Genomic DNA, 144,179 nt, shown 5'->3' with positions numbered 1-144,179 from the left:
AGTGTGTGGGTGTATAATTGTATATATATATGTGTGTGCATATATATATATATATATATATATATATACACACACACATACATACATGTATGTGTGTGTACATATATTTACAGAAAAAAACAAAGGTTTCAGGGACGTTATAGTTAGGAGGTAGAACAAAAAAATTGAAATTCACAAAAAAAAAAAAAGGTTACAGGGACGATATAATTAGGATCACATAGAGTTATTTGTAACCTTTGGTTTTTAAAGCCAACTCCCCTATATCCACCCTCCCCTGCGCCATGCACTGCCTTAGGCCATGTGCGGTGGGGGTTAGTCACAGGACCTGTCTCTATGGGTGTGAGAGGGTTTGTCTGGGTGTGAGAATAGGTGTGAGTGTGTGTGTCTGGGTATGAAAGTGGGTGTAAGAGTGTCTATGTGGGTATGAGAGTGTGTGTCTGGGTGTGAGAGTTCATGTGAGAATGTCTGTCTAGGTGTGAGAGGGGGTATAACAGTGTGTCTCTGTGTGAGAGTGGGTGCCAGAGTGTCTGTGTGTGTCTGGGTGTCAGACTGGGTGTGAGTGTGTGTCTGGGTGTGAGATTGTGTGTGGAAATTTGTGTCTGGGTGTGAGAGTGTATGTGAGAGTTTCCCTCTATAAGTTTGTAGGCATTTACTGCTCGTTACTTAGTCTTTGGTCACATATTATTTAGTACTAGTGTACTAGTAGTAGTTTAGGGGGTCAGTGAACCTCTACCCTAACCCCATAATCACCACTGCTCCCACATTTGAGCCCCATGGACAATTTTCCCGATCAAACAAAATGGCGGCTGCAACTTCCCTGTCAGGTTGCGGCCAGCCCATGAGATTCTTCCTGTGGCCCGTGGATCCATGGATTGACCCAATATTTGTTAGCCCTTTAATATCTCCAAAACTACTGAACAGATTTACACCAAATACACCATCTGCTGAACAAGATCTAGCTTCGTGCCAAATTTGGTGTAATTCCGTTCAGCGGTTTGGGCTGCAGGCATGTCTAAAGACCCAAAGGAAAAATAAATGGAGAAAATGCATTTTGGGACCCCCCCACTTTTTTCTCAACCTCCCACATGATGGATCAACTCAAAACTTTAAAGACTGAAGCTAGACCAACTGTTTTATTCGTTTTGACAATTTAGTGAAGACTCATCAAGCAGCACCAACGTTATTGACAAAAAACAAAATGCTTTTCCTATGGATCTAGGTCCTCACTATAACTATTTACTGGCGACCACCAGTAGGTAATATATATATACATGTATGTGTGTATAAATATATATATATATATATATATATATATATATATACACACACGCAAACAAGCTGGTCTTGGAAACGGAGCACTCTGCCTGCTGGTGTCAGCCCAGGGTTAAGACCAAAACACCCCCATACTTATTCACCACAAATCACAATGCACTCCTCAAAGTCATGTTGGTGCAGTTCCCATTTATTTCAAGATGACATCTTCTTGCAGATTTCTTTCAAAGCATTCCCTCACACACATGACACTGCGTTTCAATTTTCATCTTCTTCAGGTGGTTGTGGTCTGCATACACACGTTGTTCCAATTACTCTCCCTTTTATAATTGCAGAGGCTCTGGTACTTGTGGTATTAGTGTCTGTTGTGAAGGACATTCCCCTGCCCTCTCTTGTCTGCCTCAAGCCCTTACCCACCCCTTCTGACCTCCAGGGACTTCTGTGCATGCCAGTGTCCCCTCCCTCTTGACCACCATGGCTGTAGTGCTGCCACCAACCCGCCCGCTTCCTATGCATGGCCTTCCATGCTGCCACAGCCCCTTCCACCTGCCATGTTGGGTTAGCTTGCTGCCCCTGACACCCTTGTACCTTCTCTCTATTGTCTGTGTGTATGTCATTATAGTCTTGTTGCTGCTCTCCATGGTGTGTTGTGCTTCCATTGCCCATCCCGCCGGCCCTCCATGGTCAGTTTGCTGCCCTTGCCTCTTTCTCCTCTGTTCTCTGTTGTACATGTGCATGGCCCTGTCCCCTTCCTATTGCTTTCCATGATCAGTTGTGCTGCACTGCCGTCCTGCATGCCCTGTGTGGTGTATTGTGCTGCTGCAACCGCTGACGCCTTCCCTTTAAGGTCATTTTGGTGACCCAGCCCATATCCCTCCTACCTTCTGGTATCTGAGTCCATGTCCCTACCCCACTCCCCCTGCCCGCAGGGATCAAATGTACCATACTTGCCAACATTTTGAATGTGGTAAGAAGGAAAATTCGAAACAAACCCGGGGAATTGATTTTCCCTATTAACTTACATTGAAGAAGAGGAGTTTTCAGGCAGGTTATAGATAAAGTAAAGCCTTTTTAGGCTTAAAAACATCAGAAGTCTCCTCCCTGAATCGGACTCGGTTGGCATGTAGGGTTGTACTGCCACTGCCTCTTCCTTCTGCCCTCAATATCTGTTATATTGCCACAGCCTCTCTCGCCTGTCCTGCATGGTTGGTTTGTTGCCATCCTTCCACCTACCCTCGATTAACCTTGTACTGCCACTGTCCCTCCTGCCTTCCCAGCACGGTCAACTTGTTGGCTCTGCACCATTCTCCCTGCCCTCAATCATCCATGTCCGTGCCCCTGACATCTGCCTCCCTACACTGTTCTAATGGACAACTAGATTGCGATCATTCTATATTTATTACAAAAATGTGGCACACTTGTGATCATCTTGATGTAATCAAAACTGTCAAACCTAAAGCATTTGCTTCAGAAATTACAAAAATAAGAAGGTCTTATTTCCATAGAAATTATGGCTAGTGCTCTAAAAAACTACAATGAGGGCATATTTTCTGAGTTCTCAAATAGCGACATAACACTTTTATATTATTTGTTATCTTGTTTTTTTTATCCAGTGGATCACTTGATTATATGTAACACTTAGGGGAGAGAATGTGGTGTTACAGTTAGAGCTCCAGACTTTGCAAGTGGGGACCCAGGTTTGATTCCAGCATCATCTTGAAATCCTGTGATTCTGGGCGAATCACCTAATCTCCACATATTCAAAGCGTAAAGAGAACGTGTCCTTGTTTAATGTAACTGATGCTCATGTAAAGCACTCCAATGCTTTCGGGTCAAGTCTGCGCTATATAACACTGCAAATAAAAAAAATACGTATGTTTTTTGCACACTTCTGCCATTGGCCTATATTTGTGATACTTTTAGGTGACATTTGTTCTACATATGGGCTCTTTATTTTCTGGTGGCCATCTTGGGATACTTATTTGTTATGATGCCCCCTAATCTCCTCATTTACTGCTGGTCAGATGAGCCACACTTTTGGCATAAATTGAGAATGTCAGCGTTCTAGCTGCTTATTATAACACTGTATTTAACTGCTGATCACCAGGGAGTTAACTGTCAGTCTGCTGCTGATATTGAAAGTGCATGTTTCAGTCTGCATGTCAGAATGTTTTAATGAAATATAAAGAGGAAGATATTTGAGAACCCACTTAAAACATGTCCTCATTTTTATTTGTACAGCACTAACCGTAATTTCTATGACAAAATAAAACCCCTCATTTTGTTCCTTTCTAAATTAAATGTTTCAGGTTTTTTCAGTTTGATTGAGTCGAGATGGCTTCGGGTGTGCCACACTTTGAGGTGCTTTGGTTGTTGTTTAGAACAGTCTGGGAGGCTGCAGTAGAACACCATTGAATCAAATGAAAGGCTGTTACTGTTGGAAGTACATGTTTACTGAGAATGTCAGACTTAATTCTCATATGGCTGAGAAAGATAATGTGACTGTACAGAAAATATGCTCTCATTTTAGCTTCTGGAGCACCTTTCATAACCTCTAAGGAAAATCATGAGAAAACAGTTTTCTCCCAAACATGATTCATGAAATCCCTGCAAGAGTCTTTTTCACAGGGTAAAATTACATTAGCAACAAATGATTTATATTGAAACTAAAATCACCCTTTATATGTTCTCCTTTTTTGTGACCCTCAAAACCTGCCCTTCACTACAATGCATTTCAATGGTGTGCTATCATGTATATTGGTCCCAAGATGGCTGCCAGCACTTTCTGATTGAAGAGTTGAAAGCCAATCAGATCTTAACATAAGATCTGTGCTTAGGCTCCGCCCAGGTATACAAATTTATTTTTCCTTTAATAGCTCAAAAACTACTGAATGGATTTACACCCAATCACAAAAAGGACCCTTTGCCTAAATAAAAGCTACCTTTCTGCAATATTTAGTGTAATTGTGTCCATCGGTTCAGGCTGCAGTTGTGTCATTTTTTTACCTCCCTTTTTCTCAGCCCCTGCTTAACCTATCACCCCAAAACTTTCCCACCACAACAGGAACGTAGAGGACCCTTTTTTGGAAGATTTCACTAAGGTTTGTCAAACTGCGTCAAAGATATAGCCAAGTCAATAAACGCTTTTCCTACAAAAACTAGGTCCTAACTATAACTACCTACTGGCAACCGCCAGTAGGTAATATAAATATGTAAATATATATTTATTTTTTTCACTGAAAAAACAAATGTTGAAGGGATTTAATTGGTAGGAAACAGACTTAATAAAACATAGAAATACACTTAAAACACCAAAGGTTACAAGGATGTTATAGTTAGGCTCACATTTTAAACGTACAAAACCATAGAAATTCACCTGTTACCAGTTAGATTTACTTCAAGTAAATCTAACTTGTGACATAGGGTAACTGTAAAGGGTAACTATAAATTGCACCCCCGCCATACACAGTTTTCTCAAGAATAATTTTATAGAAAATGTTGCAGGGAAATGATCAAAGAAGTTATAAAAGATTAAAAGATGTGGAGAGTGCTGTAATCGTGCAAGGTGAGGGTGCGAGTTATAGTTACCGTAATGCTATATATATATATATATATATATATATATATATATATATATATATATATATATAAAATCCAAAAGGTCCAGAAAAGGCGCGCTCACTTGTGTTGGTGCCTACGCCAGGGAAGGACCTATTCCCTTCAATAATCTTCACACCAGTTTGAGAATTATGTCAAGGACGCGGCACTCACAGGATTGCATCAATCTTCTTTTAATACATGAAATGACCCCAAACAATCTAACACCAACGCGCTTCGACCTTCACGGTCTTGATCACGGTAAAAACAGTACCTCACTCCATCTCAGGCTTTTGTCAAGGATTGTCAATGCTTAGGAGTGTTGCAAAAATCAATTTGCTATTAAAGTGCTCTTGTACTACCCATATATATATATATATATATATATATATATATATATATATATATATATATAGAGAGAGATATAGAGAGACAGAGAGAGAGATAGAGATAGAGATATCTCTAACATATAAAAGGTGGAAATAGAAAAAGACTTACATGCCATGATCAGGACTCTTATAGTCGAAAAGTGTTGGCGTGGAATCTTTCTGTGTGGTAACAATAAATAAGCTGGAGACAAATCATTTCCTTGAGTGCGATTTCGTAATTTATGATTATATATATATATATATATATATATATATATATATATATATATATATATATATACTTGCCTATATCTGTGGACCCTTTGACGAATCTTCATGAATTTTTCCAAAAATGTTTGCTGGTGATTCTTGTTGTGCACAGAAAGTTTCGGGGTGGTCCATCAAACGGGGCTGAGAAAAAGGGGGATCAAAAAAGTTGTGTTTCCCATGTTGATTCCAATAGGACATTTAGACACAACTACAGCCCAAACCACTGGACGGAATCACACCAAATTTGGCAGAAAGCTATCTTTCGGTACGCAGATTACGCTTTCACCAATTTGGCATAAATCTATTCAGTAGTTTTGGAAATATTAAAGTGAAAATAAATTTGTATTACTCTGGCCACGACAACTTCGCGAAAAAAGATGAACTCGTGCAGGGGAAATGCACAGCTTCGGTTGGCTGTCAAACCAGGAAGTGTTGGCAGCCATCTTGGGACTCAGCTTCAGCCAAGTACCACCAAAAAAAAAAGCAAGTGGCCAGGGTAGTGTCACCCTGACCTCTTAGTTGTGGTCCCAGGGGGACCATCCCAGAGCTAAAAAGCATTTCTTAAAATTTTCACTGCGATTCACGGAGGGTCCGCAGATCCGGCAAATATTTTTGAAAAAATTAAGTCCCGGCTCCTGCACTTCATTATTCTGAAGCCCCTGGGTGGGACTAGTCCCTGGAAATTTAACACAGGGACACCCACCCTCCCCACAGCCCTGGGGACTGCCACCTACCTGGGGCTTTTATCATATTGAGTGTTGGGGGGCCTCACGCCCCCTTCAGCTCCAAGGACCGCCACCTCCCCTGGGCTTTACAGAAATATTATGCAAGGGGGATGCGTGTTCCCCTCTGCATCCCCAGGAACCACCACCTCCCTGAGGCTTTACTGAACTATGTTGCGGGGGCGCCTCGAATATAATAAAACAATGAAGGGGGTCAGTTTCGAACCCTCATGCCCTTGGAACCACCACTTCCTGTGACTGTGTAGCATTGGAGGGGGGCCATACAGCCCCCCTCGAGGAGCCAATGATGGCCCTGGGGACCGCCACCACACAGGGCTGGCTCCTACTATGTCCGATGGTGCCCACCCCCGGGACAAAGCTGTTTGCTTTTGCTTGGTGGGAGCTGACAACCCCCCAAGCAAAAGCAAACAAAGCCCGCTTTCTGACAGCAGGAGCTGTCAAACAGCTCCCGCTGTCAGAAAACAGAGTTTTCATATGTCTTCCCCGCACACAAATATGCATGCATGGAAGACAGATGAAAACATATCTCCCACAAACAGGGAGCTGCTATTTAATTCAGCTCGCTGCTTCTGGGAGAGATGCCGGCTCCTATAGGATGTGTGGAGTCGGCTAGGACCGCAGGGCCTTGAGGCTCCAGCACGGTCCTGTCACTCTCTCTCTTTCATCCCATTATAGAATGGGATAGAGAGAGAGAGAGAGAGAGAGAGAAAGATTGTCATTCCATGGTCTCTCCATGCAATGACGTCAAAGAGCTAGCAAGATATTTGGTACGAAAGTCATAGTTACATTTGGATGGAGAACAGAACAGAGTCACTGCTGGCCTAATGGTCAAGTTCTTGTACTGTCACTCATTAGGCTAAAGGTTCAAATCAGAGTATCGATTGGAAGTGTGTTTGTTTAATTACTAGTGTTTTGACTGTTAAACCTTCCTAGTAATGAAACATTCACGTTTCCTTCATCTCAGATATATGGGTTGCATGTCATAGGTATGTTCGGAAACAATCCATCAAGGAGTCACCTGTGGACTAATGGTTAAGGTCACAGACCCTCACACTGACAGTTGACAGTTCTACTCCAGCTATGTCCATGATCATTTCCCTCCTTTAGTTTCCTTTAAATTCAAAAGTTTGAGGTTCATACTGAAAGGTGATCTCACTCTTTTTAATTGACAAATACACTTTCTTTTCAATATGTCCAGAAATATCTTATTCTAAGTATATCATCCATCAAAGCCTAAAAACTCTATATCTCTATCTCTATCGCTTTCCCTCTTTTTCTCTCTCTCTTTCAGTCTCTTTCTCCACTCACACACCCACTCAGACCCTTATGCACCCACTCACAGATCCACTCAGATACCTTTGCACCTACTCACAGACCCCCTCAGACTCTCACAAACCTACTCATAGACCCACTGAAAGTGTCATGCACCCACTCACAGACCTGTGCAGACACTGACGCACCCACAAAGAAACTAAGGCATGCACTCTCACACCCAGACAGAGACTCTCACAGCCACTCTCATTCCCATATACACCCTCTCACACCTATTCTTACACCCAGAGAGACAGGCTGCAGCCAACTCCGGTCACACATGGCGAAAGGTCTCTGTGCAGTGTAGGATTGGGTGGTTAGGGTGAGTTGGCCGCAGGGTCCTGCTGCAGTCCAGGCCTTGCTGGCAACCCCTGCCACGCCCGGGCAAAGGCCGTACACGGTGCGAGGTTGGGTACTTGTAGGGGGTTTTTCTGGCCAGGTAACGTGGCCAACTGCCGCCATGCACAGCCAAAGGCCGTGCACTGCGGTGGTTGGATTATCTTATAATAATGAAAATTACTATGCATTAAAAAAATCTAGAAAGTCACTGAAAAAAAACCCAAAGGTTACATGGACGTTATAGTTAGGAAATAGAATTTTTTTTAAAACATAGAAATTCATTGAGAAAAGCAAAGGTTACAGGAACGTCATAGTTAGGCCCATATTTTAAATATACAAAACCATAGAAATTCACCTGTAATAGTTATAGTTATCTCAAATAACTGTAACTCGTGCCCTAAGGTAACTATAACGTGCGCCCTTGACAAGCACTGCTAATTACCCCACAAATTACGGCACTCATGACATCAATGTAATATTTGCCATAACATTTTTGATGAAAAATCTGTGCATGGTGGGGGCACGAGTTATAGTTAGCCTTAGGGCACGAGGTATAGTTACTTGAGATAACTTTAACAGGTGAATGTTTATGATTTTGTATGTTTCAAATGTGAGCCTAACTATCAAATCCCAGTAAACTTTATTTTTCCAGTGATATAGTTATAGTTAGTTTAGCTTTTCCATTGGCAACTTATTTTTGCTTTTCCTAATACCTGTTACATCATTTGATGAATTTCACAAAACTTCCAAAAATGCTAATTCACCTCAGCTCATTTCTAGAACATTTTGGATGATCCATCGCGCACGGGTCAAAAAAAAAAAGGGGGGGGCAGAAAAGCAAATTTCCCATATATTTTCCACAGGCTTCTTTGGGCAGCACTACCTTAAAAACTGCTGAACAGAATTATATCATATTTGGCAGGAGGCTAGATCTTGGTCCATGAATTGTGCTGTTTGTGTATTGGTGTAAATCTGTTCAGCAGTTTTTGAGACATTTAGGTTCACAAATATTTATGTACCTGGGAAGTTGGGTCTGCGAGTATCTTGTGAGAGTCTAGGGGGTGTCTTAATTTAAAAATAGAGTGTTCTGATTGGCCTAGGGAGCTTTTTATCCCTTAGGATATCTCACCTGAGATAGGAGTCTGACTCCTATAGAAGCGAGCACTCTGACTGGCTGCCAGCAACATGAGAGAAATGTTTCTAGCAGCCATTACAGGACTCTGAATCTTAGTCCCCTGTCCTAAAATTAAAAATGAAAATGATATAAGGGGCGTGATAGGGATACTATGTCACCCTTGGCCCCATAGGGGGAACCAAAGCCTTACACATTCTCCCACTGGCTGGGGGCAGACTCGTGATCAGTTTCCCTGCCTGCACTGTTGTGGGCAGAGAAACAGAAAAACATTTTGCTCCCACCCACATGGAGCACCTTAAATAGCTGCTCCCTATGGGCAGGAGCAATATCCACTCCTGCAGTATGAGGGGGATCAGCTGGGGACAACGTGGTGACAATGTGTTGGTTAGTGGGTTTCCCAGGTGGACACCCAACTATAATTGATGGGGGCCCCGGGGCAATAATAGACTTGAGGAGTCGGGCCATGTGGCTCCCTCTCTTTATATTTATGCCCTGGAGGATGAGGCCTAATGAGGCTAAGGAGCGGGGCTGCATGCCTCCTCCCTTTATTAATTACTGTGCCCGGGGTTGGAGTACCCGGGGCCTAATAAGGCTTGGGGAGGGGGGCGCAAGGCCCTCTCCCCTTTTCTATTGGCTTGGCCCTGGGGGATGGGATTCCAGAGACTAATAAGGCTAGGGGAGGGGGGGATGCATGCCCCCCTTATATTTTGGCCCTCAGAAATGGGGTTACCAGAGCCCAAAGATAATTGAGACGGGCCATTGTGAGAAAACAGGGCTGATACCAGAGGCCCCCTAACTTTCTGCCCCCATTTGTCACTTTTTGCTGGTGTTTTCCTGACTCTAATGGTGCCCTGGGTATTGCTAACCAGTCCTAGGGCCTGTGCTCTGTATAAAATAAGTATGCAAATTAGGCTGATTATAATTGGCTATGTCAACCTATCTATAAGTCCAAAGCATATGGTAGGACATGTAGATTTAAGGACCCCAGAATAAGTAGTGTACCTATAGGTGCGCTGCTGAGGTGCCCAGTGTCATTTTAAATACCAACAGAGAGAGGGGAGGTCCCTGTTACCCCACTGGATTAGGGACAATAACAATGTGAAAATCAAAGTATCCAACAGGGATAAATCTATACAAAATATCTAAGCAAAAAACTCAATTTTTTACTGAATAGTAGTTTCTTTATTACAAATAAATTGATTCAATCATAATGTCAACGAATCGCCTGTACACCTAAACAACTCATACACAAAATCAAATTATATACAAATCAAAAACAACCCTAACGTTCCAAACGAGCACCGTGAAACATAAAACGTAGGCTGCTTAACCATCAAGTGGCAAGAAGTCACTCTTCCAGGTAGTGACAGTTGTGGAAGGAAAGTATCCAGCTACAGTGAGAAAAGTCTATCACTGAATAAAAGTCAGATACAATCCACCAATTATTCAATCCAAATGTTTCAGGAATTCCAACTGTCACTCCATAGTACGTTATAGTCAACGCGTTTCGGCCTTATCAACTACGGCCTCCTCAGGACAATGAAGACAGTGCCTTAACTTGATGAAATCATATGGAGCACACGCGGTAATTCAATAGGGAGTGCAACCGGACTGAAGCTATTTATCACGAAGTTGCCAGCCGTTGTTTAGAAGAATTGAAAGCTTCGCCATTTATTCAGTGATAGACTCCATAAAGGGACTGACCCACCGTGGCAACCCTAGCTGGCTTGCCTCAACCACGATCCGGCCTGACTTGCAGGTTCGTCCTGGGGAAGAAAATCTCTGAAAAAGTGACTAAGTCCAAACGTAGAAAGTTGACCAGGACCTCCCAGGCAGTGTATCCGAGGAGGGCTCCAAGGACGTCGGATCAAGATTCAAGTTTGCTCTGGTCGAGGGATTTTCATCTCGAAAAATCATCTAAGTCTGAAAGTAGAAATCTCCACCGAAGGCTCCCGCAACGTGTATCTGAGGAAGAGTTCCAGGAGGTCGGACTGGACTGGCGACTTGGTCCTGCTGAAGAAAATCTGCAAGAAAATGACTAAGTCCAACAGTATACTTTTTGACCGAGACCTCCCATGGGCTGAAGCCGAGCAGGGCTCCATCACCTTCAGCCTTAAACTTTGACTTTGCTTTGGTCGAGGTGTGACCAGATGACCAGAATTCGTTTCTAAGTGCTAAAAAGCATTAATTCTTTAAAAACTCATATCTCCGGTTCCCCTTATCTGATTTTAGTAGTTTTGCTGTCATTTCAAAGATAAAATTATCATCTATTTTTATAAATTGGTGTGTGATTTTTTTGTGTTTAACTTCTTTGTGATTTTTAAATGCTTTACACACTAGTCTCCTAAGTTAAGACTTGTAACTCATTGCCAAGCCACCAAGGGTTGAGCTGGGTTTAATTTATTGATACCTAACTGGACCTAGGTGGAGGTTAGTGGCCTATTGCTAAGTGTAGGTACTTACCTGCCTTTACCAATACTCAATTTTCCAACAGCCATGTTGCCCCTCCCACTTTTTAGTGTGTTTTGCCATAGGGGATGTGGTCCCTGGGGCCTATTGAGAATCGGGAGGGGTTCTGTGTTCTCTCCTATTCTGTTTAATTGTATTTGACCCTGATGCATGAGTCCCCAGGGCATTGTAAGGCTTGGCGATGGAGGCCACATGGACCACCTCCTCTTTTTATTGTAATTGTCTCTGGGGATGGAGCCTCCGGGGCCAATAAAGGGTTTTGGATGAGGCTTCATGCCCTCTCCTCTTAAAATATATATTTTGGCCCCAGGGCCCAAAGGCCAACTCTATGCTGCGTACACCAAAGGCTGTGCACTGTGTGGGGTTTGCAGGCTGCTGGGGGTTTGGCCACAGGGCTGGTGGCAAGCCAAGCCCTGTGGCTACCCCCCCCCGCTGAGCATGATCAAAGGCTGTTTGCATTGTGGTGTTGGCACTCTGACGGGATATGGAAGAAGGGCAGCAGCCATGGTCAAGACTGTGTAGGTTGAAACGTGTCCACATTTCTTTAATAGCCCTGAGTGTTGGATTAATGACTTCAGATAATTTTGGCTTTTTGAGTGCAGCCTGCCTTTCTCAGATACATGATTTATATTGAAATTGATCCTCCAAATTACGCGGATACCAACAGAAGAGTGTGTCACAGCATTAACTGGACTGAGTTTGCCAGAGGTTCAAATGAAGGTTGAGTGAGATTCTGATATTCAGTATTTGAGTTAAAATAACAAGGTTGCTTTCTCTGATTTGTTTCATTATGATTAACTGAGAAAGAAACTGTGGTGTGAAATTTGTTATGAGATAACAATTAGGCGAATCTCTAGTTAAATATGGAGTTAGTCTGTGAATTATATATGGTTTTTATGTTTCATGTTTTACTTAGCAATAATATTTATTAGAATAATTAAAAAATGTGCACCACTCAAGGCCTACATAAAAAGAAAATGAGATGGATAGTATAAATATATATGTGTATTTAAAAAAGAAGAGATAACTCCGGATAGTTCCCAAGTTTAGGTGGAGAGCAGCTCCAATAAGGAGCACCCTGAAATACCAGCAACACTCTAGATTTGCTCACCTCAAATGTCCGTTTATCTAGCAACGTGTTTAAGCATAGGAACAGCACAGTGCTATTCACGCTGAGCTAGAATGGGACAAAGTCTTTCACCATTTGTACAGCAAAGTCTTTAAGCATAGGATTGATAAAATGTCATCCTTGCCCAGCTGTAAAGTGACAAAAGCCATTAACCACTCCAGGCACAGAAATACAGTTTTGGACTGTAAAATACCATCCAAGCCAACATAGAATGAGTAAATGCAACCCCTGACATGTGTTTCACTCTCATTAGAGCTCTTGAAAGGGGTTTAGCTTTGTCCTGAAACAAGGGAGCACCCAGTATAAGTCAAAACAAAACCCTTTCAGGGTTAGAGTGATGCATAAATTATGCAACAAAGAAGAAAGAACTCTGGGAAGTATCCAACTTTAGGTAGAGAGCAGCTGCAGTAAGGAGCATCCTGTAACACCAGCAACACTCTAGATTTTTTTCACTTCAAATGTCTGTTTATCTAGCAAAGTTTTTAAGCATAGGATCAGCACAGTGCTATCCACGCCGAGCTAGATAGGGACAAGTTATTTTGCCATTTGTAAAGCAAAGTCTTTAAGCATAGAATTGACATAGTGTCATCCTTGCCAAGCTGTAAAATGACAAAAGCCATTTACCACTCCAGGCACAGTATTACAGCTTTGAACTGGTAAAATACCACCCAAGCCAACCTAGAATTAGTAAAAGCAACCCCTGACATGTGTTTCGCTCTCATTAGAGCTCTTCAGAGGGGTTTAGTTTTGTCCAAACACAAGGGAGCACCCAGTATAAGTCAAAACAAAACCCTTTCAGGGTTAGAGTAGGGCATAAATTATGCAAAAAAGAGAGAACTCTAGGTAGTTGCCAAGTTTAGGTGGACATCAGCTGCAGTAAGGAGCACCCTGCAACACCAGCGACACTCTAGATTTGCTCACCTCAAATGTCTGTTTATCTAGCAAAGTTTTTAAGCATATGATCAGCACAGTGCTATCCACAGCGAGTTAGATAGGGACAAAGTATTTTGCCATTTGTACAGCAAAGTCTTTAAGCATAGGATTGACACAGTGTCATCCCTGCCGAGCTATAAAATTATAAAAGCCATTTACCACTCCAGGCACAGTATTACAGCTTTGGACTAGTAAAATACCATCCATGCCAACCTAAAATGAGTCAAAGCAACCCCTGACACATGTTTCGCTCTCATTAGAGCTCTTCAGAGTGGTTTAGCTTTGTCCAGACACAAGGGAGCACTCAATATATATATATATCTATTGTGAACAAGGCTACGGCTGAAACGCGTTGGGAGGAATTTTGTTGTAAAGAGTAAAAAGCTTTAATTATACTGGAAGTGCCCTGACCTTTCTTGTTATTACAAGATTTTCTTTGCATTTTTATGGCATTTCTCGAAACCATGGTCGGACCGCCACTTTTTGAGCCTCGGTAATTCGAGTCCTTTTGGTGAATTAAATATCTATATATATTATATATATCTTTAGTCGATTCTTTTAGATAAAAATAAAAAAAGCACGATCATTAAAAGAATTACATAAAACTGGTTACATAATGCCTAATAAAATAATTCCTAAAAATACAGTACAGACACATATTATTTGCAAATCATTATTCATTCTTCATCTTACATTAATTATCTGTTCCAATCATGTCCACCTTCTATTAATTTAGTCTCCTTCTAGCATTGAATACAGTATATAGAAAATTTGAGAGACCTCAACATACTTTGAAGGTCGAGAGAGTTTGGAAGTATAAATAAGCTGGTTGGCATTGGCGTAAGAGCGAGGATCTTAATAATGGATTTACAAAACGCTTTCTCTGACTGACATACAATTTACAAAATAAGACAACATGTATTGCAGTTTGAGGTGAAACAGAGTCACTCATTCATTAATGTCACACTCCAGTCATTCATAACTGGAAAGCTAATCAGGCGATGGAACTTGTCCAATCTTAAGCGAGTCAGAACGAACCAATGCCTGGTATTACATGCTGTAAGAAGAGCTGCATGCCATCAATAGTCAAGAAAAGTTGATTTCTTAATACACTGGGTTTCTACACCTCTACAGATCACCTAAGATCTGCTAAATGAATGAGACACTCAGTTCTCAGATCTTTTCTACTTATTGCGGCCAGTGATTCTGGCATTTCATAGTAATCTGGGTGACCCAACTCATTAAAGAAATTCTTAATGTACGTCAGCCAGGGGATTCTCAGAAAAAGTTTTGAATCTAAACAATTCCTCAAAATGGCACAATTTAGGCCTGCATACTCCGATGTCCAAATTTTCTGCCATAAAAGAACTGGCTGTACCATTATTAAGTCAGTTAAAATGGTAACCCCCATCTCTGTGTGGCAAACAAATGATAAGGTGCCTTTTGGAACAGATAAAAGGAATTTCAGGAAGTCTTTTTCCACTATTTGTAGTACATTGCACTTGGTATATCCCCAGACAGCCCCCCATATGTGGCGATGGACACACATTTTGCTCTATAGATTTTTAACATATCTTTGGGGGAGTTCGTCCCCAACCACTTGGCAAAGTTCTTTATAGCCATGTTAGCCCTTGGCAGCTGTAGTTTTCTGGCATACACACACTGTGACCAATTGCCTTCACTATCAAACAAAATTCCCAAATATGAGAAAGTTGCTGTGGTCTCATTTTTTTCATGAATTATTGTTATATCACGGCACTTAGCTATCTTACTGTCACATTTTATGATATAAGTTATGGATCAATTGACTCTAAGACCTAGATTCAGCATGTGAGTAACAAAGCCTGTAAGAAGTCGCTGGAGGGCCATTGGGGGTCCGTGCCACAAAAACGGCGTGATCTGCAGAGAGGAGAGCTGTGATCGGGCGGTGCCCAATTTGGGGGAGATTCTTGCACTTGTTTACTAACTCTCTGTAAAATGCCAGACAGCATATTCGTCACTTTTGGGATGGAGTAATCCCCTCCGCCAAGGTCGTAATCAGGCCCTTAGTCTCTAGACCATTTATTTAGTGAGAATAAGAAGGGTGCTAATATGCAGCCTTGTCATACCCCTCTCTCTACACTAAATGATCTGGTACACTCCCCACTTGCCCTGTATCTAACATCAGCTCTACATCCATACTACAACTCCCTTATGAGATGAATTAATGTCAGGTCTACCCCCAGATCTGCCAAGATACTCCATAGTTTGCCATGAACAACACAGTCAAATGCTGCTGACATCACAACAAAGGCCAGATATAAATTTCCTTTCTTGATCTTAGTATACTTTCCAATAAAGATGCTCAGGTTTAGACCCTGTTCCACTGTCCCTACCCCAGGGCGAAAGCTATATTGCAGATCCAACAGAATGTTGTTCGTTTCCTCCCAGTCCTGTAATCTATTCAGGATAATCTATCTGGCTATTTTAGCTAATGAATCAAGGAGCAAGATTGGTCTGTAGCAGGCGGGGTTGAGGCGGTCACCCTTTTTAACTATAGGAACAATGATCGATTCTGCCCAAGTTGATGTAAACCCTGAAGTGCAACATGCCCTCAAGACCAAGGTCAACAAGGTGAGATGGATATAAAAGTTTGGGTTATTTTTGTCAGCAGATTGGAATCAGACAGTAATGTGTTCCTGGGAGCCCATGCTTTCTGCCCAATCTTTTGGGTATTATTATCTGAATTCCAGATTAACCTCAGTCTTCCTTCTACTGATTTGTTTAACTATTTTGCTATAGTTCTATGTGTTCTTTCTGATTTACTTGGCTTAATGATGAACTGACCCACTGGAAATGTTCAAGAATCCCAATTAGAGTCATGTGTCTCAAGCTACATACATCATTTACAAGCGGACTGCTTACTGCTTCATAGATATATCATCTTGTTTATATGTACATATTTTTGTGGTTGCATTGTCCTGAGGGTCTATAGTTGTATTTAGATCTTTCTTTGCTACCCTGTCTTGTATGATGTTGTAGATGTCTGACTGAGATTTGACTAATGGTAGAGCAAGTTTAATCTTTTTTGTGAGGGATGTAGAAAGGACAGAACTGTCCATGTTCACTCTGGTTGCTCGTGGTACACTTTTGAACATTGTTGGAATTTGGGGCCAAGAAAAGTAAGTCGATGATCCCGCCAGTTTTCGGACAATTTTCTATGAGTGGCATTTTGAGGCCATTGTATAAATTTACATATATTCACATTTGCTGTGGTGCTTGGGAGACTGTATGAAATTGGGTCATTAGATAAGGGGTGTGGAAGCCCCACTTAGACATCAACCACAATGCTTGTCAAGGTAAACAACAAAAGTTAAATTAACCTGTGCTCAAACCTCTGGTAACTTGATACAAAGCAGTGAAGCTTAACTTCTAGGCAATGTGTAAAGTATCTATGCAGCACATAAGTAGTAAAAAAGCCAAAACACAGCAGAAGGAAAATCCCAGACCAAACTAGAAAAATATAGCACATTTTAATAAATAATATGATTCCAGAACAACAATAATCATATCATTAGAACCAAGGCAATTCTAAGGTTTCTATGGTTTCAGGTAAATATACCACATAAAAACACAGAGCGCCGCTCATGGTCATCTGGTTGTGCTAGATCATTGGAAAGACCCAGTTTCAGGCCAACCACAGTGCATCACGGGCTAGATACAAGGACCAGGTTTCCCACAGAAAAAGTTAGCTTCTCAAAGTCTGTCGTGAAGACTTCCATTTAAGATGAAGGAGGCCAGACGAGTAGGGAAAGCGTCAAAGATGGTCATCGCTATAGCATGAAGAGCCAGCCTGGCATCGCTGATGGTCATCATTGTACCATGAAGATCCGCTCGGGCATCACAGATGGTCATTGCTGGACTTCTTATTGGCAGTCACAGCAGGCTGCCATTGCTCTGGCGCAAACTGAAGATCTTGGATTGCCAGTCGTCGCTAGCAGTTGTAGCACAAAGAGTCTTGTTCGCCGGAGCTTTGCATTGGCAGTCATCACGGGTGGCAGAGTCTTGGCATGAACTCACCGGTTCCCAGTTGCAAAGAGCCCAAAATTTCAGGAGTTCACCTTTTGTCACTGGAGGAGCTCAGCTGATGCCTGTCAAATGTCCGGGACCTGGGGATGCACCTCTTGGGGATCAAGAACTCACTCCATCAGAGGCCAGCAGGGCTCTGGCAGATCAAGTTGTAGGTCAGGCAGGCTCTGTGCAGCAGGTCAGCTGGGCAGTTGCAGGGAGGCCTCTGGAGCTTGTTGTGCCCTTGTAGCTGAGGCAGGAGGTCAGTCAGCTGACTGTGGAGTCACTCAGTTAGCCTGGGATGAAGGTAAGTAGGTCCAGTCTTCTTTCTCAGAGATCAAGGCAGTCTTCAAGCGGCAGGGCAGTTCTCTAGTAGCAGACGGGCAATCCTCTGGTGGCAGGGCAGTCCTTCTTCAATAACGTTCAGAGGTCCAGGATGGTACTGATGAGTTATTCAGAGGCCCAGTATTTATAATTGATGCCAGCCTTTGCCGTGTGAGGATTCCCTATACTGCCCACACATCTGGTTCTGGAAAGTTCTCCCCTTTCCCTGTCAAGGGTCCAAAAAGTCTGTGGTGACAAAAGACAGTGCAGGCCTGGTGTCAGATCCCTTTGTGTGTCCAGGAGGCAAAGCCCTTTGAAATGTAAATGAGGATGGGTGCAACTCCTCCTAGTTTTCTTACCAGGATGGCCCATCCTGTATGCAGCTAAGCCCCCTTTGTCACTGTCTAGTGGGAATGCACAAACCCCCAACAGCATAGCCATTCATAGTCATGTGGCCCAGTACACGAGCTGAATGCACAAATGGTTAGTATGAAAAAATACAAAGTTTCTAAAAAGTGGCAGTTTTAGAATTTTAACTTAGGAATTAAAAGGGTTTTTAGATTACAATTCATTTGAGCATTAACATGAGATCTCTGTCTTCTTCAAATCCAAAGTTAGAACTTATTAAATGTAATGAGGTAACCTGGCATTAGTCAATGAAAGATCTAGGTCTTACAGTTGTAAAACCAGCTCTAGGAGTTTTATACCACCAGGAAATGTAATACTTAAACCAACATTTCCTCATTTTTAAACACCATGCACAAAGCCCTATCGTCCTTTTGGTCCTATTTTATAAGTTACTCTTATAAGTTTTAAAAAGAAGGATTGGATCTGGCAATAAGTTTATTTTACCAGATCACAATGTCATTAAAAAATTGCACTATAGGATGCAGGCCTGAGACATGTTTTAAAAGGCTACTTTAGTGAGCACGTAGCCTAATGCTAACAAAAACGGGTTCAGCAACAGAAAGCAACAAGCATTTGGAACACCAATATGTCTGCCTTTAAAGGAATGTTTTATGGTAATGTGAAGCATTACAAGTAACTAACATGAAGATGGATATGTATTTATGCAAAGAACTGTAGAATAATATTGGTTACAGTTAAAAGGTTATGGACACTTGAACTTTCAAGTCAGACCTAAGCATCCATGTAGGTCAATTACTGTCTAATTCCCATCTGTGCTGCTGCCAGAGAAAAACACTATACATTTTCTAATTAGCAAAGACCCTTTAATAGATTTACAATGTTATCTGTGTTCCCCAAAAAAGTTTAAGCTCAGGCAGCTGAATAAATAAACAAAATTATCACAGCTACGTGGAGGGCAAGCACTTTTTTGTGGAAGCCCACACCTTCTGCCCAATCAAAACATGTACTTCTGGCCCTCAAAATCTGGGTGTGGTCAAAGTCCTTCTTTAGTGTTATCTGGCACCAGCTGCACAGTCGAGCCAGACCATACAAATCTGGGGCAGACCCGTCAAAAAGAGCCATGTCCAACAGAGACCTACAGATTTATCAACTCAGCTATGCCACCGGTGTCTAATAACACAATTGCAAAAAATCTGTTGCTCTTGGATATTCTCAAGTTTATAAAATCAGATCCTTAAGCCAAGTCTTTCCTATAATCTCTCTTGATCTGTGAAACTCATTGATTATCGTTGAGATTTAGGGTCAATCCATCCTTCATTTTTGGAAGATATAAGACCTTATTTGGTTAAAGAAACAAAAATTGGCCCTATTCGTTCTGTGGGATCAGGGGTTCCCTAAATTAGGGCTGGATCTGATTCCTTTTTGAACATCTCAAGCAACAATTACGTGTTTGCAAGTTTCCTTGAGTTCTTTCTTCAATGGATGAAAATGCTAACTTAATTATAATTAGGGGTGAGCAGTGAACTTCGCTGCTGTCACGGAGTTTGCAGAGTTTTTTCCACTCTGCACTTCGCTTAGAGTGTGGAGTTCTGAAAACTCTGCGTAGCGGAAATGTGCCCTTGTTCGTACTCACCAATGTTAAGTTGGTGGGTGAGAGCAAGGAAAATCTTACTCCAGACCACCTTCCAGTGAGATTTCTCAACACAGGCAGTTGCCAATGGTCGGTACTGCTCACATTGAGAAACTTTCCATTCGTGTTGAGGAAGCTGCGGCTCAAGTAGAAAATCTACTCGAGCGGCAGAAAAACAGCAGCGCCCTCTTGCACTGCACGTTGTGACATTAGCGCTTATTTTTCAGTGCAGGACTAAAACTGGGCGCTAAAAATCTGCATGAACGGCGTGATCTAACACACTCTGCTGGTTCCAGAACTCCGGGTAGCGTGGCAGAGTGACTTTGTGGAGTTCCATATAGCGGAACTCCACCCAGGCCTGATTATAATCTATTGAACAGTGCTTTACAGTGTCTCTAAGTGAGCTTGTGCTACATGAATAGTTCTAATAAAATAACAAATAGTGAAGATAGCTATTGGGTTTATTGACATGATCTTTGTTCGTCCCAAGTGAACTAGAGCTGCCTGATACATTTGTATTTAAATGAGTGAGAGGAATCAATTGCGCCATGTACGGTTGTGTTATCTTTCTTAACTAAAGCAAATGTACATGCCATTTACCTATATTTAAAATACTAGTGGGTTACTTACTAAGGATCTGGGTAAGGTGCAAAGTACTGCACTGATTTACTAATAGTTATAGAAAACAGCAGGTGCAGCAAAAAAAAATGAATACCTCAGAAGTGCCCATGCAATCCTTATGAAATAGACTGCCTTGTTATCTAACATATTTGTTCATAATTTTTTCTACATATACTACATATAATGGTCATCAGAACTAAATTTAAAAATCAAAGTACACAAATTGATAGATTTATAGTTGAAAGTTGAATTTTACATTGGTAGTAATGGGTTACTTTCAACTACTTGATACACCAAAGTGAACTTCCCTGAGGTAGAATCAGTACTGATTTGGATCACAGTTTTTCTTTTGTTGCAAAACAGGTCTGAGGTTAATTTTATAGGTAGAAAACACCCAACCTGATGTCTGTGCTCTCCTTTTAGTCTCTGGTTAGGAATGGCAGATTGATAACTAAGGGTCACCTGTACAAAGCATTTTTCTAGTTGCAAACGGGCTGATTCACAGAATCTGCCCATTTGTGACTAGAAGAATGCTTTTTGGTATGTACAAAGCCCAATTTGCGATGCAGTAACTTGCTACTGAAACACAATTTGGGTTTTGTGATTTAGCATTAGGAGGAAGTGTGTTTAGGGCGTCCATTCCTAATACCAAATCTGCTGATGCTAGCAGGCCACCAATCTATGAGGGCCGGCCATTCCCAAATGGGTCACAAATTGCGACCTGTCTCATGGATATTACTGAGGCAGGTCCCTTGCAACCCATTTGGGAATTGCTAACAGTGTCTGGGACATTGGTATATATCAGGTTTTGTGAGTCGCAATTTGTGAGTTGCAAAAGTTGCAAAACCTGACATTTGTACATGTGGCCCCAGATTTTAAACACCAATACCGCAACATTTGACAAACATTGTAAAAAAACTGTAATTTTGCATTGACAGTAGTGCATGGAAAGAATTAACTGACAGCACTCACTGTCATAAAAATCAAACACAGACAACAAACAACATAGGGAAATTAAATATAAGCTTTGCACAAAGCATTATCTGATAAGGGCTGCTAACTGATCCTGCAGTGGAATATATCAACTTTGCTTCCCTTTGTATTCAGTTGACCTGAAAACTAGGACTTGTGCTAAATATGCTGAAACTTGAAAGGACACAAAGGTAGAAAACTGGGACTGTCCCAGAAAATGTAGGACTCCTAGTTGCAAAATCTGGGACTGCCCCAGCAAATTTGGGACGCCTAGTCGCAGAACAAACTGGCCTGACCAGAGTTGGTTCAATACAGACACAAGAGTACATGTCTACCCTGCCAAGAGGCTGGGCCCCACAGAAATATGCTAAACTTGTCCCACTGTAATTTTCAGACAATGGGACACATTCAGCAGTGCCTACATGTTGTCTTCTTTTGTTCTGAGCAGCAACGTGCAGGCAGGGAGGGAGCTTATCTGATTCCAGCTGGACCCCTTACAAAGGCCAAAATTAAGGAGCCATCTGGACTTCTTGTGCTGGAGTATTCTAGATGAGAGCTGTTGTGAACCTCATATTTAAGTGCAATGGAGGGGAAACAAAGGCTCACAGCTTGCCACGTCACAAATACTTAAGAGAGGCAATCTTTTGACTTTGTTCGGTACCTGTATAAAAGACATGCATGCAGTGTAAGAAAGTGAGATGTGCTGGTCTGTCCCAGTATTTACATAAATAACACTTTAAATACCCCTTTGATTTATTTATCTTATAGCGCTATTGCTACTTTTCCCAATGCATGGTGTCAGAGCACTTAACATCACATGTACATATTACAAATTGACAATAAATCATATGTGTTTAAATCAATGTACAGGATGTGTTGCATAAGACAGTGAGGATTACAGAGTGTACGAGCCACTTGTCCTTCAACCTCACTGTGCTATATTAGAAGAATTACAATTTATGAACTGCAAGTAACAAAATGATCTTTCTGTTAGAAACAGTAGCCCACTTCGCTATCTATATACAATAAAAATTTGCCATCTGCATGTTACATGATGTGCTTTGCAAGAGACACCTTAAGCCTCTATGCTACTTTGATTAAAAACTGGAACCTGACAAAACACAGATCTCACCTCTTACAACTATTGTTTTGGCGTGAGATTTACTGGGCACACAAAGATCTCTGCAACAGGTGCGTTAACCCCATAAGATATTTTAAAATGCAAACTTTTTACCCAATTAAGCAGAACAGATTTCCTGGCTGATTTCTCCATTTTGCCAATTTCTCTGTGGCAGGGTTTTAAAAAATACATGTATAAACGGAAGCCCAATTTTTCATCTGGGATGCAACACTTTTTTGGTACAATTACGACACAAAATGTAATTTGCTAAATATTGTAATGGGCTCAAATGTACTCATTATTGACCTGCTAAACGTGTGTGTGGTCTTATGATCTAATGACACTTCTGATGTCGCTTCCTGCGAGTTAATGGGTTGTGATGCCACGTGATGTGATGCCACACACTGAGATGTTACAAACTGTGACGTCACTTGCATACTGCCTAACTTGGTTAGTCCCCCCCAATTATTTTATTAGGAATTGTACCCTGGCTCAGTGGTTTGGCTCTTAAATCACACTAATGCTTTCATCAGAGGCGGCCACATTTTATATTATTAAAGATAATAGCATTATGCTGCGAATCAATTGGCATCTTCTTTTAAAAGGTGTGCTAATTTCTATAGTCAGAATCAGAAACGCTGTAGGTCATCCAGGGGTGTGAAGTGTGACCAGGTTAGAGTAAATAGAGCAACCAGATTTGAACACCAAAAACAGTGACATTACAGAAACATAGAAGTAGCACAACAAATTTGCATCAAAAATGGGCCACAGAATGACTTGATAGACTCACAAACACAGAAAACGTAGAACTTAAGGAAATTTAAAGGAACGTTTACATACAGCGTCGTCTAATAAGGCCTGCTAACTAATCACGAGCTTGAACGCTTGAAAACGTGCCTCTCTCTGTCGGTCCGCTATGAAAAAATAGGGACATGTGCTAAATCTGTTGAACTTTGCTGGAACAAATGGCGAAAAATCATAACTGACCCGTCACATCCGGGCCCACAAGTCACTCTATATACATATGGGTTCAACTTGCCTAAGGAAAGATCAATCATGTGTTTAGGGTGGTGGTACTACTGTACCCCAGCTATTATGTACAACCAAGTGCATAATTTTTGTTCTTCATTTAGAACTGACTTTGCTACTTTCTATATTAAACGTAATACCCAAACTGCCAAGGGTAAGACCCTCCAATTAATTAACCCTCTTGGTGCAGCAGCATGTGATTAAATGTTACTGAGCTGCTCCTTGGGGTTTCTGCTACTGGAAAATACTAACAATAATCATTTGTTTTGGTATTATATTTGAACACATTATTGCATAGCTTAGTGGAGAGATAATTACCAACTTTATCTCCTGTGTTTTTCTAATGTTCATTAATAACAATAAAGGGTTGCAGGTTAAAAACTCATTTAATTGCCTTTATGTTAATGACATTATGAATAGCCTTATCTCTGAGAATCTAATTCTGTCCAGCATCCTGTTTCTCGCTCAGCCCCAGGAGAATTGCTCATTTTATTAGCATTACTGATGCATAGTTTTTCCTTGCAGGTGGTTTTTTGTACATAATCAGAATTAATGCACAACACATTTTCCACGGAAGCTAGTAGAGGGGCTCTGAATAAGTAATTAACTGGAGTGCCCAAGGAAAGATGGCCTTAGCAGAATTTTCAGCATATTCATAAAACATTAAGAACAGCCACAAACACAGAGGAAACAATTTATGGATAATATACTCTAATATCATTTTATGGTTCTCTCATCTGCAAAATGTTAAACAGACAGAACATATGCTAATGATTTGCAAGCATGTTTCTCTTCTAGCTGTCATCCTGTTCCACCTTGTGTATCTCTAATTACAGCTCCATTTGGGCAAAACATATTTGAAGGAATTGCCCCAGGCTGCTTTTTAGGAAGTTAATCTGTCGCTGCCTACACGTGTCTGATTTATATCGGGGAGCCTTTGAAATGGGTTGATAACATCCAACAGTGAAGGAAACAAAGGGAGTTGTCTGACCTCAATCTGGTTATAGGAATGCAGAGAACTTTCTTTTCACTGATATGTTCAGACTACGGGGTGTTACCGTTCACATAGTTTGCAGTGGACGTACTCTTTTACTGTTTCATCCAGGTGGAGTGTCCCTTGCTAAATTGGTCGCCGAAGCAGAGAATGTGATGATTATGACTTTATTCTGCAAGAACCCCTTTACATTTAGTAGACCCTCCATTTAATTACCTCTTTTGTGTGTGAGTGAATTTATGATAAACTTCTCAGTATAGCTCAGTGTTGTATTTGGCGCATGCTATGCAGCTTTCTGGCTCGTGCATGTTAACTGTTGGGAATGGAATTTAGAAGGGTGGTTATAGAATGCTGATGTGGTGGCCGGCAGTTACTGTCCTGGTGGCTGCCCTGCTGGATGTGTGGAATTGTACTTAGCAATAAAGAAACTTCTATCAATTTACCAGAAGTAGAGCATCTTCTGATCAGGTGACAATGAGCTTCGGACCACGCCGCTTCCAGCAGGGTGGCTTTTGATGGACATTTTGACGCATTTATGCATGGAGCGTCATATCGGGTTGCAGCAGTTATTCAGTTGAGGAGCAATGCTGCGGGAAGCGTGTCGACGGTGAAGAGTGTGTCGACGGTAAAGACTCCAGAACAGGGGAACCCTTTCGGAGCTGGAAGACAGTAGCTTTCGACCATTTGGATTTCGTGCGAGGGAGCACAAGGAGGAGATCAGCGCATGGGGAGGAGTCGCATGTTGACCTGCACGCGTTGCACTGTGGAAGCACCTGACTCAGCGTGTCAATGCGTTGTTGCAGTGACAACATGTGACGCCTGTAGCACGCACCAATGACGTGTGCGTGCGTGCATCATTGGTAGTCAAGGCAACACACAATGCGCACGATGCCAGCTGCGCGCACTGTTTTCTGACAATCAATTTCCAAGGGTGACGCGTAACTAAGTGTCTTTCATCCGATTTAACCAACTTTCTCATTAAATGCGACTGTTCTGCAAACGCAGACTGGTGCTAGGAGACCAAGTAAGCCGGTTTTCAAGTCAAGTTGGATACTGTCACACCAATGTATTTGCAGGCTATTAATTAGAGGAAATGTAACCCTGTATTCTGAACTAATTTGACATTGTCACATATTCTAGTTTATTTACAATGTTTGTTTAGTACACGGTTTACTGGTTTCAAGTGCAAGTTCTCAGTGATTTGCACACTTCAGTGGAATTTTATGTAATCTGTGTCACATTCATGGTTTAACATCTTTTGAATGTCGGATGTGTTTGTGTGTTGAATGTAATTGCAGAGGTACACTGCAAGTTCGCATTTGAGTAGAATTTTGTTATTCTTTTAATATATATATATTTAAAAAATGCAGCAAGCAGTCCTGCCTCCAATTCCATTCTTGTCCTCTCCAGGGTTACCTCCTGTGGAGTGGGAACATTGGAAAGAAGTTTGAGGCATATTTGAATGCTATTGAAGGGGATATTTTCACACAAAAAAAAGAAACTCGCTTTGTTGAAGCATTCTTTGGTCATGGAGGGCAGGAAGATATTGAAACATTTGCCAACTGTACCAGTTGTAGGTGAAGGGGATGAGATCGACGAATATGAGGTGGCCATAAAAGCTCTGGATGTTCATTTTAAAAGAAAGAGGAATGTTATAATGGACTGACACAAATTTTATAGGAGACTGCAAATGCCTAATGAATCCATTGAGAGTTTTGTAGGGGAGCTGAGAATTTTAGCTTCAACGTGTGATTTTAAGACTTTTGAGGATGAGGTAATTTGTGACCAGCTAGTAAAAAAATCGAATAGTACAAAAGTTTGAGAAAAGCTGTTAACAATTGAAAATCTCACGTTGGACAAAGCTTTAGAGATTGCTAATAGCATTGAGTCTACAACAAAGTATATGGAGCAAATTAATTTGAAAGGTGAGGTGCAAAGTGTGCAATCCCAATGTTGCATCAAACAAAAAGAAAAGCATTGTGTGAGATTTGATGATAAAAGGAAGCCTTATGAATGTTATCGTTGCAGGAGTAGAAAGCATTTGGGAAATTCACAATCTTGTCCCGCAGTTGTCAAATTTTGCAACAAATGCAAGAAGAAAGGACATTTCATGGAAGTGTGTAAAGGGGAGAGGGTGAAGGATTCTAGGTGTGCCAAGTCAGTAAATGCCGGGGAATCCTGTTCATTGGAAAGCACTCATAATGATTCAAGTGATGAGAATGTAGTACTCTTAGTGGAGGAGAACTCAGTGGTTGGTGAGGACACAGTAGTGGTGTCACAGATTAAATCGGGAAAGCATTGTGTTTGGTGAAAATCAATGGAATCAATTACAGGATGATGGCAGATTCTGGTTCATTCTTCACTTGGATAAATTTAGAGAAATATAATAAGTTACAAAATGTTCAATTGAAGCAATCTAAAGTCACATATGGGGGGAACCTATCGATGTGATAGGAGAGTTTGGTGCATCATTGTATTTTAAAGGTAACCAAACTCAAACAACAGTTTTTATGGCACATACAGGAGACAAGTTGTTGGGATGGATGTACCAGAAAACATTGGAGAGTGTATTGGACCCTAACAGTGATGAACAAGTGGTGTTACACCAAGAGGTGATCAGTTAAATTGCAGAGGAAAAGGGTAAATGGGCTGAGGATTTTCCAGAAGTTTTTAGTAATAGATTAGGAAGGATAAAAGGGTTTGTTCATCAAATACAATTGAAGTCGGGAGTCGAGTCTGTGGTTCACAAACCTAGTCATGTTCCTATAGCCATGAGGGAAGAATTAACCAAGGAATTGGAAAGGCTTTGTAAAAATGATTTGACAGAGCCTACTGAGAGTTCTGAATGGCTTTCTCCCATTGTTTTAGTGCAAAAATCCAATGGAGCTTTAAGAATGTGCATTTATTTGAGGGATTTGAATGAAAGGATATGGATCGATCGGCATCCTTTGCCCAACGTCACAGAAATGCTAAACATGATTAAGGGTGCAAAGGTGTTTGCGACTCTTGATTTGTCTTCGGCATATCATCAAGTTGTTTTGCACAAGGATTCACGTCATTTGACATCATTTGTCACACCTACTGGTGTGTATTGTTTTAAACAAATGCCATTTGATTTGGCATCTGCATCATCAGTCTTCCAGAGAATTATGGAGACAATATTCAAGGGTTTGGAGAAGATCAGGTGTTTTCAAGATGATATCTTGATTTATGGGGTGGACAGGAAAGAACCCAATGAAAAGTTGAGGATGGTGTTAGGAATTTTGAGAGATAAAGGGGTTATTTTGGAAATAAGCAAGTGCAAGTTTAGTGTGAACAGTGTGGATTATTTGGGGCACACATTGTCTGAAAGGGGTGTTGAACCAAAGGAGAGTTTGGTGAAAGCCATTAAAGAATTTCCTGCACCTGTAGACAAGGATCAATTAAGATAATTTTTAGGAATGGTGGAATTTTATTCACAATTCATTCCAAGGTGTGCTGAACGAACAAAGGGAATGCAGGAGTTATTACAGAATAAATCCAAGTTTGAGTGGACAGAGAATAAGGATCAGGAATTCAATAATATCAAAGTGGAATTGGTTTCTGCTATGCCATTGAAACCATTTGATACAAGTGATTCTAGCATAGTTGTGACGGATGCCAGCCAGTATGCTTTGGGGGTTGTGCTAATGCAATCCAGTAATGGAAGAGATGAGGTTGTGGCATATGGTTCTAGACCTTTGCGAGGGGCTGAGTGTACTTATTCAGTCATTGAGAAAGAAGCCTTGGCGTGTTGGTGGGGAGTGAATCATTTCAGGAAGTACTTATGGGGGACTGAATTAATTTTGAGGACTGATCATAAGCCATTGGTCAATTTGTTTTCTACAAACAGTGAATACAAGGCAACACACAGAATTGCCAAGTGGTATTATAGATTACAAGAGTTCCAATTCAAGTTGGAATATATTTCTGGTATCAAAAACGTTTTTGCTAATTGTTTATCACGCTTTCCTGTGGATAATGGTGATGATGAGGAAGTTAGTGATGATCTTCAGGTTGTGGCATACACTATGTTGGATGAGAAGGGGTGCATTGACGAGCAGGAGTGGAAAGATGCTGTAAAACAAGATTATGGGGGTCATTCCGACCCCTGCGGGCGGCGGGCGACCGCCAAAAGACCGCACCGCGGTCAAATGACCGCGGCGGTCATTCTGTCTTTCCCGCTGGGCGGGCGGGCGACCGCCAAAAGGCCGCCCGCCCCCCCAGCGGGAAAGACCCAGCAACGATGAAGCCGGCTCCGAATGGAGCCGGCGGAGTTGCTGGGGTGCGACGGGTTCAGTGGCACCCGTCGCGATTTTCAGTGTCTGCAAAGCAGACACTGAAAATCATTATGGGGCCCTGTTAGGGGGCCCCTGCACTGCCCATGCCAGTGGCCCCACGACACCCGTTCCCGCCATCCTGTTCCTGGCGGTAAAAACCACCAGGAACGGGATGGCGGGAAGGGGGTCGGAATCCCCATGGAGGATTCCCTGGGCCAGGGGAAAACCGGCGGGAAACCGCTGGTTCCCCTTTTCTGACTGCGGCTTTACCGCCGCGGTCAGAATGGCCCAGGAAGCACCGCCAGCCTGTTGGCGGTGCTTCCGCGGTCGTTGGCCCTGCCAGTCGGTGACCGCCAGGGTCAGAATGACCCCCTATGTGTTGCAGGAATTGATTCAAAATTTAGGTAATGGACTGGTCAGGAATGAAATGACTGACGAGGTGAAAATGTAGAAGGAGATATTTCAGGAGTTGAGTTGTTCTGATGGCATCATAAGAAGGGGAAATTTGTTGGTTGTGCCACAAGGAATGCGAGGGAATGTATTGAATTTGGCGCATGAGGGCCATGTAGGGATGAGTTCAATGAAAAGGAGGATAAGGGAAACGTTTTGGTGGCCAGGAGTAGATAGACAAGTTGAACATTGGGTGAGAGAGTGTGTATCAAGTGCTTTGAGTGACAAGTCGCAGGTAACTACGCCAAGTCCAATAGAAGCTGTGTCATATCCAGAAAAACCTTGGAATAAATTAGGAATGGATATAATTGATCCCATGAATATGTTGGGGGAAAAGTACAGCTTTGGAATAGTGCTGGTAGATTATTATTCATGGTGGCCTGAAGTCAAGTGGGTCAGAGTGCCCAACACTACAGAAGTGATGACGTTTTTAAAGGATTTGTTCATGAGGGAAGGTGTTCCAGCTGAAATTGTTACTGATAACGGTGTACAATTTGTATCCAAGGAATATGAAGTATTTATGAGGAACTGGGTAGTGAAGCATGTGATGACATCCATGTATCGTCCAAGAAGTAATGGTTTGGTAGAGAGATGTAATCGAGTTGTAAAGGATAACATACAGTTGTCTTTGGTGAATGGGTTGGAATGGAAGAAAGAATTGGAGGAATTAATATGGGTGTTACGGACGACGCCTAATGCTGTCACTGGGTTGTCACCTTTCGCTTTACTCAAAGGAAGGGAGGCGGCAAACTAGTTGGTGCGACCATGGATGATTAATATGGAGTTGTTGGAAGAGACAAAAAAGTATGTAGCAAAGAGACGTGAGCATGCCCAAAGTAAATATGTGTAGGTGGGAAAGAGCAAGGAGAGAGATGTTAAAGTAGGAGATTGGGTTCGCATCAGATTATCGGGGATCACTGTCAAAGGGAGTTCTACATTTTCAGTTCCAAAAAGAGTGGTAGAGGTGAAAAGGTGCATAGTCGAATTGAAGGATGGCAAATGGTGGAATAAAGAGAGAGTAGCTGTTCAAAAGAATGAGAGTGGTATTTCAAGAATGGTGGATGGTGGAAAGGGCAAGAAGGAAGTGGATAGTTCAAGGGGTGAGTGCAGGAAATCAGGAAGGAAAAAGAGAAGACCTACGTGGTTGCAAGAGTATATCGAATAGTTGGGATGCAATTTAGTCATGTAAATTAATTTGTGTCACGCTATATTGTAGGTATCAGATTTTGTTTGAATTTGATTTCACGTGTAATCTATTTCTTATTGTGATTCCTCATTTTCCCTTTGTTTAGTTTTTTTTTTCTCTGTGGGTGTTTATCAATTTTTTCTGAAGGGGGAAGATGTGTTGTATTTGGTGCATGCTATGCAGCTTTATGGCTCGTGCATGTTAACTGTTAGGAATGGAATTTAGAAGGGTGGTTATAGAATGCTGATGTGGTGGCCGGCAGTTGCTGTCCTGATGACTGCCCTGCTGGATGTGTGGGATTGTACTTGGTAATAAAGAAACTTCTATCAACTTACCAGAAGTGCAGCATCTTCTTATCACTCAGTGTAAATACAGGCTCAATCAGGCTGCATACCAGTCTTAGGCCGCCACGTCCATATCCCACCTCACTTCTTGGGCCAGCTTCTTAGGTGTCAAAGTGAACAGAGGGAGGAGCATTCTAAGGCCGGTGCTACTCTAGATGTTACAACCATGGCCTTAATAATGATACCACTCTTTGCGGTACTTACTAGGTGCAGTATTACAGTGGCATTTAAATGTCCTCATCTTGGAATGGGTATAGCGCTGTAATCCTGCATTTCCCCTGCTCCGAGGTGAGCAAACTTTGATCATTGCAGTGGTGTGTGTGCATGCATGGTGCATCTCACTATGCTCTGCCTGGCAAAATTTGTGAGGCCAAAAAACCTGTTGGTGCGGTGATTACTGTAACCTGCAGTTAGCGACCATATTGGGATTAGTGCAGTGGTTGCAAAGAACCCTGGATTGTCTCAAATGATTATAGTAGAAATGCTTTGCACAATCCTGAGATACAAAATTCCATAGTTGGATGCAAAATACATTTCACAAAGTTTTTTTTGATAGAGTCTCTGAAAGCACAAAAGGAAGCCTTATTCTGTTGATGTGCTAAAGGCAGTCATCAAATCTGTCTGACCCCTTCCTTCCCAGAGCCCGGGGATGATCCAAGATCTGTCTTTCATTTGAACTCTTGGGAATTAGAAGTGCAGGAACAATGCAATGTCTTGGGTTTACTGTGCAAAATTACTTGAGTCCAGTTTCCTGCTGCAGAGGGATACAAAACACTTCACATATAGCAGAGACCAGGATAAAATGACAATAATGATGAAACATGCAAGAAATGCATAATGTGGTTTAGGCAAATGTTGGACAAAAAGGTAGAAGTGGGTGATAAATTCAGCTCCATTGGCGGAATTTTGGCCACTCTGCCTTACACTTGTAACAAGGAGTCCCAGCCAAATTCTGCTCTCTGCCACCTGGCAGACCTTTTTCTCATGTACGGCTCGCCAATGGTAAATTGGCGAGTGTCAGTAAGAATTGGTACAATTTGTGGGTGTTAGGAAGGCACCTGCAACATTTTTTTCAAAGCAGGTGGACGTAACCGTTTTCGGTGAGAAAGCTTCCGCTTCAGTAGAAAATCTACTTAGGTGCACAATCAACTCAAGCAGCAGCACCCTCTGGCATGCCACGTGGTGCAGTTTGCTTTAAATTTTCAGTGTGGTGAGAGCTCCCGGCGCAAAAAATCAGCGCAAAGTGCCGATTTCCCTCCATTCATGGAATTTCACAGAATCTCACGGAGTCTTCATGTAACTCTGTGAAATTCTGAAGTGAAACTCTGCAGGTTCTGCCCCGCTTACAAAAAAGGCTTATGTTACTGTGATAGAAATGATTGTTGGTCCTTATGCCTCTGCAGCATTCCGCTGCACAAGACTTTAGTTTGCACATTCACATGCTGTGATTTGCAGTAACTTTAGCCTCAATTAGCATTCCCAAACAAAAATACTGTCTCTTTGACAAATACAGAATATCCCAATGTACGGGCAGGTGAAAGAGTGTACAAACCATGCCTGTCTTTTAGAGTATGCTGCAGGCTGCTTCGATCCTTGAGAGGACTTATTGGTCCATATAAGAGTAGAGGATGTTCTGAATGCACATACCCTTGTGGAGGCCTTTAAAGTTCATCGTATTGCTGGATACACTTTTTTTGCAGTTTTACATAGCATGAATATGGCCCAAGGGCATTGGAGTGCTTTACATAAGCAATAGATTACATTACAGAAGGTTCAATAATTTTGTTTTAGGAAATAATGGCCCTCATTATGACATTGGTGGTAAATTCCAAATACCGCTGCAGTGATTGTTGCCAACATACCGCCGCGGAGGCGAACATCCATCTGCCACATTATGACACATAGACGCGAAACCGACAAAAAACAGCCACTACCAAAAATCCGCCAGACCCAATGAACATGATAAACTGTCGAAACTACCACCCATACCGTTACGCCACCAATACTACACCCTCTAAATAATGACCCACGTATCACCACAGCGGACATTAAACGGCGATAAACCATTGGCAATGAACACCTCCACGGCGGATAAGGCCACCCAAATACAAAACAAGACAACATTGGCCAGAAAAAAAAACCCACATCTGACACAAATACACACACCCGCTAACAGCACTATAAAATACACACCCACATCACCCACAATCCTTTGCTAACACAACAAGACGGATATACTTAGCGACGCTAACACAAAAGAGAACTGCACACACATATCATAACTACCTATTCATCCCACATGCACCACACACCACACACCCCACCACATCAGACATCACCCTCTGCACAACCTACACACACAACACCCATGTCCCCACAAAGGCACCCCCTGTTTCACCTAGGAGGAGTTGCGGGTCATGGTTGAGGAAATAGTCAGGTTAGAGCCACAGCTGTTTGGAGCACAGGTACAGCAGATATCCATTGCAGGAAGATAGAGCTAAGGTGGAGAATCGTGGACAGGGTGAAGCAGTGTGACTACATCCACGCAGAAGGGACAACATAAGGAAGAGGAGGAATGACCTACGGGGAAGGTGAGTTCTAGTACAACAAGGCACCAGCTCGCCATCCAGAGGACTGGCGGTGCCCCTCCACTTCCTCCCCCCAGCTGACAGCATGGGAGGAGCAAGTCTTAGCAATCCTGCATCCTGAGGGGCTCATTGGAGTAGCCAGAGGACTGGACACTGGTGAGTGAATGTTTACTACCTATTACCCCCATACCTACATGCCACCACCACCCCTCACCCTGACACCCATCAGCCCACTCCATCCCACACAGTGCACCACCACAATTACCAAAATGAAATCTCAAGCTCTCCATGCCATACCCACTGCATGCATATCCCTTACAGCCCTGCATGTACACCCACCACCAATGCATGCACAGCATGGAGAACTAACAATCCCACAGTCCATCACCATACACAAACAAAAGTGGCAGGGCAACAGACATTATTTGGGAGAAGCCAGTGATGCAGAATATGTCACAAACATGTAACATAATTCACCACTTACATCCCCACAGCCAATCTCAGCGGCGAGGAGGTGCCACGGCTACCCAGTACCCCACCAGAAGATGCCCACACTGATGACAGCAACTCGGGAGCTCTGGATCTGGATGAACTCCCTGGCCCATCAGGGACCACTGGTCAGTCAGCTATCCCAACCCACACCCAGTCCACTAAAGAGCCTCCCTCCTCAGAATCCAACACCACAGCAGCCACACAACATACCCACACCTCTGTCCCCATGCCAAGTCAATCAGTATTGTGCCCACCTGTAAAGGGACCCCAGTCCACACCTCACAGGCAAGACAATGATGGTCTTGGGGTCAGTGGCAGTGGGCACACCGTTCAGGGGACACAAGCCCAGGGGGCCAGGGACTGTCAGAGGGCAGCTGTGCACCAGGAGGAGGACAGGCCCAGGAAACTGACTGCTCAGGAGGCACTCACTAATGTCCTGGGGCTTACAAACAATTCCACAACAAGATGGGTCAGGTGATAAACATCATGCAGGAGAACCAGCGACTGCAGGGGGAACACCACCAGGAGGTCAAGCAAAAATTGCAGGCACTGAACCCCACCATGGTTTCCATTGCAGGGGTGCTGGGCGATATGGCCAACATCATGAGGGACTATACAGCACACCAGCAGGCCCCTTCCACTAGCCAGAGTACTGACCAGCCCTCCACATCTGCTGCAGCTAGTGGACAGGAGTCCCTGCCACAGGAACCACAGGCCACCAGCACCCCTCCCCCTGCAGAAGGTGAACCACCCCTCAAACGGTTCCTGTGAACCAGACAGACACCAGATACAGTTGTGAAGACCACTGCCAGGAAATGAGCCTCTCCAGAATGTCCCACTTGTGTTCCACTGTGTCACCGTATCCTTCCTTTGACCCCTTGGACACTGGACCTGTGCCATAAACAGACTGGCCCACTACACTGTACCTTTCCAAACCATCACTCACTCTATTGCACTTTGCATTGTAAACCAATTCTTAATAAACACCCTTGGACACAACTTGAGTAATAGTGTTTTATCAGAAGGTAATGTGCACTGTATCAACTTGTTATGAAATGCATGAACCTGTGTAAATGTCCAGGTACATGTTGATCCATTCTACAAATGTCTCTCAGCAGTCTGTACCCATCACAGCATTACACTGTTTTAATCACAGCAACATCCGCAATAAGGGAAGGCATAGGTGACAAGTCAGGTGGGATGCAAAGGTAATGACTAGCATAATGTTAGAGCCACACTGTACAACACAAAAATTGAGAAATGTTTAGTTCAACAGTCTTACCTGAGTGTCATTGGAAGTACTGTAGGATCAAATGTGTCCTGTTGTCCACATCTTCCTCCTCTTTCTCCTCCTCGCTGTCCTCAGTGTCCACTGCTGACAAAGCTGCATTGTCACCCCCTCCTCCTGTAGATAGGGCACATGCTGTCTGAGGGCTAAATTTTGCAACATACAGCACACAACAACAATCCGGCAGACCTTCTTAGGGGAGTAGCATAGGGATCCACCTGTCAGATGAAGCCACCTGAACCTAGCCTTCAGGAGCCCGAAGGTCCTATCAACAATCCTCCTGGTATGCCCATGAGCATCATTGTACCTATTCTCAGCCCCTGTTCTCGGATTCCTTACAGGGGTCAGGAGCCAGGACAAGTTTGGGTAGCCCGAATCACTTGCAGGAAGTGAGAGACACACATTAGCCCTGCACAATCGCATGGGGTATGACTCATGAAGCCAAACACTGACATACATTGGGTGGGGACTCAGACTCACCTATCTGTGGCTCTGTAGATGTGCCATCAGCTGTGGGATGCTGCTATTCCTCAGGACAAAGGCATCATGCACCGACCCACAACACTTGGCAGTGACGTGGGAGATGTACTGGTCAGCAAGGCACAACATCTGGATACTAAGTAAGTGGAAATTCTTCTGATTCCTGTACACCAGTTCATTGGCACTGGAGGTATTAAGGCAATATGGGTCCCATCAATGGCCCTAATTACATGAGTTATATGTCCTATCACAAAGAATCCAGGCTTCACAATTGGTAAATCATCTACCTGGGGGAATGGGATGTAGCTGCATCTGTGTTTGAGCATAGCAGACAAAACCATTACAAGCTCAATAGAGAACATTGGCTGTGACATTCCTGCAGCCAAGCCCACTGTCACCTGGAAAGAGCCAGTTGCCAGGAAATGGAGCACTGAGAGTACCTGCGCAAGAGGGGGTATTACTGTGGTGCAACGGATAGCACATAGCAGATCAGGCTCCAGTTGTGCACACAGCTCTGATTGTGGCCCTGTCCAGACGGTAGTATGATGTGCCTGTCCTCCAGTTTAGCCAAGTCCACAAGGGGTCTGAACAGGGGTGGCTTGCCTCCTCATCCTATTCCTCCACAGTGGTTGGTACCTAAGGGACCCAAAAGTAAGAAGGGAGTGACAACAGGAACCATTAACTCACTATAGCAGTTTACACATTGCATGCTTGTGTGTTGGACACTGAATTGTCTAGGTGAGTACATTTGACTGCAATGACACACTTTTAAATCTATACATGTGCACTAGCATTAGAAAATGACAACCGCCTCTCCTGTATGCAGGGACAGGTAGAAGTGACCTCACTCCAACGGCATTTGTGTCATGGTGGGAGGCAGTCTGCACCACCGTGCAGTTCCTCATTGGCTAACATTGCCCTCTATGGAGTATGGGAACCAATGATGATCAACGCCAGCGGTGACAGAGTTCACCGCCGCAGACGTGACCGCCATTTTCTTTCTACCACTTCACTTCATTCCTGACTTTCCTCAGGACGACATCTCCACTGCGTATGCTGCTGTGACCTGTGTCTGGAACCTGCCATGGCACGTGCAACAGTGGAAAGGGCACCAGCCTTCACATTCGAAGAGTTGGAGAGGCTAGTGGATGGGGTCCTACCCCTGTATGGGCAGTTGTATGGGCCTCCAGACCAACAGGTGAGGACATAATTGGTACGTTGGATGCAACATGGCTGCATGGATATGTATGAGTGTGCTACCAGTGTCTCATGTGGGGGGTATGGCTGGTGGCAGTGTTAATGCAGGGGTACGGGTCATGTGTACACCTGATGAGGGGCTAATGCAGTTTGTAGGCGATATGTGTAACAGGCTGGATTGTCTTGTTAATGATGTCCCACTGTTTGTGTTTCTTCTGCAGGTCAGCACCCATCAGAAGAAGGGATGTGGTGTGCCATCACCAAAGAAATGCGGACTCTGGGGGTCTACAGCAGGTGAAGCACCCACTGCAGGAAACGGTGGGAGGACCTGAGATGCTGGGCCTGGAAGACCGCGCAGCCCAGCTGCGGACGGCCTCCCAACAAGGGAGGGGTGCCCTTTGGAACCTGACTCCCCTGATGGCCCGGATACTGGCGGTGGCCAATCCTGAGTTGGATGGGTGCTTGAGGGCATTACAACAGTCACAAGGGGATGAGTACAGTGTGTTTGACAACCATCTATGTTGCCTGGCATGGGATTTGGGTGCAGGGAACTAGTCAGTGGATGCCCCAATTTGCCAGTTTAGACATTGCTGAGTGGTCCAGCTTAGGTTAATAGGGTAAAATGCATGTTTTCGATAGCTAGGTAGCTGGCTTTCCATGACAGACAGGGCTTAGTTGGTCCCAGTGGGTGTGTAGCTGGCAGTGCTTGGCTCCTACCTTCCATGGTACCTAGCTAATGGAATGCCAGTGTGGTTCATACTGCCCTTTCTCAGTCTCAAAGTCCGACAGTGATGTGTATGCCATCTGTGCTGTTGGTGCTGTGATTGACCCTGTGCTCCCTTTCTTTCTTCCCTCTGTTTCTCCTTTTGTCATCCTGTCCATGTGTGCATTAGCATCATCAGGCAAAGGAGCAAGGGCACCGGCGAGTGACGGGGCTGCAGCCCACGGGACCCAGGAGGCAGAATCCACTGACGTGGAGAGAACAAGAGGGACGGAGGGCGAGGGGAGCACCACAGAGGGGACAGGAGGTGATACCACTGACTCTGATTCCTCATCCGATGGGAGCTCCTTAGTGATGGCAGACCCCTACGGGACCAACCCAGCTACAGGTTCTACTGCCACCCCCGTACAAGCACTGCCCTCCCAGTAGCCCCCCACTAAGTTGACCGTGCCCACTCACCCAGGAGGGTGGGCATCTCTTTCTCCCCAGGCACCTCAGGCCTTGCCCCAGTCAGCCCTGCTGCCCTCAGTGAGCAGGCTATTGACCTCCTGAGATCCAATTCTGTAGGGCAGTCAACCATAGAGAATGCTATCCAGGGGGTGGCATCCCAGATGCATCAATGCAGTGCATTCCTTGAGGGCATTCACGGTGGCTTGGTGGCCCTACCAAGATTGTTTCAGCTCTGGCCTCTTCACTGATGGCAGCCAGTGTCCCGATTTCTTAGTCCCCCCTCCAACTACCACTTCCCAGTCCCAGTCCCTCACCCCAACCCATCCCACACACACATTCAGACAAGCATGCACACAAAACATCACAAGCAGCACACTTCAGTCCACAAGCACTCACACAGCCAACAGACAGATGCACACACAACACATCATCCACTGTCTCCACTGTCTCCCCCTCCCTCACAGTCACATCCGCACTCACACCTGCATGCAGTGCATCAACAGTCCCTGAACCTGCCATCTACACAGTCTTGCCCACAGATATATACACAGTCACGACAACAGCAGACCCGCAGACTTGCACCCCACACACCACATGCACAGTCACCACCACCACATCTCCACATCATGCAGCACACCCACCTCACTTGCAGACACCACCACAACATCCATCCACATGTCCTGTTTGTCTTCCCCCACCCTGTCTGCCCCCTCTAAAGACACACAAACGCTCACACTCAGACCCCCAACAGCCATTCACCTGACACACACACTGTCCATGCATCTGCACCCAAGTCCAGTACACCTTCTCCTCCCACAACTACTACCTCTACCTCCACTCCCATCCCTCTTCCAACATCCCACCCCATTGGCCCTTAGAAGCTTTTCCTCGCCTGCCTTGACCTCCTCCCTCCCCCTCCCCCTCACCTGCCCCTGGTTACACTTAACCAGAAATTATATAATTTACATCCTCGGAAACCAAAGAGAGCTGGATAAAGAGGTCTACTAGGATCTAGTTGTAGGAGTTTTACTTCTTCAGTCTTTGCTGAAGATGTGAGTTAGCAGCTAGATAAAGATGAATGTCCTTATTTAGAGTTTGGAATATCAGGAGGAACAGCAAAAATGGCAAATGTTCAGTTTTCCACCATAACTTACCATCCGCCTTGTTGGGAATCTGGAGCATTAACATCAAACCTCCATAATCTGTCACATTCTAATGCTGCACTCTACATTTGTTAGGTTGAAAATTGTCAGACAGACAAGCAAAAAACCTGTACTTCAACCTCCATATTTAAGCACAGTGTCTATTGGGGGATCCATGGTGGACAATTATCCTCATCTATGATGTGGTAAACTAGAAATGTACAAACCCAGCCCACACCAACACCATAATCAACAGTTGCAAGATGTTGCTGCTGATAGAAGACTTGAGAATGCATCTTCAACTTGTTGTAGATGGGTGTATGGCAGAACAATGCGTGCCTTTACCATTCCTGCCTTTACCATACATCATTTACCATGAAATGCCTTTACAACGCAATACCTTTAGAATGCAATGCTTTTGCCACACACATACCTTTACCACGTATACCTTTACAATGCAAAGTAATGCTAAGGTAAGGTAAGTGAAGTGAAACTCATATCTATCTATCTATCTATCTATCTATCTATCTATCTATCTATCTATCTATCTATCTATACATATATATATTCACTGTAAAAACAAAGATTACAGAGACGTTACATTTAGGTTCTGAATTTACTCATACAAAACCATAGAAATTCAGCAGTTGTAGGTAGTTATTCTCAGTAACTATAACTCGCGCCCTAAGGTAACTATAACTTGTGCACTTGCCATGCAGGTTTTTTTTATCTATAACTTTTTTGCAAATGTTGCAGTGATAATATCAAAGATGCCATAGAAGAAGTCATCAATGATATAATATGTGGAGTAATTAGCCATGCATGGCAAAGGTGTCGAAGTAAGCCTCAGCAAGGCCTACTAGTGCAAGGGGTTGGCCCTTCTCTGCACAAAGTCCTCAGACCATATAGGAAGAAGTTGGCACAGAAACTGAAATAAAAGACAAAGTTTATTAAACCTCAGGTAATGTTTGAAGTGCACACTGAACTAAGAGAGCATGGTCCTTTTATACCCACGCAGGGGCTAAAAGTAGGTGGTACAATTATAGAAGCAAGACTTACATACATATAAGGTCATATGGAAATGCACAGTCGACAGGTAGGAGGGGCTAACAGTTTCAAGGACTAGTTGACACATTACTGTCTGTTACTGATTACTAACAGCTGCAGATCTTACTGGGCATGTGCGAAAGTGGGAAATGCTAAATATAACTTGTCACTAGACAGATTTTCAAGAGTAGTTAACAGAAAGGTAGGACAGAGCACATGGCAAGCACATGGCAGAGAAAATAGCTGCCATGAATACAAAATGGATTCCGCGAAATGTTCACAATAGTTGCTAAATACAAGATGTCTTCTGCTAATGCTTGATCTAATCGCTATTAAATTACAACAAAGGTGCAAGCTATAGTTACCTTAGGGCGCAAGTTATGGTTACTTGGAATAACTCTGACTATAACTGCTGAATTTCTATGGTTTTACGGGAGTAAATTCAGAACCTTAATATAACAACCCCTTATGCCACTTATCATTTGTATTTTTAGCCCGCAACTTTCTAATCAGGTTGTGACCCGCTAATTGAAACGCTTCTATTTGCTCGCATTTGTGAAAATTCATGGCCAGAAAATGTTGCAGTGATAATTTTAATGATGCCATAGAAGATGTCAGGACTGATGTAATATAGCATTGCATGACGATTAGGATTATGGTTATGTCAAGAATTTTACTGCATGTAATGACGATTAAAACCACAGATAGAACATACTCAGTAGCCTGCCAATTTGAAGAAAGACATAAAAGTGTAGTGAAAAGATTAGAATACTGCTGTGCCAAGGAACAATAGAGGAGGGAACAGGAAGTTTGAGAAAGTTAGAATCTAGATATATTACAGAACTCAACAATAAGGCCCTCATTACAAGTTTGGCGGTGTGAGGACTGCCATTGTGGCGATAGCGTTTGCACCGCCACCCGGCCGGCGGAGAAGACCGTCATTTGATGACCATGGCAGTCTTCTGAACCGAACACAGCCAATCCACTGTCAGTACCGCCAGTGTGGACAGACTGCAGTGAATGGCTGTAGGCATCTCCAGACCAGCAGGGACCATGTTCCTGCCAAGAGGTTGCACACTGCCAGGATTTCTGCTGCTTTTGCACCACCACCAAAATCCTGGTGGAAACGAACCATATAAAAGATGACACTCACCTTCAGGAACACAGAGATGTCCAGAGCCAACATGGAACCAGAACTCAAAGTCTTCCCAATGCTCCTGCTCACCCTGCATCTTCGCAACCAGCGACAGCGATGACGAAGAGGACAACAATGAAAAGTACACACACCTAGCACACTCTAGAGGGAAAGGTAGTAGAACACATGCATACACAACACACACATCCAGGACAGCTAGCGATGGACACACACACACGCAACCACACACCCATACCAACACACACTCACACACAAAACACATACATGCACTCGAACAATACACACACCAATCACAACACACACATGCCATATACACCCCACCCCACACACACATCACTGTCACAGGCCAACACACATACACGCAACACCACCAAGTCACACAACTTCACAACCGTAATTACACAAATGCTTGCCAACACATTGCACTGAACACCTACACATGACAACATATACCCACAACAACATGCAAAGGCAACACACAAGCAATCAACAACAGGACACACCCACACAACGTACCAAATGTCACACCATGCCCCACAAAACACAATGCAGATGACATAGCCATCAGCACACACACAATGGCACACAAACCACCACAACACATCACAACCTGTACAATGTCCCAGTCAGCTACACACATGCATGGAACAACACAATCACATTACACACACAAAATACATCAGTAGCATCTGGACCAATGGCAGGCCCACACACACACATGCATTCCAGGCACAACAGCCAGCACTACCAACACACACAACTCACACACCCACAAACCAAATCCCACATACATATCAGACATGTTGAATGAAAAGCAGGACAAGTAAATCTTCATCGACACCAACAGCATGTTGGCCCTTATGTATTCAAACTCAAATATAAATAAAGAACTATGTACAGGCAAAAGGCCATTGGCCAGTCCATCTGTCTCTTTGCCTTGACACAAATGGCACGTCTCAGAGCCTCGACTTGAATCCTGACTGTAAAATCACCTCCACATGGTTAGGGCATCAAGGGGGCAGGCAGGAACCTCAGGGGTGAGGGAGTGGTGGTCGAGGGGGGTTGGGATAGGGAGGGGTGTCCTTGGGTTTGGCCTTGGGTTGAGGCGGTGGGGAGCTGGGCTTGGGTTTGGGTTTTGGTGGAAGGTCCTTAGATTTGGCCTTGGGAGGGGGGACTTTGTGTTTGGATAAAGGAGGATGGCCTGGTTTGTAGTGGGTACCAAAGGTACTTACACCTTATACCAGGTATAGTTTTCCCTTATTAGTGAAATGTAGTCAGTGTCTAGAAGCCAGGCTGTCTAGAGGTAGCTGTAGCAGAGAAGCCAAGGCTAAACTAGAAGACACGCAAAGCTCTTGCAATACCACTGTAGTCACACAGTATTCACACACATGAAAGAAAATACGCAGTGTTACAAAAATAAAGGTACTTTATTTTGGGGACACAAATGCCAAAAATACCTTAGAGACGATACTCCCTTAGGAGGTAAGTAATATACACAATATGTACCCTAGAATCCAAAAACAGGTAAATACACAGACGGAAAATAGTGCAAATAGTGAAAATCACAATAGGTTGTAATTGTCCTAGGGGAAACACAAACCATATACTAAAATAGTGGAATTGAAAGTCGGTTTCCCACCTAGGCAAGTGTGGTGTGTAGAGGGGTGCTGGGAGTGTAAGAAAACACCAAAGGTAAGTAATAGAACCCACCCCAGAGCCCAGGAAAACAGGATTAAATCACAGTAAGTTTCCTGAAACACACAAGAAGTTGTAATAGAAGATTATGCAAGAACCAGAAGAGACTGCAAGACACCAATGATGGATTCCTGGACCTGAAGACCTGTGGAAGAAGGGGACAAAGTCCAAAAAGCACTGAAAATTCCAGGGAAAACAGGAGCCCCTGTTAACCCGGATGAAAGTGCAAAAAAATAACCACCAGTGAGAAGACAAAGTCAGTTATGCACCCAAGAAGACAGATGCGGGTTCCTGGTTGGTGCAGAAGATGTCCCACACTGGATGGATAATTGCAGTCTGATTTGTGAGCTAGATTCCATCAACAAGCCTTGGCACATGCAAAGCTCGTGGCTGGAGAAAAATGGCGATGCCTGGGACCAGGTGGGACCTGGTGGCCTCTACCTAGGAGGGAGAGACAGAGAGGGCTCTCAGCAACTCAGAGAGCCCTCAGAAGACCAGGAAGCATGCACAGAAGTCCCACAGGATGTGGACAAAGAAGGTGCAAATGGAGGCCTGTGCAGCATGACACAAAGGGATCCCACGCCGCCGGAGAACCACTCAGGAAGCTGTGCGTCGCAGGATGGAGTGCTGGGAGCCTAAGCTATGATGCGCATGAAGAACTTTGCGGAAGGTCACTCATAAGCCTTGGCAATTGCAAAACATGCGGTGCACAAAGGTACTGTCTTCCGTGGGGAGGCAAGCTCTTACCTCCACAAAAGTTAGACAGCTGGACCTTGGGACTGTCAGAGTCACTTTAGTCCACCACCTGTGTTGCTGGATCCACACTTGTCACCTGGAGAGGGGACTCAGGCCACCGATCGTCGCTGCAGAGTGGTGCCTGCTGAAGCAGGGAAGTGACTCTGTCACTCCACGGGAAATTCCTTCAGTTCTTCTGGTGCAGGCTGAAGACAGGCAGTCCTCGGAGGATGCACGACCCGGAAACTGCTGCAGTTGCTGATAGGAGCTGAAGATACAATGTTGCAGAAGTTGTCTTTGCTTTGTGTTGCAGTTTGTAGATTTCCCGGAGGGTTCAGCTGCAGTTCCGTTGGTAGAAAATGAAGTAAAGGATGCAGAGGATTCCTGCTGGAGTCTTGCAATCTGAATCTGAATAACCACCCAAGAGAGATCCTAAATAGCCCTGAAAGGGGGATTGGCTAGCTATGCAGGCAAGCATCTATCAGGGGGGGCTCTGACATCATCTGCTGGAACTGGACACTCAGATGCTCCTAGAGTGCCCCAATACCTTGGAATCCAAGATGGCAAAACCCAGGGATACTCTGGAGGAGCTCTGACCACCACCCCTGGGGTGGTGATGGACAGGGGAGTGGTCACTCCCCTTTCCTTTGTCCAATGTTGTGCCAGAGCAGGGTTTGGGGGTCCCTGAACTGGTGTAGGCTGAATTATGCAAGGAGGGTATCATATGTGCCCCTCAAAGGATTTCTAGAGGCTCTGAGAGGCTACCCCTCCCATTCCAGTAACACCTATTTTCAAAGGGAGAGGATGCAACAGCCCTCTCCCAAAGTATATCCTTTATTCTGCCTTCCTTGGCTTGAGCTGCTCAAGCAACAGGAGGGCAGAAGCCTGTCTGTGAGGTGGCAGCAGCTGGGGCTGCCTGGAAAATCTCAGAAGGTTGGTATGGCAGTACTGGGGATCCACTGTGGAGCCCCCAGAGTGCATGGGATTGTGCAACCAATACTGGAATCAGTATTGGGGTACAATTCCCAATTGTTAGACACCTACCATGGCCATATTTGGAGTTACCATTGTGTGCACGCGTGAAATGGTGTCCCGTCACTCATGAAGTCCGGGAAAACGGTGCTGGACCATGTGAGGACACCTATGCTAGTGCATGGGTGCCCTCACACACAGGTACTATGCCCCCAGCCTTCATGGTTGGGAGGCCTAACATATAGATCACTTATAAGTGACCTGGTGCAGTGTAAATGGCTGTGAATGGTGCATGCACCATTTCACACAGGATGCAATGGCAGTCCTGTAGAAGCGTTTGCATGGGCTCCCTATGGGTGGCAAAAGTAATGCTGCAGCCCATAGGGATCCCCTGGAACCCCAATGCACTAGGTACCTAGGTACCATATACTAGGGACCTATAAAGGGTGACCAGTATGCCAATTTGGAGTGAAATACTGGATTACCAGTATGTAGTGATCAATTTGGTAACAGAAAGAGCATAAGCACTGGGGTCCTGGTTAGCAGAACTCCAGTGACACAGTCAAGTATACTTCAAAAACAGAGAAACATACTGACAAGTAGGCCAAAAACCACAAGCGCTGGGGTCCTGACTAGCAGGATCCCAGTGACACAGTCAAAACACAATGACAGCAGGCAGATATTGGGAGTAACATGCCAAAAAGATGGTACTTTTCTACATAAGCCCCCCCAAATGAGGGACAATAAGGCTAACCTTGCCCAGATGAGACTTCATTGTCTAAGTGGAAATATCTGGAGAGTCATCTGCATTGGAGTGGCTATTCTCAGGTCTATATTCCACTGTAAAGTCCATCACCTGTAAGGAAATGGATCACCTCAACAATTTAGGGTTCTCACCTTTCATGTGTTTTAACCATAAGAGAGATTTGTGGTCTGTCTGCACTATGAAGTGAGTCCCAAACAAGTAGGGTCTTAGGGCCAGATGTAGCAAACTTTTGCGAGTCGCAAATCTCCCGATTAGCTATTTGCGACCCCGCAAAATCGGAAATGGGATGCAAAAATCCCATTTCCGACTCGCAAATTGTGATGCGAGCCGGTACCGACTCGCAAAATTTGCGACCCGCAAGTAGGAAGTCGCAATTTGCGAGTCGCAAACCATATGCAATAGCAACTCGCAAATTGCGACTAGTCGCAAAAAGCCCATTTTGCACTTCCAATTTACCACTAACTCAGAGCAGGTGGTAACCATTACCAAAGTATAAAAGGAGACCCAGAAGGCATCTGGGTTACTCAAGATGGCGGAGATATACCTGATAGCAGTGAGGAGGAGAGCCCACGCAGCCCAGCAGAGGAGGAGGAGGAGCCAGAGACAGGAGAAGATTTACAGAACAAGGCAGACACTCTTCCAGCAAACTGAGGAGGAAATTTATGACAAATACAGACTTAGCAGCGCAGCCATACTAGATTTAATAGATTTACTCAAACCACAGCTAGAACACCAGTCTGTGCGCGGCTGCGCCATCCCTACGCATGTGCAAGTGCTATGCTCACTGCACCTCTTGGCCTCGGGTAGCTATCAGGGGGTCATTGCTGTGGCAGGTGGGGTATCCCAAAGTGCACTATCAAGGTTCTTTAGGGCATTCCTAGATGCCTTACTCACACACATGTCCCGATACATATACCTACCCAGGAATGAGGCAGAAATTAACAGCACCAAGTTGGACTTATATCAGATTGCCAACTTTCCACATGTCATAGGGTGTGTAGACGGGACACATATTTAAATATGCCCTCCTGCAAACCTGGAATATCTGTTCCGCAATAGGAAGTGTACACACTCACTCAATATTCAGGTGGTTTGTGATGGCCATTATGTCATCACTGACATGGCTGCTAAGTTTCCAGGCAGTACTCATGACTCCTACATTTCTAGGCACAGTGGGATACACCAACGCCTGGAACGTGGGGAGTTTGGAGACGGATACCTCCTAGGTAGAGCTGAATACACCTTGTAGACATGCACACAGATCAATGTGCAAACCACCCATGCCTTGCTAACAGTGTACGTTTTGTGCCCAACAGGTGACAGTGTATATGCACTACGGCCATGGATACTGACTCCGTACTTAACACCCAGCAATGAATGTGAGAGGCGATACAACAGTGCACATAAGAGGACCAGGAACATAATCGAAAGAACCTTCGGACTGCTGAAAGCAAGGTTCAGATGCCTCCACCGAAGTGGAGGTGCCCTCCAGTATACCCCCATAACGGCTTTCAAAATAGTTGTCGCATGCGCTATCCTGCACAACATTGCCACCCAACGTGGGCTACCTCTCACCCCTGCAGACCCAGATTCGGAGGATGAAGAGCAAGAGCTACCACATCGCCATCATGGGGATAGGAGCATCGCAAATCAAGGCAGACTGAGACGGGAACACATTGCAAACCAATACTTTGGAAGCTGCGTGCTAACTTCTACCATACTCACCAATAGAACAAACAGTCCATGTGTTAAGTGGAACGAACAAATGATTTAATAAGTGCAAATAACCAAACTATATACAAGAAAAAACAGTTCAGGGCCTTCAATAGTCCACCTGGCATGGGACACATTGCCATCATGTGCCCCAACATCAGGGACAGTGTTTAGCTCACACCCTACGGCGGGCTCGGCCAGCCTGGCTGGTACTAGGTGGGTCAGCAGTGCTCTGCCTTGTACTCCCACTCCGTAGCACCCTGGTGTCACCGGCAGAGACACTGCTGACAGTGGAGCCCTCCTCAGTGTCTTGTGGGGTCTCACCTGTACCCCTGGACACCTGCCGTGCCTCCATGAGGTCTATTGCATGGGTGATCCGGCCCAGTCCCCGTGCCACATCACCCGCAAAATGGCCCATGTCAACCTGGAGGCTGACTGTTCTCCTAGACAGCCCAGTTGTGTTAACTGCCAGCCTGATGATGGAGGAGGCCATCCTGTCCAGGCGTTGCAGCAGCTGGCGGTCCCTGCGCACCGTCACTCTGCGTTAGCAGTCCAGCCACTAGTTCGCGCATAGACAGGGCAAGGTCACCTGTGTTGTTCCCAATGACCTCCAGTTGTGAATGCACCTGCTGCATGCTGTTGGCATGGTTCCTCTCAAAGCGCTGCAAAACCCCACTAATCCTCCTTAACTGTTGGTTTTGCAGGCGCTGACCCCGTAGCAGTTGGGCCTCCGTTGGTGTTGTGGAGGGAAGCCCTGACTCTGCCTGCTGCTCTGCTGTCATCATCCTGCGTCGCCTGCGCAGCTGTGGAGGCCCTGTAATGTCTGATGTGGCACTCTGGCTTGTACCTGGTGCAGGCTCCAACACCACTGTTGCAACAGGTGTTGCCAGAGAGGGGATGTTGTTGGTGGTGCAGGTGGGAGTGGTGGCTGGTCCTGTTGTCTCCTCTCTGTGCTGGCTGACGATTGGCACCTGGCTGCTTGGGCTGGTGGGGGTGTCTTGTGGGAGACCTGTGGGACATGGGGAAAACACTGTCAGTGTCTACTATCAGTTAAAAACTTCCTAATAAACAATAGCCTATGAAATGCCTACTTGACTACATTTCCCATAATGCATCATTCTGGTGTTTGCTACTCTGAAATGGAGCTATCTTGGTTGTGCATGCCCCTGTGTACATGGTGGGTGGGGGTATGGCATTGATGGGGGTACAAGCATATCACATGGTACTCACCAGTTGATGGTCCGGGCTCAGAGGTGTCCAGTTCTCCAAATCCAGTGACAGTCTCCGGCTCAAGGGTCTCCTCAACCCTTTCCTCCAGGGGTGTGGGTGGTGGTATGGTAGATGGTGCCCCTCCTGTGCCTCTCATCTCCCGGAGCCGCTCTGCCACCCTCTCCTTGGTCCGGGAGCGGAGGTCGTACCACCTCTTCTTTAGTTTTTCCTCACTCCGGTGGCTGACCCCCAGGGAGTTTACCTTGTCCTGGATATCCTGACAAATTCGTTTTTTTTCAGAGTCTGGTACAGTGAAGGCTGCCTTGCCAAACAGCTCATCCTGGTGCTGACAGCACTCATCCGTTAGCACCTCCAGCTCCTTCTCAGCAAACTTGAGCTTTCTCTCCCTGCGAGTGTCAGCCATGGTTGCTGCTGCGCTGTTAGCTGTGCTGCAGTTAAAAAAGGGTGTGGTCCTCCCTCCTCCTAGGTGTATTTGTAAACTTCCTAGCTGTGATGTCATCATCATGTGCCAGGAAGTGTTTTCCTGAGTGTTCTGGAGTGGTTTCTAGAATGTTCTGCAGCACCTGCTTTCAATTTTCAGCACAGTCTCAATTTGCGACACCCACTCTCAAATTGCGAGTCTGTTTTTTGCGCGGTCGCAAAAAGCGACCTCGCAAACAGCGGACTCGCTATCTGCGGTGCAACTCCGGGTGCGAGTCGCAATTTGTCCGCGCACTTTCTACTTGCATTGCAGTTAGCGACACGTAAATTGAAAGTCACAAATGCTCGCAATTTGCGAGTCGCTATTTTTTTCCTACCTACATCTGGCCCTTAGCTTCTTCAGGGCCCAGACCACAGCAAAGGCCTCCCTCTATATGGCTGACCAACACTTTTCTCTAGGGGTCAACCTTCTATTAATAAAAGCAACAGGTTGATCCGGGCCCTCTGAGTTTAGTTGTGAAAACACTGCCCCAATCCCTACCTCAGAAGCATCTGTCTAGACAATAAGCTTCTTAGAATAGTTTGGGCTTTTCAGGACAGGTGCAGTACACTTAGCCTGCTTAAGCACCTCAAAAGCTTTTTGACAGCTGGCTGGCTGCAATACCTTCTTGGGCATTTTCTTACAAGTGGGTAATTAAGATGGGCAACAATAGAGCCATAATTCTTAATGTACCTCCTGTAGTACTGAGTGAGACCAAGAAAGGCTCTGACCTGGGTCTGAGTAGTAGGGAGAGCCCAGTCCATAATAGTCTGAATCCTCCCCTGTAGTGGTTCAGTTTGTTCTCCACGTACCAGGTGGCCGAGATAAACCACTTTCCCCTGCCCTATCTGGCATTTTGAAGCCTTGATATTGAGGCCTGCCCTTTGCAGGGCCTCCAAAACTTTCCACAGGTGGACCAGGTGGTCATCCCAGGTGCAGCTGAATACAGCAACATCATCTAGATCTGCTGCACTGAAACTTCCAGACCATGGAGGACTGTATTCACCAGCTTTTGGATAGTGGAGTTCTTCAAACCAAAGGACATAACTGTAAATTGGTAATGCCCTCCAATGGCGGAGAATGCTGTTTTAAGTTTTGCATCTTCTGACAGCTTGATCTTCCAATACCCTGCAGACAAGTCAAACGTGCTCAGATACTTGGCAGATTCCATTGTATTTATCAGTTCATCTGCCATGGGTATAGGTTGAGCATCAGTCTTAGTGACTGAATTAAGCCCTCTATAAACAACACAAAACCTCATCTCCCTTTTCCCATTTTGGGACTGTGGCTTTGGTACTAGCAATACTGGTCTGGCCAAGGGGCTATCTGAGTGATCTAAAGTCCAACATCTTCTGAACTTCTGATTTAATGCAGCCCCTTACATGGTCAGGCTGTATGTAAATCTTAATTTTGACAGGTAAACTGTCTCCAATATCTATGGTGTGTTCACACCGAGTAGTCTGACCAGGTGCCAGAGAAAATACCTTAGAAAATTGACCTAGGAGGTTCCTGCAGTCCTCCTTTTGCTCTTCTGTAAGGCAGTCTGTAAGGACAACTCCTTCTACTGAGCCATCAGCTGCAGTTTTGGAGAAGAGGTCAGGGAGAGGGTCACTCTTTTTCCCCTGTCCCTCATCAGTGGCCATGAGTAGGGTTAAGTCTGCCCTGTCGTAGTAGGGTTTCAGGAGGTTCACATGAAGTACTCTTAGAGGACTTCTGGGAGTGCCTAGATCCACTAAATAAGTGACCTCACCCTTTTCTCCACTATCAGATGTAGACCACTCCATTTGTCCTGGAGTGCTCTTGGTGCCACAGGCTCCAATATCCACACCTTCTGTCTTGGGTGGTACTCCGTGAGGACAGCCTTCCGGTCATACCATTGCTTCCGTAACTCTTGGGTTGCCTGAAATTTTTTAGTGTCCTTTTTCATGTACTCCGCCATTCTTGATCTTAGGCCAAGCACATAATCCACAATGTCTTGTTTGGGGGGCTTCAAGGGTTGCTCCCACCCCTCCTTCACAAGTGCAAGTGGACCCCTAACAGGGTGGCCACAAAGGAGTTCAAATGGACTGTAGCTCACTCCTTTCTAGAGTACCTCCCTGTAGGCAAAAAAGGAGGCATGGCAATAGGACATCCCATCTCCTTCTGAGCTTTTCAGATAGTCCCATGATCATACCTTTGAGGGTTTTATTAAACTTCTCAACCAATCCATTTGTCTCAGGGTGGTAAGGGGTGGTGAATTGGTATGTTACACCACATTCCTTCCACATTGCCTTCAAGTAGGCAGACATGAAGTTACTACCCCGTTTGATACTACCTCTTTAGGGAAGCCCACCCTGGAAAATATTCCCAGTAGGGCCTTTGCCACTGCAGGAGCTGTAGTGGTCCTTAGAGGGATAGCTTCTGGATATCTAGTGACATGGTCCACTACCACCAAGATGAATCTATTCCCAGAAGCAGTAGAAAGGTCAAGGGGCCAACTATGTCAACCCCAACTCTCTCAAAGAGCACCCCCAACCACAGGCAGTGTGATCAAGGGGCCTTTGGAGTGCCAACAGTCTTGCCACTGGCTTGGCAAGTGACACAAGAGCAACAAAACTCTTTTGTGTCCTCTGACATATGAGGCCAGTGAAAGTGATGGACCAGTCTGTCACAGGTTTTGCTTTGCCCCAAATGTCCATCAAGGGGAAAGTCATATGCCAGAGTTAGGAGGAATTCCCTATACCGCAAGGGAATTGCCAGTTTCCTGGTAGCACCAGGTTTTGGGTCCCTTGCCTCTGTATAAAGGAGATTGTTCTCCCAGTAAACCCTGTGAGAGTCACTGACATCCCCTGCTTCTTCTTTGACAGCTTGCTGTCTCAAACCCTCTAGTGTGGGACAGGTCAGCTGTGCCACACTCAATTCTTCTCTGGCAGGCCCCCCTGTACCCAAAAGCTCAGCTATGTCAGCTTGGAGTTCCTCTGGTGTAGGTTGTGCACAGGGAGTAGACTCCTCCTCATCAAAAGGGGAATCTTCAGGAGAGGGAGGGATAGTGAACAAGGGTTTCCCCTTTCTACCCGTAGTTTTTGGGAGTACTTAGTCCATTGTTCCAGCATCCAAGATTCCCTGTCCTCTTTGCTTTTTGGCCTGAGCCCTGGTAAGAGCAAAGATGTGCCCTGGAATGCCCAGCATTGCTTCATGAGCCTCCAATTCCACTTGAGCCCAGGCTGAAGTCTCCAAATCATTGCCCAGTAGACATTCTACAGGTAGGCCAGTGGATACCACAACTTTCTTTGGACCACTAGCCTCCCCTCCCCCCAGTTGAGATTCACAACAGCCATGGGGTGGCTAACAGTGTTATTATGGGCGTCAGTCAATTGGTACTGATGACCAAGTAGGTGTTGCTCAGGGGGCACCAGTTTCTCCATCACCATAGTGACACTGGCACCTGTGTCCCTGTAGGCTTCAACCTGAACACCATTGATTAGGGGTTGTTGCTTGTACTTACCCATATTAAGGGGGCAAGCAACAAAGGTGGCAAGGTCAATCAGCTTCAGTGGTTTCCCTACCTAAACCAACCCCCACTACATTACCCAAAGTGAGCCCAGCTACACCCTTGGACTGGTTATTTGTAGTTTTTTTTCCCACCACCACTGCTATTACTAGGGGTACTAGTGGAAGCACTGGGGGTTGTGGTGGTGGGAGCTTTGGTGTTTTTCTTGGGACAAGAGGGATCACTTGCCAAATGGCCTTTGTTTTTACACATGTAACACCAAGGCTTTTTCTGTTGGTTGGAAGAGGATTTGTGCCCACCCGCAGAAGATTTTTTTGGGCCTGATGAAGACTCTGACTTTTTATCTTTGTCCCCACCCTTATCATGTGACTTAGCATCCTTCTTCTTGTCGTTGTCACCCACTGTATGACATTTTCTGCTCACCCTTGTTCTGACCCATTTGTGTTCCTTCTTTCCCAATTCTTGGGGAGAGGGCAAATCTGAGTCCACCAAGTACAAGTGCAACAAGTCAGACATACAAATCAGATTATATAGACCCTCATAGTCAGACACTTTGCTGCCATGTAACCAGCCTTCTAAAGCCTTCACTGACCAGTCCACAAAGTCTATCCAATCTTGTGAAGACTCTTTTCTGGGTTCTCTGACATAATTCTATATTGTTCAGTGGTTAAGGCAAATCCATGGAAGAGTGCTGTCTTCAAAACATTGCAGTTATCTGAATCTTCCTCCCTGACAGTGAGAAGTATATCTCTTCTTTTGCCAGAAAAGGACAACCACAGAATAACAGCCCACTGCATCGGAGGGACCCTCTGTACCTTACAGGCCCTCTCAAGTGCAGCAAACCACTTATAGATGTCATCCCCCTCCTTGTAAGGGGGAACTTTCTGCAGGTTCCTGGAATCAAAGGTAGTCTCCCTAACACCATAACTCCGGAAACTGCTGTTGCTGCTGCCACCACGGGGAACTAACCCCAACCCAGGCCTTTCCCTTTCCATAGATAAGGCTTCCCTATCTAGGGCCAACTGTAGTGGTTGTAGCCTCAGTCTTGCCTCGTCCATTCTCAGCTTTCTGAGTTCCCTGTCTAGGGAGTCATCCCCTGGAGTGGATGTGTGGGACCACTCAGAGACTGAGGTGACATGGGAATGTGCAGAGGCAGATCTTTCCCTAGCTTTAGTAACCCTAGTGACCTGACCTCTACGTGTGAAAGGAGCTCTACCTGTATGTGAACCCCTCCCACTGCCAGCTACACTAGATGGTTTGCCAGGGGGAATATTTTGTGAAGGACCCTCCCATTGAATCCTCGAGCTGCTCCCCTAATTCTAAAGAGTTAGAATCACTCTCCCTCTCCTCCTTCTGGTTACCAGACTGCTCCTGGTCATCCTGGAGAAGGAGACTTAAAAGGAAATTCTTGTTAGGGTTCTTCCCTACCTCTAGGCTTTTCTCTGAACAAAGCCCCCTTAAGACTTTGAAAGTCAGGTTCTCATAGGGAGTTCCCATGACTCCAAGGGTGGCCTCAGAGGAAGACATAGGTGGTTGTTTTGACATTGGCGGTAAATCCTGCTTCCTGCCGCGGTGACGGCTGCCAACATACAGTCGCGGAAGACAACATTCGCTAAACCAACAGAATACTGCCACAAACGCAAATCCTCCAGATCAAAGGTAAGTGTTAAACTGTCGGTGTGAACACCCACACTGTCACACCAATAAAACCGCATCCTCCACATTATGACCCACGAATCACCACAGTGGACATTCAACAGTGGTAAACCATAGGCGGTACACACCGGAGATGTCAGAATGGCCACCCAAATACAAAACAAAACAACATTGGCCAATACAAAAAACACACCCCTAACAGTAATACGCACACCACACACACCCACCAACAGCACAATAAAACACACACCCACATTACCCACAACCCTTTACGAACACGAAAAATAGCCACGAGACAGACACGCAAATCACAGGCACAACTACACACACCACTAACACCCAGCCATCCGTCATGCACCCCACACCCCACCACATTATTCAAGCCCGCACTGCACAATACACACCACGCCACACCCATGTCCCCATAAAGGCACTCCTGTTTCACAGATGAGGAGTTGAGGGGCATGGTGGAGGAAATAGTCAGGGTAGAGCCAGAGCTGTTTGGAGCACAGGTACAGCAAATATCCATTGCAAGGAAGATGGAGCTATGGCAGAGAATTGTGGACCGGGTGAATCCCACTGGACAGCATCCAAGAACAAGGGACGACATCAGGAAGAGGTGGAACGACCTACTGGGAAGGTACGTTCCATGGCAGGTAGGCACCAGCTCGGCATCCAGAGAACTGGTGGTGGACCTCCACCCCCTCCCCCACAGCTGACAGCATGGGAGGATCAAGTCTTGGCAATACTGCATCCTGAGGAATTCACTGGAGTAGCCGGAGGACTGGACACTTGTGAGTCAAAATTTATGACCTATCACCCCCACATATCTGTATGCCATCTCACCCCCCCCACCCTGACTCGCATCACTCCATCCCACACAGTGCCCCTACACACATGACTAACCCCAATGCCAAGCTCTGCATGCCATACTCACTGCATGTACAGACCTTCCAGCCCTGCATGTACACCCACCACCTCAATGCACAGCATGGAGAACTAACAATCCCACAATACATTACCATACACAAACAAAGGTGGCAGGGCAAAAGCAATGATATAGGTGAAGCTAGAGATATAGAATATGTCACAGACATGAAGCATAGTACATCACTTACATCCCTGCAGTCACCCCAGCCAATCCCAGCAGCGAGGAGGTGCCATGGCTATCCTGTCCCCCAACAGAAGATGCCCCCAGTGATGACAGAAACTCTTGACATCTGGATGAACCTGCTGGCCCATCAGGGACCACTGGTCAGTCATCCACCCCAGCCCACTCCCAGTCTACCACAGAGCCTCCCCCGTCAGTATCCAACACCACAGCACCCACCCAACTTCCCCACAGCTCTTTCTCTAGGACACGTCAATCAGAAGTGTGCCTACCTGTACAGGTACTTCAGTCACACTTCACAACTAAGACAACCAGTGTCCTCCGGTCAGTGGCAGTGGGCACACCGTTCAGGGGCACAGGCAGAGGGGGACAGGGACACTGGGCGGACAGCTGTTCACCAGGCTCAGGGAACTGACTGTCCTAGAGGCACTCACTAATGTCTTGGGGGCTTACCAACAATCCCAGGACAAGATGGGCCAGATTCTTGAACTCATGCAGGAGAAACAGCGGCTGCAGGAGGTACACCAACAGGAGATTAGCAAAGATTTGCAGGCCATCAACACCACCATGGTCTCCATAGCAGAGGTTCTGGCTGACAGGGCCAACATAATGAGGCAATATATAGCAAGCCAGTGGGCCCCTTCCACTAGCCAGTCAACTGAACAGCCCACCACATCTGCTGCAGCCAGTGGACAGGAGGCCCTGCCCCAGGACCCACAGGCCACCAGCACCCCTCCCCCTGCAGAATGTGAACCCCACAAACATTCCCTGTGAATCAGACAGATGCCCAAGACACTTGCCAAGACCTAGACCATCGCCAGGAAATGAGACCCTCCTGAATGTCCCCCATTGTGTCTCACTCTGTCACCTTGTCCACTTAAACCTGCCTTTGCTCCCCTTCCTATGGCCCCTTGGACACTGGCCCTATGCTAAAACAGACTGGACCAATACCCTCAACTTACCTCTACATCACCCCATTCCATTGCACTATTTAGTCTATAAATTTCACTAACTGTTACATCTTGTGCAAATGACTTGAACTCTGTGATAGCATACAAATAATGACCTGTACCTGTCTGTGGTCATCCATCATTTCACAGTAGTTATAACACCAATATCTGCAAAATGAGAAGGCAAAGGTGGCAGTCACTTGAGATGAAAATGAATTGACTGCCATCATGCTACAGCCACACTGAAAGGATAAATAATCAGAGGAATGGTCAGTTCCACTGTCTCACCTGTGTGGTATTGGAAGCACTGCTGTATAACTGATGCTCTGTTGTCCACCTCCCCATCCTCTGCATCCTCATCCTCACTGTCCTCAGGGTCCACTGCTGCCATAGGACCATTTCCAATCTCCTCCTCCTGCAGATAAGGCACATGTTGTCTGAGGGCCAGGCTGTGCAACATACAGCATGCTACAACTATCTGGCAAACCTTCTCGGGGGAGTAGCACAGGGATCTACCTGTCAGATGGAGGCATCTGATCCTGGCCTTCAGGAGGCCGAAGGAACATTCTATGATCCGCCTGGTTCACCATGTGCATCATTATACCGCTTCTCAGCCCCTGTCCTGGCAGTCCTCACAGGGGTCAGGTGCCATGATATGTTTGGGTAGCCAGAGTCACCTGCAAATATTGAGGGACAAACATTATCCTTACACAATGGTATGGGGGATGACTCCTGAAGGCATACACTGACATACAGTGGGTGGGGACTCTGGCTTACCTATTAGCCACACATTTGGGATGCTACTATTCCTCAGGAGGAAGGCATCATGCACCGACCCAGGATACTTGGCAGTGACGTGGGAGAGTTTCTGGTCAGCCAGGCACACGGTTTGCACATTGAGTGATTGGAAACTCTTCTGATTACTGAATACCAGTTCATTGTGTCGGGGGGGGGGACAAATGCAATATGTGTTCCGTTAAACAAGCCAATAATATTTGGTATATATCCCATTGCATAGAAACCAGCCTTCACAGTGGCCAAATCTTGCACCTGGGGGAAAGCGATGTAGCTACACATGTTTGACCAAGGCAGACAAAACCCTTGCCAGCACTATTGAGAACATTGGCTGTGACATTCCTGCTGCAAAACCCACTGTCACTTGGAAAGAACCAGTTGCCAGGAAATGGAGCACTGATAGAACTTGCACAAGAGGGGTGATCCCAATGGGATGATGGGTAGCTGATATCAGACCAGGCTCCAATTGAGTACACAGCTCTGTGATTGTGGCCCTGTCCAGGGTATAGGTCAGTATTATGTGCCTGTCCTCCAGTGTAGCCAGGTCCACAAGGGGTCTGTATACAGATCTTGTCTCCTCCTCCTATTCCTACGCAGTGGTAGGTATCTAGGGACACAAGAGTGAGTAGGGTGTCACAATCAGAACAATGGAACGAGCCCCCTTAGTGCACATGGAGCATGTATGTAATCGGACAATGTGAATGGCAATGTATGTGCAATTTATAGCAATGACGTAGCTTCCTATTTCTGAATGTTGTCCACCACCATAAAATGGCGACTGCCTGTCCTATAAGAATGGACAGGTCGAAGTGAGGTAACTTCACCGGCGTTGGGAGTCATGGCTGAATATCGGAAGGTGGTCATGCACCGCCATGATATTCCTCATTGGCTACAATGGGAGTCTATGGAGTACAGTGTCCAATGGGGATCACCGGCAGCGGTGACGGTGAACACTACTGTGGACGTGTGGGAGGCTGGCCTGGTTTGTAGTGGGTACCTTGGGTACTTACACCTTACACCAGGTCCAGTTATCCCTTATTAGTGAAATGTAGTAGTGTTCTAGCAGCTTAGGCTGATAGAAGTAGCTATAGCAGAGCAGCGTAGGCTGAACTAGGAGACATACAAAGCTCCTGCAATACCACTTTTAGTTACATAGTACCTATACACAAGTAAATTCAATACTCAGTGTTACCAAAAATAAAGGTAGTTTATTTGGGTGACACAAGGCCAGAAAATATCTTAGAGGCAATACTCCTTCTTATACACAATATATACACTAGACACCAAACTAAGGTAAGTAATTAGACATAGGATAGTGCAAACAATAGGAAATGCTGTGGAATGCTATAGGAGAAAGTAGGTCTAGGGGCAACACAAACCATATACTAAGAAAGTGGAATGCAAATCATGAATTCCCCCCTAGACAATTGTAGTGTGTAGAGAATTGCTGGAGAGTAAGAATACAGTGACATTAAGTAAATTACCCCACCCCAGAGCCCAGAAAAGCAGGAGTAAAGTACTGCAAGTTTCCTTAGGACACACTACAAGTTGTGATTAGAGTTATTGCACGAACCAAGCAAGACTGCAAACAACAAATGGTGGATTCCTGGATCTGAAGACCTGAAAAGGAAGGAGATCAAGTCAAGAAGTCGAAAGAAGTTCCAGGAAGGACAGGAGCCCATGCCAACCCAGAAGAGGGTGCAAAAGAAGAGTCCCTGGTTGGACGAAGACTGCAGAAATGCACGCAAGGAAGATGCCAGAGGGTTCCTGCATGATGCACTGGATGTCCCATGAAGAGAAGTTGGATGCAGGTGAGTTTTGGCGCTGGATTCCTCCAACAAGCCTTGGTTCTGGCAAAGTCGCGTTTTGCGTCAAAGTGGCGCTATCTGGACCAAGGAGGGACCTGGGGGCCTCAACTCTGTGAGGAGGAAGAGGGGGCTCTCAGCACTTTAGAGAGCCCTCACAATGCCAGATAGCACCCACGGGAGTCCCAGTACACAGGGACAAAGGAGGTGCAAAATATGGTTGGTACAGCCCTGCAAAGGAAGGTCCCATGCCGCCGGAGAACAACTCAGTGAGTTGAGCATCGCAGGATGGTGTGCTGGAGACCTGGGCCAGGCTGTGCATGAAGGAAGTTTGCAAAGAGTGCACAGAGGCCTCAGGAGGTGAACAAGACACAGTGTAGAGGGGTACTGTCATTCTCTGGGAAGGCAAGGTCTTACCCCCTCTAAATTGGGACAGCAGGACCTCAGGACAGTCTGTGTCGAAGGGGTCCACCAGCTGTGTTCCAAGATGCACGATCGTCACCAGGAAAGGAGTCCAAGAGAACTGGAGCTGGGTGAAGACAGGGAGTCCCCAGAGCATGCACACCATGGAAAGTGTTGTAGTTGCTGGCTGGAGCTGAAGCTGCAGAGGAAAAGTAGCCCTTCTGGATACTTTGTTGCTGTTACAGCGGTTCCTGGAGCAGTCTGCGGTCGATCCGAGGTCAGAGGATGAAGTAGTAGTTGCAGGGGATTCCTGATAGAAACTTGCAAGTAGAATCTGAAGAGAAACCCACAGGAGAGACCCTAAATAGCCCTGAGAGGGGGATTGGATACCTTATCAGGTATGGACTATCAGGAGGGGCCTCTGATGTCACCTGCTGGCACTGGCCACTCAGAGGCCTCCAGAGTGTCCCCACACCTTGCAAAGCAAGATGGCTGAAGCCTGGGACACACTGGAGGAGCTCTGGGCACCACCCTTGGGGTGGTGATTGACAGGTGAGTGGTCACTCCCCTTTCCTTTGTCCAGTTTCACACCAGAGCAGGGACTGGGGGTCCCTGAACCGGTGTAGACTGGCTTATGCAATGAGAGCACCATTTGTGCCCTTCAAAGCATTTCCAGAGGCTGGGGGAGGCTACCCTCCCCAGTCTGTAAAACCTATTTCCAAAGGGAGAGGGTGGGAATGCTTTGTCCTGCCTTTCTGGGATTGAGCTGCTCAGACCCCAGGAGGGCAGAGCCCTGTGTGTGAGGTGGCAGCAGCTGTAGCTGCAGCACAAGCCTCTGAGAGCTGGTGTGGCAGTACTGGAGGCCCATTGTGGAGCCCCCAGAATGCATGGAATAGGCTCCCCAATACCAGATTTGGAATGGGGGACAATTCCATAATCTTAGACACCTTACATGGCCATATTCGGAGTTACCATTGTGAAGCTACATATAAGTATTGGCCTATATGTAGTGCATGCGTGCAATGGCGTTCCCGCACTCACAAAGTTCTGGTAATTGGCCCTGAACTATGTGGGGGCACCTTTGCTAGTGCAAGGGTGCCCTCACACTTAGTAACTTTGCACCTACCTTTCATTAAATGAAGGTTAGACATATAGGTGACAAGTTAATTAAGTGCAGTGAAATTGGCTGTGAAATAGTGTGAGCACTATTTCACGCAGGCTGCAATGGCATGCCTGTGGAAAGGTTTGTCCGAGCTCCTCGTGGGTGGCAAAAGAAATGCTGCAGCCCATAAGGATCTCCTGGAAACCCAATGCCCTGGGTACATATGTACCATATACTAGGGACTTATAATGGGGTCCAGTGTGCCAATTGAAATTGGTAAATGAAGTCACTAGCCTATAGTGACAAATTTAAAAGCAGAGAGAGCATAAGCACTGAGGTTCTGGTTAGCAGAGCCTCAGTGACACAGTTAAGCACTACTGACAACACACACATTAGGCCACAAACTATGAGCACTGGGGTCCTGGCTAGCAGGATCTCAGTGAGACAGGCAAAACACACTGACATATAGGTTTTTATCTATGAGCACTGGGGTCCTGCCTAGCAGGATCTCAGTGAGACAGGCAAAACACACTGACATATAGGTTTTTATCTATGAGCACTGGGGTCCTGCCTAGCAGGATCCCAGTGACACAGTAAAAACACCTTGAGACACACTCACAAACAGGCTAAATTTGGGGGTAACCATGCTAGAAAGAGGCTACTTTCTCACAGGACGTGATGGCCATTTTCTGTCTAAAACCTCACTTGATTCCTGACTTTCCACAGGACAACACCTTCACAGCGTGTGCTGCTGTGACTTGTGTCTGGGTTCTACCATTGCCTGTGTGACGGGGAAAGGGCCCATGCCTTCACTTCGGAGGAGTTAGAGTGCCTGGTGGATTACCCCTGTATTGACAGCTGTATGGGCCTCCAGACCAACAGGTGAGTACACCATGGGTATGATGCATGTGACAAGGTTGCATGGAGATGTGTGTGCTAGCAGTGTGTATTTTGGGTGGGGGATATGTCTTGTGGTAGTGTACATGCAGTGCTTCGGGTGATGTGCTTGCCAATGGAGAGGGAAATAGTATTTGTGTGTCACATATGTGACAGGCTAGATTGTATGGTGAATGGTGTCCTCCTGTCTGTATTACCTCTGCAGGTCAGTGCCCATCAGAAGAAGGGACTGTGGTATGCCATCGCCAAGAACGTACGGACCCGGGGGTCTATAGCAGGCAGAGCACCCACTGTAGAAAAAGGTGGGCGTACCTGAGATGCTGGGACCGGAAGACTGCGGAGGCCCAGCTGGGGATGGCCTCCCAACAAGGAAGGGGTGCCCATCGGAACCTGACCCCCCGATGGCCCGCATACTGGTTGTGGCCAACCCAGAGGTGGATGGGCGCTTGAGGGCAGTACAGCGGAAACAAGGGGGGTGAGTACAGTGAGTGTGACAACAATTATTTTTGGGTGGCATGGGATTTCGGTGATGGGTTTCAGTTAATGGGTGCCAATTAATGCCAGCTCAGCAATTGCTCTGTTATCCAGCTCAAGGTAAACGAGTGTGTAGCAAAATCTGGTAACCTAGATAGGTAGCATTCCATGTCAGACAGGGCTTAGTGGGTCTCAGGAGGGGTGCAGATGGCAGTGGTTGGCTCTCATCTTGCTGTGGCACTGCAATGTCAGTGCAATGCATAGTGCTCAATCCTGATCCCTGTGTGCAATGGTAATGTGCATGCCAACTGTCATGTTGTTGCTGTAATTGACCCAGTGATCCCTTTCTCTCCCCCCTTCATTATCTTCTGTCATCCTGTGCATGTGTGCATTAGCATAATATGGCAGAGGAGCAAGGGCACTGGTGACTGAAGGAGCTGCATCCAACAGGACCCGGGAGGCAGAGTCCACCGACGCCGAGGGGACCAGTGGGATGAAGGACGAGGGGGGCACACGGTGCAGACAGGTGGTGACAACACTGACTCTGTTTCCTCCTCCAATGGAAGCTCGCTGGTGGTGGCAGACACCTCTGGAACCACCCCAGCTACAGGTACAGCTGCCACCCCCGTACCAGCACTGCCCTCCCAGTAGCTCCCTACTGAGTCGCTCTTGCCCGCTCACCCAGGAGGGTGGGCATCTCCTTCGCCCCAGGCACCTCAGGCCCTGCCCCAGTGAGCCCTGCTGCCCTAAGTGAGGAGGCTATTGACCTCCTCAGATTCATCTCTGTAGGGCAGTCAACCATTGTGAATGCCATCCAGGGGCTGGAATCCCAGATGCAGCAATGCAATGCATACCTGGAGGGCATCCATGGTGGGTTGGCGGCCCTACAGAGATCGTTTCAGGCTTTGGCCTTCTCTCTGATGGCAGCAAGTGTCCCTGTTCCTACCATCCCCCCTCCAACTACCACTTCCCATTCCCAGTCTCCTCAAACCCAACCCATCCAAGACACAGATACAGACAATCATGCACCCAAAACATCGCACAAGAGTAGGACAGTCAAACACAGGCAGCACACTTCAGCCCACATGCATTCACACAAACCACAGACACTTGTACACACAATTATATCCACTGCCTCCACTGTCTCCCTCTCCTACTCCTCCTCCTCCCTCACAGTCACATCCGCACTTACACCTGCATGCACTGCATCAACAGCCATCATCACCACATCATGTAGCACACACTCCTCACTTGCAGACACCTCATCCATCCATGCGTCCCCTTTTCCCTCTCCCACCCTGTCTGCTCCCCTCCTAAGAGACACAAACACATGCACACAGACACCCAACAGCCATCCACCTCACACATGCACACTGTCCATGCACCTGCACCTAAGTCCATCAGACGTACACCTCCGACAACCACTCCCTCAACCTCCACTCCCATACGTCCTCCCACATCCCGCCCCAACACCCCTAAGAAGCTTTTCCTTGCACATCTTGACCTCTTCCCTCCCCCTCCACCTCCCGTCCTACCCATAAGAGCAGGGTCCCAACAACCCAGCCAGGCACCTCAGCCAGTCTGCCACTGCTCCCATCAAATCATCAGCCTCTGGCACAAAGGGGCCCCAGAGTGTGACTGCTGCTACTCCTACTGAGAGCACACCTCCGGCTCAGAAAGGGAGGACTAGGGTGGTGAAAAGCAAGGGACATGAGACGGGGACAGTGATGGCACCTCCTAGTCCTGGAGGCGAGGACACAAATTACATGTCTAAGGTCAAGGGGACCTGTCACAAGAAGGGACACATAGTTCCCCCTCCACCAGCAAAGATTGCCAAGGATCCCCCTCCACCAGCAAAGAAAGGAAATGTTCCCCCTCCACCAGCAAAGAAAGGAAATGTTCCCACTCAACCACCAATGAAAGTGAAGGTTCCTACTCCCCGAACAATGAAAGAGAAGGTTCCCACTCCACCAACAATGAAAGGGAAGGTTCCCACTCAACCACCAATAAAGGTGAAGGTTCCCACTCAACCACCAATGAAAGGCAAGAGGCCCACTTCACCAGCAGAAGGCAAGGAGATTCCACCTCCAGCTGAGCCACAGCAGCCCTCACCTCCAACAGAGACACAGCAGCCCTCACCTCCAGCAGAGACATAGCAGCCCTGCCTTCCAGCAGACACAACAGCCCTAACCTCCAGCAGGGGCACAACAGCCCTCACCTCCAGCAGAGGGCAGTGAACCCTCACTTCCAGCAGAGGGCAAGGAGCCTCCACCTCCAGCACAGGCCCAGTAGCCCTCACCTCCAGCAGAGACACAGTAGCCCTCACATCCAGCAGATGGCATGTAGGCCACCCTCCAGGGACTATTGTACAAGTAGCCCCCTCCAGAACTAGTGGGCAAGTTCCCCACTTCAGTGACTGTGGCTGTGTACTCCCCAACAAAGACAAATGGGCATGGAGCCCCCTCCATAACCACTGTGCAAGTTCCCCACTTCAGTGACTGTGGCCTTGCACTCCCCAGCAAAGACAAATGGGCATGGAGCCCCATCCAGAACCAGTGGGAAAGTTCCTCACTTCAGCTGAGGTGTCCCCCCCACCCCTCCCTCCTTCCCCCTGAGGTGCCTGTCCATTTCCAACATGATGCCCCTGAACAGTGGATTCTAGATTGTGTCAGGAGTTAAGTTGGGCCTTGGACTGTGCCCTGTGACCCTTTTGTACTTTTGACTAGCCATTGGCCCATTTTGGACATTGTTGCCTGCATTTGTATTCAAATGGACAATATGGTGGTTGTTGTCATCAAATTACAGTGTTTGTTGATTATCATTGTGGTCCTTGTTTCATTTTAACATGTGTCCTGTGACATTGGTTTAATTGTGCAGCTGGTTCTGTGTCTGGTGTGTGCATGAATGGTGTGTGTTGTGCATGTGTGTGTCACTCTCCTTTTCCTTCCTCCCTTCCTCATGTGCTAGGTGGCTGTACTCACCGTCTTCGTCAGAGTTCAATGAGGACAATGAATAGCATCGGGAAGACTTGAAGTTCCGGTTCCATAGCGGCAGCGGAGTCCTCTGTGTACCTGTTGGTGAGTCTTTAGTTTTCTGTGTTCTGTTTCCACCTGTCTTTTGATGGTGTTGGTACCGCCCCAGAAATTGTGGCGGTTTGCTATATCATTATATGGTGGGCGGTACCTTGGCTTCTGCTTGGCTGTTGATGGCTACCGTTGTAGTCAGTGGTGTTAACGCCCTGGCGGTTGATGTGGTACATTGGCTGTCTATGGGAGGTGTCACCACCATGGTCATAATTAGGCAGTATTTACCACCAGCCTGTTGGCGGTATTACCACCACTTTATCACTCACCACCAGTGTCATAATGACCACCATAGTGTAGAAAGTTAGAGTAAAGTGAAAGGAAAGAAAAATACCTACTTTACCGAACTTTTAGCTTTTTGAAAGCAAGTGAAAAGGCTAGGTATACTTTTGTATAGCTGTAGGTATAGAGTACACTTTTCTGTGCAAAGCACCGGTGACAGAGTGATTAGGCAATTGCAAGTACTTATCCCACTGCTGCACCACCAATGTAGGAGGCTAGCCTGGTTTGTAGTGGGTACCAAAGGTACTTACACCTTATACCAGGTCCAGTTATCCCTTATTAGTGAAATGTAGTCTATGTCTAGAAGCCAGGCTGTCTAGAGGTAGCTGTAGCAGAGCAGCCAAGGCTGAACTAGGAGACATGCAAAGCTCTTGCAATACCACTGTATTCACAAACATGAAAGAAATACTCAGTGTTACAAAACTAAAGGTACTTTATTTTGGTGACACATATGACAAAAATACCTTAGAGACTATACTCCCTTAGGAGGTAAGTCATGTACACAATATATACCCTAGTATCATAAAACAGGTAAGTACACAGTCATAAAACAGTGCAAATAGTGAAAATTATAATAGGTTGCAATGGGCCTAGGGGGGAACACAAACCATATATTAAAATAGTGGAATGCGAAAGTTGGTTTCCCACCTAGGAAGTATGGTGTGTAGAGGGGCGCTGGGAGTATAAGAAAACACAAAAGTTAAGTAATAGAACCCACCCCAGAGCACAGGAAAACAGAAGTAAATCACAGTAAGTTTCCTGAAACACACAAGAAGTTGTGATAGAAGATTATGCGAGAACCAGAAGAGATTGCAAGACACCAACAATGGATTCCTGGACCTGAAGACCTGTGGAAGAAGGGACCAAGTCCAAGAAGCACTGAAAGTCCAGGGAAAACAGGAGCCCCTGCTATCCCGGATGAAGGTGCAAAAGAAGAACCACCGGTGAGAAGACAAAGTTAGTTATGCACCCAAGAAGACAGATGCAGATTCCTGGTTGGTGCAGAAGATGTCCCATGCTGGATGGATGATTGCAGTCTGGTTTGCTTAGCTGGATTCCTCCAATAAGCCTTGGCACACGCAAAACTCGTGGTTTGAGGAAAAGTATGCTGCCTGGGACCAGGAGGGCCCTGGTGGCATCTACTCAGGAGGGGGAGACAGAGGGGGCTCTCAGAAACTCAGAGAGCCCTCAGAAGACCAGGCAGCGCGTATAGGAGTCCCACAGGACAGGGACAAAGAAGCTGCAAATGAAGGCCCATACAGCGCAACACAAAGGGATCCCACACCGCCAGAGAACCACTCAGGAAGCTGTGCATCACAGAATGGAGTGCTGGGGGCCTAAGCTGTGCTGTGCACAAAGAACTTCATGGAAGGTCACAAACAAGCCTTGGCAACTGCAAGTCACGCTTTGCATGGGGTTCTGTCTTGCATGGGAAGGAAGTACTTACCTCCAGCAAAATTGGACAGCTGGACCTTGGGACTGTCTGGGTCACTTTAGTCTACCACCTGTGTTGCTTCATCCAAGCTAATCGCCTGGAGAGGGGACCCACACCACCAGTCGTCGCTGCAGAGAGGTGCCTGCTGAAGCAGGAAAGTGACTCTGTCACTCCACGGGAGATTCCTTCGTTTTTTCTGGTGCAGGCCAAAGTCAGGCAGTCCTGTTGAAGTTGCTGGAAGGAGCTGAAGATACAATGTTTCAGAAGTCGTCTTTGCTTCGTTGTTGCAGTTCGCAGAGTTCCTATAGGTTTCAGCTGCGGTTCCGTTGGTAGAAGATGTAGTAAAGGATAAAGGGGATTCCTGCTTGGCTAGATACACAGGTAAGAACCTATTTGGAGAGGGCTCCGATGTCACCTGCTGGTCCTAGCCACTCAGATGCTCCTAGAGTGCCCCACCACATTGGAATCCAAGATGGCAAAACCCAGGGACACTCTGGAGGAGCTCTTGGCACCACCCCTGGGGTGGTGATGGACAGGGAGTGGTCACTCCCCTTTACTTAGTCCAGTTTTGCACCAGAGCAGGGACTGGGGTCCCTGAACCGGTGTAGACTGGATTATGCAAGGAGGGCACCATCTGTGCCCTTCAGAGCATTTCCAGAAGCTCTGGGAGGATATGCCCCATGCCTCTAACACCTATTTCCAAAGGGAGAGGGAGTAACACCCCATTCCCAAAGGAAATCCTTTGTTCTGCCTTCCTGGGCTTGAACTGATCAAGCAACAAGAGGGCAGAAACCTGTCTGTGATGGTGGCAGCAGGTGGGGCTGCCTGGAAAACCTCAGAAGGTAGGTATGGCAGTACTGGGGGTCCACTGTGGAGCCCCTAGCGTGCATAGGATTGTGCAACCAATACTGGAATCAGTATTGGGGTACAATTGCCAGTTGTTAGACACCTTAAAAGGCCAAATTCAGGGTTACTATTGTGAAGCTGGACATAGGTATTGACCTATGTCCAGTGCATGCATAAAATGGCGTCCCCGCACTCACGAAAATGGCCATGGACAACATGGGGGGCACCTCTGCTAGTGCAGGAGTGCCCTCACACACAAGTACTTTGCAGCCAGCCTTCAGGCTTCAGGCTTGGAAGGCCTGGCATATAGGTGACTTATAAGTGACCTGATGCAGTGTAAATGACTGTGAAATTTTGCATGCACCATTTCACACAGGCTGCAATGGCATTCCTGTAGAAGCCTTTGCATGGGCTCCCTACGGGTGACAAAAGTAATGCTGCAGCCAATAGGTATCCCCTGTAATCCCAATGCCCTGGGTACCTAGGTACCATATACTTGGGATTTATAAGGGGTGATCAGTATGCCAATTTGGAGTGAAATACTGGGTTACCAGTAAGTAGTGATCAATTTGAAAATAGAGAGAGCATAAGCACTGGAGTCCTGGTTAGCAGGACTCCGTGACACAGTCAAGCATACTTTCAAAAGCAGTGAAACATTCTGACAAGCAGGCCAGAAACCATAAGCACTGGGGTCCTGACTAGCAGGATCCCAGTGACACAGTCAAAACACAATGACATAAGGCAGCAATTGGGGGTAACATGCCAAAAAGAGGGTACTTTCCTACATTGGAGGGTGGACCTCTTGGCAGGGTAAGGAGCATGTGCAAGATTAGGGGGGCATGGGAGGAGGTGGAGGTGGAAGGGCTGGTCTTGGGCGGTGACACAGTGTGCTTCGGGGACTGACTGGTGGGAGAGTGTCAGGGAGGTGGTTAAACTCATAAAAGAAATGTTTCTTAGGGACAGAAGGGCGGCCACGGGAAAGTGTTTGGGAGTGGGAATGGGAGTGGTTGTCAGATGTGTCTTTGTGTGTCTCATGGGTGTAGGTGCATGCGTGGAATGCTTGTGTGTGCTGGGTGTTGGGTGAGTGAGTGTGGGCGGTTAGCTGTCTTGGGTTGTTGGTGGGAGGAGGTGCTCGTAAGTGCCATGCTGTGTGGGTGATTGTATGTTTGGGTGGTGGCTGCCGGAATGGTGGATGTGCTACATGTGGGGATGTCTGATGAAGAGGTGGTAGATCCGACCTCCCCCATGGCACTCCCCTTGCCCTCCGTCCCACTGGTTCCCTCGCTCTCATTGGTGGCAGCTTCCTGGGTCCAGTGGGATGCTGCTTCCCCACTCTCCTGTGCCTCTTCTCCTTCACCAGATGATGCTGATGCACACAAAGAGAGAGAGGGAGAGAGACAGGGAGAAAAAGGGTCAACATATACCTCCCATACACACAGCTAAACATTTAGGCCCTCATTACGACCCTGGCAGATGGTGGTATTTTGGACAAAAGTACTGCCAACAGGCTGGCGGTACCTTTCCCTAAAATATGACATTGGCAGTTTGGCTCAAGCCAAACGCCAATGTACCACTCCGTCCACCAGGGTGGTAAGAGCCGCCGGGCTGGAGACTACAGTCTCCAGCCAAGCAGCCGTCACTGTCCCGCCCGCTGGATTATGACCCCGCCTACCTCCATGGTTTTCGTGGCTTCCTCACCGCCACAAAAACAATGGCAGTTGACACTATCAGTGACAGGGAATCCTTTCCCTGTCACTGATAGGTGTCTCCCTCGCCCCCTTTCCCCTCCCAAGACCCCTCCCCTACCTCCCCCTCCCAAGAGCTCTCTCCTACCCTACCCCTCCTACTCCAGACCCCCGACATACATGCACATTCACACACCATCATACACATGCATACACCCACCCATATCCACATTCACCCATGCATGCATACATCCATTCACACACACATCCACACACACTGACATACATACACGCACCCATGCATTCACACAATACACAATACACGCACGCACACACAAACATACACAAACACTCACCCACACAACACCCCCATGCCCCTCCCCTGTTGGAGCACGCAACTTACCTGATTTTAGGGGGTCCTCCGGCAGGAGACGGGACAGGGTGCTGCTGCCAGCAGCAACGTCTGCCAGCAGAACACCACCAGGCGGAATCATGGGTCAGGATACAGTCTGCGGCGATCTACTACTCAGCATATTGCTAAGTGCATCTGCAATGGGCCATGTACCACATATAACACATCCACACACATCCACTGAGTCTATTTCAAAAGGGGTGTATTTTAATAGGAGAAATGGCGCACCAATGGTATTGGATTATATTCATTAAACATCTAAATCTGCAACGGTGCTCTACAGTGAGGAATACACCCTAAATCCCCTAATTAATGATTACAAAGAATCATTTACCATTGGATATTTTTTGTAATGATATTTCATTTTCACTCTTTTTAATTGTTTAAACTCACTAGTTAATTTTCTTTCCACTGACACTTTATGGGATACTTGTGGATATAGGGACTGTTGTCACCTTGGGTGTCTTCACAGATTAATAGGGTGCTATTTTGCGCTATAATAGGATTGTAGGATACTAATCAAATTAATGGGCTTGTGGACTGATAAGCTTGAGTTAATTAATGTTGCATGTCTTAGTATTGGTGGAGATTGTTTTGTGGATAATTGTTGCAAGAGGTGAATATATTCCAGCCCTGAAGAAGTCAAATGATGACACACGTGTTGGCTGTGACGTCGTTATAAGGATTTTGGATGGTTTGTCAAATGTTTGGTTACAAAAAAGTTTTGGAGGAACACTCAGAAAATATCATAACTGACTTTTGAAGATTATACTGTAGAGGAACACTGATGGACTGTTCTGTGAATTTTGAAAAGGAAATGGACTTATAATTCCAACATTTTGGAGGAATAGGCGAATTATAATGTGATTAGGAGGGAGGGTAACTGATGAGTCTGAATGTAATTAAATATAGGATATATATAATTTGTTACTTTTGTGCATTACTGCTTTTCTTTGGGCCTATTATAGAGAAATATTTGGTGCATTTGTAATATTTGAACAATAACTCTTGTAATGGGGAAGCCTTTTTCTTTTTTCTTTTAGAATAATTATATACATGCTCAACGGGTGCCTCAGTATTTTCGCACATCCACTGAGTGCAGTGTCACAACAGATGTGCCACTGGAACACACATATCACATCATGGATCACTTTCAATGCCACCACACAGGCAAGTACACAAGGTTGACTACGCACCATGACAACTCCAGCCTCACACCCACCATTTCACAAATGGCAAAACCTGTCACAGAGCCCAAACAACATATATCTCAGAGGGGACATTTTTGCATTCCTAGGCACACATGGACTAACACCACTGGCTGTATACCAATTATACATCCCACTACCACTTAAGGCAGCCTGAAGAGACTGAATCAAATATCAAATCACATTACCACACCATGTGTCATGCAAATCCCAAACCACTCTTTATCTGCCTCTACAAACTGTAATAGTCACAGGCCATCAGATGTGCACCAAAATATCCATGATGACATGGTGTAGCCAGTTACTCAGCATTGCAGTATAGGAATTGCTAGGGCTTTGTCATTCATGCCATGTACACACCATGGTGACAAATAAGGGATCTTCTAGGCACTTACCATCTCTAGTACCATCCCATAGGTTCAAAGGCCACATCCCCCCAGGTATAGCTCTTAGGAATGCATGATCTGCACAATCAGGCCTCATTAATTCAACGTTTCAGTATTCCAGTTTGGTTAAACATACCCTACAGTCAGCAGATAACCTATATATGCCTGGTCAGCTATTTGGGCAATACTCCTGTCCCATGAGGGCCATTTTTGTGGTGGAACTGTAATGCCAGCCCCACAGTATGTCTATACCAGATACAGTACATGATGTACATAGTCCCAGTGATAAAAGGAGAGTCACAAAGTACCATATACAGATAGGCTACACAGATGGTAGTGGATTGACACCTCAGAGCCACCAATGCAAATGGATGGAGCTGGTCATACACAATGCTTAGGGTGATCTAAACACTCACATCCATTGTATGGCCAGAATAGAAACAGGAATGTGCCTAAGTCTCCAGTGCATCTCAACATTACAGACATTGAGAGGCATGGAAATGTGAGATGTACATCCACTGACAGTAAAGAATGGAAATACACCTGCTAAAGATACTCTGCCAGGGTGCCTAAAACTCATTACCAAATGTTGATAGACATGTAGTATAAACAACTTCATTTTGCCTGCAGTGAGGCACCCAATCCCATTTAAGGCCAGCAAAGTCCCAGGATATAGTCAGTATTCACCCTCTTGTGGCTGCTGTGGTGCCCTCAAAAGCCCATCCACCTTAGGATAGGCCACTGCCAAAATGAAGGCCATTAGGGGGTCAGGGTCCAATGGGCACCCCTTCCTTGTTGGGAGGACATCCCCAGCTGGGCCTCCGTGTTCTTCTGAGCTTAGTATCTCAGGTCCTCCCACTACTTGTGACAATGGGTGCTCTGCCAGCTATGGGCCCCAGGATCTGCACTTGCTTGGTGATGGCACGCCATATCTCCTTCTTCTGATGGGCGTTTACCTGCATGGATGACACAGACAGAAGGAGAAAGTCATATAGACTGGCACATACCAACAGCAATGGACTATAAACTTCAGACTCACATAATGCCCACACATACCCATCCTCACGGTTCACACGCCTTAATTTGATGTCCCCTGCATGCATGTACTCCCTGACCAGTACACTTATGCCATTCACCCTCACACCCACCCGTTTCACCATGGCATTGGGCTCACCTGCTCCTCTGGTGCCCCATACAGCTGTCCATACAGGGGTAGGACCCCTTCCAACAGCTTCTCCAACTCTTCTCAGGTGAAGGCTGGGGCCCCTTCACCTGCAGGACGTAGCATGTTGGCTCCCAGAGACAGTACACAGCAGCTCACGTCATGGAAGTCTTGCTTGCAAGAGTGTCAGGGGTGAAGTGAGCAAGGCTGCAGAAAATGGCGGTCAAGGCAGCTGCGTACAGGGCCGTCACTGCTGGCAGTGATTGCCATTGGCCCCAGTTCCCTATAGGCAGCAATGTTAACCAATGTGAAGTTGCACGGTGTTTGCGACCGCCTACCACCATGATGACATACGCCAGCAGACTTAGGGGGTCATTACAACCTCGGCGGTCTTTTTAGAAGACCGCCGAGGGACCGCCGTGCGGAAGACCGCCAGTAGTGGCGGTTTGCCACTCGGCGTATTATGATTGTTGGCTGCTCTCCGTCCTTTTTCCGACGGAGAGCCGCCAACAGCCATACTAGCGGGCGGCGGGGAAGTGGAGGTTGCTCCACCTTCACCGCCACACCAACAGAATACCGCCCACCGAATCACGTCCTGTGATTTGGTGTGGCGGTGTTCTGTTGGCGGTGTGCTGTCGGCAGAGCAGCCCCCATGGTTCCCATCCCCTCCCAGAGGATCGACGGAACAGTTAAGTCGATCGTCCGTTAGGGGAGGGGGGTCAGGGGGTGTTGTGTGTTGTGTGGGTGCATGGGGGTGTGCGTCTGTGTATGTAGAGGGGGTGTGTGAGTGCGTCTGTGCTTGCGGGGGTGTTGCGTGTATTGGGAATGAGTGCATGTATGTCTGTGGGTATGTCTGTATGGATGTGTGCGTGTATGTTTGTATGTGGGTGTGCGTGTCTGACTGTGTGTGTGGATGTGTATTGGGACACACTAAATCCAGAAATCGAGTGAGCCAGTGAGTGAACTTGGCATAGGCTATTGAAGAGTCTGTATTCATATCAAATCTAGTATTATTGAGTGGAGGTTAAATCTTCAATGTTAAGCTTAGACCATCTTTATTTAAATGAAGAGGAGGGCATTACCATGGGGGCGCACTGAGCACAGGTAATCCTAAAAAGAAGTAGCAAGTGGTCTGACCAAATAACTGGCACAGGTTTTATGCTTACTAAGTTGTCCTCATTAGAGAAAATAGGGTCAAGTAAGTTACCTTTTGAGTGTGTTGTCTCAGATACCCTCTGAACAAGCCCGATTGCCAGAAGATCTTGAATAATTGCATTGGCTTGCTTGTCTGCCAGATCCTCAAAATGAAAGTTTAGGTCACCTAAAAGTGTGAAGCTAGATTTTGAAGCTACAAAATTGGCAGTCACCTCAGGAAAGGCATTTATAAATTCCTTGTCCTTTTTTGGTGGTCAGTACATTAATATACCAGAAAATGTATAGGTGGCAGAGAAAGAAATGGAGAACACTAGATTTTCACAATCACGGAGTGGATAAGAGGTGGTCAGGCATGTGAAGGAGGATTTTAGAATGATAGCCACCCCACCTCCTCTTTTATTGGGATGATCTTTCCTCCAAATACAGTAGTTGTCGGGAAGTGCCTCAGCAAGGTCAGTTTCAGATTTGTCCTGCAACCAAATTTCAGCTAAGAACAGTCCATCCGCTTGCTCCTCCTCTAGGAGGGAGTATATATTAAAGTTATGTGCTGGAAGAGACCTACAATTGATTAAAAACAACTTAAGGCTGCCCTCAAACCCAGGTTTAGCATGCAAGTTAATATTCCTTAACAGAGCAAAGGCACGGTGTCGGCAGGTCAAATGAGCATTCCCACAATCAATGGAATTATAACAGTTGCCCTTAAGGGAACCCTGTAAGACTAGGAGCTGAATAGAAGTATAGCTTCTCAAACCTGTATCCTAACAAGCGGAGTGACTGGCCCATGGTCCAAGCTGGGCACGCCCACTGCACATGGCTGCTGCATGCCCTTTCCATCATCCTCTTAAATAGTGTAAATGAGAGCAGCCACCAGAGTGCTGCCCAAGCAAAATGGTGGCTTGCAGTGGAAACCAGGAAATAGAAATAGAATGCATCCCAAAGCCCTATCAGAAAATAGCCCAAATTGCTACTAAAAATAACTTGCCTCTTCTTTGACACTTCTGTCTCAGATAATGGGTGTGCATAGTAGGGTGTGGAATTAACATTAACTCTCTACTCACAACTCTTTCAAACCAATTGACATAAATAGGAGACTCTGATAAATACCATATGCAGAAAGACTCCTTGCTACAGTGACAAGTGTGCATACTAGAGTGTATTCAGGGATCATCTACTCCTTCCTACTTTTCACAACCCAAAGAGAGTCTCGCAAGATCGTAATATTTTTTTTTAAAAGAACTAACCTTCTAATCATTACAGTACTTACCTCTTAAACACTTCATCTCAAAAGCAGGGACCACAGTATGCATTTCCACTAGTACAGTGTATGGAAAACTCACAAACTCCTTTTTACTATTTACGATCTTGCAAGAATACCACAAGATCATAAAAATTAGTTAAAAACATTATACATTTACAATCTCAACAGTGGTTATCCCTATAAACGCCTCCTCTCTAAATCTAGGGGGATAGTACACCCTTCTGCTGCCCCCTTGTGTAGCTATTTTACTTCATTTTGACAACACCTCAAATTTTTCACAGTGAACAGTAATGACCGCCATTTCATTTCTTACATTCCAACAGTTAGCCATTCACAGTGTTCGTGGGATGAAGGCTCAAGGGAAAAATGGGCCTCAGAACTAATCACAGGGCTCCATTTTTTATTTTGCTCTCTTGTGAGAGGAGCGCAGGACTCTGCTCAACTGCCAAAACATACAATTATTTTGACCCTTAATTTCTCAAAATCTATTGAACCGATTTACAACAAATTACAAAAAGCACAATCAGTGGACCAAGATGCTTCCTGCTGAACTTGGTGCAATACCCTTCAGCAGTTTTTGCTAAACCCTTTCTCAGAGAAGTCAATGGAAAATGCATGGAGATTGTATGTTTCATAATCCCACTTTTTCCTTGACCCCACTCTTGACAGATCACCAGTAAACTCTCTAGGAGGAGCTGAGGTGGATAAGCTTTTTTTGTAAATTTTCATGAAGATTCATCAAGCAGGGCCAAAGTTATTAGCATACCAAAAACAAAACACTCTGTTTATGGAAAAGCAGATATAACTATAACTACTTTCAAGCAACCGGCATTAGTATATATGTAATATATATATATATATATATGTATATATATCGATATATATATATATATATATATATATATATATATATATATATCACACAAAGTCGCTCCGTCTGAGCCCAAACAATGCAGGCCCCATTTATCAATCACTTATCCTCTTACCAAAAGTCTATAAAGGAAGAAAAACTGCTGCGGCCACAATCTCCTTGGAATAAAGTTAATCCGTTTTATTTGCAACAAAATAACCACCAATGTGTGTCGGAAATTATTGTTTCCTTATTCACGGTTATTTTACCTTGTCCATATCGTCATTTCTTTATATTCACATGTTTTAATACAAAGCAAACAACATAAACGATGAGTTCTGAGCACTTTCTTTTTTTCGTACACAATTACAGCAGCCATCTTAAAGCATGTATTTCAACCCAGTTCGAGTATAATTGCATCTGTATACATCGCAATAAATCTTAAAAATGGATTATATGGATTAATTTGAATTATTATCATGATTAGATTGCATAATATTTCCAATTTGAATCCTATCAATATTTTCACAATCCAATTGTCATTATTCATAACTCATTCAATGTAAAACGCCAGTGGGTATAAAACAACATGCAATTGCCACAGTGGATTACAAATACTTAAAAGCATTTAAAGTAATCTACATGATCCACTAATAAAAATAATATTTGCCAAATAAAACGGATTAACTTTATTCCAAGACGATTGTGGCCATGGCAGTTTTTCTTCCTGTATAGACTTTTGGTCTTTTGGTAAGAGGAACTTTGATTGATATATGGGGTTTGCGATCCTGCCACGGTCTGCCGTATTTGGGCTCAGATGGAAGTGACTTTTTGTGGAAGAGTTTGATTCAGAAGTCTGCGCACGCCCCTCTTTGGGCATTCAGTGCTATAACATAGACTATGCGCAGTGGCAATATTTTTACCTGTGAAGATACATGTGCACTAGAGAAGTAAATCGATCACTATTAACAGGAACAGGCAGAGGACCAGTCGGAGTGAGGACAGATGTCGAACCCTGCATTGGCGGTTTTATGGTGAGTGTTTCCCCTGCACTATTAAAAATATAAATATATTTAAAAGGGGCAACAGATAGCACCTTAATGATTTGCTGAGGTGTGTAATGTCTGGAGTCGATATATTCATAATTAAAATGGCAACAGTAAGAGATTCAAGACGGCTTGTAGCAGCTGAGCCGCTGTTTGACTATTTAATCTCACATGAGACAGCAGGAAGTAATGGTAGAGACAACAGTACTGAAGGGAATGGCAAAAGTAAAAAAGAATTGTGGAACATGTTACGGAAATATTCTAAGAGGAAACAATCAAAATGGTGGGAAGCAGTTACACTGCAAAAATATATTGATTCTGGAAGAATCCCTAGAGGCCTAAGGATTTTTGTGTTACCCACCTCAGAGAATCCAGATCCGGAAATGACAGCTGAATGGATGAAAAATAATCATCAATGTAGTGCAAATATGTTACGAATATTGATAAAATATGCATAGAAGGAACAAGATAAGTTGGTCATAGAAATTGAAAAAGCCTCCAATTAATTAAAAGAAAAGTGTTAAATGGATGAATATGGAAAAGAGATGGAGAGAGTAGACCAGAAGCTGAACAAAACAGAAGAAATACTTAAATCAAAAAAGCAACAAAAACTTTTGAGAGATTTGAAGGACTACAAAAAGGGACAGGTTCTTACAGTTGGCAGGAAAGATTATCAGTTTCAGAACAAATCCCTTGGAAGAATGGAGAAGGACAGATCTATAAACAAACAAAGTGGTCAATGAGCAACGATAATGAAGCAATACATGATGATTCTGGAAAAGCTCTGAGAGTAAGTGAGGACAGTGAGAGAGATGCATCCATGCAATCTGATATAGGTGGAGCAAAAGACAATATTTTAAAGGAATTCGATCTCATAGCCCAAAGATCATTAACAGGATAAGTAGGGAGAGGAAAATTAGCTTCATAGAGGTTGAGGAAGAGGAAGAAGAACAAGAAGAGGAATGCGAGATCCAAAGGAAGGCCCAATGGGAATGCAAACAAAAGGCCAGTTGGCATAAAAATGATGGCGAAAAGAACTGTAGTCAAGCTCCTGGAACTTGTTTAATGGAACCAGAGAATGAGGTACTATCTTTGAGATTATCTTTCTGTCCTGTGCCACAATTTGATTATACTCAGAGTTGCATAGATTTGTTCCATTTTACTAGGAAATTGAAATTGAGAAAGTGGTTTTCAACTCAAACTAAAGAATAAAGTATCTGTATGGAATTAATACCTTCTAATTTACAGATTTAGAGTTACTGCACACTATGTGCGAGCCAGATGAAAAGTTTGAGGCAAATTTCTGACCTGGTTACATATTGCAATTGACATAGGGAAAAGATGTCCTAGGGGTTTTAGACCCAAATCAACTTTTCTTCCCCCTGTTAATAGTGATGCAATTAATTTTTGGAGAGGGGTGTCACCAAAGAGATAAAGAAACTAAGATATGCAAAACAATCCAATTTTGATAATTTGAGTTTAAAGCATAGGGAAACGATTAAATCACTACAAGATAATAAAACTATTGTAATAAAAAATCTGATAAGGGTGGAAATGTAGTGGTATTATCCAGAGATATGTACATTAAGGAAGGATTGAGACAATTACATGATGAGAATAATTACATGATATTAAATAGAGGAGAGCAGTTGCAGGCCAAAAGAAATTATTTTGGAAAACTAGATGAGTGGAGAGTTATGGGACTTATTAAATGTGAGGAGTATCAATTCCTAAAAATTTCCTAAAACTCCAGCTACCTACTTTTTACCTAAGTTGCATAAGGATACAAATAATTCTGCAGGAAGATCCATTGTATCATCTATGGGTAGTTTATCGGAGAATACTTCCACATATATTGATTTTATCTTACGACCTTTTGAGGAGGCATTGCCTTAATATAATAAGGATACTGGAGATTCCTTGAGGATTATTAATGGAGTAATGAGGAAAGATGATTTCCTCCTGATGAGCTTGGATGTTACTAGTTTGCATACATGCATACCCCATGGTAATGGGGTTAATGGGATAAGACATTTTTAGGGCCAGGTCATTGTCATATCTCCTTCACACTGAGATGCTGCTGGATATTTACTGTGAACTTGCCTACATAGGTTATGCACTTTGTTTTTAATTTTTTCGTGTTTGGCTCTAGCAACCCACTTGGGGAATACGATTTTGCAGGACTACTATAACCAGTGTGCACTTGCCATTACAGAGGCCCACAGGGGCAGGACTGGTATTTTAATGGATTCATCAGGTGCCTGCAATTAATCAAACTAGCTGAAGAGCCTCGCACTAGGTGCTTTTAAAGAGATTGTCTGAATTACATCCAGCACTGGCTGCACCCACGAGGGTGGAATACTTTTCATATTTTCTCTGCTGAGGATGGGATCTACCCGGAAACACGTGTCCAGAGATGACTTTACTACTAAAGGCCAGAAAAAATGAAAATGCTTTAAGGACTCACCGTGAGTTGCTGGCTTTGTTTTCAAAACCCTTATTGTAACCAGTTGGGAGCGCGCTTTCATTGAGGACATCTCGTTTTTGCTATATATATATATATATATATATATATATATATATATATATATATATATATATATATATCTACTGGTGGTAGGTAGTTATAGTTATGTCTGCTTTTCCATGAACTGAGCGTTTTTTGGTTCGGCAGTAGGTAGTAATAGTTAGGACCTAGTTTCCATAGGAAAAGTAATTTTTTTACTATATTTTTAGCACCATTTTCAGAATCTTCACAACGTTTAAAAACTAGTGTCCCCGTCACTTCAGGTACTGTCTGGAAGGTATTGGGGTGATTTGTCAAGCAGGGACTGAGAAAAAGGGAGGGTCCCAAAACACATTTTCCCCAGGCAATTTCCCATAGGAATTTTAGACATGACTACAGCCCAAACCGCTGAACAGAATTACACCTTTTTAACACCAACAGTTTAACATCCTGATTGTGTACCCTATATGTGTTGGAGTTTCATAATGTATAACCTGTATCCCATCTGCTTTTGTTATTCCCAAATGCCTAACTTTCCCTCTAATGCATGCATGGCCGTACTATATTTTTTGATCATCTCCTGTAGAAGGACACCGGTTGATTTTTAGAGTTTAATTTTTGATGGTCAATGTCTGCATTTTAACTGAATTTAGGCATTAATTGTGATAATGACATGTAACAACATGTCACACACATATCTACCCCCACATTTGAAAGTGTAGTAATAAAGGGATATTACTTTAGTTTTAAAAAATATGCATTAGAATGTATAGAAAATGGACAATAACCCAATATCGTATTTGTATACTTAAAATTACAATGAAAACAAACAACCCTATCTTCTTATCAACATTATTTTTGGGTATTTAAACATATAACAAACCAAAATTATGGGTAGTAAGAAAGGGTAAACAAGGGGAATTCAGGGATGTTTGAGCATACCAGTATGAACTGGGAAGGTGTTGCCTTGGTTTTCTAGGCCACAATAGCACCTAGAAACCTCTTGTGCTGGTCAGCCATTCGGAATGGACGTCCTCCTGGAAGTGGAATAGCCTGTCGATCTACAAGCTCAAATTGATAAGCAGCCACTACCACTCTCTGCCCAGCACACAAGTCCCTTTAAACCCGCATTGCTTCCAGGGAAAAAGGGCGTTGGTTGTGTGAGTGCAGGGGTAGAGTGCCTGAACAAAGTAGACCTCAGCTTAGTGTCTACTGGCTGAATGCTAGATACTCCTGGCGTTGCAAGGGAAATGGCAGTGGTGACAGCTCCAGAAGTAGATGTAATTCTCCCAGTCACCACCAAAAGATACGGGCCAGGGTGAGGTAATTAATCCTGTGACTCTGATGACATGCCAGCTCCATCATCCTGTATGCCTCGAGTCCCTTATTCCACTTCCACCTCCATTGGACTTATGTGTCATCTCATGTTTCGCCACAAATTCTGTGCTGCCATTGCCTTCTGTTTGCCCAGTGGAATCTGAAAATGGCACAACCATTGCCATAATGTCATTATCTATACTTTTTTTTTTTTTAAATATTGCAACATAGATGTACTGTTATACATCATGCCATACACACATGACTAACAGAGTGACAACTGATACCTGTTCAAAGCCAATATATAAAATGTAATATCATTTAATTTAGGATTATTTATTCAAATGAACTATAAACATACTGTTTTACAAAGAAATAAAGTAGTAAAGATATATAAAAATGCATAATAATTTACAATAATAATTGTAGTACATATATACCTTTGTTGGAAGTCTCTTCTACTGATCACACTGGCAAGCCCAGTATGTCAGTGTGCAGAGCCCAACGGCATTTATATAAACTATGCTTAAGACGTCTCAGTGCATAATAACATGAAACCTGTGTCTGCATTGCTGATATGCTTAGGCATGTCAGTGAATAAGGGAACAGAATACATTTAAACCTCCCTTTGCCTATATTTGTATTTGCTAGGACTCTATGTAGATGTGTCTTAAATGGTGGTTATGATTACATATCGTACACTTTCATGTTTGCTTATCCAGCATTAAACTCTAGTGGAGAGGTTAGACATTTGTTGTCATTTTCTTTCATTAACACCAGCTGCTTAACATAAGATGATAATGACTTCTATATTATGTGTAGCAGTATAGGCTAAACCTACAGCATTATTTAAGCCTATACTGCTCTGCATGGCAGACTTCCACCCATCACAACATATTATGACACTCTGGACTTTTATTTATATTTTTGCCAAGTGGGACATGCAATACATATTAGGGGTTGTTCCATTGCAAGCAATGCACTGTAAATATGATAGATGGGACACACCCCTTTTTTTAAAAATCTCCTGTATCTGCAAAAAAGTAATTAAGGCCCTCTATGTCTGGACATCTTTGTTTTAAAGGAAGTACAGTATACATTCCATTATAAGTCATCTCCAGCTTTTATGCTACATCAAGACAACTCACAGCCATATGTATTAGGATAAAACAGCAGACAAGAACCATTATCCACCGTACAGATGATGCCTCTGTAAGGCCTTCCTCTGCCGTAGGATAAGATCAAAGTTACCTTGTTACATTTTATAAGTGTAATTTCCAAATGAGAACAGGTCACCATTTCATGTTTGGTGGCTCTGGAATTAGAATTTAAAATCCTAACCGATGGTGAAGTTGAATTTTCATTTACAAATTTAAAAATGCCACTTTTAGAAAGTTGGCATTTTCTTGCCTTAGTCATTCGGTGCCTGCAGCCTGTTTTTGGGTCACATGACTGGGAATGGGAGACGGGGAGCTTTGTGCATTCTTCCTGAACAGCCACACACAATGAGGAGCTTAGGGGTGACTGGATGGAACATCATTGGGAGGGTGGGAGGGAGGAACTGGGTCCAGCCCCACTTACACTTGAATAGGATGTGTCCTGTCTCCACACAAGGGGCTGCTCACCCCCTGTAGTTATCCTGGAGCCAGGGCCAGGAATACAGGACACCTGTGCACTTCAAAGGCACACCTCTAGAAGATTCTTCCTACTTCAAAGGCACTACTAGGTATATGTACTGGACTTCCGACACCACCACTTCAGTACACTAATGGACCTGTGGATACTCTGCCAGGAAGAAGGACTGCTGTGCTGCTGAAAGACTGCCACTCTGTTGAACTGCTGCTCTGAAATACTGCTGCCCTGCTGTGATGAGCTGTTGCCTTCTGCTCTCTTGCCTGCCTATTCTTTAATTAATACATATTTGGAAATATAAATAATAGTGCTTTCCTGAACCACGTTGGTGGACTATGCATGACCTATGCCTAACACTAGGCATCGAGGTAACTCTGTGTAACACTTTCCCATATATGGTGGTGGACACACCCAAGTGTTTGCAAAATTAAAAATATGATATTTTTCTTTAGCTTTTAGCCTTGAAAAAGCACAAGGCAACACAGCCACATAGGGGGCAATATATGTGTTACCTATTTATGACATACCAACATTGTGACATACTAACAATGTGAAAAATATGAACAGAATATATAATATTATTGTGATATACTTCAATGGAAAGAAATGGAATGGGCTCATGTGGAAAATAGGTGCTGTATAATGGATGACTCATTGGAAGAATAAAAAATCCATTTAAAACATTTAAATAAAAACAAACTTGGCTTTTTAATCTGAAAGTTAGACACACTCTACTTTTGTCAGTCTTATAAATTCGGAGAGGTTAAGTAAGTCCAAACCTTAAGAGTGGGCTTCCCCCCAATAACTGTGTATTTCTAACAGGACAGGAGAGTTGGACCTTTCAAGCAATGTCAGCCTGCTGCCCTCTTGCCTGAGTGAGGACTGGACCTGCATCTTTGGAACCAAAAGTGGCTGGCCTTCTGACCTGAAGCCTCAGGGACATAATTGGCGTCTAACAACCTTGCATCTGCACCTGGTCAATGCCATCCGTGAGTCTACACTGCCAAGTAGTGCCCCTACAATGCTAAACTCCAGCTTCTGTGGATCCAGCAGAACCGATGCATCTCCCCTGCTGCACAGCGCAAGCCAGAGCAGAATGGACGCATCTCCACTGGTGGGTGGATTGGGCCCATCACAAAAACCCGCATCTCCTTCAGAACTGCCTTTGTGTGATCTATCCTTGGTGCATCTCTTGTTGATGGCAGCACCAACAATGACAGTGGACTCTGCATCACAGCTTTGCAGTTCCAGGGAACAATGCATGTGAGAAGGTAGCCTCTTTCTAGCATTGTTACCCCCACTTTTGGCATGTTTGTGAGTATATGTCAGGGTGTTTTTACTGTCTCACTGGGATCCTGGTAGCCAGGACCCCAGTGCTCATAGTGAAAACCCTATTTGTCAATGTGTTTTGCCTGTCTCACTGGGATCCTGCAAGCCAGGACCCCAGTGCTCATAGTTTGTGGCCTAAATGCAAATTCCTGTGTAGTGCCTTACTGTGTCGCTGAGGCTCTGCTAATCAGAACTTCAGTGCATATGCTCTCTCTGCCTTTAAATTTGTCACTATAGGCTAGTGACCACTTTAACCAATTCTAATTGGCACACTGGAACACCCTTATAATTCCCTAGTATATGTTACCTGGGTACCCTGGGTATTGGGGTTCCAGGAGATCCCTATGGGCTGCAGCATTTCTTTAGCCACCCATAGGGAGCTCAGACAAATCTTACACAGGACTGCCACTGCAGCCTGAGTGAAATAACGCACACGTTATTTCACAGCCATTTTCACTGCACGTAAGTAACTTATAAGTCACCTATATGTCTAACCTTCACTTGCTGAAGGTTAAGAGCAAAGTTACTAAGTGTGAGGGCACCCTTGCAATAGCAAAGGTGCCCCCAGATAGTGCAGGGCAATTTCCCCTACTTTGTGAGTGCAGGGACACCATTACATCGTGCACTACATATGGGTCAATACCTATATATAGCTTCACAATGGTAACTCCGAATATGGCCATGTATAATGTCTAATATCATGGAATTGTCCCCCCATGCCAAATCTGGTATTGGGGTGCCAATCCCATGCATCCCCCAGGGCTCCACCATGGACCCCGGGTATTGCCAAACCAGCTCTCAGGGGTTTTCTCTGCAGCTACCGCTGCTTCCAACCCACAGACAGGGTTTTGCCCTCCTGGGGTCTGGGCAGTCCAGTCTCAGGAAGGCAGAACAAAGAATTTCCTCTGAGAGAGGGTGTTACACCCTCTCCCTGTGGAAATAGGTGTTAAGGGCTGGAGAGGAGTAGCCTCCCCCAGCCTCTGAAAATGCTTTGAAGGGCACAGATGGTGCTCTCCTTGCACAAGCCAGTCTACACCAGTTCAGGAAACCCCCAGTCCCTGCTCTGGCGCGAAACGGGACAAAGGAAAGTGGGTGACCACTCCCCTGTCTATCACCACCCCAAGGGTGGTGCCCAGGGCTCCTCCAGTGTGTCCCAGACCTCTGCCATCTTAAATCCAGAGGTGTGAGGGCACTCTGGAGGCCTCTGAGTGGCCAGTGCCAGCAGGTGACATCAGAGACCCCTTCTGATAGGTGCTTACCTGACTAGGTTGCCAAGCCTCCTCTGAGGGCTATTTAGGGTCTCTCCAGTGTACTTTTCCTCAGATAACGACTAGCAAGAATTCACCAGAGTTCCTCTGCACCTCTCTCTTCGACTTCTGCCAAGGATCGACTGCTGACTGCTCCAGGATGCCTGCAAAACTGCAACAAAGTAGAAAGAAGACTACCAGCGACATTGTGGCACCTAATCCTGATGGCTTTTTGACTGTTTCCTGGTGGTGGATGCTTTGGGGGCTGCCTGCCTTCATCCTGCACTGGAAGCCATGAAGAAATCTCCTGTGGGTCGACGGAACCTTCCCCCTGCTCAGGCAGCCACCAAACTTCAGCTTCACTCCTGATGAGTGTGGCCCCTGGAACACAAGTGGTGGACCCAAGTGACCCAGACTGTCCAGTATTCCAACTGTCCAAATTTGGAGGAGGTAAGTCCTTGCCTCCCCTCTCCAGACAGTAATCCTGTGCACCGCGTGAACTGCAGCTGCTAGGGCTTCTTTGCACTTCTGCAAGGAGCCCTTCATGCACAGCCAAGCCCAGGTCCCCAGGACTCTGTCCTGCATTGCTCAACTCCCAGAGTTGACCTGTGGCTTCGTGGGACCCTCTTTTGTAGTTTTGAGACGACCGCAGTGCTCAGTAGTCTATGTTGCTGAGGCCATCTCTGTCTCCTCTCCCAAGTGGCGACATCCTGGTACTTCCTGGGCCCAGGCAGCACCCTTTTTCTTCAACCGTGACCTTTGCAGCTAGCAAGGCTTGTTTGTGGTCTTTTACCAAAGAAACAACTCTGCATCTTCCAGCACTACGTGGGACATCTTCTGTATGAAGGAGAAGTTCCTAGCACCTTTCGTTGTTGCAGAATCTTCAGCTTCTTCCATCCGGAGGCAGCCATTTTGTACCTTCATCTGGGGTTTAGTGGGCTCCTGCCCACCCTGGACACTTTCACGACTCTTGGACTTGGTCTCCTTCCTTTGCAGGTCCTCAGGTCCAGGAATCCATCTTCAGTGCTTTGCAGTCTGTTTTGGTCTTTGCAAAATCCTCAATCACGACTTTAGTGTGTTTCTGGGGAAGTAGGAGCACTTTACTCCTACTTTTCAGGGTCTTGGGGTGGGGACACCCTTAGTGTTTTCTTACACTCCCAGCGACCCTCTACACAATACACTAGCCTAGGGGTCCATTTGTGGTTTGCATTTCACTTTCATAATCTATGGTTTGTGCTGCCTCTAGGTTTTTTGCATCCTATTGTATTCTACAGTGTTTGCACTACTTTCTGACTGTTTTACTTACCTGATTTTGGTTTGTGTGTATATTTTGTGTATTTTACTTAAGATATTTTTGGCACATTGTCACTAAAATAAAGTACCTTTATTTTTAGTAACTCTCAGTATTGTGTTTCCCATGATATAGTGCTATGTGATATAAGTTGTGTAGTAGGAGCTTGTCTAGTTCAGCCTAAGCTGCTCTGCTATAGCTACCTCTATCAGCCTAAGCTGATAGAACACACTAATCTACTAATAAGGTATAACTGGACCTGGCACAAGGTGTAAGTACCATCAGGTACCCACTATAAGCCAGGCCAGCCTCCTACAATGCATCACTCCAACTGCAAGCTGCATCCTCTTTGTCAGACTTCACATCGCAAGCCCCATTGACAGGATCCCCTACAACGACATAGGCCCTCACATTGCATCCTTGCCACATCTTGGAACTAATGCATCAATTTGGCTGTGCAGCACATCTCAAAGGAGATTCCTCATAACTCTCCATAAACCAGAATTTAAGGTACTCTGTTCAGCTGGTCTAACTGGGTTCTTGTTGCCGGCCCATGCTCCATCGCGGTCGACCTGAACTTATGAATTTGCCCCGGACTCGCATGATCATTTATTCATAGTTGGTGCTTTGTACTTTTTGGAGCTATTCTACTAAAATCTTTGAAATTGCATATCTCCGGTTCTATTGAATGTATTTTTATCATTTTGGTCTTATTTTATTTAAGAGAAATATTCTATATTTTTCTAACTTGGTGTGGGATCCTTTTTTGCGTGGTGTTTTCACTTTATTACTTTTTTAAGTGTTTCACAAATACTTTACTCATTGCCTCTAAATTAAGCCTGACTACTCTGTCCCAAGCTATCCGGAGGGCTGAGCATAGATTAATTTAGAATTGGCTTCTGCCTCACCCTGAAAAGGATTGTGGTTGCTGCTTGACCAGAGCTCAGACCCCTGTCACCCAACAACTTAAAATCTCACAATTGGGTTCTGTCTGATAAGACAAAACTGTAGCCATTTTAAGGCAAGAAGACAGAAGCTCGTGTTGCGAAAGCACTCACAAAGAATCACACAAGAAACCATTTTAAAAGCCCCTTGTGTGCTGTAGAAATATGAGCAGGTGGAACTCACAGTCCTTATGTTTATCAAATGACCCACAAAATGTGCTCTACAAAAGTATTTTTCCATTGAAATTAAAATACACATAACCACTTTTGTTTTCTACCATATTGTATCCTATATTCAGGATGAGTAGCATTCGACCTTAAGAAGGCTGGGTGGAAAACTTCCATTAGAGTACAAAATAAGCATTTGGCTATTGGATAATAGTGTCCATATAATTGTGTTCTAAACTGTTCTATTCTTTCACTTTTCTACTTGACATGACTGATAATGGACGCTCATGAACATTAAAAAACATGTTTTGAATTAAACATAGGATGTGATTAAGTAATTTATTTACAGTATTACAGATTTCTACATCTACCAAAGCTGGCTGATCTCTGGTTCACTGTATTCATAGTTCCACAGAACAAAGTGCAAAGCTAATAGACTCTTCCCTCCTCCATATATTTTTACTCATCCCAGACCTCATCTTATTACTATGATCTTCTAATTAACACTTTCTAGATTCCACCCTCTTCTATCCCGCCATTATTCTAATCAAATCAACTAACAGACTCTCCTGTCCACTGCTCTAATTAACTCACATTTCCCTATGCTAACCCACTACTAATCCTTTTGGGTTCCAGAGTAGCATGCTACTTGCTGAGAAACACGTCTACACCTCACCAGGGGTGGTAAGCGCTATATAAATACAATTACAATTCCAAAAGCCTGTGTCAGAATAAAACAGCATTTAACAACCAATAGTTTCCAACATACTCAACCAGTTCCTTGATGCGATGTTACAACAGATGCAGGTCTATATATATTTAGCTGTGAATTTGGCTTCACTGAACAGATTCAAGACAGGATTTTATGGTTCAGGAGAAATACCACATGTGGTTGGTATCACTAATTGAATTGCATTATATGTAGCACACTATCTGTGGAACCAACAGATTTTAAGGGCCTTTCTAAATTGCAAGTTGTTGCTAGTTTGTAATTTGTGAGGGAACTGATTCCAGACTTTGGAAGGAAAAGCTAATTGTTATATTTTATTTTTGTTATGAAAGTCAGATTCAAATGAAAACTTAATTTCTGCCCGTGTCTACATATTTGTAATTCATGTATGATGACTTATAACATATATAACATATGTGACTGGTACACCATGTGACAAACACTATATTTAACTTAATTTTCATTTATGTAGAAAACACATTATTTATTGTCAGAAAATTGGGCCATGTGATGGATTTTATTTTAAATTGTCTACCTCTGTCCCACGGAATGTAGACATTGTATCACATGATTAATTTGATATGAATATTGATATTATTGTGATATAAAGTTTGAGAATGTCCCCTTATGAAAGGTGCTGATTTCAGTGTTACTTGACAATCCACAGTAAGATACACATCTTGCCCTCAGAGACTTCATAGACATTAAACATGCTTACTTTCTTAATTTCTTCAAAGCCACTTCTATTGGTTGCACACACTGTAGCATGAAGTATTTGTATTTATTCTTGTTTATGACTAATACATGCATTACCAACCAATTATGTGATGATGACTATTTACATATCCTTCTTTTTGTAAAAAAAATATCAAATGTTTAATTGCTTGGTGTGTCATCACCCAACATAATTATATGACAGGTTTGGCCTTGTAGCCATGTGTTTTTTAAATAAATAAATCAATGATCCAGTCAGTACAGCACCTGGAAACCCGTGTACATGTCAACAGAGATTTCCAAATAATGCATTCACATTCAGAAGAAAAACGCATAGTGCTGATGTATGTCAATTGACTAAAAGTTAAGTTGATCTTTGAGAAACATGAGACAATGGAAAAAGCAGACAATACAATTTTATTTTTAAATTCTGTGTATTTATTTTAAAGAGTAGTGTTATTTTAATACCCAGTAACAAAAGTTATTTTGTCAGTGTAATGGTTCTCGAGGAATGAGGTGGACATAATGATGAAAGTATTTTTGAGAATGAGACATTAATTGTTTGGAGGCCGAAAACAGACATTAAAGTCCAGAGTAGGTAGGGAAATGTGTTTTCAAAATGTTGATAGAATACATTCTGTGACTAGACTGCAGAGCACACATGACAACTTCAGTTGTTCTTTTTGAGTGGTTGTAGATTTTTTTGTGTTGGGTTGCAGCTTGATGCCCCCATAGCACCAGTGAAGGGGTGGGAACAGAAACAGTAGGATAGGTGTCAGAAACTGCATTTGGCAACAATGTGGCTTTCTCCATTTCCTGACAGCCTGTGATGCTGCAGGGGACACAGTGGTAATAGATGATGGTTGACCATAGAAAACTGCCACCAAGAAAAAATGAAAGTCTTTCATCCACTCACCTTGCAGTCTCCCGAGGTCAGGCTCCTGCTCGAAGAGGTCATGATGAACCTTTCACAAGTGAATAATCTTGTCAAGTTTTCTTTCACCACAATCAATTTTTGGTGAATGTTAATGACATCAGACCCAATACCCTGTACCTCCCTCCTAATAGCAAGTCGTATCATGGTAGATTGAGAACCAGATGTGGTAGCCACATATCTCTAATGTCCTTGTGACACAGATGTTGGTATGTGCTGGGATTTTTTGGGGGGTCAGAACCTTGATGGGCATAGTAGAGATTGTGAGAGTCAGGGGTAGCCTATCTGATGCTGGTGGTGGAAGGGTGAGGAAAGACACTGCTGCATGTGGCTGTGCTATTGTTATCTGGACGAGGAAATAGATACTAGCATAAACAACTTGATGTGCCTAGTGCTTCATCTTACGTAACTCACCCTGAAGTTATCTAATTTCTATCTTCTGATGAAGTATACAGCAGTGAGGCATTTGTTTGTTGTCTTGGTTTGGCACCTGCAATAAAGGAGTGGAAAGAAATATGTGAATTGTCACATCAGTAAATGATTACTTATGTGGTTGTTCTTACACATTATGACATTACCTATGATGTCCACACATTGTTAATGTTTCACACGGCTTACAATTAAATGCTTACTATTACACATGCGTTGTGGCACTCCTTTCAGATACATTCAAGCATGGTTGAAATATTTATGCACAGGTTTTGGTTGAGGATCTTCCAAACCCCTATACCTGATGCAAGGCCATTGTTCTGTAATTGTTATATTTTAGACAGCATATCACTAGTAGAAGGGGTCTGTATTGGCATCGTGAAAATCATCACCACAGTTGTGCAAGCCATGGAGTTAAATTATATTGGAGATGGTTTTCAAAACTATAGATATATTTTAAAATGATATTGATGTGGAAATATGTGAGCGTAAGTCATTCAGAGTTAATTACATGCTGTCAATCATAATGTTATTCTTGTTACAAAATACTTGAAAGTTAGCTCAAATAATGAGGGAATTTGTCTATTAATGGTAAACAAAATTATTTATTGTGGTTATATAATTGATATACGTGTGTTGTGTTGTATAATGACACGGAAGCCAGAGTAACATTGCAACAGATGTGTGGTATAGTGTTGTTGTGTAGGACTGTGTTTTTTCCTTGCATAGATATGGTATTCGTATTTGTACTTAGCTGGTATTAAGGTGATGAGTGTTTTTTAAATTGAAGTTACTAATGCACAAACATTATTTGTTTGTACTGGGATATGTCTGATGTGCTCTGAAGTCATTGTGTGTTATTCTTGCATTCATTTCACATACCATGCCAGTTTTCTCAGCATGCATGGCAACACTTTTTGTGGTCAGATCTTGTCAGTCAATACACTGAGCAAGTTTAGGGACAAATACTGATAAGTTAATTGACTACTAATCAGTTTATATATGAGATACTTGTACTATCCCGCATGTCATGGCTTTCTTGTGATCATCTTTACAGTCATTTTACCTTGTCAAGAGACAAAGTTATACATGTGGTTAACTATCCAGGTATCAAACTATACATCACACTGTAGGTGCTCATGATGTTCTGAACAGTTGTGCATAAGATGTTTGAGTTACACATTGATCCACTACTACTGTGTGTATTTTTGACAAAGTACTAGTTTGGCTCTTGCAATAATGGTATACATAGTGACATATTGTAGACTTACTTAACTGTTTTAGTTACTTCTCTCCAATAAAATTTCTTAACAAGCACAGTAGAATTTATGGAACTTTTACTTTTACTTATAGGCAACTTCTTATTGTTGCACTGTGCTTATATCTTTGCAAATGTGCACATATCCTTCACATCCAACATGGTCTGCTGTTATAAAGAATATGCACTTTAACACAGGCCTTGTCAATCGTTAATATATCTATGACATTTTTCTTGGGGCCATACTATGCTCCCTGGCTGAGTGGTACCAGTTCAATACCAGTGTATGAAACTCGTACCAGATTTATTGCTGATAGTTTTTGGAAGAGGCTGGCAGTGAGACATGATGTAACACTAGCCTTGGATTATCATGCATTGTCAATTACTGTGAAAAAATATGCGCAACAGGTACTTGCTTACATGACATGTCTGGACAGCAAGCCAGAAGCACACATAGAAATCTTGTCACTATCAATTGTGAAACACATTTATACTGTACTTATCACTGTTCACTCTGCTTTCAATATCCATGATAACTTCAGAATCCCCAACCCTTTTTTCTCCCAGACCATGAGGTTAAGGGTACTGGGAAGAACTACCACCTGCTCCATAGCATTTTGGTGAGACTGAGCATTGAGGGAATGGGTGTCCTTCTTTGAGCACAGTACATTGGAAACAGCATTTGCCCTTTCCACAATTCTGGCCATATTTCCCTATCCCAAATCATGGTTATAGTTTGCACCTGCAACAACTGAAGCACAACCTTACAATTTCATCCATTACTACTTGCAGCTCTTTCTCTGAAGGGGGGGGGTCGTTTTGCTCATCATAACAGATGATTGCTTTCCATGAGGCATGACGCAAGCATCTGAGATAATGACGAGTGATAACATGGTTTTAGTTGATGGTTTGAAAAGCATTGTTGGGGAAATGGGAGATGCTTACAATCTGTTGGGGTTCTGCAGGTGTGTCTTGGGGGATTCTCCATTAAACTTTGACAGATGTCCACCATTCTCATTCACATTTGGCATTGTCATCCTTTGTCACAATAGTTGGATATTTTCTCAAAGACAGAAGATTACTCTAAAATCGGTGGCCCCCTAGACCATACAGTTTTGTTCACTGACAGGGATAGAAAAAAGCCGAACCAGTATATAAAGATTACTGATGGCTGTTATTCTTCTGTGCCGAATAGCAGACTTCATCAGCAATATTATAAAAATGGTGGCTATTCAACCACCGGCCTGAATCCTTCTCTGCACATCCAAATTCTAAATGAGCCCCTAATCTGATGCTGTTCAGAAGCTATAACGTAAAGAGGTGCAGCTGGTGGTTTACATTTTCCATATATTGACAGGAACATTGCAACTGTTCCTAAACATAGGAGCAAGTAGTAGCTAAAACACCATTTATTTTGAACCTAGTTCTTCTTAGAGTTTGGGCTAGCTCACTAACATTAAAGTAAAGAAGTATATGGGTACAGTTATCATGCAACAGTTGCTTAAACGAGTAATTAAATTAGCCAGAAAAGGGTATTTTCTGAAGGACAATCTTCTCTATCAGTAATTGTGAAGAGGTGTGTATGAAAATTAGGAGAACCCCTTTAGAAGGTTTATACATTTGTGGGAGGACTAAACAGAAAAGCAAGTGGTAAAAATGATTAGGTCAGTGAAGAACGTTGCTAAAATGGATAGTGTAACAAGGTTAGAATTTTAAAGGCACTGAGACTCACAGAAGGAGGTCCGAAATGGGTATACCTAAAAAAACAGAGCAAACCATGAAAGAGAAATCTAAACTTAGATTGGGAAAACTATGCCAAATCAGTGAAGCTTTCCAATAAATTATTTTCAGGTATATCAATAAAAGAGCATGGTCGGCGTACATTTTTCACAATAGAAAGCTACAGTGAGCTTAGAAGTATAAATGGATAATTGGTGGATAGCTGTACCTTAATATAAGAAAGAGTCCTAAAAATCAATTAGGTTAAAATAGTGGAACTGATTAACACACATTTTTGAATAATAATTTAACTCTATGTAAGAGGAACACCACTCATAACTTTGTTCAATGGCTTTGATGAAGCAGGACAGACTTGGGAGTACTGAAGTGTTCCCAGTACATTGAATGTGTGTCATCAGCACAAACGCATGAATGCACACATTGCTTAACCCATGTAATGGCCTTTTGCCCATGGCTAAAATTACCCAAACCTGATTCAGTTGTGCATGATGTGCAGACACTACATAAGGAGTGACCAGAGTGCCTAGGGATATTTTTCATGAACATTGAGGAGCACAATGGAAACTTGTTTGCAATTGTGTGCTATTGTTGTGATAATTTTGTGTTAATAATGCAGAGGAAAGGCTAGTGTATGTTAAACATTGTGGGTGTCACATTAACAACAGTTTTGAGGTTGGGATGCAAGGATGTTGTGGTGCAATGTGGCATAGTATGTCATGATATGTTATAGTTTTTTTAAAGCAAGTTTTGATCAGTATGAACCCAAATACATGTGAATCAACAGAAAAAGTCCCATCAAATTGTAAGTGTAGTCTTTTCAATTATCATGAGTATTTCTTATGATTTCATCATTAAATTCCTATTATGTTAAAATGACATGGCCAACACATTTCATTTAATTGAACTTCATCAGGACTATAAGCATAATAAAGAAATAAATATGAATGTAACAGTGCAATACAAATATAAATGTTCTTCACAAAACTTACATACAATACAACCATCATAACACTAAGATACCATCCATAAATTTAAACATAAACTAACAAGTAGACTACACGCAGATTCAATGTATTATAAATACAAAAATCGGGGCATGACCTCAGGCGTCAAGATGGCGGTCGCACTCTAAGAATGCTCCATACCCCTCCATCATTTGCCACCATAAAGCCTCAGTATCCCGTGACCAGAACCCATCCAGCGCTATTGTGTCCCCTCCTGACAGATTCAAGAGGGTATTGAGGTGACCAAAGGGTAGGAAAAAGGAGCGGTGGAGCCTGCCCGTGATCGGGCCTGATGGGATGGCTGGGCCGAGGAGTCAAGAGTGCGAAGACCCGGCTACCTGCGGGACGGCTGGACAGGACCAGCCACCTGCAGTAAGTGACCCCAGAGAGAGGTGACAACGGAGGAGCAGATCAGCTGACTTCAAGGCTGCAGCATAAAGAGGACTGATGAGGTGGGGTCCAGACCCTTGGCTCCTATCTGGGCCTGAAGAGGAGGGTGAGCTGGGACTGGCCGCGGCTGGAGCCCGAGTGGGCAGTGGAGCAAGAAGGGGCCCGTCGCTACTGACTCTGGTGACCCGTACCCGGCACCCTGACTGACACATCGGTGCCCCTTGAGCTCCCCGAGAGAGGAGCTGTGATGCCTGGGACCACCCACTGGGATGATGAAGCCCAGCCTGGGGCTTGGGCCCGATAGGAGCAGCCGGGCCGAGAGTTGAAATGCGGCAATTGAGGTGTGACGGCCCAGCTGCTCGTGGGGCGGCCAAATGGGTCCAGACACCCACAGTAAGAGACCCTGTGGAGAGAGGAGGCCAGAGGCGCGACCTGGCAGGCTGCAAGTGCTGCGAAGCAGAGAAGGCCAAGGAGGTGAGAACCAGGCTGAGTGCTCCCCCAATGGGCCAAAAGAGACTGACGGGCCAGACCAAGTGGCTGACCTATGGCTGGGGCCTGAACGGGGCAACATGGCATGTGAGAGCCCGAGTACGTGGGCCAATGCTGGGGGCCAGAGAGATGGCACTCTGGCAGGAGCCAGACACCAGGCTACGCCAGTGGGAGAGAGAGGCCCCATGAGGAGCAGTGGCCTGATGTGAAGCCACGCATTGCTCTCCTCCCCAATGTCATGGCCTGGATAGTACTGAGCTGCGATTGTCACCAGTTGGAGAGTACAAACAGACACCCGGCCAACTAGTCGGTGAGTTGCGATAGCCAGCCAAGACAGGACCGCATGTGCAAAGACAACTGTAAGCCCACTGCAACCCAGATGAAGTTGCTAAGAGGAGAGGGGGAGACTGTGAGGGGTGACTGGCCCAGAGTGATCCCTGGGCCTCCTCCATCCCTCTCCATATCCATTGGCTCTTTGAGATGGGGCCATGTACCCCCAGGTATGACATGGGGCGCAATTCCCCATTGAGAGCAAACTAGATACAAGCAATTGCGCAGCTGAAACACGAGAGATCACTTTATATCCTTCTGGTAATCAGTGGTGGATGCCTCACGAACGCCACAGTGCTTGAGGAATGATGCACTACAACCTGCGATAACAGAGTCCATCTGGCCTCATCATGGGGAAAGACAGACTCAGCAGACAGCCGCCCTTGTCCTAACAGCGCATCGATCAGTTCACTACCCAACCGAATCCTCAGGGGACTGGCACCATGATACCTGGGACCCCAGCAATACAGGGGCTAGACACCATCTTGCAGGCTATCCAATCCTCGCAACAAGCTGTTGAGAATAAGATGGATTAAAAAGTGGGCCTGCTATGACAGGACCTGCAGACAGAAGTGGGCCATATCAAAGAGGTGGAGGACTGTGTCTCAACAGTGGAGGCCAAGGTCCCCGACCTTAAATCTAAAGTTGCCTAAAAGCTGACCTATACACGGGAGCTCCATCACAGAGCCAAAGATGCAGAAAATCACTCCAGATGCAATAACCTACGCTTTGTGGGATTCCTGGATAGAGCAAAGAAGGCACAGCCCACCGAGTTTCTGGAACAATGGCTTTGAACTTGGTTGCCAGAGCAAAAGCTCTCCCCCTGGTTCGCAGTTGAGCAGGCCCACAGAGCACTCGGGCCTAGGCCTCTGCTGGGGCACCTTAATTTTTAACACTGAGATGTCATCCTCAGAGAAGCAAGAGCGCAGCCGGATCTCTGATGGGACAGTCATAAAATTCTAATTTTTCCAGATTACACACATGAGAAGCAGTATAAACGCTCCTCATTCCAAGCAGTTAAACAAAAACTTAGAGCAATGTGGATGTCCTATATGCTGTTGTTCCTCGCGTGCCTCAAGGTCCTACTGGATGGCAAATCCTTCTTCTTTGACTCACCATAGACTGCCTGGGCCTGGCTCACTGAGGAGCATCATGTAGCCTGAGGGGAAACCTCCTACCCATCCAGGGGGTTCCCCGAGATCCAGGTAAGGCAAGTCACAGGGTTTGAGGCGCAAGTGGGGGCGCACCCAGGCCTACTGCAGAAAGCAGAGGGATGTGTCCTGGTCACCCGAGACAGACACCACTGGACCCTCGTCCCTTCCGGGGCCAGCCGCACCCAACCATCCAGATGAGGAACAGCCCTTGCCGGAGATAAGATTAAACACTCAGGGGGTCATTCCGACCCTGGCGGTCCGGGGACCACGGAAGCACTGCCAACAGGCTGGCGGTGCTTCCTGGGCTATTCTGACCGCGGCGGTAAAGCCGCGGTCAGAAAAGGGGAACCGGCGGTTTCCCGCCGGTTTTCCCCTGGCGGTTTCCCGCCGGTTTTCCCCTGGCCCAGAGAATCCTCCATGGCGGCACTGCTTGCAGCGCCGCCATGGGGATTCCGACCCCCTTCCCGCCAGCCTGTTTCTGGCGGTTGTCACCGCCAGAACCAGGATGGCGGGAACAGGTGTCGTGGGGCCCCTGGGGGCCCCTGCACTGACATGGGCAGTGCAGGGGCCCCCTAACAGGGCCCCATACAGATTTTCACTGTCTGCTTAGCAGACAGTGAAAATCGCGATGGGTGCCACTGCACCCGTCGCACCCCTGCAACTACGCCGGCTCCATTCGGAGCCGGCTTCCTCGTTGCAGGGGCTTTCCCGCTGGGCCGGCGGGCGGCCTTTTGGCGGTCCCCCGCCGGCCCAGCGGGAAAGTCGGAATGACCGCCTCAGTGTTTTTTGGTGCCATTTTCGCCTTGCACCATCTGTATTGTTGCTCCAAGAAACACACCTACTGGGCACTCAATGCCCCATGCTTTTACGAGGCAGATATGACAGGGTATACCATGTGGGCTTTTCCAGAGGCTCTAGGGGAGTAGCAATACCACTGCATCGCTCGCTACCCATGATGACCACTACACCTTAACTAGACCCACAAGGTCAATATGTGAGCGTGTTTGGAACACTGAACGGCCAACCGGTTAACCTTCTGAGTGTGTATGCCCCCCTAGCACCCTAGACTGGTTCCGAGAGACCCTCCAAGAAGTTGTAGCGCAACTCCTCCCCCCCCCCGGGCTTGACACTCCTGGGAGGTGACTTCAATGCCGTCCTGAACCTGTAGACTGACGCTACCGGTACACCGTCAGTGAGTCGGAACATCTGAGCTAAGCAGCTGCACCGATGGGCCCACAGTATGGGCCTTTGCGATGTGTGGTGGGTTTGGCACCCCAGAATATGGCAATACAAACACATGTCAGTGGCACATCATATACATGCAAGAATTGATCTCCTTTTCATGCCAGCTCCAGATGTCCTCTGGGTCAGAGACACACAGATTCTCCCACATAGGATCTTTGATCATTCACCACTTCCTGAAGTTGAATGCTTGGTACCTCCAAGACGGGGCCTATGTGAAGGCCCTGAGAGAGGAACTCACCAACTACTTCACACACAATGTTGGCTCAGTTCGGTCGTCAGGCACATTATGGGCTGCTTGCTTGCAAGGCCACCCTTTAAGGGCACGCTGGAAAACTTCTTAGGGTGTGAGAGTGCATGAAGAACCAACAAGTGGCGGGACTTGAAGCCCTGGCATTATGTCTAGAAATGCAGTTCTCCTCCGCCAACCATGCAACCGCTACCAGATAACAGGGGTTAATTTGGGAAGAAATCCGTCACCTCACCTTTGAATCTGCGAAGCACGTGTGGCGTGCCTTTATCACCCGAATATATGGGTGGGGAGACAAGAATGGTAAACCACTGCACAGGCTAGCGTCTCGAACCCTAGCTGGTAGCATGGTACCTGAAATCATTGATGACTCGGACAGCTCTTGCAAGACGGCTCAGACTATCACCCAAGGCTTTGCCGCTTACCATGCTGGGCTTTATGTGGAGTAACCGTGACCCCAGTCAGAATGGGAAGCCCCACTTCTGCACAACATGTCCCTCCTCTGAATCTCTGATGCAGAAAAAAGAACCTTGATGAATCCATAACATTAGAGGAATTCAGGAAGGCTGTCTCGGCGCAGGCCCGGGGTAAGACTCCAGGCCCCAACGGTTTCCCGGCAGAGCTCTACAGCACGTGTAGGGATCTCTTAGCCCCACATTTTTTAAACCTTAATGCTGAAGCTGAGCAGGCAGGAAACTTCCCCTTGGACCCCGACCAAGTTGTGATTGTAGTACTCATGAAGTCCCACCCATCCTCAATGCATTGCTCTGTCGACCGCCCTATTTCTCTCCTCAATATTGAAATAAAAATCCTCTCTGCAATAGGCTAGAGTGCTACCCTTCCTAATCCACCCAGATCAATGTGGATTCATGCCAACCAGAGGTACGCAGAACTGCCTTTTCGTGGCTCCATGCGGCTCTGGCCTACCGCTGTCCTCAGCCCCCACACTTGGAGCTACTCCTTCTAGACTTCGAAAAGGCATTTGATATGGTTGATTGGTTATATCTCTTCCAGGTGCTTATAAAAGCAGGGATTGTCCCTAGGTATCAGAGATTGGTGCAGCTCCTTTACTCCAACCTGACCACCCGAGTACAGGTAAATGGAGTAGTTTCAGACCCCTTCTCTATCTGCCGTAGGACCTGCCAGGGATGCCTGCTATCTCCACTTCTCTTCACCTTAGCGATGGAACTGCTGGTGAAAATCATAAGAGAGGGCCCACCGGATGAGAGGACCACATTAGCTTGTACAGAGATGATGTACTCCTTTGACCAACCCAGCCAGTAGCAGACCCCGATGTCTACAACTAATGAAGCTATTTTCCGAGGCCTCAGGTGTGACTCTTAACCCTATCAAATCTGTACTGGTCCAGTTGCACTCCACGAGGGACTGGTATGACAATATCCCTATCCAGCGCTATAGCTTCCGATACCTGGGTATCAATGTTGCCTTATTGCCCGAGCTAACATGGTCCCTTAACATCACACTGATCACCCAGAAGATTAAAGAAACCTCAAGAGATTGCAGACCCTACCCCTTAATGTCCTGGGGAGAATAGCCTTATAGAAGATGATGATCCTACTGGACTCAGTGGCACAACAATTTCTGTTGTATAACTCCTGCCCACAACTTGTACTTCACAACTGTCAGTGCAACATACATGAAGGGGGGCTTGGAATGTTCAACTTGTGCTTTTATTATCTAGCCAGGCAGCCGCTGGTACTTATTGACTGGTTGAGAGGCAGATGGTCAGACCTGGCGTACCAGCTTGAAATCATGACCTTGGGTTTCCCCACGCTCCTAGTACTACTATATGGTGCCCCCCTTCCCAAAGAGATTCCTGAAGTGACGAGGATGGTACTTACAGGGTGGAGGGCAGTGTAGCGAGAAGCAGGGTGGTGGGCAAACCTCACCTGGTAGACCCCACTGTGGCGGGGAACTTGGCTCTTTGAAGTCTCCACCTTGGAGGGGTTCCATAAATGGAAGGTATTTCACTTCTGGGGGATGTCTGGGTGGGCTCTCACATGTTGTCCTTTCAAGAACTGCAACAGCAGTACTTTCTCTCAAAGACCCATTTCCATAAATGCCTGCAGCTCTGGCATGCACTCAGTGCCCATGTCCAGGCCTGCACGGTCCTCCCTGAGTTTAGCCTAGCAGAGGCGAAGGTCCTGATGGGTGGGTTGGGCAAGGGTGGGGTGTCCCAAATATATCTTACCCTGATCACCAACACTACGAAACCGATCACAAGTCTCAGGGAGCGACGGGAAGGTTGGCTGGGGCACGTGGACGAGGAGGACTGGTAGGATGCTTTGATGGCCCCAAGGAGCCTGACAGCAGGCTCCGCCTCTGTTTGGTATGAGCATATTACTTGCACGCTGCATACCTTAACCTTGATAGAATGCAAAAGGTGTGTCTTTCACCCCACTCTGCATGCCCCCATTGCTCACAACCTAATGCAGACTTTTATCACATGGTGTGGGCCTTTCCATGCATATAGACCTATTGGCGAGCAGTGACCGCTGACCTTTTCCTGAGTAGTGGCTGCAGAGGTGAAGATAGCTTCATTGACAATACTTTTGGGGTGTCCTCGACGGAGTAGGGAGTAGCAGGGTGGACTGTGCCTTCCTGGGAACAGCATTCCTGGTTGCAAAACATGACATAGCTGCCAACCTTAGTTCAGAGGCAGCCTCAACACTTACTCAGTGGAGGCAGGGGTTGGACTGATGTGCTCAGCAGGAAAAGCTAGTCTACGAGATGCTAGGGTGTCCAGTCAAGTATAATAAAGTGTGGGGTAAATGGAGAGGATTTTGTAATGTCAAAAAATGAGTTGTCTCTTGAGCACAACATTGACAGCTAAATATGGAACTCCCTGGAGTATACAATGTGTTAAGGAAATGCTCTGTCCAAGCCCTGTCTGGAACAATGCAATGATGACATATCAGTGGTGTAAATGGGACCTGTTATTAAGTTGTTACAGCAAAAAATCAATGAAGATGTTTATAAAAAAAACATAAATATAGAACACTGGTTCAAGTATAAACTGAAAATGTATATTAATCTAAATGAGATAAAATCATCTCTAAAGATAAATGTAAAAAGAGAGTAAACATAACTAGTCATCATATATTACATCCAAACCAATAATGCCCCAATTTTATGAGTTTCATCATTGATTAAACAACAATTCAAAACACAATAGAACATCACAGTCAGCTACCATTGTTAATACAGCTCGATGTGTATCCAATTGGTTTCAAAAGGCAAATTAATATTCTCAGTATTTCCTCCTTAAAATGATTTTTTTTTGGTGTGTAGGGACCCAAAGAGTAAAGGGTGGGACGGAGGCAACACAGGGCCTTATCAAGAGTGCAAGACTTATCACCGATAGTCAAAACTCATGTAGAAATCAAATGAATCTCGCACCGCCCCTCCCCTGGGCAGGGATGGAACGGGAATTGCATCTCATTCCACTCCCACCCCCTACTGACCCCCCCCTCAGTGGCATCTGATGACATCAGAGGTCTGCCCCTTGGTGCTAGAAGTTCAGCTTACAGACCTGATTGAAGGAGAAATGCTACTGCATTTCTCCTCCAATCACGTGGCGGGCCGAGAGAGGCATCAAAGAAAAGGAAAGTCCTTTCCTTTGATGTCTTTCTGAGCATTTCTGCTGCCCAATCGCAATGTGATCGGGCAGCAGAAATGCCCATTAGACACCAGGGATTTTTTTTCTTATATATTATTGAATGAAGGGAGTGGCCCCTTGGGCAAAGCCGCTCCCAAGGGGGGTAAAATATTTTTTGGCCTTTTCTGCCCCCCTCTGGGGGCAGATCGGCCTATTATAATTAGGCCGATCCGAAACCCCTAGACACCAGGGATATATTTTTTGTTTACTTTATTTTTTTATTTATGGGGAGCGACCCTTAGGCAAGGGTCGCTCCTATGGGGTGCAAATTGTATTTAGGCCATTTCTGCTCCCCTTGGGGACAGATTGGCTTATTTTTATTAGGCCAATATGCCCCAAGGGGGATAGAAACCACTGGACACCAGGGTTTTTTATTTTTTTGCATCAGTGTCATGCAAGGGGAGCAACCCATTAGGTGAGGGTTGTTCCCCTGGGGGAGAAATTTATTTTAGGCCATTTTTGCCCCCGCAGGGCCAGAGCAGCCTATTTCTATTAGGCAGATCTGCCCGGGGGGGGACGGAAACCACTTAGGCACCAAGGATTGGTGTGTGTGTATGTGTGTGTTTTGTTTAGGGGGCAGCCCCTTGGGCAAGGGTCGATCCCCATGGGGGCACATTACTGTTGGCCATATCTGCCCCTCTTGGGGGCGGATCAGCCTATTTTTGGAAGGTCTATCTGCCCCCAAGGGGGACAGAAAGCCCACCAGAGACCAGGGAAGATTTTCTTTCAAAATAAGAGGGTGGTGGTATGGCCATACCTCACCCCAAATAAATGGGGCCAAAGTTGTTATGCCCACCAGTGGGCGGATGGGGCAATTACCCCCAATTCACACCCCGGGGGCAGAAAGTCTACTAGATGATAGGGAATAATAAAAAATAAAAAATAAAAATAGTGTGGTGGTGGCTACCAACCAGTATGGGCATGGTTATGCCCCCACACCAACTGAAGGGGGTAACAGTCTTTCAGCTCTACCCCCACACACTAAAACATCTTGACATTTGATTATTTTGAGTTTTGGTTTTACATTTGGGCCATGAGAGCTTGGCTAACTCTCAAAATCGTCCCACTTGGAATGGTGAGGGCTGCACTTTTTGGACTTTGGGACGGTGTCATGTAGAAAAATCCACAAGACCTAGATACATCTGAAAACTAAACATCTGGGTGAGTCCAGGGTGGTGTTCTTCACATGCACCCAACACCATTTTCTTACCCACAATGCCCTGCAAACCTACAACTTTGCTGGAAATCACACATTTTTTCTACATTTTTGTGATGGAACCTTCCGGAATCTGCAGGAATCCACAAAATTCCTACCACCTAGCATTGTCTCATCTCTACCGATAAAAATTCTGCCCTACTTGTCAGCCAAAAAATGTTTTTTTTCAAACTGCCCTTTTTGACCTGTTTTGGTTTCCCCTCAATTTTGACAAATTTTTGCCTCTTCCCTGTCATAGGCACTTGGCCCACCTACACAACTGAGGTATCATTTTTACCAGAAGACTGAGGGGAACATTGGGTGGTAGGAAGTTTGTCCCAGTGAGGTGATCCCACACAGAAATGTGGGCAAAATGTGTTTTTTCTGCTAAATTTGAGGTTTGCTGAGGATTCTGGGTAAGAAAACACTGTGGAATCCATGCAAGTCCCTGGACTCCCTCTGGTGCTTTTTTTTTCCAGAAATGTCTGGATTTGGTAGGTTTCCCTGTATGGCTGCTTAGCCCAGGTCCAAAAATGCAAGTGCACCCCCCCCCCACAAAAACAGGTAGTTTTGTATTTGATAATTTTGATGTGTCCGTATAGTGTTTTGGGGCCTTTCCTTTCGCGGGCACTAGGCCTACTCACACAAGTGAGGTACCATTTTTATTGTGAGACTTGGGGGGGAACACTGGATGGAAGGAAATTTGTGGCTCCTTTCACATTCCAGAACTTTCTGTCACCGAAATGTGAGTAAAAAGTGTTTTTTGGCCATATTTTGAGGTTTGCAAAGGATTCTGGGTAACAAAACCTGGTGAGAGCCTCACAAGTCACCCCATCTTGGATTCCCCTAGGTGTTTAGTTGTAACAAATGTGCAGGTTTGGTAGGTTTCCCTAGGTGCCAGCTGAGCTACAGGCCAAAATCCACAGCTTGGCACTTTGTACAAAAACAGCTCTGTTTTCTTTGGGAAAATGTGATTTGTCCAGGTTGTGTTTTGGGGGATTTCCTGTCACAGGCCATAGGCCTACCCACACAAGTGAGGTACAATTTTTATCGGGAGACTTAGGGGAACACTGGGTGGAAGGAAATTTGTGGCTCCTCTCAGATTCCAGAACTTTCTGTTACTGAAATGTGAGGAAAAAGTGTTTTTTTAGCCAAATTTTGAGGTTTGCAAAGGATTCTGGGTAACAGAACTTGGTGAGAGCCCCACAAGTCACCCCATCCTGGATTCCCCTAGGTGTCTTGTTTTAAAAAATGCACAGGTTTGGTAGGTTTCCTAGGTGCCGGCTGAGCTAGAGATCAAAATCCACAGCTAGGCACTTTCCAAAAAACACATCAGTTTTCAATGTAAAAATGTGATATGTCCATGTTGCGTGTACTGTCGCAGGCATTAGGCCTACCTATGCAAGTGAGGTACCATTTTGCCACTAATTTGAATCATGGTTTGTGCATTTGAGAATAGTGAGATGTATATTTATAGTGTAATGATGTCTCAGTCTGTGACAGCAGTATGATCATGAAAGTAATTTGTTTAAAAATATTTACCCAAAGTATAACTTATGGTGACGCAGTTTAAAAATGTATAACATACTGCAAATAGTATATAATGGGCTACCCCAAACTCTGAAAAAATATTTAGGACTTTAGGACTTTATTCACTAAGGGACCTCTACACTCTACACTCATGGCAGAGACCCCGCAGTCATGCTTGGGGGCCCCACGCTTGTGGTGGGACCGCTGTACTGCAGTTACCCATTGCAGGAGTACCACCATGACTGCAGGCCCCCACCATAACTGCAGGGTGCAGTGGCATAGAGTGGAGTAGTGCAGAGTAGAGTAGCGTTGAGGTCAGTGGGGGATAGTGGAGTGTTGCAGGAAAGAGTGCCAGAGTGCAATGGCATAGAGTGGTGTAAAGAGCAGTGGCATAGACTACAGTGATGCAGAGTGGAGTGCATTGGCATATAGTGCAGTGACATAGTGCAGTTGTGTAGAGTGCATTGCTGAAGAGTGCAGTGGTTAAGAGTGGAGTAGCATAGAGTGCAGTGGCATAGAATGAAGTGGCATAGAGTTCAGTGGCGCAAAGTAGTCTATCTCAAAATAGAGTGAAGTGGCATGGCGCAGGGAAACGTGCAGCTGCTTAGAGTGGCATAAAGTGTATTAGCATAGACTAAAGTGGTGTAGAGTGCAGTGGCATATAGTTCAGTGGTGCAGAGTAAAGTAGACTGGTATAGAGTTTAGAGTTAAAGTGCATTGGCATAGAGTGTGTTGGCATGGAGTGTAGTGGCATAGAGTGTAGTGTTGTAGAGGGGTGAACAGCACAGTAGCATAGAGTGGAGTTGTGCAGGGTAGATTGGCGTGGCCTAGACTAGAGTGGCATAGGGTGCAGTGGCAAAGAGTGCAGTGGTGTAAAGTAAAGTGGTGAAGAGTGCATTGGCACAGGGTAGTGTGGTACACAGTAGAATAGAGAGGGGTAGCGTGAAGTGGCATGGAGTGGAGTGGTTCAGAGTGCAGTGGCATGGAATGGTGTCAAATGGAGATGTGCAGAGTAGAGTGGAGTGAAGAGGAGTGGTGCAAAGTACAGTGGTGTGACGTAGAGTGGAGTATTCATGGTGTCATATCACAATGCCATTACAGACTACATATTTTCAACTGAAATGCCCATTACATTTGCACAGACATAAATTTTTACTAACAAAACTGTACAGTACAAAGACAAAAATGTTTTGAAATTGCATCACCTAGTTTAATTATTCATTTTCATCATATTAAAGTATTTGTTTCCAACACACTTGAGAAATACCAAAAAAAGTGCTTCATTTGTGCATTCATAATTCAGATATATTCTTAAATACTGCCACAGTTCATTTAAATGTTGTTGTGTGCTAGAAAAACCTCTTCCCTGCCCCCACTATTCAGCATATGTGAGACATGAATCCTCTCACTTGGAAGTCAGAGAAAGAAACGCAAAATTTAAAATACATTTTTAAACTGAACATGTAAAGCACACATGCTCTTATGGCATGTGTGTACTTTACATGTCCCCCAAAACATTTTTGGAGTGCAGCAGAGGGGGCCATAGGCCTCCAGCACCCTGGGGATTTGCATTTCCAAAATTGCGATTTCTGGTTCAGAAATCGATATTTTGGAAATGCAAAACATTTGCAGCTATGGGCTAACAGGCCCATAGCTGCGAATGGGGCCGGTATCGCAATTCGGTAATAGCATTTGCGATTTTTAAGAAATCGCTATTACCAAATCGCAAATGTGATACATGGCACTTTGCGAGTCGGTAATAGCGATTTCTTAAAAATCGATATTACCGAATCGCAAAGGGCCGTGATGATACATCTGGCCCCTTATGAAGACCAGTGTTTTAGACCTACCAAGTTTGGTGTACTTTAATTCAGATTTTTTTGTACCTGATGGTGTCTTTAGTACTTTTCATAGTAAATAAATAAACCACACCAACATAACTCTTTCCCTTTTGACAAAACTGCCTTAAATATGATAGGGTAAAATCCTGATTTTTGTATAGGGATTTTCAAACGTTTGAAAAAAATGATTCAGTGGGGAAAAGTTGTTAATGCAAAACTGGGTTTTCTGTAAATTGTTTTAATTACCCTTAACTAGTGGTGTGAATGCAACCTGCTATAAACTTGGTTGCTGGTTGTCAGAGTATGCATCCTGTACACGTGGGAACAACAATACTAGTCAGGATAAGTCAGATACACACTAAAGGATAACCTGGGCTTACCCTTTGGAAGCTTGGCAGAGAGCTCTCAGAGGTATCTAAAGAGGCAATGTGTAATTGTGCAACACAACCCACAGTAACACAATGAAAGCACCACAAAAAGACTCCACACGAGGTTAGAAAAAGAGACAATAATGTTAGGAATAAATCAAGACCAAATGACAAAAAAAAAAGTATAAATCAAGTTATGAATTTTTAAAGAATAAAAAGAGTTCTACAGCTTAGAATCATTAAGTGCCAATGGGGGATTTCTGGTCTTACTGGACCAGGGTAAAGTCAACAGTTCAGGCCAACCGTAATGGAGCGCAGACTGGGGACAAGAGCCATGCAGGCCAGATGAACACAGTACCTTGATCCTGAGCAAAGTAGAGATGTGAGGTGCAGCTGAATGATGAGTCAAGAGATGTGTTGGTGTTGGGCTTGCAGTTGAGGTAATGCGTCAATTTTCTTCATGCAATGGTTGTGATGCGTCAGTTCAAAAGATGAAGCACCAAGTTGAGATGTGTTGGTTCCAAAAGTGTGGTGCGCTGTGTTTCTCAGCACAGTCAAGGGGATGTGTTGATCTCTCCAAGCTGCCGCAACGGCAATGTGAATTTCCGAGCGTCGGGCTCTCAAGGCAAACAGTTGATTTTGAGAAAGATGTGCTCTTTCCACAACAGGGCTGATGCATTGGTTCTGCTCCAAGAAGACTGGAGATGCTTCAATTGTTCTGGTGAAAGGATCTGGGTCAACTTCAAGTGAACCAGGCACAGGAGAGGGGAAGATACTTTGATATTTCTGAGTCTGAAGCAACAGAAGGCATGCCAGTAAGCCCTGGCAGATCACTTGGGTGCAAGGCAGATTCCAGCTCATTCTCTCAACAGTGTCAGAGAGCGGCAGGCAGCAGGGCAACGCAGCAGACAAGTAGTCCTTCCAGGTCAGCAGTCCAGCAGAGTAACAGATGTGCCTTTGAAGTGGGGTGCCTTCAAAGAATGGTATTTGAAGTGCACAGAGGCCCTTTCGGTTCAGCCCTGGCTCCAGACTGTCAATAGGGGGTAATAGCCCCTTTGTGGGGACAGGCACTGCCTATATAGGTGTAAGTGTCAAACCCTCCCTACCTTCCTGCCCAGAAAGAGCCATCAGAATAAAGATGAGTGGTCAGGCACACCTAACCTTCCTTTGTTTGTGGATGTCTAGAGAGAGTGCATAAAGTGTGGCTGTCAACCACCCCAGGCGTCTTTTGGGGACAGGCAGCAGACCCACAAAGCTGTAAGAGCAGAGAAATGTCTACTTTCTAAAAGTGGCATTTCTAAAGTAGTAGTGTTAAATCAAACTTTACTAGTAAAAAAGATTTATCATTACCAATCCAATGATATGAAACATGACAAATCTGCTCCTTCTCCATCAGGAATTACTGCTTAAAACTGCAATGAAGAATTCCCAATGTTAAACTAGAGAGGAGTGGGCCACACAGTAGTGAAAAACGAAGGTAGGCATTTTTCACTAACACAACATGCAAAACTTAGAAGAACATGCCCTGTTAGTTGTACTTATACAATACCGTGCCTTATGGGCTAACAAGGGCCGACCTTAGGGGTGACAAATGTATGTGAAAAAGGGGAGTTTCAGGCTTGGGAAATGGTTTTAAATGCCAGTCAATGTGGGAAGCCAAGTTACGTTTATTTTTATTTATGTTTCAGAACTCTGAGGAGATCCACATAAAAGAAATTAATACAAATGCATACAACATATATTCTATAAAACCTTAACATTTATGAAATTCATTATAGTATGCACATAATCCAATCACTAGCCCAAAGTTCATGACAAAATCAGTACACATTTAAAAAACACTTTAAAAAGTTAAACATTTAAAGGCAGAACAATAAGGGGCATCAACTAATAAGTGAAAGGCTTCCCTATAGGATCATGCAGGCATTTTAAACAAAAGTGGCCTCAGCCATTTACAGAGGTGCAATAAAGGCACTGGGAAGACAAATAGAACATGATTCAGATCTTGGATCCCATTCTGGCAAAAGTTGCATACTTCAGAAGTTCCATACCATTTAGATGTAAGGCAGATTAAAAGTAGCATATCTCACCTCAACAAGTGTCAAAATTGTCCAATGCCTAGGGGCATGTTTATTTTAATTTTATATAAAGTTGTACTTTATTCATTAAAAATGAGTATTTAATTTTTTGGTATCCCTTTATTTGGTACAAGCTTTGCTATCCAAGTGGAAGCTTAAAGCCTGCAAGACTTGTTTTAGACTAGCCTTTAATTGGGGGTCAGGGAGCGAGAGAACCAGGCTTAGCTCTAGCCTAAGTTGGGCTCTAGCATACCTGAAATTCCTATTGACTAGAGTCTTATCATTCTTGTGTACAAGGATTTCCTTTCTCATAAAGTGCTTTACTGTTTCCTCTTCACTCCTCTCAAGACAGGCACCCAAGGATGACTCCCACCAAGCCTTGAGCGAGCACACTTTTAATTTCCATTTCCGGTCTTATTGCTGCCACTGATGTCAAGGAATTACAAGAGGTGAGTCTTCCTCATACCTGCCCTTAAATGTTATTTAAAAATACACATTTGGTGAAATCAATAAGATCCACTGCATAGAGTTGAGTAGCAGGGATCTTAGCCTGGTAAAGCTCTAAAGTGAGCGAAATGTCTTCTACCTGTAGCCCCACAAAATGCAACCAAATGCTTGGTCTGAGACTCAGCTTTAAATGTATTATTTAAAATGTGATCACCGTTACTCAAATTACTGCACATTATTTTCCTTAGGAAAGTATAAGACTTCACCACTTCCAATTTTTGGGCAACCAAATGGCAAGAAAAATTGGTGTATTTACGTTTTTCTTGCTATGGAAACATTTTACTCTTAGAGATGTTAATCTTCAAATAGTGTACATCAGCAAATTGGTGCAATGCCTACAGTCAGTTGTTAAGACCTTTGGGGGTAAGATCTAGGACCACTATGTCGTCCACATATAGGAGACATGATACTGGTCTTTCCCCCAATAATTGGGATAAACCTGTACTCTTTCCTAGGGAAGTGGGTAAATTCAAGATATATTAATAGAAGAGTAGCTGGGCTAGGAGGCACCCTTATTTAGGCTATTCTTTATTGGAATTTTCCTTGAGAGGCCACAGTCCCCGCCTAATAGTACCTAGCACCAAGTAGAGGAATGAAGGGCAAAAATTAAATGCAATAAAGTACCCAGCATATCTAAATCCAACAGATTTTTCCACAACACCAACAATCCACTTTATAAGCATCCATGGAAAAATCTATAAATGCATTTAATGAACACATATCTCTCATTAATTAACTGTAGGGCAGCTATGTTGTCAGTGGTTCCATGTTTTTATCTAAAGCCCGTCTGCTCAGGTGTTATGATTTTGTTATCTTCTGCCCAGGAGTTTAACTACGCCAAAAAACATTTAGGGCCTCAATACGACTTTGGCTATCTTTTCGCAAGACTGCTGAGATGGTGGCTGCCAAAAGATCGCCATGTTGGTGGTAATCCGACCACCGTATTACGACTCACACTCTGAAGATCGCCACTTAACAGCCAAAAATCCGATACTGCCAGGACACAGGAGAGCGGAAAAGAGGCAGTTTCACCACCAGCACTACCAGCCGACAACTTTCCACCCACCAGATTACGAGCCACAAATCACCACAGCGGTTCTTCCATGGTGGAAAACTATTGACAGTGTGAACTGCTGCACTCAAAAACTCACGTCAGACAGAACACAGCACCACACTGGACAGTTCTAAAAACCCACACCTGACACATATACACATAACAGACACACCTACTCATAACACTATATAACACATCCCCACACAGCCAACAATCCTTTGCTACCAAAAGGACATTCGTAGACAGCGAGGACCCACAAATGAGCGAATTAGCACTTGTACACCCTAGGCACATATACACTTCACTCTCAGCACACACCACACACCTGCAAGAACAACACAATACACACATCACGACTACACACAAACACCACAACCAAGCATCACACACAACGAAATACCCCCACCCCACCAAGCACCCTACACTGCAACCTTACACACACCACTCATTCCCTCCCACAATACAACCACCACCATGTCCCAACAAAAGCACCCACGCTTCACAGACAATGAGATGAGGGTCATGGTTGATGAAATTGTCAGGGTAGAGCCACAACTGTTTGGACCACAGGTCCAGCAAACCTCCATTGCCAGGAAAATGGCATTATGGCAGATAATTGTCGACAGGGTGAACTCAGTAGGCAACCTTCCACAAACAAGGGAGGACATCAGGCAGAGGTGGAATGACCTACTGAGAAGGTGCATTCCATGGCACCATGTCATCAGATTGCCGTGCAGAAGACTGGCGGTGGGACCCCACCTCCTCCCCCGTAGTTCACATCATGGGAGAAGAAAGTCTTGGACATGGGAAACATCCGGAACGACGACTACGGAACAACAATTATGTTGTTAACGCAAGCAGAACCAGGCTTGCACTAACAACGACTCACTTTTTCTCTGCCTTAACCAGGCATGTGCTGAACAATGCATATGCGTGGTTAAGGTAGAGAAAAAGGGAGAGAGCATCGGGAGAGGACGTGGTTAGGAAGAAGGGTTGGGGCAGGGTTGGGGGTAGTTTTTAGGGGTGGGGTGGGTTAAGGGTTTGGGGCAGGGGTGCGGGGGTCGGGGTAGTTTAGTTTTTAGGGGCAGGATGGAGGGGTCAGGATAGTTTTGTTTTAGAGATGGGGCTTGGGGTACTTTTGTTTTTGGGGTGGGGCTGGGTAGTTTGGTTTTTATGGGTAGGGAATTGGGGTAGTTTGTTTTTTGGGGTTGGGGATCGGGGTAGTTAGGTTTTTGGGGGTGGTGAATCTGGGTAGTTAGGTTTTTGGGGGTGAGGAGTTGGGGAGTGTGTTTTTTTGGGGGTCGGGACCAAGGTAGTTCGATTTTTGTGGGGGGGTTGGTTTTAGGGGTGGGTGGTCGGGGTAGTTTGGTTTTTGGGGTGGGGTGGGTGGTGGGGATAGTTTTGTATTTGAGGGGTTTTGGGGGTGCAGGATCAGGGCAATTTGTTTTTTGGGGGTGTGGGATCGGGGCAGTTAGGTTTTTGGGGGTGGGAGTGGGGGTGGGGAGTCGAGGTAGTTAGGTTTTCAGGGGTGGGATGGGGGATTAGGGTACTTTAGTTTTAATGGGTGGGGGGTGGGGATCGGGATAGTTTCTTTTTTGGGGATGAGATCTGGGTAGTTTGTTTTTTATGGGTGGGGTTCGGTTGTTTTTAGGCCATGTGGGGGAGGATGGTGAAGGGTTTAGGGCTCATGGGTGGATGGGAGGTTTCAGGGGTAGTTTTGTTTCAGGGGTGAGGGGTCAGGGTACTTTTAGTAATAGAGGTGGGGTGCTTCTGGGCCTCAGGGCAGGTGGGGGGGGGGTCGCATGCTAGAACCATGCATGCCATTCCCACACATGCCTTTACTAGGCATGCTTTTACAACAAAAAATAAAGGCATGTGTGGTGAAGGCATTCATGTAACAATGCCGTCATTGTTCCGACTGCATTATTCAGGCATGCGTGGCTCCAGCTTTCATTGTTCCATCATACATTCCTTGGACATACTGCATCCAGAGGGCCTGATGGGAATACCTAGAGGAATGGTAAGTAACTACCACTCCCCTGGCGCAAAATCATCAGTCAAGCCACTGTATGCAGCAGACAAAGAGACAACCAATCACACGTCCACCATTTAACTCACTCTCACACCATCCACAGGTACCCCTGCCACCATGAGAGGATACCAATGACTGCCAGCCTTCCTCAGGATGAAGGCCACAGTGAGGACAACGCTGCTGGATGTCTGTACATTGACGACCTACCATCTGGGACACCTGGTCAGTCTACCACTCGCTGCCTCACCCTACTCACAACAATCCCCCCCAACCCTGTGGCACCAACATAACAGCCACCCCTTCATCCCCAAACCTGTGTCCAAAGGACGGTTCAATCAATCGTGTGCCCCATAGTAGAGGGATCTGAATCGCCCCCTCACACCCAAGACACTGAAGGTCCTGGTGACACTGTGAGTGGGCACAGGCAACTGGGGGCATGGGGCGTGGGAGGGAATCTGTGGACCAGAGGTCAGGGAAGCCAAGGCAGTCACCTGACCAGGAAACCATCACCCAAGTCCTGGGAACTTATCAACAACCCCAGGACAGGATGGACCAGATCATTACCATTTTGGAGGAAACGCTAAAGGCTGCAGAGAGAATACAACTGGGAGGCCATGCAGCAGTGGCTGGCACACAATGCCACCATGGCCTCCATTGGAGGGGTGCTCAGGGACCCCAACACCACCCTGCATGCTTCCTCCACTCACCATCAGGCCCTTTCCATTAACCACATCACATCTGAGCCTTCCACTTCTGCTGCAGCTAGTGGAATGGATGCCCTGCCAGGAGAACCACAGCTCTCAGACACCCCTCCCTCTGTAGCTGAGGAACTCTCCCTTAAACATGGACACCCACCCAGACATCCAGCTGGAGCAGATTCCAAGATTAGACCTACTGCCAGGAAGTAAAGCTCACCTGATTTCTCTCCCTTGTGTGCCACTTAGACACCCTGTTGACTGTTAAATGGCATTACTCCATTTTCACATGGCCCTTGGACACTGGACCTGTGCTACCTACAACTGTGCTACCTATTCTGAAGATTCCAACTACCATGACACCACTCACCATCTGTTTGACACAGTATGCACCATATATGTTTTACTCATATTTCCCTTGTATGCACAATAAACACCATAGATCACAGCAACTGCATATGTGTCATTATTTTGACACGTACAAATATTTGGTATGCAAAATGTCATGTGGGAAAGGCCCCACAAACCAATGGGCAGCAGAGGGAGGCATCCTCTGCGGGAGACTACAGATTTGTCCCAGGGCAAATGTAAGGGAATCACTAGTCCAGCCACACACTAGAGTATATCCACTTATTCAACCTGTAAAAATACCAGGACAGAGAGTTCCAACAGGATAGAAGGCATGGTGCCACACAAAGCACAATTGCAGTACACAGTTGTTGTGCCCCGTGTAGATTGCCAACTAAATAGGGCACTACAGATATTATTTCCACATCACCGGTCACAGGAAATATATCACTAATCACTGTAGTTGGCATCTGTCATGTGCAAAACTCCATTCTGTAAACAGTTACCAAAGGTTAATGCAACACAAAAAGATGATGGATGGAGTGCTGAACAATGCAAACACTCTGAACCCTGAAACCGGTCCCACAATGCTTGTTTCTGGTACAGAGAGGACCTGGCTTGGCAGTTCGGGCTGGGATGTTCCCATGAGGCACTGGGTCAAGACTGATTTGCATATGGCTGGGTCCAAACTGGGATGGCATGGTGAGCATAAGAATGATGGATTAAACCCAGATCTGTGACTGGGGGTGAGTGTTTGCATTGTTCAGCACCCCGTCCATCATCGTTTTGTGTTGCTAAAATTGTCATAAGTGAGAAGGGTATGCCCAGACATGGGTCCTTTGCTCACTGTGCCACTGGATTCAAGCTAGCCTGGCTGATGAAGGGTGAAACCCTGAAAATGGTCCCAGGATGCTTGTTTCTGGTCCAGTGAGGACCGGGCTTGGCAGTTTGGGCTGGACTGTTTCCATGAGGCACAGGTTCAAGACTGATTTGCATATGGCTGGGTCCAAACTGGGGTGGCATGGTGAGCAGAAGAACGATGGATTAAACCCAGATCTGTAACTGGGAGTGAATGTTTGCATTGTTCAGCACTCTGTCCATCATCCTTTTGTGTTGCTAAAGTTGCCCTAAGTGGGAAGGGTGTGCCCAGAGTGGTTCCTTGCTCACTGTGCCACTGGATTCAAGCTAGCCTGGCTGATGAAGCGTGAGACCCTGAAACCGGTGCCCGATGCTGGTTTCCGGTCCAGTGAGGACCTGGCTTGGTAATTTGGGCTGGACTGTTTCCATGAGGCACAGGGTCAGGTCTGATTTGCATATGGCTGTGGCCAAACTGGGGTGGCATGGAGAGCAAAAGAACGATGGATTAAACCCAGATCTGTGACTGAAGGTGAGTGTTTGCATTGTTCAGCACTCCATTCATGATCCTTTTGTGTTGCTAAAGTTGCCCTAAGTAGGAAGGGTATGCCCAGACGTGGGTCCCTTGCTCTCTGTGCCACTGGATTCAAGCTAGCGTGGTTGATGAAGGGTGAAACCCTGAAACCGGTCCACTGAGGACCTGGCTTGGTAGTTCGGGGTGGACTGTTCCCATGAGGCACAGGGTCAAGAGTGATTTGCATATGGCTGGTTCCAAACTGGGGTGGCATGGTGAGCAAAAGAATGATGGATTAAACCTGATCTGTGACTGAGGGTGAGTGTTTGCATTGTTCAGCACTCTGTCCATCATCATTTTGTGTTACCAAAGGATAATGACCATGAATGCCTCAAGCTATAGGTAGGAGAGGCAATGATTAACATTACACAGTCAGTCGCTGGAATGACATGAGAACAGGAGAATGCAGGAGACATAGCACAATACAGGTCTGTCCATGATAGATGTGAATCTGGCAACCTGCATAGAGCACACATGTTAGAGATGAGACATTTTAACTCAGCACCTTAAATGCAATCAGTCATCTCCGCAACACAAACATAGGGATAGGAATACATTACAACATCACTGATGATCAAACTCAGGAGGACCATTGTCACCAATCATTGTGGATATACAACACTTGCACATACACACACACACATTATCTGTACATTACTGGAAGTACTGATTGATGAGCTTAGTTCTAGTCAACTGCACCTTCCTCATCTGCCTCCTCATCACTTTTCATGTCTGCATTTCCTCCCAGTGGTCTAGCTGTCACGTCATCATCAGCTAGTAAAGGTATCTGACATCCTAGAGTAAGATTGTGGAGCATGCAGCAGGCAACTATGATCTGGCATTCCTTTTGGGGAGTGTAGAGGAGGGCACCTCCAGAGATATCCATGCACCTGAATCTGGCCTTCAGAAGGCCAAATGTCCTTTCATTTGCCCACCTCACCCTGCCTTGGACCTCAATGAAACAGAGTGCACCTTCTGTGGTAGGGTACCTCACTGGTGTCAACAGCCAGGGAAGGTTAGGAAAGCCAGAGTCACCTGTGTGCACAAAGGTGGGACATTTTATAATACAGGTATAGCCACAGGGAAGAATGTGATGACAGGTGCCCCAACAGAAAGACATGTCCAAATGCATACATACAGATGAGCCAAGCTCTCTTTCTGTGTAGTCATAGCATCATGTGTGGCACATTGCTGTTCCTCAGAATGTAGGAGTCATGCACAGAACCAGGAAACTTGGCTGCCACTTCTGAGATGTACTGGTCTGCCACAAACACCACCTGACATTAATGGAGTGGTAGTTCTTCTGGTTCCTATACATCTGTTCGTTGGTATTGGGAGGAACCAAAGCTATATGGGTTCCATTTATGGCCCCGTCACATGAGGGATGTGTCTAATATCATAGAAGTCTGCCTTCACATAGGCAAATTCTGCACATTGGGGGAACGTGATATAGCTGTTCTAGCGTTTCAATAAAGCATGCAGTACATCCTCAATAGAAGACTAAACATGGGCTGTGACATCCCTGCTGCCAAGCCCACTGTAATCTGAAAGGAGCCTGTGGCAAGAAAGTGTAGCACTGACAGGACTGTGGGAGGAATGGCATTGGGATTACGTATGGCAGGCAACAGATCATACTCAAACTGGTTACATAGATCCATGATGGTCTGACGATTCAGACAATAGGTCTGGATAATATGCCTCTCCTCCAGGGACACAAAGTTGACTAGAGGACGGCACACTGGTGCATGTCTCAATCTCCTCATGAAAGGGTCTCTAGGATAGAGAGGAGAGAATGTACAAAGTGATAAGCACTTCACACTTGGAAGCAGGACATGTCATAATCGCACACACCTAACACTGTAGCCATGCGTCGCACTGCTGACACATACTATAATGGGCATGCTGAAGTGCTTTGGACATCATCTTTGTGGCACATGGGTGCTCCTGAGAAATCGTTTGTGACACACATCACGTGTCATGTTCCACATGTAGTACACAGAGCTGTCCTGCACTGATCATGTATATAGTCATGCTAAATATCTATATGGTTACACTGCATATGTGCCTCCGAGTATCTGGACATGCAAGTCATTTGTCATCCAACCATATCACGCCATGGTGTCATGCACTTCACATGCATAAGCCACACCATGGTGGCACAACATAGGCCTACTCCGGAGTTTGGCCAAAAAAAGTGTATGGCACACTTATTTTGGTGCAGCAAGGCATGATATGTGCATAAAATGGCAGCCACCTGTCCTGCTGCACAGGACATTTGGAAGTGACCTAAGTCTGCCGGCGTATGTTGTCATGGCGGTAGGTGGTCGCAACTGCCGTACAACTTCTCATTGGTTAACATTGCTGCCTATGGGGCACTAGGGCCAATGGTGATCACTGCCGGTGGTGACTGTCCTGTACGTGGTGGCATGACTGTACTCACATGACTCCAGACACTCCTGCAAGCAAGACCTCCACAGCCTGGGCTGCTGTGTACTGTCCCTGGGGGCCATCATGCCAAGTGCCGCAGGTGATAGGGCCCCAGCCTACACCCCAAAAGAGCTCTACAAGCTGGTGGAAGGGGTCCTATCCCTGTATGGAGGGCTGCATGGGGCACCAGAGGAACAGGTGAGCCCAATGCCATAGTCGTGTGACAGGGGTGTGTGTGATGGTGAATGGAGTAAGTGCACCAGTGAGGGAGTACAAGCATGCAGAGGGGAATGAAGTGAAGGAGTGTGAACCGAGTCAGATGTTTATAGTCCACTGCTGTTGGTATGGCACCAGTGTACATGACTTTCTCCTTCTCTCTGTGTCACCCATTCAGGTCAACGCCCATCAAAAGAAGGGGATTTGCTGTGCCATCACCAAGCAAGTACAGACCGTGGCGGTCCACAGCTGGTGGAGCACCCATTGCAGAATGCGGGGGGAGGACCTGAGCCACTGGGCCCGGAAGACCACAGAGGTTGAGCTGGGGATGTCCTCCCAACGAGGGTGGGGTGCCTGTTGGAGCCTGACCCCCCCCAATGGCCCGCATTTTGGCAGTGGCCTACCCTGAGGTGGATGGACATTTGAGTGCAGCACAGCAGCTACCAGGGGGTGAGTACTGACTGTATCCTGGGACTTGGTTGGCCATAAATGGCATTAGGTGCCTCAATGCAGGCAAAGTGACATTGTAGTAAAAGCAACATGAATATCAACATTAGCAAATGGGTATTAAACACCCAGGCAGAGTATATTTGGTAGATGTGTTGCCATGCTTTACTCTCAGTGGATGTACATCTCCCATTTCGGGACCTCTCCATGTCTGTAATGTGGTCACATGTGTGACTCCATCCTGCCTATACAGTGCCTATACAATGGATGTGAGTATTTGTATCACCCTAAGCATTGAGTATGATCAGCTCCATCCATCTGTATTAGTGGCTCTAAGGTGTCAGTCCACTCCCATCTGTGTAGCATATCTGTATATGCTACTGTGTGACTCTCTTTTTATCACTGTGACTATATGCATCAAGTACTGGTTATGGTATTGACTGATTGTGGGGCTAGCATTACAGCTCCACCCCGGAAATGGCCTTCATTTGACAGGCGTATTGGCCTGATAGCTGATTAGGCATATATAGGTGATCTTCTGATGGTAGAGTATGTGTAGGTAGCCAACCTGGAATACTGAAACATATAAAATTGATGACGTCTGATTGCACACATTATGCATTCCTAGGAGCAACACTTGTGGGGATGTCACCTTTAAACCAATGGGATTGAACTAGAGGTGGTAAGTGCCCAGGCAGATCTCTTGTTTGTCACCATGGTGTATATACGGAATGTATGACAATGACCTAGCAATTCCTATGCCACATTGCTGATTTACTGCCTACATCATGTTGTCATGGATAGTTGGGGGCACATGTGATCAGCTAAACTTGGCAAATATGTAGTGGCAGAATATGAGTGGTTTGGGTATTGCATGAAACATGGCATGTTGTTGTGAATCAAATGTTGCTATCAGTCTCCTCAGGCTGCCTTGTGTACTAGTGGGATGTGTAATGGTGTACAGACAGTGGTGTGTGTCCATGTGTGCCTAATGCATGCAATTATTTACCATCTGAAATGTGTGTTGCCTGGGCTCTTTGACAGGTTTTTCTATTACTGGAATGGTGTGTGTGAGGGTTGAGCTGTCATGGTGTGTAGTCCAATTGGTGTAACTGCATGTATGGTGGCTTCGGAAGTGGTCCATGATGTAGCATGTGTGTTCCAGAAGTACAACTGTTGTGACACTGCACTCAGTGATTGAGTATGGATGTGTTATATATGATATATGACCCCCTGTAGATGCACTTAGTAGTAAGCTAAGTAATGATATATGTGCTTGGTGTCTGCTGATCTGGCTCTTTGATAGGGTCTGACTAATCACATGGCTATACCAGTTTCAAATTGGGTACATCAGATGTGGCCTGTTTGGGTGCCTGACTTGTAAAAGCTAAGTTATAGTTATTCTCTATAATGGCATTGCTGTACAGAGTGGCCTGCCATGTTATGTGAGAGGCAGGTGCTGTGTGGTCCGTGAGTGGAGTTGTCTTCACTTTAATGGATATATTACAGCGGACATGGACTATCCAGGTGTTGTTGCTATAGATGTCTGTAGTGTTTTGTTCAGTCAGCTGCACATCCAATGGGTGATAGGGTTAAGGAGAGGTATGATATGTATTTAGGCATTCAATTGATACTGCATCCAGGGCATGCTGTGCCAGCTAAGAGGGCTTTGGTTGGCATCTTTTGGGGGTGACTTTGGTAGTGCTGTCTTACTTAGATATTGATGTAGGTGTGAGGTTTGGAATATAGGTGTGGGTAGTAGTGACATGTAATGACATGGTGTAAATTATGTGTATTGGTCAATGGGATGGCCTAGCCATGATATGTATAGTCACAGATGTCCATGTTTACCTGTGTGCATGAGAGGTATATATTCACCCATATTCGCTCGCTCTCTTCCTCTCTCCTCTATTTGTGTGTATCAGCATCATCAGGTGAAGGAGAAGGGGCACAGGAGAGTGGGGAAGCTGCAGCCCACAGGACCTAGGAAGCTGCTACCAGCGAGAGCAAGGGACCCTGTGGGACAAAGGGTAAGGGGAGTGTCACGGGGGAGACCAGATCTACCACCTCTTCTTCAGAATCCCGCTCTACTGGACACTCCCTGGTTGTGGAGGACCCATCTGGGACCACCCCAGCACCATCTTTGTCTGCCAACCCCCTTAATAGCACTACCCTCCCTGTAGCTCCCCGTCCAGTTGCCCGTGCCCGTACTCGTACCCGTGCCTGGTCACCCAGGAGGGTGGACATCTCCTTCCCACATGCAGCTCTGCATCTGCCCCAGTCAGCCCTGCTGCCCTCAGTGAGGAGGCTATTGACCTCCTGAGGTCCATCTATGTGGGTCAGTCGACCATCATGAATGCCATCCAGGGACTGGCAGCTCAAGTCCAACAGAGCAATGCATTATTGGAGGACATTCAGGGTGCCATGGCTGACCTCCTGAGATCGTTTCAGGCTCTGGCCTCCACACTGACAGCAGCCAGTCTCCCTTTGTCTACCGTACCCCCTCCAACTACCTCTTCCCAATCCCAAACCCTTCTCCCTAAACCCAGCTAAAGCACACACCTGTAATGCACCCACCTCAACAGACAATGGTACCACAGACAAACACAAGCACCACAAGTAACAACCACCTGCAGAATCACCAACATCCACTCCCTGCACTGACACCTCTACCAACCCCTCCTTCACAGACACTACACCAGACACACCTGCAGTCACCACACCATTATTCATGGATCTAGCCACAAGTCCTATCTCACCCACAATCAGCACAATATCCGACCCTCAGACATTCTCCCCAGTCACCACTTCTGCATCCACCACAACCACCGACAACCCCACATGCAGCACATGTACCATACCTGTAGACACCACCTCAACAGACAGTCACCCATCCAGCTTGGCATCTCCCAGCACCTCCTTCCCCCCTCCTCCCAAAACACCTAAACGCCCGCACTTACCCACCCAACAGACACCCAGCACCCAAAAGCATTCCAAGCATGCACTTGCACCCAAGGCATCCACACAGACACATCTTACAATCACTCCATCTCCCTCCACTTCCAAACCCTTTTGCCATGACTGCCCTGTGTGTCTAAGAGGCATTTCCTCTCAGAGTTTTCCCTATTCCCTACTCCTTTTCCAACCTGTGATACTCCAAAGTGCTCTGTGCCCCTCCCCAGGTCCAGCCCTTCCATCACATGTCCTACCCTGCCCCCCTGCTAGTGCCCATGCCCCTCCCCCTGCCAAGACGTCTACCCTTCCCAAGGACCCCCTCACAAAACCAAGCACAAGGACCCCCATCCCAAGGCCAAACCCTCCTCCCCTCAACCTCTGAGGTGCTTGCCTGCCCCCTTAATGCCCCTATGCTGTGGAGGTCATATTGCAATCAGTGGTCAAGTAGGGGCATACTGAGGTGCCATTTGTGCCTTTGCCACTTTGGACTGGCCAATGGCCTGCTATTTGTATATAGTTATTTATTTTATCCAAACTATTTTAATACATCTGGCCCAACATGTTGGATTTGATGGTAACATACTTGTCCTGCCTTTCTTTCCGCATGGCTGTTTAGTATTTGCCTGCTTAGGCCTGTGGGTGGGTGCCGTGTGTGTGTATGTGTGTGTGTATGTGTGTGTGTATGTGTGTGTGTTGGTTGTGCTATCTGTGGTGCCCGGGCTGCATATGTGTGTGTGTGTGTGTGTGTGTGTCCCTGCCATTTGTCCTGCTGCCATTGCTGTGTATTCAGTGTAGGATATGTTTGCATTTGGTACATGCATGTATGTATCTACATTGCGTATTGTTTGTGTTGCCATGTGTAGTGGTGGTGTGTGTGCCATTGTGTGGTTGATGTGTGTGCATCCGTGTATGTGGTGATGGCTATGTCATATGCATTGTGTGTAGTGTTAGTGTGGTGTGATGTATGCTTCGTTGTATGGTAGTATGATTGTGTTCATTGGTTGTCAAATGTTGTTACGTCTTGTAGAATGTATGTTGTGTCATGTGGAGGTGTGTACTGTAATCACTTGACAAAGCATTTGTGTAGTTGCGGTTGTGATGTGTGAATCGGTGGTGTTGTGCATGGTTGTGTTAGACAGTGGCGGTGCTGTGTGTCTGGGGGTTGGGGTGTGTATGGCACATGTGTGTTGGCCATGGTGTGTGTAGTGAGGCTGTGCGTGGGTGTAGTACAGATTTGCTTGTGTGTAGTATGGGTGTGCCAGTGTGTATGTAGGTGTGTGTTTGCATGGGTGTGTGTGTCGCCGATGCAGCCCATCCCAGCTATGTATGTTATGTGTGTGTGTGGGTACTAATGCCTTTCCCTGCAGTGTGAGGTAGGTGTGTGTACTTACAGTTGTTGTCTTCATTGCCATTGCTGGTTTCAGAGTACTTGTGTGAGCAGGAGCAGTGAGAAGACTTCCAGTTCAGGTCCCATGGTGACTCCAGTCAGGTATATGTTCCATAAGGTGAGTGTTTCCTTTTTTAGAGGTGGTTTCTACCAGGGTTTTCATGGCAGTGCGCCTGGGGCGGAAACCTTGTTGGTGTGCAGCCTCCTAATGCGTCTGGTGGAAACATGGTCCCCGGCAGTCTGAAGGTGGCTACCAACGTCCATGGAGGACTGACCGCACTGGCAGTACTGCTGGTTGCTTAGCTGTGTTCCGTTGAGAAGACAATCATGCTCATAATTTGGTGGTCTTCACTGCTGGTCCGTTGGCGGTACGACTGACACCGCCAACATGGCGGTCCTGAGATTGCCAAACTCGGAATGACCCCTTAATGAAGACTTTACCCAAGACATCTCATAAAGCAATCTGGCGGTAATTTACTGGCAGGTTGCGGGCTCCTCTTTTTAAATAAAGGAAAAATAATACTTACAGTCTAGGACAGGGGCACTTTCCTATTCTCATAAGAGTTTTTAAAGACTGGAAGCAGCCATTTGGCCCAAAGGGTAGCTTCCTGTTTTACTACAGAAATTGGGACTTCATCCAGTCCCATCGTTGCAGAGGAGTGCATTCCTAAAATGGCCACCTCATTTTCCTTTATAGTTGGGGTACTGTGGGTAGATATACTGGATTCCACAATGGAGGACCTTTCTGACTCACCATTTGGTGCATATAAAGCAGAGATTAACTTGATGCAGCTACCTTCCCCAAACTAGGGAGAGAGCCGATCTAACGCTTGCTCCACACCCTTCTACCACTATTGCCCAGAAGTTTCTTGTCTGCTCCTTGAAGACAGCCTCTCTTAGGTCTATCCATAATCGATCACTCACTTCCTTTTTAGGTGTCTTTAAATCACTCCTCCATCTTTTCAATAAGGACAAATGGGTATTTGTCTCAGTAGAATATAACATAAATTGTTTCCTAACTAAACTATTTATTTCCCTAATTAATTGTAGAATTGGAAATGAAGTAGGCTTTAAGGTAGCCTTGAGGTTTTCTCGAATGGAATTTGCTACAATCTGCTTCATGAGCAGGTTAAACCAGTGCAAAACATTGACCTCCCAAGAGTCCAGATTGGCCACAGCAGTTTCTATCTAACCTGTATGACAGGGATCATTCTGGGGCCCCACTGGAACCTTCCTGATTTGTATTAAATTTTGGCGAGGCCCTATCTAATTTCCAGAAAATAATGGGAGAAGTATTTGCCACCAAAGTTAAAACCAGAAGACAATGATCCCTATGAATAGAGTAAACTACTTTTAAATCACCCAACAAATAAAATCAGGAGGACCCAACCACCAGGGAATCCAAGATAGCCTCCCCCATCTGAGATTTATGGGTATTCTGTGTGGGGGAATCAGACAGCAATCTCTCATTTGCTACTTAACAATCATTGCTTCTCAATAAGTTGAGAAGGTTCTTCTTCCTCTTATAATTTCTAGTTTTGGGATGGAAAACAATGGGAGGAATGAGCAAGTCTTTCTATTTTTCTGCTTCACGATAAAGATTAAAAGCATGATTGGAAATTTTGCAATATACGTCCCCTACCAAAATTACATGTGATACCTTTTTCTTAATTTAAGTGTTTTTAATGAATGTGAAAACCTTGGGCACAAGCATATCATACCAAGCAAAGGGATTGGCACAGACACTTTCTCCCCTCCATTAGGAAGCAATGATACCGCTAAAAAGAGGTTAGAGAGATCCCTATGACACAAATATTTTCAAAAAAAAATATTTGTCAGATAACTGCACCCCCCATCCCCTTTGGCATGAGCCTTTCTAGATGCTGTAGCTTTACACTTTATAGTAAATAAATCATCACACTGGAGCTCCCCATCACACCAGGTCTCCTTAAGGCAGATCAGGTCAACATTTAGGTCACTTGAAAATTGCAACTTCTCTTTACTGTTCTTTATACCTGCCACATTCCAGGAGACCACTTTTAATTATTTGCCAGTTATAATTCAATGGAGGCAGAGGGCACACTGGCGCTGTTTCAGATACTCAGCAACCAGTTCCATTTTTGGATTTCATCATTTACACAGTCTCCATGAGTGTTTAGAGCACTTGATGGTCACACGTCTTCCATTCATTCCTATATGAACTTTCAACCCCTCAAGATCATCCCGAGGGTCCCCATTAATGTGTAAGACTGCCAAACCCTCAATTGTTTTGCCATAGATCCAACCCTTTGTCCTGCCTATCTGCTCCTTCAGGAGCGGGGAACACGGTGGTACTTTTACATTGTAAACATTTGTCATTTTGCAGTACCCTACTCGCAACGATCGTAGAGTGGAAAGTTACTCTCAGTTTAGTCTCTCACCCCATATGCATCTGGGAAACCAATGAAATGTCACTGCTTTGGATTAGATGATTCAAGTTCCTAATATCTATGAAACAAGCAAGTGAAGATGGGCGATTCGGGATTAAGCCAAAGTCAAAGAGGGGGACAAAATCAAGCACAAGATAATAACATTATTGAAGAAGAAAAAAGTGTTATCTTTCTGCTCTAATGATGTCAAAGGTCCTTTTGCCTTACTTTAATCAACAAACGGATCAGCCGCCAGATTGAGAGAGGAGGAGCACCTAATTGGTGAAGGGGAGGGAAACATTGCTGCGGTCTCAGGGCAATCCTCTCAGTGGAGGCACTACTAGTTGGAATTAACGGCACCAAATTTAATTGTTCCGGTTTGTGGGCTTGGCAGGGTCCCTCAGTCTGTTGGGAGATATTCACCCCATCTCTGAAATGAAGTTTTTTATGGCCTTTTTAAAAATTTGCGGGTTTGGTCTCTTCTTCACATGTTTTTTTTTGTATTTTGCCCTTGCACATAGATTGTGTATTCCCAGTTGAAGCATCCACACTTGACTCTATCATAGATTTGGGATTAAAGATGGAAAAAAACTCATGTTGCAGGGTCAAAGCTTTTGCGGTGGACCCTTATGTTACAGATGTTTAGACTCCACTGAACAAGGGTAAAAAAAAAATATTATCGAAAGAGGAGGTCTTTCTACCTCCGTGTTTCTTTGGAATATCCCCACACCTTCAATGCGGTGCATTCCTGCTTCTGAGCATAAATCAAGACGTGAGACCCGTGGAGCCAAAGCATTAGCATCAACTTCTGGATTTGCCCCTGTAGATGCCTTTTGACCAGCTGGTCCCAGTTTATCATGTATTACCCCCCCCCCATCTTCATTAGTACTGATTAGTACCTTAATATTGTGGTAACTGTGTCTTGAATGGAATCAGACCCCACTACAATTTTTTCTAGTAAAGCTAATATAGAGGATAGAATTCTCTCTAGACAAAACAGCAAATATGACACCTGTGCCTCCTGACCTGGAGGACTGCACAACTGATTTCGAATTAATTCCAAATCTGGAGCTACCGATGTCTGTGTTATTAATAAGGAGTGTTCTGAGGGCGTACTTCTGAAAAGTTGCAGGCCATTTGTCATGGGGGGCATGAACGGGGTTTGTAGATTATTAACCTTGTTTTGCAAACTACACTTGCAATTGAACTCCAGATCTATGCCCGGAAGAGTAAAATCCTCTTTTAAAAAGTGGGGTATTTCCTCTTGAGTTATTGCTCCAGACTGACAAACATGGGGACTTATAGAATGAGGCTGTACAGAGAAAATATCTGTGCTTTGTGTGATATGAGGTTTTATGCTATCATTCAAATCATCTTTGATAATTTTCCCTACACCAAAAATAGAAGATCTGATTCTTGCCTTTCTGTGCATCAATGTGAGGTGCTCTATTCCACAAAGGATTGGATATAGTTTTAATAAAATCCCTTCCCATAATCAGACACCCAGATCGCAGATTCTTTGCCATCATTTGATTCTTATCCTCCAGTGCCAATATTCTCAGCCTGATGGGGTTGGTCACAAAAATAAGTCACTCAGAGCTGAGCATCATTATTGGGGCACACTCCTTACTGTGAGTAGGATAGTGCCCGCTGTATTTTTTTCCCCAGAGGTATAATCCCAGAAACTATTTTGTTGACTTTATTGTTGCTGTTGACTTTATTTATTGTAATAGGTTTTCCAGATACTTTATTGTTGACTTTATTGTTGGCTGACACAGCAGTAAGAGAGGAAGGGTGGGAAGGCTGGCTAGCGGTGTGCAAGGCCACAAGCCCACAATTTTTTACATAGACAAGAAATTAGGATTTTTTTTTATTATAATCTAGGGGTGCCACGGAATATTGCAGGGAGAGCACAAAATGAGTTCACAAACCACAACCCAACCAAGTTGTGTTGTCTCCGTGAGGTAAGGCTCAACCCAATGTGACTAGACTGACAACCACTCTACTACTACACTGTCTCAGGTGCCTCAAACTGCAGACTTTGATTTTCTGAGCTTCCAAGTTTCCACCCCACCACCAAGCTCCAACAGATGTTATCTGGTTTTAATATTTTCCAATGTCACCTCACCACAGGACCTTAAGCATTGAGGCTTAATCCTTGAGTGCATTGGATTTGACAGCTGGTTGTAATTTCAGAAGGGATTGTAGGAAAGATTATCAGTGACCCGCAGCGCACCACACTATATCCATATTATCTATTTTATATTCACCACTGTCATACAAAACTGTGCCAGCAATATCACCCTGCCACACAAAAGGAGATAGTTTCTTTAGCTTGTACCTTTAAACTCAATCTGAAGCTTGAACTTGGAAGTTGGAACTCGCACCTGCGGATCTCCATTCAAATTCCAGGGCACTGTAGCATGGTGCACAGTGCTCTGATGTAGTGAATTTGCAGATCCTCACATCTCCTACAGTGCCTGGGGTGCCTCAATCTACTGACCCTCTCTCATATCTACTATTGGGTCCCCCACTCGAACAAAGCTCAGGGACAATCAAAAATAGACCATAGGGCACCAGGGATGGACCTGGGTGGGTGAGGGGACTGTTTTTTTCAAGTTGTCAGGGGAGGACCTCCACTCCTTCATTCTCAGCTCTCCAGTTAAAACCAAGCAGGGGTGCCCAGGAAATGCAGGGGTAAACACAGGAGGGAGAGGCTGAAACCCCACTGTAGTCCCTGCTGTAGACTACTGAAACCCTCTGCACACCGTGCCGTACAACCTCAGCCACATCCTCTGTCCTCCGAGCAGGTGAACTGAAACCGGAAATGGTCAATGTTTGAAGTGGCAGTAAAACTGCACACACTGGATCTGCAGTGGCAGGCTGGAGACATGTTTAAAGGCTTACTGGTGTGTGTGGCACAAGCAGTGCTGCAGGCCCACTAGTAGCATTTAGTTTATGAGCCTGGATATTGGGTATACCCCTTTACAAAGGACTTGCAAGTATACTAAGTATTCCGATTGTGTATACACTAACGTTACCATGTTTTAGGGGAGAAGCACATGCGCTTTAGCACTGGTCAGCAGTGGTAAGGTGTTCAGAGTCCTAAGGCCAACAAAAAGATTCACCAAAAGATTAGGCAAGTAGGAAAAATGTTTAGGGGAAGGCCACCATAAAGTTGACAGGTCTAACGCAACCCATGAAAAATAAAAACAGAAATTGTTTACTGAAAACAGCAAGTGAAATTCTGTTTTATGTCCTTAGTCTGTCTGTGGGAAAGGAATGAGAAAATGCGTAATCTTCTAGTTAAGAATATAGAACTTTAGAAAAACACCATTTATTTTATTAAAAATAAAATATGTCAGTAAAATGTGAGATTACTAAAGCTACTCTATGTAATGTGCTGCTACCTTTGGGCAAAGATTAGAATTAAAATGTTTAGGTTTTGGATACCTTTCATGGACAGAAAGTTAATTGACTTGTTGACTTCTATGTTTTTCCACCTAGAATATTTGGGGATTCTAAAACTAATCCCAGATTGAGAAAAACTTTGTTTGAAACAATTGGGAACAAAGTGTTGTGCAAGATGTTGTTTCATTGTGACAGCAACAAAAGGTTTGCTGAGATTGCCCGCTTGCCAGGTTTAAAAAAAGGCAAAGATGTTCAAAATCTTTCTTTTCATCACAGTTTTATACAACTTTCGATGTGTTGGTCAATAGTTCCTATTTTGCAATTTCTGACTCGTTTGTAGGGGCAAAATGACTGAAAACAATGAGTAAATCTGGAAAGCTATACATTTCTGAAGAGGAAACAAAATTCTGAATTCAGAAATAGGTCATTTGTGTAGATTGCTTATGGGTATCCCAAACAAACTAATAAAAAATAGTGGAAGCAGGAAAACAGAAATAGGTGACAATGTTTTCAACTGAAGGGTCATCTTCAACAGTAACATACAGCTACATCCACCAGACTCTTCTGGTTGTACAGATGTATAGTACCCATCATCTATCTAAAAACATGGGATACCTAGAGCCATTACCAAGCTGTGGATTATAATGATTTTTCATTGCGTTTTGACCTGCCATAAGGTAAAATCTAGTCAATAAAAAATGGTATGGAGGAAAGCTATGCATTACTGAAATGCACCCAAAAATCTGAATTTCGAAAAATTTGTATCATTTTGGGATTTTGCATAGCCTACTGTAATTTTTAAAGTGTGCTACAAAAAGTGTTTTTGTACATACTGATTTACGATTGGAAGCCAAAAGTGTAAAGAAATTCAGTACTCAATAAAGTGTATATTATTGTAAGTTCTCAGGGTCTATTTCACTGGACATGAAACACCCAAAAACACAAAATGTCAAAGTCAAGATTATTTATTTGAAATGTATTGATTATGGGGATGGGTACCTGCAGTATTGGGGCCTGCAGTTGGTTGGAACAGAATGTAATAACATAGCAACCCCAAACATTTTCAAAACAAGACTTCTGGGAAGATCAGAGTGGTGTGGATATGAGGGCATGTTCTACTATCTGCATAGTCGACAAACTTCCTGCTAACGAACATTCCTACACTTCTCCTGATAGAAATTACTCCTTAAGAGGGAAATCTACCATTCCAAGACATGTCTGAAAACTAAATTACTTTGGAGTGCTTTCTCAGGCTGCTATATTTGGACCATTAATAATCTTTGTAATGCAATAAGACAGCAAATGTGCAGTTTCTTTTAGGTTACTTTCCTTGAGAGTACCTGATATGAACCCCAAAGCCTGTGTTAAATTAATTTAATGTTCCCTTCACCTTGCCTTACTAACTTTTGGCTAAGTTAATAATTTACAAAAAGGGACCCACTGACTGAAGGATCACCACTCAGAAAGGGTTTTATTTTCCTTTCTTCTCATTTTGGCTCCTTTGTTATGTTATACTACTGCTAGTGTTGGTAGTGCAGCATTTCTGTTGTTGCCGATAGCCTGTATTTGATTAAAGATTTAATATCGACCAGATAAATATGAGCCAATCAAAAATTCATGAATTTAGGAAATGAGGAGAAATGCACATATGTTTCAAGAATTAGTAGTTAGATTTTGTGAATGCTTTAACTAGAGTAGATGGATTTCTAAAAATATATATATATGAAAGTAATATTGACCTCTCGTGTGCAGTGTAATAAGATTGGGGTGCATTGGAGGGGTGTCCAGAGAGCTAGCTGTTCTGTATGTGGTTTTAGTGGGTACTAATTCTCGATTTATTTTCCTGATACGGAGTCCAGGAGGGGTGTGGTGTGATGTGATTGGAGGGCCTGTTAGAGCCCGGACTTTATGCATTGGGTGGCCATTTTGGGTGCCCCTCTTTGTTGGAGTAGTAAGTGCTCTAGCGCTTTTAATGGACATTCACATTGCATATAAGAGCACGGATGCATGCAGCGGGGGTGCCGGCTGTGCACCGAAGGCACGTCAAAGGCAAGCCCGACTGCGCCTGTCCATGCCTGGACGGCGCCAGGGATGTTGCCCATGGACATCCAGACAGAGAGAGGTTGGTGTATTCAAGACTAACCTTGCTTAATTTGGACCCTGGAGAGGGTGGGATGAGATGAGAACAAATGAACCCTGTGATGAGGAGAGATGGTGGTTGGGTGAGTTGCAGTTGCTCCACTAGAAGTTTGATAGTTGCCAATAAGTCTACAGCGGTTTTCCCCAGACGTTCCATGTCCACTGAAAGTGCCTCAAATGGCTCCGGATACCATTGCAAACTCCTTAGAAAAAGTTCATTCTTAGATGCTAGCGTCTAGAGTCCACCCCTTGTGCTGGAAGGAGGCAAATGTGATTCCCTTAAAGAAGAAGCCCAATGAGGATTCAGGAGCTGTAAAACAAATCTTTTGCTGCTACCTGCTCCAGCTAAAATACTGAAGAAACACATTAATCAGGAATTCACTCAGTTTCTTAATGATCATGAACACTTTGACTATTCTCAAAATTGGTTCAGGAGCAATTGCAGTACAGAATCAGCATTGTTTATGGTGACAGATTATATCAACCAACAGGTTGATCAAGGGGGAGCAGCTATCCTGATAATGCTTGACCTATCCACAGCCTTTGACACCAAATCTCCATCTATGTTGGTGCAAAGGCTGCGATAGGCGGGACATGGCCCTAAATCTGCTGGAGTTCATTATGACGGATAGGACTCTTGCAGTCAGTTGAGGTGCTTTTAGGGCTCATTCTTTTCAGCTTCCCTCCAGGGTGCTGTAGGGCTCCTCCCTCAGCCCCACGTTATTTAACCTGTGTGTCGCCCCTCTGGTTAAACTGGTGCACTCATTTGGTTTTCAAGTCATGCCCAATGCTGATGACACTCAAATCATCATTTCCATCTCGGATGATTGGGAAGAAGTGGCCAACAAATTTAGATCTTGCATGGCCATGGCAGCATATGGATAAATGAGAGCTGGCTTAAAATGAAAGGGGAAAAGACAAACTGTGATCTTTGGGATGGAGAACTCCATATGGTCCAATTGCTGGTGGCTTAAACCTGTGGACCACTCCCTGTTCTGGGTAATACAGCAAAAAATCTGGGGGTGATTTTTGACAACATGCTGATCTTCAAGGCCCATGTCAATAGAACGGTGAGCTCTTGCTTTTGGATTCTCAAGACCCTACTGAAAATACTCCCTTTTCTACCAAAGGGACTAGGGATGCAGTAGCCACTGCACTTATTACATCTCTCCTTGACAACTGCAAAGCCCTGTATTTGAATACCAATAAATACTCCTTAAATAAGCTGAAAGTTATTCAAAATGCTGCTGCAAGGCTGGTCCTGGGACTTCTGAAATCCTGCTCTGCAAGGGAGGGTTTGAGAGATGTCCACTGGCTACCAATTAGAAAGTGGATGGTCTTAAAAACCTGTGCTTGGTTCACAAGGCACTCCATCACCAGGGAGCATGTTTTCTTAGGGCCGCTTTCAAAAGGTATGTTCCTAGTAGATTGTTGAGATCCACTGGACAGAGAAAGGTGGTGGTTCCCAGTTTCCATAAAGCTAGATGGGGGGGGGGCACTGTTTTTAGTAGCAGCTGCTAGGGTATGGAACAGCCTTCCAGAGTTAATTAGGGTTGTGGTGTTAGAAATTGGGTTTTTGGTTGGCAGTCAGGTTACCCCCTGTCCAAGCAAAAGCCCTCACTCTAGTCAGGGTAAGTCACACACAATCCAAGATTATCCTGTGCCCACTCTCTGGTAGCTTGGCACGAGCAGTCAGGCTTAACTTAGAAGGCAATGTGTAAAGTATTTGTGCAATAAATCATACAATACCACCACATAGCACCACACAGTGTTTAGAAAAATATATAATATTTATCAGGATAATTGTAGGTCAAAACGAATAAAGTTGCAATGTGAATTTGTAGAGATATCACTGAAAAGTGATATAAAGTATCTTAAGTCTTTAAAAAGCAAACAAAGTCTCTTTCAAGCACAAAGTACCTGGTTTGGAGTGGAAAATCTCCTCAGAGGGCCACAGAAGAAGAGCTACGTGGAAAAAGGGTGTGTGCGTCGATTTCTCCCCAGCACACACGGACTTGCGTCGTTATTTTTCACGCTGGGAAGTCGTGCGTCGTTTTCCTGCGCGCGGACAGTCTGTTTCTGTGGATCGCGGGGATTATCAGATGTCCCGGGTCTGTGCATGGATTTTCCTGCTTGTTTTCCGGCTGCGCGTCGTTCTGCGGGGCTGCGCGTCTAAATTTCGATCTCACGGCAGGCGTCGCGTCGATTTCTCCTCTGGAGGTCGGGCGGCGTTGTCCTTGCGAAGCCGTGCGTCAAAGTTCCGGTCGTCCCGAAGGCGTCGTGTCGATCAGCGTCAGTCTGCAGCGTTTTTCTCGCCGCGGAACAAGCTGTGCGTCGAAAATTTCGGCGCACGGAGCGTCCAAGTGAAAAAGAGAAGTCTTTTTGGTCCTGAGACTTCAGGGAACAGGAGGCAAGCTCTATCCAAGCCCTTGGAGAGCACTTTCACAGCCAGACAAGAGTTCAGCAAGGCAGCAGTCCTTTGTAGAAAGCAGACAGGTGAGTCCTTTGAGCAGCCAGGCAGTTCTTCTTGGCAGGATGTAGTTTCTGGTTCAGGTTTCTTCTCCAGCAAGTGTCTGATGAGGTAGGGCAGAGGCCCTGTTTTATACCCAAATGTGCCTTTGAAGTGGGGGAGACTTCAAAGAGTGGCTAAGAAGTGCACCAGGTCCCCTTTCAGTTCAATCCTGTCTGCCAGGGTCCCAGTAGGGGGTGTGGCAGTCCTTTGTGTGAGAGCAGGCCCTCCACCCTCCCAGCCCAGGAAGACCCATTCAAAATTCAGATGTATGCAAGTGAGGCTGAGTACCCTGTGTTTGGGGTGTGTCTGAGTGAATGCACAAGGAGCTGTCAACTAAGCCCAGCCAGACGTGGATTGTAAGGCACAGAAAGATTTAAGTGCAAAGAAATGCTCACTTTCTAAAAGTGGCATTTCTAGAATAGGAATATTAAATCCAACTTCACCAGTCAGCAGGATTTTATATTACCATTCTGGCCATACTAAATATGACCTTCCTACTCCTTTCAGATCAGCAGCTACCACTTCAATACTGTATGAGGGCAGCCCCAATGTTAGCCTATGAAGGGAGCAGGCCTCACAGTAGTGCAAAAACGAATTTAGGAGTTTTACACTACCAGGACATGTAAACTACACAGGTACATGTCCTGCCTTTCACCCACACAGCACCCTGCTCTAGGGGTTACCTAGGGCATACATTAGAGGTGACATATGTGGAGAAAGGGGAGGTTTAGGCTTGGCAAGTACTTTTAAATGCCAAGTCGAGGTGACAGTGAAACTGCACACACAGGCCTTGCAGTGGCAGGCCTGAAACAAGGAAAAGGGGCTACTTAAGTGGTTGGCACAACCAGTGCTGCAGGCCCACTAGTAGCATTTAATCTACAGGCCCTAGGCACAGAGAGTGCACATTACTAGGGACTTATAAGTAAATTAAATAGTCCAATCAGGTATGATTCAGAGTTACCATGTTTTAAGGGAGAGAGCATATGCACTTTAGCACTGGTTAGCAGTGGTAAAGTGTGCAGAGTCTAAAAGCCAGCAAAAACAGTGTCCAAAAAGGGGAGGGAGGCAGGCAAAAAGTTAGGGGTGACCACCCTAAGGCTGTCAGGTCTAACATGTGGACTCTTAATTGATCTTTCGTAGGCAGGTAAAAACTTGGTTATTTTTGGTCCCACAACCTCAAGTGCCCACGGTGCTGTTCACTAATGGTTAATCCCTCTTCCTGTCTTGTTATTTTTTAAGAATTTTGATGCCTTGCCAGTATTTTATGTGCTTTATAAATCAATAAATTCAAATTCCGCTATATTTAAACAAATCAGTATTTGCAGTTGTTCCTCTTCTAATGGGATAAAGAGAGGACCTTTGTGACGCCTTCGTGGTGACACACTACTGACAGTGCCTTTTATGAACAGATATTAGGAGCATGATACTGGCTTGTCAGCTCTAAAAAAATTAAGGGTGAATGGAATCCTAAAGTCAGGGCAGTGAAAGCAGAGGGAAGGGTCTGGTCCAGTCAGTTCACCGCATGGTTCAGAGTCAATAGGCAGATTGGATTCGGATCAGACCTCTACAGGAGGGGATATGATGTACAATTGGAGCTAAGCCACCAGAGCGGACATCACTCACTGTGTAGCGCAGAGAGAAAACACATCCGGGGAACAATGGCCCGCATCATTTAAGCTCATGTGAATTAATTCAAAATCACACACAGTTGCACAAAAACTACAACCCCCTGGGGTCCCGATCATAAAGAGGCACATGCTATTGTCTGCAAACGGAAAGCAGATTGTGAGACTCATTCAAGGGCGTTTTTTTATTATTTTTTTTACTGACCATCTTACCAGTCATGTATGCGGCAGCAGAAGGAGAGCGGATGGAAGGTCAGAGGTTTAAAAACTGGAGCCATCTACTATGTCAAACGTTTCTTTTCGAACCCTTATTTGCAACGTGGCTGCGCTACTTAGCGTTGTCAGAGACGAATACCTGCAAGAAATCACTCTTCCTAATTAAAGAAGCCGAATGCCATATTTACCCATGAAAGATGATTTGTGCTAAAATATTCATGCCCTTGCATTTTTCTTAACCCATTTATGTTGATTGGTTGAACTCTGCAGTCATAAAACAGCATATTTACCACTTATGTAATAGCGAGGTATTTGTAATTGGCTGTAAACAATGAAACAACAACATAAAAATGGATCTATGCAACTTCCTGATGCTTTAACCTTTCTTGAGGAAAAACTCATGGGACGTAATTGATGAAAAGTGATATGTCTTCGAGACGGATTGCCTTGTCAATGCAATATTTCAACGCTGACTATAAAAATGAAGGGTATATAGAAAACTCTGAAATTGCCAGGAGTTGTTAGCGTCTGGCTATTACCAAGGTAGAAATGAGGCCAGAGCGATGATGAATGCGCTCATCCGCCATGCTCCATCAGCGGAGGGGTGACCTGGATACTCCGTACATCTGAGCACCAAGTGGGCCGACATTTTTCACAGCGGCGCTTAATAGTGGACGTTAACTTGGCCCGCGCCAAAAGGGCTGACCCTGGGCCTCCCCTCCGCGGTCCTCCCAGCCGCCACCGCGCGCCACCTGTAATTTCATCAAATGGCGCGCACCTTTCCCAGCCACTTATTGTCCAATTAAGTCAAGTTATCACCGAGGGGGGCAGCTGGCTCCAAGTTATCTTAGATGAATTGATTGAGGACGTCCCTCAATCTACGACCCCGCTTTAATGATGTAGGTGATAATGCTTGTAATTCTTCTCAGTCAGGGGAATTTGCTGCAGCTGCTGCCTGCAAATCCGTGTTTCTGATACGCAGGAGCCGGAGCAGATCATTAATCCGCTTTAAGGGCTTTATAGTGGGGACTGCATTGAGATGCTTCAGATTAACGCAGCACGGCTATAGGGGCTGGACACGCTTTATTTCAACCAGGCGGAAGAGTTTGGAAATGACTGGCTGACGTGATGAGCGAGCGTGCAGGCTTAGCCTATTGTTAATATGTTAATATTTAGAACATTGCTATGTTTGAAATGGGAAAGGCATTTTATGTCATCTTGGCTACGTAAAGTTAATTGGAAAAGATATACAAATGTAAAAACTGAGCATAACGCTGCAATTTGCTTTAATGTAAATTCGGGGGCTAGTGGGCGATAATATTTGGACCGAGAGCAAAACCGACTGACAGGCTTAATCCCCAGACTTTCACTGGGCGAAAACGAACTATCAGACTGAAATAAGGCCTGTGAATCTGATGGATTATCTTCTGTTTTACTTCATGTTTATCGGATGATGTACAAAGCATAGGCTTCATTCGTTTCTATTTACACCTGACATCCAGTCGACGTTGCTGTGCCACAGAGGTACTGCGCGTAAATAGAAGGTTAGCTGCAAATGATTATTATCAATTGGATTTCCATTAATTCGTGTATTAGTGATTTTTTTTCCTAAACTATTAGAAAGCATATAATTATTTTAAAAGAAAGACAATATGTTGGCCGGATTAATGGTGTGACATGGGGCGCTGTAGCGTGTCACTCCAAAAGCTATTTATCGTGTTCCTTTCCGGGACAAGTAGTTTTGCTTTTGTATCATAACTAGAATCCTACAAGTCCCTGAATGCATTCTGCCGAAGGCGGCTTAAGGCAAGTGGGTATCACTTTACAGCCCTGTTAAGATAACAAACATATATAGGTTCCTAATAAAGTACATAACCGTAATCCCCTTCGACGTAATAATGGACTCCTTCCGAATTTTCTCCAGAAGAGGGCTTGGTTTATTGACAGGTCTGAAATCAATCTGCACATGCCCAGTGACAGAGAAAGATAGTGGGCCTGCTGCCAGACACTGAGATCGATAAAGCAGCAAAATAGTAAAGACACGAATCTGAGAGGGGCTCCCACAGAGAGAACAGGAAACTGACCTTTCTTGCCTTATTTGGCGCTTTCCAACCGACTGATACCAGTCATTTTTTTTGCAATTGTAATGACAAAAATAATTGAATGATATAGTCAGGAACATCACAGCAAAAAATTACATCTAAAGGGTTATTTCGAAGCGCCCGATATGTCTCCATATGTCCAGGGACACTATGTTCACGTCCTGGGATTTTCTTTTAGAGTTACTTGTTTTCAGCTGCGTAAATCCAATTGGGTCACTTAACTACAACTCCCAGAATACATCTGATTGTCAACGACAAGTTCGAAATAGAGAAAGGGGTTCCCGGTGACATGAAGTAATCTGTCTTCCTGTTGTTCTTTCCTGTATTTTTTATCCTTTGAGGCTTAAATAAATCAGTGATGGAAAATAAAGCATGACCTCTCTCGTACATTTTCCATGCTACTGGGACTGTTCGCAACCTATCTTGTGTTTAATTCTAAAAATAGTTACTAGTGATGTTTGATCATCAATGAACGATGTTCTGTACGAATACAATGAACGAATCCTGTATATTTCTTCATGTAAGTGGGAAATGCAAGGTGGATGTCGTATATTTACTGTCAACGGCAGGCAGAACATTTTTTTTCCTTGGAAAAATGCCTTGTGAGGAAACTGCCAATGTCAAAATATTTGATAAGGCCAAAAGCATAAATGCTACACTTCATCAATATGTTATTGTTATCTCTCGTCTTAAATTGCAGTAATGCAACAAGAGTGGCAAGATCCTTAATGTAAGGAAAATGTGCCGTCTTGGCCTCGAGTTTGCCAGTAAAATCCGTCCAAATTTAGGTGCAGTGGCCTTTACACACCTAGGGGTCCACCACATCTGATGGATGAATGATAGCGTATCATTCCTGTCGTTTGCCTACATTTAGCGTCAGAAGTTGAGGCCTGGCTCTGCCAGTGACTTATTGTACAACTGTTGATATGTCCTTACCTATGCAACACAATAAGCCTCCCATCAAACCGATTCCCGCTAAAGCAGATTGGGCTGCTCCGTTTAGACCGTTCTTTGAATATCTGTCGCCACCAACCCGTGCCCTACAGGCTAGCCATGTGAAGTGTGTTGGGAACCCAACCGGATAATCCCACAGCTCTGAAAACACGAACCAACAGTGCATATAACGATGGCCGGGTGGAAGGCGAGGGAGACTATTTTAAACTCCAGTAGGACTAGAGGGGTGACAAGGCGCCAAACTCTTCAGTGATGTCCCTCCTGAGTTATCGCCCTCCAACAATGGGGGTATCAGTGGATTTGCCTCCTCCTCCTTAGGGTCAGGCGCTGAAGCACATTCAGATCATGGTATTGTCCGCCCTGATTTGAAACGCTACATTGCTAACATGGCCCTTCTTGTGAGAGATACAAGCATTGTGCCTCAACTTACCACAAAACACCGTCCTGCTGCTTGAAAGGCAGCCTTCTCACAGTGGATAAAAGACCAGCTTACAGCGCCTTGATAGCACAGCAGGCCTACAAGAAAGAGAGATGATCACCAAAACAATGGCCACATTCAGTGCTTTGTGCCGAGATCAGCAGACCTAAAGCACTTTGAACTGGTAAAACTATATTGGCTACAAGACTCGTTAGGGCTGGGAACCCGCCTCATCTTCTATTAAAACAACCTACTTTATAACGCAGTACAGCTAATAATAAATCCATTCTGACTTTGCTGCTATTCAAAGGCACTAAACATTGCGAGAAAGACAACATAAGGCAATGAAACATTGTTTCAATGAAGCCACGCATGGCCTGCCAAACAACTAAAGATTAAACTGAAACATTATAACTTAAGGTTAAAGACAAAGGAAAACTAATTTAAGGACAAGGTGTAATACATACTACATACTCCCCCAAACTGCAATTTAATAGACAGGAGAAAACAAGTATAGTAAACCATCTTTATTTTTGTGCATTCTTTATTTTATGAACGCACCAACATACATCTGATGTAGGGAGCACAGGGGTGCTGAAAGGGTGGGAATATTTTTGTGACCATTTTTGTAATCGTTCTTGCTATAATGTGGTAGTGCATGCTAGAGATTACTATGCTTTTAGAACACACTGTAAACATTTATATGTACAGTGCTCTTTTGTTGCAAAACAACGAATAGGTTTGTTTTTCTGATTGCATCTAAGTCCCTTGCTAAATACAGGCATTCATCCATTCACAAACTCTCATGTGGCTTTTTGAATAGCTACCTTTAAACTACTTCAGAGCGGGTCTTTTCATGAATTACTAGCAACAGTTCTAGAGAGAAGTTGCCAGTTTTATAATATCTTTCCTCCCTTATTTAATCAGTACAAGCGTATCAGTCTTTGTCGCGTTTGTTATATTTAATTTCTTAATTTTGTTCTTCACCTATGTTGATGTACTATCCGGAAAAGGGTAACCTTTCGAAATTCCGACACAGATGATAAACGCATGGAAGTAAACATGGGGAAAATCAATGGTGCAGAACTTTGTGTCATGATTCATCGTGAAATGGCCAGATGACATAGTGCTGGTTTTTATCAGCAGCCAGACTTGGCAGTGCTTAATTTGTAAATAAAAGCGTGCATGTGTCCAAAGCTCTCCTCTGAATCTCGCAGCTGCTGCAATAAATGTGCGAGCACAGAATACTGAGACAGTGTAATCCTAAAGCCATCTTGTGCCTCTTTAATGCATTTACAGCCCGTTCCCGCCCCTTCAGCTCACCCTTGCAGCTTTCTGCTTGCTCCCTTTCTGATGCTTTTTCGTTTTTCTCTTCCTCCGTCTTTTCCATATGTGTCTTTTGTTCTCTGTAAATGCTTGAGGCAGAAAAGTGCCTGCCCTAAAAAATAGATGCCGGTACCCCGCTTCAGAAACCACCGGCTCAAATTAAGCACTGCAGACTTGTAAATTCGTTCTGTACATCGAAACATGAATATGCTTTTTATGGCTTAATCTCACTAGTAATCATCTAGACTGTCACTGGAGATTAATCCTGCATGCATCATGGGTGACTGTCCCTAGGATGCAGTGCACTGTGGTGTGTGTTGTGTCTCTCAAGTGCTACAGCAATGTGGTGTATATCACTGGGATGCAGGACATTGTGGAGTATGAATGTCCTAAGAACGCAGTGCACTGTCATGTTTGTGTCCCTGAGGTGCTGTAGAGCATACAGGGTGTGTAATGAGGAGAGTGTTAGTCCCTTGGACACAGTGCACTGTGGTGTGTTAGTGGTTCTGAGGTGCTGTACAGTGTATGGGGTATGTATTCCGGTGATGCAGGAAAGTGTGCTGTGGGACTGTCCCTAGCACTCAGTGCACTGTGGTGTATTAGTGTCTCTGAGTTGCTGTACCATATATGGAGTCTGTATCCCTTGGATACAATGCAGTAGGGTGGGGTATTGAACCCATTATGCTGTACAGTGCGATATGCTGGCATTCATAGGATTCCAAACAATGTTGTGGTTTAGTGTTCCTAGATATAGTAAAATATATTATATTGTCACATCTCGAATGTAAGAAAGTGAAGTGGGTTTCTCTACCTAACATTTAGGGCAATATGTATGAACACTTTTTCCCATAGACACAGAATGGGTAAAAACCTTTGCTACATCTGGCCCTTAGTGTATACACCATGAGGTTTGAAGGGGTTAAAGGTCCTAGATTGAAATTCAATGTCGGCATTAGTGTCATTAAGCTTCAGTGTGAAAGATTAGTATCCCTAAGGTGCCATACAGTGTAGTAGGTGATTGTGTCTTGGAAGAAGTGAACTGTACGGTGTTAGTGCCTGTAGAAAAGAGTGATATAGTTATTTATTTTCTATTTCTCTATAATGCCACTCTGCAAGAGGGTTTTATTGTGAGTGACATGGTACAAACATTGAGAATGAAGTCTCAATTACAGAAAAACGTCTGTGGAAAAGGGGAGACAACAGAGTTAATAATGAAAAATGCATTGAACATATTTTGAAACACAACTTTGAGGAACTGCCATGCAGTAATATGAAAACTAGCATTTTAAAACAACGAGCGGGTCTCTCTCTTCCCGCTCGCTGTCCCAAAAAGATCCATGCACCGGCCTCCCACAATGAGACACCAACATCTCACATAGTGCAAGGCTGCAGCGCTGCTTACGTCCTCTCCCTATTGCCCTCTGGGAGAAGCACATGCGGAGCCTGTGGTCTTGCCCAACCTAAGTTTTGATGTATTTCACCATCAGTGGCAGCTCCAGAGGGCTTGAGGGGCTGGGAGCAGTCAGTTGCAGGTACGGAGGACCAGGGAAATTCAGTGAGGCCTGGGTGGGCATACCCTTTTAGGCCTTTGTTGTTGGGCTGGTGTTTTTGCTGGCGTGAGACAGCCACTAGATTGCATCAGTAGTGCATGGTAGTTCAGAGCGCAAGGGCTCCTACTGATCTTGGTATTTACCTTCAGGCGCTTTATGGTGTTTGTCTGGTGGAATTTTTGAGGAAGGGTTTCCTGAAGTTTGAGCTTTTTTCCACAGGGCTTGCTTGCAAAAGATTCTGTGGTGATTTTGTGTAGTTTTGTGGTGAACAACTGCCCCAGAGTACTTCTTTTTAGTGCCAGGGTCATAAGGGTGCAAGGGGTTGTCCTCTTGCTTTGCTTTGCTCAGTGAACACCTAGATATTATTGTGAGGATGCCAGGTGCAGCTAGGAAATGTGCCAAATGAGTGCATACTGGGATAGACATGAAGGCATTGATGCGCAGGGTGGATGTAATGGATGAGATTCTGGCCCTTTCGCACCTCCAGGGACCTCAAGGGTTGCCTAGAGTTCCTCCAAGGGTGGCTTTCCAGCCAGTGAAGAGGTGAGGTGGGGGGTCAGAGAGTGCATGGTGAAAGGGTGCAGGATGCCTGTGTAACCACAGGTGTTATGCCAGTGGGCAATGTAAGTGGCATGGAGTGTCAGGGTAATTTGCCCGTGGTCATATTGCCTGTGGCAAACACCAGCATTGTGCAGAATGACAATAGTTGCATGACATTTGGGGTCATGCCAGCAGGTGTCACAGGACAAGCAGATTTAGTGGCAAATTTAGCCAGCATGTTACTTTGGCTATCAAAGGTAGGGATGTTGTCTGCATCAATCATAGGGTGTGTGCTGGCAGGCGAAGCAGAGAGCAACAATGTCAAAAAGGCCAGGAGGCTAGTTGCCCATTTGGACAGTGCTGGTCAAGGTAGTCAACGTCAGGCAGGAGTTGTGAGCGAGCCTGTGGGGTAGTTGGAGGCTTGGTATCGGTCTCACAGGTAGCAAAGGGGTCAGTGGTAGCAGGTGCTTTGCAAACAAGCAATGTGCCGCGAGCTGTGCCAGTAGTGCTTGAGCTCCCACCTCTTCCCAAGGAGTCTGCACCAGCAAGTCTGGTGGCACATGTGCTGAGCACTGGTTCATGGGACGTGCATTCAGAGCATGATCAGCTGGGCAGGAACGTGCTGACAGAGGTTAAAGTAAAAATTTGGAAGGGCAATTATATTGACGTGCAAGTTAATAATAGACAGGCCTGAGCCATAGCTGAGAGTGAATCATACAGCTGTGAAAGGTGGCATACAATATCTTCCGGGGTTCCCATATCCTATCGAATCGGCCGCAATTTGGCATGGTTCACTAAGTTGAAGGCACAACTCAAATCTGAAAAGCAGAGATGAATGTGCCCCTGTCGTGCCATGGTATATTCAATAGTTATTAAATTCAAGTTGACTCACTGCCCCAGTGTACCAATATCCTTTCTAAAGCCATATTGTGAATCTGTTAATATATGGCTGTCCTGGGCTCAGGTTTCTAGCCTGTCTAAAATCACCCACCCATTGTTTTAACTGAGGAATCAAATAGTGATAATAGGCAACGACACTTTGCATCCCCTCTATCACACTTCTTAAAAATGGGCACAATAATAATTTCACTCCATGTTGAAGGGGTGTATCCCTTTGCTGCTGCATTAAAAACCTGATTTAATGTAGACACCCATAAACATATATAAGGCTTGAAGGTGTCCACTGGGACCCCATCAGGTCCCGGGGCCTTCCCAAGAGCACTATTTTCTAGAGCTAAGATGACCTCTTCTAGACTAATCGTCTTTAAAGCGAAAAAAAAGATGAGGGAAACCGTGGGTTGTCTGGTCGTGGACACATTTCTATATTATTTGGGTTAAAAATCCCTCCAAAATGACTAATCCAGGATCCTGGAGCAACCAAAGCCTCAGCATTTTCTTTGTAAAAGGGGGCATTAACAGTTTTCCATAACATAATAGAATCGGCCATTTCAGCAGCACTTTCCAGATTTTCCCATGTCTGTTCTTAAGAGTTACTTCTTCCTTGCATTAATGCTAATTTATAGACTCTTATTAAATCCTTAATCTCATCTTTGTCTTTGGGGGATTTTTGTCAAGCTTTTCTTAAATTCTGATTTGCTTTAGTGCAATGTTTATCAAACCAGCCAGGTACTTTACCAATTCTATGGGATTCTTTATAATGTGCTCTTAGGTTATCTGCAGACGCTAAATAGAATGTCATAATTTGTGCCCCAGTGAGTGCACATATTAAAGGCCTCTCTATTTTCTCTAACTACAGTACCTAAGAGCCTAACATTGTTAATACCTGCCAACTTCAAGCTGACACACTTTTTGTCCGTAGCTTCAATAAGGGATACTAGTTTAAAACCCTTTACTTGGTTCAGCTAATTTTAAGGGTAAACTTAAGGACTTAGGTGGTCATTATGACCCTGGCGGTATTGTAACCGCAGGGCCAAAACGACGGGAGCACCGCCAACAGGCTGGCGGTGCCTCCCGGCGTATTTTGACCGCAGCAGTAGCGCTGCGGTCGCACCGCCGGGACCGGCGGTTTACTGCCACAATGGCCCCGGCAGATGTAATCCGCCAGGGCAGCGCTGCTTGCAGCGCTGCCCTGGGGATTACGACCCCCCTACCGCCAGCCTGTTTCTGGCGGTTTGCACCGCCAGGAAGAGGCTGGCGGTAAGGGGTGTCCTGGGGCCCCTGCCAGCTTTTCACTGTCTGCATAGCAGACAGTGAAAAGCACGACAGGTGCAACTGCACCCGTCGCACGGCCGCAACACCGCCGGCTCCATTAGGAGCCGGCTCCTATGTTGCGGCCTCATTCCCGCTGGGCCGGCGGGTGCAAACTTGGTTTGGAATGTCATAATGGGGGCGGCCTGAGTGCGGCCGCCAAGGTCGTAATGACCCCCTTAATGATTTCTGAGGGCAGATGGTTCTATCTTGAAGGATCTAACCTAAATTAGTACATTCACAGAGACTATTATATGGTCAATTTTAGAATAGCGACCATTATGGTAAAAAGTAGGTTGCAAAGTGCTGGATCCCTCATAATCCTGTTCAATCTGCTCCATGTTTAGGCTGTGCAACAATTCATTTAAAGATTCACTATAGGTGTCATGTAAAAAGTGTGATAGTTCTCTCCTGTATCAGTCATGGTAACCACTGATTGCACTATTTGCATGTTAGAATTTACTTGCTGTCAACATCAGGGCCGTACGCGCTCTACGGGTGACTAGAATGTAAAAACCTAACAGTTTCAAGCTAACATAATTTATGCATTGTGCTGATATGATGTTGCTTAACCTTTTGCATTGCAGAGTTTAATCTTGAAGACTTATGTTCAGCATACATATAAATATTGTTCACATGTGATGTACTGCTGCAGGCTTTCAGACTGTGTCAGGGTGTGGTCCCCTTCCTGGGCCTTCTAGAAGCTTTACCTGCAGCATGCCTGGGTGTGGTTTGTGGGCTGGGCCAAGACTCTATATAAGGGAGACAGCCCAGCTCCACGTGCTCACTATTCAGAGGTCCCGGTGCAGAGCAGCAGCAACTTCCTGAGCTCCTGTTCCGGCAGCCTACTTTGATCCTCCAGGCCTCGCCCTTTTTTCACTTCATTTGGTGATCCTAGATCAGGGCGGTAAG

General features: G+C 45.0%; 1 long non-coding RNA gene across 1 annotated transcript; it reads right to left on the bottom strand.

Moving 5' to 3' along the window:
• Nucleotides 1-80,316: 80,316 nt before the first annotated feature.
• Nucleotides 80,317-134,913, bottom strand: LOC138294206 (uncharacterized). Its single transcript, XR_011203268.1, has 3 exons — nucleotides 134,709-134,913; nucleotides 89,799-89,874; nucleotides 80,317-80,555 (listed from the first exon to the last, which is right to left on the bottom strand). It is a non-coding gene; the product is annotated as an uncharacterized lncRNA (long non-coding RNA).
• Nucleotides 134,914-144,179: the final 9,266 nt, after the last annotated feature.

This window comes from Pleurodeles waltl, chromosome 4_2 (assembly GCF_031143425.1).
Source record: "Pleurodeles waltl isolate 20211129_DDA chromosome 4_2, aPleWal1.hap1.20221129, whole genome shotgun sequence".
Lineage (NCBI taxonomy): Eukaryota > Metazoa > Chordata > Amphibia > Caudata > Salamandridae > Pleurodeles > Pleurodeles waltl.
The sequence above is the reverse complement of the archived record's forward strand: the minus strand, read 5'-3'. Positions and strand labels throughout refer to the sequence as shown.